Below are 144,179 nucleotides of genomic sequence, written 5' to 3'. Positions count from 1 at the left end.
AGGGGGTGTGAGGGTGAGGGGGTGTGAGGGTGAGGGGTTGAGGGTGAGGGGTTGAGGGTGAGGGGGTGAGAGGTCTGACTTGTTTAATGCCACAGATGCAACAATTATTAGCAGGGACTCCATATACATTCTCAGTAGGACTGCTGCATTTTTAAAAGCCCAGGAGCAGCTCATAGCACAGGAACGGATGTACAAGTAAGAGCACAATACCAGCTACACAGAATAGTGCTCAGCTTTCCTTTTAACAGCCGAATGCATCCTGGGCGTTGTCGTCCTGTTTCATTTCAACTATAACAGATGTACTAATGCACCCTAAAAGGTAAAGGCAAGCCCAGGGCAAAGCTCTGGAATCGCTGATGATATGGTGTCATCTGGAGAGCATAGTATGGAAGACAACACTTCTTGCAGGAGAACTGATATACATTTAAATGTACAGCAGCAGATACACGTGGAAGAAGGAACTGTAATTGATCTCAATACGACTGCAACTTTCTGTTGAAGGAGCGAAATAACTCAGAAACGCATGTCCAGGAATGCATCAAGCATTGGCTGTGCAAACACATATGTTAAAACACATCTAACAGGAACTGCATCTGCCATAATGATTTGCGGTATGTAATGCTGACCTGCAGTGTGCCCCCGCACCCCCTAACCTTTTGAAAATTGGACCAATTTGCCCGAAAACAATGACGTGCAAAAGAAAGGCCTGAACTGGGACCCGGAGTGGCAGGGACCCGGAATAGCTGCTGACGTGATGCCATCTAAGAAGGAAAGCAGCTCCCAGGGTTGCCAGGTTCACAGATGGGTGCCATTTTTCCCATTTGTGCGAGGAAAAAAAACCAAGGGGGCAGGGAGAGAACAGACGAGTGGAGGGAGGGAAGGGGTGTGCGGTGAGAGAAAGGGGAGAGCGGACAACTCAGAGGTAAGGGACAGAGAGAAGTAGAGAACGGAAAAAATAGATAAAGGGGAGAAAGAAAGGAGTGAGACATATAGTGAAGAGAGTGAGGCGGGGAAAGGAGGAAACACGGGGAATCGAGAGGGAAAGAAGAGATGGCGAAGCAGAGGGAAGGGGAGAGAAAAAGGTGAAGTAAGAGGGATAGGGAGAGACAAAAGGAAGACAGACTGCAACAAACAAGACGGAGGGCATTAATGTGGGGAGGGGGGAGGAGAAGTGCGACACGGCCGCAGCAGGGGGCGGAGCGGGGAGAGCGGCAGGGGCCTTTGAAGTGAAGCTAAGCTTCACTTCAAAGGAGTGGGAGGAGTGCTGCTGGGGAACAGATGGCGATTTGATGCTGTGCACGCGCATTTTAGGTCAATGCGCTTGCGCATTGACCTAAAAGCGCACGGGCACAGCACCAAATCGCCAGTCTAGGCAAACCTTGGGGAAACCTTGTTTAAGCGCCTATAGTCTCGCTCAATGCGCATGCGCATTGAGAGGCGAGACCTAACAAAAGAACTCCTTCTGGGAGAAAAACACACTCAGCTGCGCCATTTCAGGCTGCTTTCATTGCAGAGTCAAATGTCGAGTGGCTGCATGTCGGAGCGGGGCGGTCTTCTTTTAGAGGCAGTGATGTCATCTGATACTTCCTGGATGCAGCTTGGGATTGCACACAACCTAACCCCCCACCCAATGCATTGTGGGAGATGTAGTGTAATACAAGCAGTTAAGGACCCCATACAGGAAGGATAAGGTGTAACACATACAGTGCACGTTTTAAGCACTTGAATTCACAGTGCTGCAGCAGCGCATCCTGGCACACAGCTTTTTTAAACCTACATGAAGATGACTTTTCCTCATATAAGGAGGTATTGTATCATTTTCGAAGCACAAAAGTGCTGGCGGGCGGGTATTTTTGCATTTCTTGACAGATCTATCCTATGTAGCCGGCTCCGGTTCCTGAGAGGACAGGAGAGTCTCTTCTCTTGCTGAGCTTTCTACGACCACTGCACATTTCCTACACAGCTCTGTCAGGCATCAGATCAACAACCCTATGCCACACCTCCCCCCACCAGAATGTCTGCATGTGGAGCCCACACAGGAATATGCAGTGAGTGGCACAGCACATTTGCCATAAGCATGAAGGAAATTGGAACCCTTTTGGTCCACAGTTTGGGCGGTGAAGTGCAGCTATAGTGGAGTACAGTGGGGCACGAAGGCTCCAGTGCCCCTGCACCTGCTGCACCACTGATAGCTGTTCCTCTGGTTAATATTTTGTACCACCCCCATGATTTTCTTAACTTTGTTTGCAGTACATATATAAATATTACCTTTACATTTCTATGGCATGAAAGTCTCATAGCACACTTTGCTGTGGGTGTGAGAAAACATGGATGGAGTGGAATAGGTGACAATTTATTCTGCTCACTGGGATCACCCTAGAGTGGTTTAGCATCTATTTTCAGTCGGTGAACCTTAGACTGAGATAGTAACTTTCAGGGTACAGTAGCATGTAGCTTGGGATCTATCTGTCTGTCTGTCTATCTACACATAAACACACCACCACCAATATAGGTAACCTTACGTACTTTCTGTGTGAAAACCATAGACATTTGAAGGCAGATTTTCAGCTGGCTTTAGATGGAAATACAGAAGCGCTGGCACATGTTTGCTCCTGATAAGTGCTTGTACTCTATCCTAAAGTGTTTTTATAGCAGAACTGAGAAGCACATATACTCTCCTTTTTAAATTACTCAGTACTGGACCATTTAAAGCACTGCTAAAGCCACAACATATCGCTAGTTTAAGTGAGCGCATGTGTGCATTATCAATTTAAATAAATGTGGAAAATACTAGCTATAGCATCCCCTTTTACTTGTGGCAAAAATAAATGTGGATAAATACAGAAAAAATGCCCAAAAAATAAATATGGATAAATACAGACGGAAATGGCAAAAAAAAAAAATACCATAAAACCGGGAGCCCTAGTTCTAAATAAACAAGCATTTCCAGGTATCACCAGAGGAGCACTTTGCTGTCATTGCGAGGTCACTATGCGCTGATACTTCAGCCCAGCTGCTTGCTGATCTCTCAGCAAGGGATGTCCAATTTGTGAGTAAGATGGGGACTTACATTCTTTCCCTTCAGGTAAGGGGGTTGTATCATCCAGATAGAAGATTCTTGGCAGAAAACATGCATACATCCTAGGCATCTAGATTAGGGCACTCATAGTGGGAGTACGCTTTTCATATATCACTATATATATACCGCCAGTAGGTAGTTGTAGTTAGAACCTAGTTTCCATAGGAAAAGTGTTTTTTAATTTGCTAATAACTTTGGCATCGTTTGTCGAAACTTTGCGAAATTCTCCCAAAAAAAAGTCTATCCAGGTCAGCTCCTATCCTGAAAGTTTGGGGGTGATTCGTCAAGCAGGGGCTGAGAAAAAAGGGGGTCCCAAAATGAGTTTTCGTATGTTAATTTCCATAGGAAATTTTGAGACAGGCCAGAACTGCTGAACAGAATTACCCCAAATTTGGCAAAAACGTAGTGCTTGGTTCAGAAAGCGACCTTTTTTTAAATGGTGTAAATCTGTTCAGTAGTTGCTGAGAAATTAAAAAAAGAAAGTTTTGATATCTATGGCCGTGGTGGATTTGTGAACCCTCCCGACAACGATTTTTTTTCTAATTGGCTGTCAACACTCCAAACCAGGAAGTGTTGGCAGCCATCTTGTGACTTGGTAGAACCGAGTCACAGGAAAACGGAGAATTAAGCAGGAAAAACAAGAAAAGGGGGTATGGTAATAACACCCTGACACCCTAGGCCTGCTCCCAGGGTCCCACAAAGACCCCCAGGACCAAAAAAGCATTTTTTTAAAAAGGAAAATCAGCCGGATTCACACTGGGTGCGTGAATCTGGTTATAATAAATAAAAAAAATCGCGGGCTCCCGTCCATTATTTTAAAGCCCCAGATGGGCAAGGTCCCGGGGGCATACAAAAAATTTATAGCAGGGGCCCACGGGAGCCCCCGCAGCCCCGGGGACCGCAACCTCCCCGGGGCTTCATTTATGTTTTGCAGGTGGGCATGCAGCCCAGAGGACCACCACCTCCCCGGGCTCTATTTATTTTAAATAATAGTGTGTGTAAAAAGGGGCATGGCCTCGGACCACCTCTCTGCAACACAGCTCTGTGGCGCTTACTGGAGGAACGTGGTGGGCTTGTTGGCCCTCAGGGACCCTCAGGATTCAAGGAGACTTAATCCCCCAACTTAATACGTGCCACGGGGCGCGTTTGCACACTTGTCACATCAGGCCCTACCCCCTCCCTGCACCACTGTGAAAACGTGCCTCGTGTTTCAAGTTGCAAGCTTCCTTCACCTAGAACAGGTACAGCATGGTTGCAACAGTGCAAGCTTCTTTCTCTAGACCAGGTACAGCCTGGCAGCAGTGAAAACTTCCTTCACCTACAACAGGTACAGCCTGGCAGCAGTGAAAGCTTCCTTCACCTACAACAGGTACAGCCTGGCAGAAGCGGAAGCTTTTTTTCCACCTAGAACAGGTACAGCTCGGCACCAGCAGTGCAAGCTTCCTTCACCTAGAACAGGTATAGCCTGGCAGCAGTGCAAGCTTCCTTCACCTAGAACAGGAACAGGGTTATTTGGAGGCCACGCTCACCTTTCTCCACCACTCTCCAAATGTGATTGCTACGTTATAGTTAGAAATTCGCATTTAAAAAACCTTAGAAATCCACAGAAAAAAACATAGGTTTCAGGGACGTTATAGTTAGTTGGACATTTCACTCGTACACAACCATATAAATCCTCCTGTTATAGTTAGTTCAGCGAAATATAACTTGCGCCCCCACAATGCACTGCCGATGACGTCAGATATTACATCATTCATGACATGGTCAGTGACATCTCAAATGACATTACTGATGACATCATCCACGTGAAAAACTGAAGCACCTCCTCACACTCTAATATAACCTTTGATACACCCACTGCAAAATACAGACTACCATTTTCGAAACCATCAACACACCAATACCAGATACTACATATGCACTCACTGATTCATCGGTCTACACACACATCCACTCATTCACCCATACAATCACTCATACATTCAGTCACTCATCAATATAACACTATCATATTCACTCATACACCTATACATTCACACACCACCACTCATCCATGGAGTTACTCACACACCTAGTCAGGCATGCAAACAATCAATTACACTCCCATTTACTCACCTATACAGTTATACACACACCACCTCACTTATTCAAACATATATTAACACATACTTACTCTTATACAATCACTGATACAAGTACATACTCATCCACACAGCCACTCTCACAATCACTGACTCTTCCGTATAGTCATTTATATACTCCAAATCTCACATACACTGCCTTTACATATGTAGTTACTTGGACATGTACCACTGAGACATCCATTCACTCACCGACACACCCATATACACACTCACCCGCCCATACAGCTTTTTCCACATGCACTCTTGAACCCATACACCCAGTGAATCAACCACTCACACATCTATGCAGTCGCATACCTCTCACGCACACACTCAGTCTCCCATACAAATACTCAGGCAACCAATCAATAACCCATATAGACACTCATGTAGCTACTGACCAACACATGCAGCAGCTTACACAACACACATACTGATACACACTTTCCGACACATTAGTCACTAACCCATGCATTCAGTAAGACACATTTAATCACTTACTTATACAGTCAGTCATGCACCTACTAAATCCTTTTTCCAGACACTTATACACCCACTCATTCTTCAATACACCTTGGCATATATATAAAACATATTTAAACTTTACAGAAACACGCAGTCACTGGATGATGTCATCAGTGATGCAATTTGAGATGTCATCAGTGATGTCACTGACCATGTCATGAATGATGTAATATGTGACGTCATCAGCAGCGCATTGCAGGGGCGCAAGTTATTGTTAGCTGAACTAACTATAACAGGGGAATTTCTATGGTTTTGTACGAGTGAAATGTCCAACTAACTAGAACGTCCCTGAAACATGTTTTTTCAATGAATATATATATATATATATTGCTTTATATGCCTCCATATATCCATTGACTTAGCAAGGTGGTGGAGCTCTTCATTCTTTTCACTGTCCTTACATTGCTAATCACTTTTATTTGCTTCTGTCTATTGATCATAGCAGCACATATATTTTATACGAGAATCACGATGGTTCAATACATATTGAAAATGCCCCACTGTGTATTCTTTGCATATTTCTTGGAGAGGAAGAGAGCAGTAGTGACTGAGCAAAAAGGTTCTAGATTATTTACCAGGAGCTCTGAGAGTAGTTCAGGGATGTCATGTTCTGTGGTTGGCAAAATCATTTGCTACCTGTCTAGGTTTAGGGGTGCATCTGGTGGCATTGTGGGCTAGTCTGAAGGATGACATAGCCTGCAGAAGAGTGTCAAATCAGTCTGGCATGATCTGTACGTTTATGTTGCCCAACAATGCACAGTTCCTATTGGGAAGTGTGGCATTACACAATACTAGCCGAATTTTATGAAGGCCACTTTTGTATGAGCAAATACACAAGTTTACATTTGCTCATCCAAAACTCTGCTCAGTGATTGTGTAGTGGTCTTCCAAGATGATGTGCTGATACATGGTGATACAACTGATTCTCATGATGAAGCTCTTTTTCACGTTCTTGAAGTTATGCAGGACCGTGGTGTTGTCTTGAAACAAGAAAGGTGTGTTTAAAGTCAAAAAGATTGAATATTTAGGTCATGTTTTGTCTGAACAAGGTGTTGAACCCAGACCTGCTATTATCAAAGCTATCGTTGATAGCCCAGCTCCCATAGACAAGAATGGGCATAAGTCATTTATTGGACTATGGGAGTTTTATTCTTGATTTGTACCAGACTATGCTTCGAGGGCTCAACCTCTCACTAACATGTTCACGAAAAGTGTACCATTTTTTGGGATGTTCATTCTCAAAAGGCTTTTGAATGGATGAAAACACAGCTGGTCTGTCCAAAAGTTCTTAAATCTTTTGATCCAAGTGCTACGTGTAATATAACTGCTGATGCCAGTGGTTTGGGACATGGTGGTGTCCTTACTCAATCTATAAATGGGACTGAAAACACTTTTGGATATGCTTAAATAGTTCTGCTTGAATTTGAATTTGAATTTTTTGAATTTAAAAACATTTCTATAGCGCACTTTTACCACGCGGTTTCTTGGCGCTTTTTAGATTGCAAGGAAGCCAACAGGAGCAGGAGGGGTCTAGGTGTTATAAGCACGGGAGAATAGCAAAGTTTTTAGACCTTTCCGGAACTCGGTGTAGGAGGGTGTCCCACGGAGTTCCGTCGGAAGAGAGTTCCAGAACGCAGGAGCAAGAACTGCGAATTTTGTTCCGCCTGCCTTTTTCTTTCTGAAACGGGGGATAGTTAACAAGGCCTGATGAGAGGAGCGGAGCTCTCTGCCCGGCATGTAGGGCTTGATGGCGGAGCAGATGAACTCCGGAGCGGTGCCCATTTTGGCCTGAAAGGTGGTACAGCCAAGCTTGAACAAGGCTTGTTCTTTCACCGGCAGCCAGTGCAGGGCCTGCAACAAGGGGGTAACCCGATGGAATTTAGGCAGGCTGTGAATCAGGCGGGCGGCCTGGTTCTGCACTAGCTGCAAACGGCGAATGGCATAGGCTGGGGCGCCATTGTAGATGATGTTGCCGTAGTCAAGGCGCGAGAGCACCATAGCCATCACTATAATTTTGAGAGCGGGTAGGGAGAAAAAGCGAGAGATCTTCCTAATGGTTCTAAGGGAAAAAAAACTGGAAGAAACAACTGAATTAACCTGTGAGTGGACGGAAAGTGAAGAATTCAGAAAAATGCCAAGGGTTTTGACCTTAGGGACGGGAATCGGAAGAGCACCAAGTGAGGGAGGCCAGTGGGAAGGGGACCAGGGACTGCAACCACCTCCGGTCAGGACTAGTTCCGTCTTGTCCGGATTGAGTTTGAGGTGGTTGCAGTTCATCCAATCTTGGATGACCAACATGACAGATTGGACGTTCAAGGATGAGGAGGGAGAATGGGAAAGGTTAAAGATTAGCTGGAGGTCATCGGCGTAGTTGAACACCGTGACCTCAAGCTGCTGTAACAAAAAAATAAGGGGGTAGATGTATAAATTAAACAAAAGGGGGGAAAGTGAGGAACCTTGGGGGACTCCACATGCGACCCTACGAGGGGCAGCAGTGAAACCAGCTAGGTGGACAGCCTGAGTCCTATCGCTCAGGAAGGACTCAAGCCAGGCGAGGGCCAGGCCCTCTATGCCCGCCGCCCTGACACGGGTGAGAAGGATGGAGTGGTCCACCGTGTCAAAAGCGGCGGACAGATCTAAAAGAATGAGGGCCTGCGGAAGGTTGGTATCAATGCCCTCGCGAAGGCAGTCCATCACTGAGGTCACCACCTTCTCCGTAGAGTGGAGGGGGCGAAAACCCGCCTGCCGAGGGGAGAGGCAGTGGTTGGCTTCCACGTAGGTGCTCAGGGTGCTGGCAACATGGGTTTCTAGAACCTTGCCCAGGTAGGGCAGAAGGGAGATGGGACGGTAATTAGAGGGGGATGAAGGGTCGGCACCGGGCTTTTTAAGGATGGGAATAACAGCCGCAACTTTGTGAGCAGTGGGGACCACTCCATTGCTGAGTGAATCATTCAGGAGAGTGATGGGGAGGGGGGGGGGGGGGGTAGGGCAGTTTAGGAAGATTTCTCTCAAAATATGAGCTGGGGCGAAGTCTAGGGGAGAACCTGACTTTATCTTGTGAAGTAAAGGAAGAAACGTAACCTCAGTGAGGGGGGGAATGGAAGTGAGTTTGGAGAGGACAGCAGGTGGGGAAGGATTAGTGAAGGTAGGGGAAGGGAGGGGGATATTGGCCTTGATCTTTGCGACCTTGTCAACGAAGAAAACGTTGAGTGAGTCGCAAAGCGATTGAGAAGGGAGAGTCGAGGCCGTAACTCTATTGGATGAGGCGAGCTCATGTACCGTGGCAAAGATCTCTTTGGTTTGAGATTCTGCTGCCAGTATCCTGTTAGAGTAATACAGGGTCTTGGCGTCAAGGATGCCTTGCTTGTATGCCTCGAGTACGGAAAGATAGGTGATTTTTTTGACGGAACAATAATCTTTTCTCCAAGCACGCTCTGCTCTGCGTGCGGCAAGTTTCTTCTCCTTAAGCTCGGAGGTGAACCAGCGGTTAGCAGCGTGAGCTCGCTTAACCGTGATCCGCCTCAGAGGGGCGAAGTCATCGCCTGCCTGGGTCAGCCAACTATCGATAGTGGCCATTTGGACCGGGGCGGCGAGGCCAGAGAGGTCGGGGCAAGAGTTTAGGAGGGATGAGCAGAAAGAAGGCATATCTGCCTTGCCCCATTTCCTAACCCAGGTGTTCTTGGGAAGGGGGGGTTTGGTCACGGGAGCTAAAGTAAGGGAGAAGGAAATTAAAAAGTGATCCGACCAGGAACAGGGGGAAATTGAGGGGGGGGTAGTGGGGATGTTCAGGGTCCAAATCTGGTCGAGTAGATGGCCATGCACGTGGGTAGGACTATGAACATGGGGAATGAAATTAAGACTGGTCATAAGATCAGTAAATTCTTTGGATAAAGGGCTTTCGGCCGGATCGTTGGGCCAGAAATTAAAATCGCCCAACACCAAAACTGATGAGTTGTTGATGACCAGTGTTGCAAGAATCTCCTGGAGGCTGGAAACAAAAGTGGGAGTGGGTTGAGGGGGGCGATAGATAAGGACAGCAGTAAGGGGGGCCGAGTGAGAGCTGGAGCGGATTATCAAGCAGTCTACTTCAGAGATGGGGGGAAAAGAAAGAATCTGAAAGTGGGAGTCGGTATGGGCTATCAAGGCCACGCCACCGCCTCTCCGGCCCTCCGGTCGGTCCGCTCGAATGATGGAATATGAGGGAGGGAGTGCGGCTAAGACGTTGGGTGTGGAGTCGGCCTTAAACCAGGTCTCTGTTAAAAACAAGAGATCCGGGTTATGAGTATCGAGATAGTCAAATAGCTCATACTGATGACTAACTGCTGATCTGGTGTTAAGGAGCGCAGCAGTAGTGTTAAAAATCGGCGTGTGGGGGACAAGAGGGGGGGGAAAAGTGGGGGCAATAGCACGGGGGAGGAGGGAAGAGGCAAGTGTGGCAGCAGGTGGGGTGGCCGAGGGTCTCGAAAGGAGACTAAGGTTTTGTAACCGATTACGCACATGCAAACTAATGGTGCCTGGGATCCAGTAGGATATAAGGGCGAGGGATGAGTATGAGTATGACAGCGGCGGGGCATTAAAGAACGCCCCTGGCCCCGGCCTGCCGCGGATGGGCGCAGACGGGCTGGACTCTGGCGTGACTCCGGCGCGTCTACGGCGCGCCCGCTGCGCTTGTCCGCTGCGCTGACACATAAGGGACGTTTAAATGGAGACGCGGCGTGGGGGGAGTGGCGTGGGTGGGGTTGGGCGATACAGCCCAAGCAAAGATGGCGGCCACAGCCACTGGGAGCCCGAGATGGAGTCAGCTGCCAGCCAGCCCCGCACAGCCCCTAAAAAACAAGGTAGGTCGTTAATAAACCTGTGAATTTTCAGCGCAGGTTAGAAAATGAGCAATACCAAAGTCACACACTCAAGACTAAAGATGAATTAAAATAATAGCGTGCCTCCGCTCTCAGTCAGCGTGGCAGCGCGCAAATATTAAAATGTGCTAGCGTAGCCCTCAGCTCCTGCAAGCAAGCCCACTGCCACCGGGCTGCTTGCAATCGCTGGGGTAGCGTCGGAAATGCTCCTAAATGGAGACGCGGCGTGGGGGGAGGGGCGTGGGTGGGGTTGGGCGATACAGCCCAAGCAAAGATGGCGGCCACAGCCGCCGGGAGCCCGAGATGGAGTCAGCTGCCAGCCAGCCCCGCACAGCCCCTAAAAAACAAGGTAGGTCGTTAATAAACCTGTGAATTTTCAGCGCAGGTTAGAAAATGAGCAATACCAAAGCTTGGTACTGAACTCAATGTTGCGGTCATCGAAAGAGAACTTTTGGCCTGTTGGTGGGCGGTTAGGAAGTTCAATTTGTATGTTTGGGGAAGGCATTTCCAGTTACGCACAGATCACAGTCCTCTTGTTGCTACATTTTCAGGTGAAAAGTTGAAGGACCAAACTCCAAGAATTGCTCATTTGTCTACAAACTACTACAATATGATTTTGAAGGATCATATATTCTGGGAAATAAAAATGGAAGGGCTGACTATTTTTCTAGATTTCCTGTTGAAGATGAATGTGATTTGGATTTGGAAGATGAAGATGAATGTTTTATTGCTAGTCTGGTATTGGATGACATGTTTGCTATTAGTGAGGTGTGGAGAGATGAACTTGCTAAGGACAATTTACTCTCTTGTGTTATTTAATGAATATGCTACTTACCAGTATGCATCTGTTCTTGGCATGTAGGGCTGCTAACATTCATATCTTTTGCATAGATCGCCGCCTAGTGTTGGGTCAGGATGATCACACATTGTTGTCCTGGAAGAGTCTTCGAAGTATCCTGAGATAGGTGGCTCCTCCCCTGGACTACAGTGCGCATGGGCATCGGCTCCATCCCCAGATTGTTTTTAGCCATTGTGGCAGAGATGGAGTGAAAAGTGTAAAGGATGTCCATGCTAATGATTGAATGCAAGAGTATATCTGCAGCTGCGACAGGCACCGGGGAGGAGGGTGGGCGATATGAATGTTAGCAGCCCTACATGCCAAGAACAGATGCATACTGGTAAGTAGCATATTCAGTTCGAGGCATGTGGGCTGCTAAATTCATATCTTTTGCATAAAATATATAGCAGTCCCTCCATTAGCGGCGGTTGCCCGTGCCAGCTGCAGAAACCTGAAAAAGTGTCTTGAGAACAGCCTGTCCTACAGCTGCTTGCTGCTTGGAATGCACATCAACACAGTAGTGTTTTGTAAAGGTATGCGGTGTAACCCATGTGGCTGCTCTGCAAATGTCTTCCAAAGGAATGTTCCCCAAGAAAGCCATGGATGCCCCCAATTTGCGTGTGGAGTGCGCCCTTGGGGGTATTGTTAAGGTACGTTTAGCTTTTTGCCCGGGAGGTGTTCTGCCATGAGGAAAATGTTCCTTTGAATGGAAATGTTCCTTTGAATGGCCCACTTCCACATGCTCTGAGCCAGATGATTATAGGAATAACAGGAGAAAACCCATAGACCTCGTTGGGATGGGTGTATTATGTAGAAGAAAACAATTCCCAACAGGTTTTATGAAGAGACAGTTCCAATTGTGTATGCCATCAGCATTACAAAGAACAGAAACAAGGAGTCAATTGATTTAGGAAAGGGTGGTATTATTCACCAAGGATACTGAAAGGAAAATTTCTTTCATATGCAATTACAGTTTAAACAGCACTGTAAAGATCAGATCTTGTGACAACCCAGTGGCACTTGGTGCAAGGTGCTATATACAGTTTAGTGAGGTGAGAGTGCAAGTGCTTTAAAAACAGCATTGGCGGCGCATTAGACAAAATATATACATCACTTGAAACTCCAAAAAACACAAGTTACAGTCACTTGGAATACAATTATTTCTTGTAGGAGCTTAAAGCGCGAAATGCGTCATGTGATTCAGGCTGTATGGTCGACGGCGTTTCGATCCCCTTTGGTCGGGATCGTCATCAGGACAGGGTAGTCGATAAGTACAGTGCTGTGGGCAAAAAGAGGGGCAATTTTTGAGCGGGGGAAGGGTGGCAGTAAAGGCGGGGGGTGAATAGGTGCACAGTTACAGGTAAGGACTGAATCACTAGAGATATAATGTGTCAAGGGGGGGGTGGCTGGTGTGGTGGCCGGAAAGGGAAGGAGGGTGAAAGTTGGGGGTGCCTAGTGTGGAGAGATGGTAAGTCTAGGGTAACTAATCTGGTCAGTGGAGAAGTGGAAAGGTTCCATAGAAATAAAGCACTGACACTGGCGCCAAGCAGGAATGCGTGGCTTGCGGCACTCCGCGGGAATTTAGACCGAGTGCTGGAGGAAGGAAAGAGAATTTGACATTTAATGGGGGGCGCGAGTGCGGCTGGTCATAGAAATCAATTGGATTAATAAGTACCTGATCGCGGCTGGTCGTAGGACGGCTCGCGTAGTTAGGCAGCGTCTGGAGAGGTGAAGGGAGAAAGTCATGCCTTGGAAAAGTCATTGTTCCTCAACCCAATCAATCCGTATCGACCCCAAATCCATCTGTGGCGTCGATACATCGATGACATTTTACTAATATGGAATGGCACGGCTAACTCTCTACAGCCTTTCATTGATTGGTTAAACTCTTCACAAGAACACCTGAAATTCACAAGTGATACCAAACCAAATGACTTGCCCTTCCTTGATGTCACGATACATGCGGAAGATGGTAAACTTGGGACATCACTCTTCCGTAAACCCACTGAACGCAACACTCTGCTGCACTACTCAAGCAACCATCCCAGAGGTCTACGCGATGGTCTACCATTTGGCCAATTCCTCCGCATCCGGCGAAATTGCAAATGGCGCAAGGATTACTTTAGGGAGGCGGACATCCTGGTGTTAAAACTGATCAACAGAGGCTATCCACGACGTCTGGTGAAACAGGCAAAGAAACGGGCATGGTATAACCACTGGGAGGACCTACTGAGGCCCAACCAACACAAAAAAACTTTGAATAGGATCCCCTTTGTCTCTGTCTTCAGCCCGGACAGTAACAAAGTAGCCAAAATAATTAAAAAGAACTGGACTGTGCTACGATCCGAAGAACAATTCAATGCACCACCCCTGTTTTCATACCAGAGAGGAAATAACATCGCCAACCACCTCGTTCGAGCCATCACTTGGCCGACCACCACCACTGAGAAACATACCATCACAGCAGCATGGGGAATGCCTCCCGTCATCGGACATTTCAAATGCCAATCCTGCAGCGTATGTGATCTGACACTCAACACCAAAGAATTTACATTCAAGGGTCAGACACACCAGCTCACTCATCACTCAAATTGCAAAACCCAAAATGTCATATATGCTATCCGCTGCCCTTGTGACCTCATTTACATTGGCCAGACAACCCAAATGGTGAAACAACGGATCATACAACACAAAAGCAGAATCAACTGCAAAGTGCTCACGGCACCCTTGGTCTCACATTTTCTAGAGCAATCACACACAGACACGGACCTCAAGTGGTTGGTCATCGAGAAACCTACATTACCCCTCAGAGGAGGCAACATGGCCGCTCTACTCAACAGAGCCGAATGCAAATGGATCGCTAGGGTCGACTCAGTCAACCAGGGGCTCAATACCCTTGATGAATGGACCAGTACCATCTCCATCTAAATCCTATTGTCTGCCTCCCTCTGTCTTTTAAACCCGCCATACTCTGAATATAAATTGTGATTTAAATGTACAATTGATAAAAGTGTCACCAACACCTATGACTCAAACCCCCTCCAAGCGTGTCAATGTGACTATGGCCAATTACATAGATTTCTTCCTGTAATTAACTGTCCGGTTTCAAACCTTGGCTCACCTCCTGTTATCTGAGCCTTAGAGCTGTCTGATGCCCCCTTCTCTAAAAGCATCGCCCGCAAATTGATGTATAATTCGAATGTTTCACATGCCACTGCTGGGTTCAACTGTAAATGTATAAAGTTTTTCCACCGCATCCGCTCCCAAATAGTTGGACGCGCCGATTCTTCATTCACCCAGCGCGTCCTCATGCTTTTACTGCCTTCTGATCGAGCTATTTCCTGTTTACTCCTGTTCCCTTGGTAACCCTGTCCCACGCCTCCTGTTCCCTCCCCAGCCTTTCCAGACCCCGCCCCCTCTCTCTCCTCCGCCTATGACTTCGTGACACCTCCCTAGACACTCCCAAACTCCGCCCCCGGCATGCGCACGGACCACGCCCCCACCTCGCGGCTGCCTGGTCATTACCGAGGGCACGGGGAAGCCTCAGTCAGCTACCGCATTCCTTGCCGTGAGCCGCCACGCCAGTTGAGCCTTTGCCTTCTGTGTCCCTGATTTCCTCAGGTAAGAGCATCTCTCCCCCCTACAGAGTGTGCTCGCCCCGATCGCGCTCGCTATTTCGCGCCTGCTCGGTCAGCGGCATCATGCCTTACTGACTTTCTCCCTTCACCTCTCCAGACGCTGCCTAACTACGCGAGCCGTCCTACGACCAGCCGCGATCAGGTACTTATTAATCCAATTGATTTCTATGACCAGCCGCACTCGCGCCCCCCATTAAATGTCAAATTCTCTTTCCTTCCTCCAGCACTCGGTCTAAATTCCCGCAGAGTGCCGCAAGCCACGCATTCCTGCTTGGCGCCAGTGTGAGTGCTTTATTTCTATGGAACCTTTCCACTTCTCCACTGACCAGATTAGTTACCCTAGACTTACCATCTCTCCACACTAGGCACCCCCAACTTTCACCCTCCTTCCCTTTCCGGCCACCACACCAGCCACCCCCCCTTGACACATTATATCTCTAGTGATTCAGTCCTTACCTGTAACTGTGCACCTATTCACCCCCCGCCTTTACTGCCACCCTTCCCCCGCTCAAAAATTGCCCCTCTTTTTGCCCACAGCACTGTACTTATCGACTACCCTGTCCTGATGACGGTCCCGACCAAAGGGGATCGAAACGCCGTCGACCATACAGCCTGAATCACATGACGCATTTCGCGCTTTAAGCTCCTACAAGAAATAATTGTATTCCAAGTGACTGTAACTTGTGTTTTTTGGAGTTTCAAGTGATGTATATATTTTGTCTAATGCGCCGCCAATGCTGTTTTTAAAGCACTTGCACTCTCACCTCACTAAACTGTATATAGCACCTTGCACCAAGTGCCACTGGGTTGTCACAAGATCTGATCTTTACAGTGCTGTTTAAACTGTAATTGCATATGAAAGAAATTTTCCTTTCAGTATCCTTGGTGAATAATACCACCCTTTCCTAAATCAATTGACTCCTTGTTTCTGTTCTTTGTAATGCTGATGGCATACACAATTGAAACTGTCTCTTCATAAAACCTGTTTGGAATTGTTTTCTTCTACACTGAGCCAGATGAGACAGCTGTGGCGAGTGGGTGCCTCCCTGTTTTTGAATGTAGTACATCGCTGTCATGTTGTCCGTCCGGACTAACACTACCTTGTTGCACAGATGTACATTGAAGGACTTGAGCGCCATGAAGATTGCCATCAGTTCTAGATAGTTGATGTGCATCTTCTGTTGCTGCGTCGTCCATAGTCCCTGCACTGTGTAAGTGAGCATATGAGCTCCCCATCCCTGGAGGGATGCGTCAGTTGTCAGGATAATCTGTGGCACTGGCTCCTGAAACGGTCGGCCCTTGCAAAGGTTGTGTGGATTCCACCAATGCAGAGTTGTACGCCCGACCGGTAACCAACACTAGGTCTGTCAATTGTCCCTGAGCCTGTGTCCACTGATTTGCTAAGCACTCCTGGAGCGGACGCATATGTAACCTTGCGTGAGGGACTATGAAGATGCAGGAGGCCATCATGCCTATCAACTGCATGAACACTCGCGCTGGAAGCGAGTGTTGCGGTCTGAACCTTTGGATTAGAGACTGTATGCTGTCTATTCTGACCTGGTTTGGCTGAGCCATAGCAGTCAGGGTATTTATTGTCACACCCAGAAAGTGCCGCACATGTGCTGGTTGAAGGTGCGACTTTGGGTAGTTCAACGAGAAGCCCAGATTGTGAAGGAGGTGAATGGTGGTCGACATGTCCGCTGCGCACTGTTGTTCTGACTTGGCTTGAATGAGCCAGTCGTCTAGGTAGGGGTAGACATGTATGTTTTGCCTCCTGAGGTGCGCCGCTACCGTCGCCAGACACTTGGTAAACACTCGGGGGGGGGGGGTCACCCCGAAGGGTAGGACTTTGAACTGATAATGCCTGCCTTGGATAGTGAACCTGAGATACTTTCTGTGGGACGGGTGTAGTGGTATGTGGAAATAAGCATCCTTGAGGTCCAAGGTTGCTAGAAAGTCCCCTTGGTTCAGCAAGGGAAGAATCTGTTGCAGTGTAAGCATATGGAAATGTTCTGACAGTATATACAGGTTGAGGGGGCGCAGATCTAGAATGGGTCTGAGGGATCCGTCCTTCTTTGGAATAAGGAAGTACAGGGAATAGACCCCTGTGCCTTCCTCCTCCACTGGCACGAGCTCGATTGCGCCTTTTTGCAGCATCACCACTACTTCTTGCTGCAATAAGTGCAAGTGCTCTGCGGACATAGGTCGTTGCCTTGGTGGAATGTTGGGTGGAGTGGACGTTGACTCTAGACAATAACCGTACTGGACAAGTTGTCTTACCCACCTGTCTGTGGTGATGTTTGTCCAGACTGGCAGGAACTGCTGGAGTCTCCCCCCGACAGGTGTTAAATGGTCGGGGGCAGTGACAGAGAGTCACTGTTTGTTTGGGGCAGAGGAACGGGAGTTGTTGTTTCCTCTGCCACGTCCCCTGGTGCTGTTTCCTCGATAACCCCCTTTATTCTGCTTGGGGTACGAGGACTGTGCTCCACCTCTAGTGAACTGTGATTGTTGACCCATCTGTCCTCGGGTAACCCCACGTGCACCTGAGCGACGAAAAGTGTTGCCCCGGAATTGTTGTGACTGAAGGGCCCCCATAGACTTAGCTGTTTCGTTGTCTTTCTTAATCTTTTCGAGGGTGGTGTCAACATCAGGACCAAACAGTCTATCAGGATTGACGGGCTGGTTGAGTATGGTTGTTTGAATGTCTGGTTTAAACCCTGATATGCGTAGCCACGCTTGTCGTCTTAGCATGACGCTAGTGTTAATAGCCCTAGCTGCTGTGTCTGCGGCATCAAGTGCACACTTTATTGCTGCGTTGGAGATGAATTTTCCCTCCTCTATAAGCAGTTTGGTACCCTCTTGAAACTGCGTAGGCAGGTGTTGTAAAAGTTGCTCTAGGGTGTCGTAATGTGCCCTATCATAACGTGCCAATAGCGCCTGTGTGTTTGCTATACGCCAGAAATTGGCAGCCTGCGCAGCTATTCTTTTGCCCCCTGCCTCAAGCACTTTAGACTCCTTGTCTGGGGGAGGAGCTTCACCAGTCGTTTGGGAGTTCGCCCGTTTGCGGGCATTTGCGACCACAAGAGAGTCAAGAGGCAACTGTCCCCGAATATATCCTGGGTCTGCAGGTGCCGGCCTGTATTTCTTCTCGATGCGTGGGTTGACCACTCTCGCTCTGGTAGGCTCCTTAAAGATCTCTGCAGCATGTTTAAGGACCCCTTTTAGCATAGGAAGTGTCTTGACTGTTCTTTCAGAGACAGAAAAAGTGTCAAATAGAAAATCTTCCTCCACTGGGTCAGCATGCATGTCCACGTCATGATTAGCAGCTGCCCGTTCGATTAGTGCATGAAATCCTGCAGAATCCTCTGTTGGGGATGCACGTGCACTGAAAAGCTGTGGGTCTTGTCCCACTGGTTGGTTTCCCTGGTCCCCGGTGTCATCATAGGAATCCTGTTGTGCATCAGGGTCATTGATGGGGAAACTGTACTGGTCATCTAGTCCCTCCTCCTCTCCCCCAGAGTGGTCAGGGGAAGGTGTTGGACTTCTCCTAGGCGGAGGCTGGATAGGTTCAACCAGGGCAGGAATGTCCTGTGTAGGCCTCTTCTTTTTTAGTGGAATAACATAGGAGTCCACTGGCTGGGAAGTGATTTTCCGCTTATAAAGGGTCAACTTGCCAGTGTCCGCGTCGATATAACGCTCAGATTCCTCTCCTGAGTCGTGTTGTCGACCCGATAGTCCGCCAGACGTGGAAGATTCTGATGTCTTTGGCGCCGTCTTTGGTGCCAAGGCTTTCGGGGCTTCCTTCGGCGGCAGAATGTATAAAAGCTTGGCAGTAGGCTTTGCAGGCACGTCTAGCGTCTTCTGGTGCGACGGCGCGGAAGCCGACGTCGCAGTAGCCTTCTCACGAATCCGTTGCAGTGAACTAGCGATTTGTGATGCGCCACTCGCCGAGGCACCTGGCGCCGACGAGGAGGCCGCCAACGGGCCGCCGCCCCCGACTTTCTGGGGCTCTTTTGGAGGCTTAGACGTCGATGCCGCAGCTTTAGACACGGAGTCCTTGGACCTATGAGTCGAGCCTCCGCTCTTGGATCCGAGGGATTTCGTAGACTCCGCCTCGACCATGCGTCCGTCTAACGGTGCCCCTGTCGGCACCGAGTGTTTGTCGACGACTTTTGCGGACTTCGCCTGCGCCGCTCCGGTCGACCCTTGACGGACGACCTTCTTTGAGGACGCATCCCCCGCCGATAACTTCGGCACTGTTGAGTCGACAGTCTTCTTCGACTTCGGTGGCCCGGAGGTCGACGGAGCCGATGAGGTAGCAGGCTTCGGTGTTTTAGATGGAACGTCCGCCATCTTAGGTGCACTCGAATCCGGTAGTTTCGGTTTCGATTTGGCGTCGGCCATTTTAGGTGCAGTCGATACCGATGGTTTCAGTTTCGGTTTCGATACGGGCTGCGTAGCCCCCGCAGGTATGTCCGTGGCCGGGCCTGAAGGCGGGGCCGTGGCTTGCGGTGCAGGGTCTTGGGTAAGGCCGAGTGGCGATCCCGTGACCTGAGCCTGATCCGTGTAACTGTCGGGGCATAGCTCATCCCCTGAGCTATCTTCCGCGGCCCCATAAACTTCTTCGTCGTCCCCTACCTCGTCGACGTATTCAAGGTCTTGTTCCATGACCCCGTCGTCGTCTTCGGGATCAGCCTCGACCTCCGTCGCAGGTGGTGAGATTTGAAGATGATGGCTTAGGCTCTCTTCTTCTGGGCCGTCGAAGATGTTATTGGGTGCCGGGGCCGCCCGCTGGGCCTCGAGGCGCACCGCGCGCCGAAGCTTGAGCGTTTTCTTTGACCTGAACTTGGAGCATGCCATGCAGTTCTCCTCGTTATGGTCCGGCGAGAGGCATTTATTGCAGACCGGGTGCACGTCGATATGTGGGTATTTGGACCCACAGACGGGACAGTATTTAAACGGGCTCCGGTCCATGTTGAAAAAGTCGTGGTCTTGCTGCGATGAGAAGGCCTCGATGTCCGAAGAGTAACTCGACTCCGCAGATTCCGCCTCAAAGAGACGGGAGAAACTCGAGACCGTACGCAAACAATACCGACGTAGGTAACGAAGGCCTTTTGGCCTTAACCCCTTCCACGCTCATGACGAGCTGGGCTCGTCATGAAGTAGCCTCCTCGCACGCTCATGACGAGCCCAGCTCGTCATGTTGTGTGGGATTTCCGATTTCTCAGCACAGCAGGGGAATATGCTGAGCATCCATGGGGTTAAAGAAGTAAGTTTTCTCGGTTCCGACAGAGAGACGTCGAGACCGCATCCGAACCCAATGGCGGAAAAAAACAATCTGGGGATGGAGCCGATGCCCATGCGCACTGTAGTCCAGGGGAGGAGCCACCTATCTCAGGATACTTCGAAGACTCTTCCAGGACAACAATGTGCGATCATCCGGACCCAACACTAGGCGGCGATCTATGCAAAAGATATGAATTTAGCAGCCCACATGCCTCGAACCATGTTAAAGAAGAATGGCCTAAAGAGAAAAATGTTTCATTGCACTGCAGACCTATGTGAAAGTTTCTGTAGCAGTTTCTGTGGAAGATGGGTTGTTAGTACGAAGCAACCGGCTGATTCCCCCTGATGTTTTGAAGCTGTGTTTGGTTAAAGAGCACTTGAGGGTCATTTGGGGAAAACTCTAACTAAGAGGAGGCTACGAAAATATTTTTGGTGGCCCCATATGGATAAAGATGTTGATTCATATGTGGGTGATTACGTAGTTTGCTCTGGTGCAGAAACATTTAACGTCAGAACTCCACCTTTACAACCAATTGATTTACCATGGCAAAAATCGGCATTGATCTTGTAGGAACGTTTAATGTTCTTCCAGCTTCCTCAAGATTTGCCATAGTGGCAACTGTCTATTATTCTAAATGGCCTGAGGTGTGTTTTATTGGTGAACCAAATTCAAGAAGTATAATTGATTTTCTCAGATATTTTCCTACGTGAATGGTTTCCTTCAACCATTGTTAGTGACAATAGTGTACAGTTTGTGAGCCAAGAGTTTGTACAATTTCTGAAACAAGGTGGTATTGTTCATTAAAAAAGTTCACTTTATCATCCACAAACAAATGTATTAGTTGAACGTATGAATAGAGTTCTCAATAATTGTGTGCAGTGGGCTTTGGCAGGGAAATGTAATGTATAAAATGCGGTAAGATACATGCTATGGTTCTATCTTACAACACCTCACTCTTCCACAAAAGTTTCCCCTTATGAACTTTTGCGTGGAAGAAAACCTTGTTCAAAAGTTTGTCCTGGTTGGATGTCCAAAGGGGTGAGGATGGACTCCATTACTTATTTAGATGATACTGTTAGAGAAAATGTTTCACAAGCCAAATCTAAGCAAAAAACCTATTTTGATTTAAGGAAAAGATCTCTTTCTCATTCATTTACTGTTGGTGATACTGTTCGTGTGATATTTCCAATGTATAAAAAGAAAGGTTATTCGAAGTTCTCTGACCTGTTGGTCATAGAAAAGGTTCAAGGAAACACTGTTAAAATGAATAACAAACAGTGGTTGAATGTATCTAGAATTGTAAGAAATTCATGTGGCAGGATTTTGCAAAATGAATCGTCAGATGAAAATGGAATTTCTTCTTCTCCAGATCATTCTTCTACTGTCTTGCGTAGGAGCAATAGGCAGCGTTTTGTTCCTGTCAGATTTCGCTAAAATTCCACAATGTATATAATTTTGTTTTTGTTTATTTTATAGGAGGAGGAGGATAATGTAGTGGTATTGTCTTAATAGATTGTATTACAAGCTTCCTTGTGCCAGACAGCTGTTTGTTCTTATTTAGAATGAAGGTGACTCAATTCTTTGAGTCAGTTGCTTTCTGATGTTCCCCCCCTGCTGATAGCTGTGCGGCACCTGTGACAAATAAAGATACAATTTCAGCAATTACAACTTGTATAGTGCCTACTTACTACAGATTGCAAATTCACTTTCCCCACATCCTATTTTTGCCTCCCTGCAGAAGGTTTTACTCTTGACTTTCCAGTCTTTTTCAGAGTGGGGAAAGATTGTATAGGAGTTGAAGAATACCATTAATCATGTAGTGCACCGACTCACATGGTATTCCATCACTTGAACTACCTCTTAGGCCTCTTTACGACCTGCACTGTGGAAAGGTGGCAAAATCAGAGTCTTGCTAGAATCTAAATCCATTTACAATAGGAGTCCTGGAATAATCACAGAGGCTATTATCAGAGTTCTGATAGAATGAATGCGCTGCCATAATTTGTCACCCTTACTTTTGTTTAGAGCATTCAAGAGTTCCCCAGAGAGCATTAACAAGCTTCTTGCTTACAGCTCATTTAATCTGCACTGCGCCGCATCTTGTGCGGCCGCTGCCTCTAAATCATGTGACTATAATGGAATGGTAATGCCCACGGTGTATTAATTTTTTACCATTTCAAGATTGACTGTGTGTGGGTTCTAAACATCTTAACTCTTCAAAAATCATACACTATGTACAATACAGTTGCAATATGGTTAACTGCTGCCATTTACATATGTTTGATTTTATTTGTTATTGCAAGCATATGACTGCCATGCAAATGTTGTTGAGTTTTTTGGGGCTGCTTGGTTGTGCAAGTGGATAAATGCAAGAATGAGTCAGTGGGTGGATGAATGGGTGTGTGAGTGCAAGAATAAGAGGCACTTTTATTTATAAGCCAGACCGGTTGACATGTGCAAGGCTTGTTTAAATTAAAGTTGACTGTCAGGCATATTTTCACAGAAAAATGTACTCAAAGCCCCATATTACACTTCAAGCCCCTTTGAATATTATATGCAGAAACAGTGCACGGTCTTAAAATGGTGTGAATTTGAACTTGGAGTGGCAAATTCTATGGAGGGAGAGACTTTTCTCACTGGAGTAGCAGAAAAAGGTCCGGGGTTCAAGAACAGGATGATACTCTACTCAAAGAGCTGCATGGGTGTACCCTTTCTGGAGCTCTTCTGGAGGCCTTTTTCAGGAAGCCGGAAGGAGGGTGGAGGTCAAAGTTAAGCTAAGTTGGCCACTTCCTCTTGAGCATCAGACCTAGGTGGTTGTTCTTGACTTCTTCAGGCAGAAGCCTGGAGGCTGCATTAAAGATAATTCCTGATGGATTAAAAAACTGTCCTCGATTGATTACATTAGGCTTTTTATTGGAAAATATTGGTGTTTAATGACTTCAAATTACACACTTTCAATGACACGACCAGTGATCAGGTCTTTGTGACCTTTAGTTTGTCAACCTCATACCCGTACATTTGGCTTCTATTGGTTTTAATGGACTCCTTTTGGTCTTTGTTTATTGGGTCCATGGGTTTTCTTTTGCCCAGTACAACCTGTTGCAACAGGAACCAGAAGAGCTGCTGATGGGACAGAAAAAGGAGTAGACCAGTAAATAAACATTTTTAGATGACGTCTGCTGACCTGACACCCAACAATACCAAGTCTACTGATATGTCAATCAGGAGTTAGGGTTCAGCGCTATCTTTCTACTCAGGGACTTCCGAAGAGGCTCTGGACGACATGCAACAGGCACATAGAAGCGCACAGCAGCCAATGACGATGAACAGTCCAAGGAAAATGTACACCAAAGTTGTAATCCAGAAGGCGTAGAGGTAGAGCCCCTTGTGGCAGTAGTTTGCAGCAGTGGGGTCTGTATAATTTGGGGCATAAATGGAATAAATCCAAACGTTTCCTGGGTGAGAAAGAGAGAGAGATAAACATCTAATTACAAGTAATGAATAAAACCAGATTGTACTTCGTATACGCTCAAGACCAACATAGTTTTATACTCCTTTTATCTAAACTCTATCTTGGCAACAAAAGATGAGTTAGTAAGGAACAAAGCTGGGAGAGATCAGAAGGAAAAGAGAAAAACTGTCCAGCAGAAAACAAGAGGACAGTGAGGCCGAAGGGAGGCACAAGGGCAGAATGGTGAGAGAATGGGGGGACAGAGAGAGACTGGAAAGACTAAAACACAGGACAAAATGGGGACTAAATGAGGAGAAGAGAGGAAGAATATGACTGCAGGATGGTTGCATCAAAGAGACTGCCACAGCTTAACAGAAACATCCAGAGACCTTAACACACAAGTGAAGTCTGTGGTCTTTCCCTCCAGCATTCGTTCTTGGAATGAGACTTTATGCATGAATAGGTTCTCTTTTCAACTTCACTTTCTGCCACTGTTCCATCCCTTGCCAACTGGATATTTTTTCCAATGTTATTTATTTTATAAAGCATTACTATAGACTACAAGTCAACCTGTTGCTGACAGACATTAAGGTCTGGCTAGGCAGTTCGGGCTGGACTGTTCCCATGAGGCACAGGGTCAAGATTGATTTGCATATAGCTGGGTTTGAACGAGTGTGGCGAAGGGAGCTAAAGAACAATGATGGATTCAACCCAGATCTGTGATGGGGGTGGCGGGGTGTGGGGGGGCGGTGAGTGTCTCAAAGGTTTTAGCGCTCCCTCCATCGTCTCCTTGTGTTTGCAACACAACAATGATACCATTACACCAGATTTTATGTAGCAGAAACAAACAGCCTTCATGAAAAGTGTACTTTTTAGTAGTAATTTTTAATATCAACATCTAACACACGTTTCAATATTACAAGATATACACAACAATAAATGTACTGGTAGGCTAGACAGTGGTATTGATGTGCAGGCATGTAGCATGCGTGCCCAGTATATAGAATAGGCTAAGTCTTCACCAATCATTTTTCGGGCCCCCCTCTTTTTGGTGTAGGTCTTTTCTCCTAGGGTCCAGATGCCCTTTGGGCATCAGAAGATTTGGAGGAGAAATGTATACGTGTGCGATGAATCATTGCAGAAAAACAGGTCTTTAAGCCCACATGGACCTCAGGGAGTGGACCGGTAACCCCCCCCCCCCCCCCCCCACATTACCACGATTGGGAGGCTCCAACACAAGACTGTATCTACTGGGGAGCAGGATATCTCCGGCATGTCCTAGTAGCACTACCAGGTGTGAGGGTGTGTCTTAAATTGTGTCATCAAGTGTAATTCACTGAATAGCTCTTTCCAAAAAGCAGTCAAACCTGGCATTACTAGGACGAGTGTATGAAATCAGCTTCACTAGGTGAACACCTGAGTCTTGTTGCATTCTTGATAATCCCAATAGCTTTAAACTCTGTTGGGGAGTAATTTAATCAAATTTAATCAAATAAGATATCAGACCTAGACGAGTGCATGTCTATTATTCAGCAACATACCGTTTACCTGGGCACAAACAAAGGCCCACTGTTCATCTGCCTGCAAAGTTTCTAGGGGCCATATGTATCAACATCTCCATTTGCGATTCTCAAATAGCGATTTTTTGCGAATCGATATTTGAGAATCGCAAAATGCTATGTATGTAGGATTTGCAATAAATTTCGCGAATCCTACATATTCCTTAATTGCGAATCTCAAATTGCGATTTGCAATTAAGGAATACCTCCCCATTCATTCCTATGGGCCTAGAGGCCCATAGGAATGAATGGGAAGACGATCTCAATTTGCGATTAGCAATTAGCGAATCGCAAATTGAGAATGCAATTTCAAGGCTGCAGGGGTGTCAAAAGGACACCCTGTTTCCCCCCCTGAAATAAGCATGGGTGCACATGTGGCGCATATACATGCCCTAAGGGCATGGATGTACGTACTTCACATAGCACTTGGAAAAATGCAAAAAGTGCATTTTTCAAAGAAATCGCAAATTACCACCAACTTGAAGTTGGTGGTAATTTGCGATTCCTTAAGGCTAAATTGCACTTTTTTGGTGCTTCCTATATTACATTTAAGGAATCACAAAATTTGCGATTCCATAAATGCAATCACAAAATAAGGAATCGCAAATTTCGCAATTCATTATTTTGCACGCAGATTTGCCTCACACATACCATTTGGTAAAATTGTGATCGCAAACGCCGAAATTCTGTGAATTTCAGCATTTGCGAATGCAATTCTGCTGGATACATATGGCCCAGAGAAGGAGAGAGACTGTAATACCCTATCTGTTCGCCGGCTAGTTTTGTTCCTCAGATGTGCCCGGACACCATCAGTGGTGTGGAGTTACTTCAAAGAAGTAACAATGGAGTGTTTCACTGGACCAATGAAACCAGAAGCTTGTGATGTGCGCTGAAGCACCACAAAGCAAAGTTCTGAATGTGGCGCTGGGGGTCCACCAGGTAGGGTCAATGTTGTCCATTCCACTGTGTGCTGCCTGTCTACCCATGCCAACATTAGCATTCGGTATTTTAGGTTCATGACAAAACAAGAGTGATGGGCAGGTTCATGAACAGCTATAAGAGTCTGGAAGGATCCCCATTCTCATAAGGGCAATATGCTCAGCCAAGGAAAGAGGCAAAGTCAGATAATTTGTTAAATGTTACCCTGTTGTCTTTAAACATGTTTTGCATCACACACAGAGCAGAATATCCTCTGCATGGTAGAACAGCAAAAACAACACCATTCAAACTGTATGCCTCTCTGATGATGTGTGTGCACACCAAGGGAACAGCAGTGGGGATAAGGGGCATCCCTGTCGAGTATCTCACGTTATATCAAATGGTACAGGTGTAGCTCAATAAATCTAACTGCAGTGGTGGGGCATGTAAAGAGCAGGGTGATTCATGCCACTAGCCGGACACCCATCCCCATTCTACACAGCATGGCACTCTTGTAGCCCCATTTCAGGGAGTCAAAAGCCTATGTCAAAAAACACTGCCCTCACCCCTTGATGCAGCAGTTCAAAAGACATTAAGAAAACTCGCAGACTGCATGCTGCTGAGTGACCAGGGACAAATCGCCATAATGATTTTAGTATCTTATCAATGTTGATTCATAATAAAGTTCTGTAGAAACTACAGGATGCTTCTGGATTGCTCTGTTTCAGCATAGTTATTATCACTGCCTCTGAAGTGCTGGGGGAGTTAACCCTTGAAATATGTGAGCTTTATGTGGCAAAAATGCACAATTCATTTGTGAGCCCATCTGCTCCTGGTGCATATCTTCCTTTCTACCTATTTCCAGCCAGGCTATAGTTGTTTATCTACGTATGCTGAGGTCATTATCTCATAATATGGTACTCGAGAAGAGTGTGTAGTGTCATACGATTATCTAAAGCAGAATAACATACAAGGGCCTTTTCTATCAACTGCCCTTTCTATCAACGTATTATCACTGGTAGCACAGGAGGGATTTAGCATTCAGGCCAGGGTGCTATAGTGCATTTTCCTTTCCTTATCCGTAGGTGCTGGAGGTGGAAAATTTTCCCTAAAATCTAACTTCACGCTGTGTTTTTTTTTCTAAATTCAAGACGTACAGTATGTAAGGTTAACATCATAGCTGTCTCAACAGATTGAGTGTCTTGTCTCTCAAGATCATAAATTGTGGATTTTAAGATATTTAGCTATTTCCGAGTTACTTTAGGGCCCATGATGTTTTGGCTATGCAAATCCCCAGAGGTAGGACTTGAAGGCTTCCCATAATAGTCTCTGACTGGGGACTGATCCAGTATTAATCCAGAAATACTTTTTTTTTTTCTAAAACAAACTTGATTGCTTTCCATCTTTACTCAACATTTTCAATTCAGTTCATTAAAGCTTTGGAACTCCAATGAGGTCCACTTAAAAGGATACATACCAATTAATACAAAAAGTGCAATAAAAACATGTGACAGCGCAATAATGACAAATCACTCCGATTACAATTTTTTCAACATATAGCAATTTCAAGGAGTAAAGTAAGGAATTAGCAGCCAACAAAGAGGGAACCGGGCTTCCTGAATTGTGCACATAACTATTAGAGCACAACCGGATCATGTGCAAATTAAATAAAAAAATTAAATATGCAAAAGCTTTTAAAATGGTAGACAGAACAATGCGACATACATTAGAGAATAGGAGAGGATATTAAGACTACACAGTGGGGCAACGGCTCAGGAATTACATCCCATTTGAAAAATATACAATTAAAATATGTATATAAATTCCTTGACAAAGGTGAACAGTTTTGCACAAACTGCTTTATTTTTGGGACTAAAGAGAAAGTCACGAGCTGAAGCTTAACACCATTTTGTAAAAACATTGGCCTAAGCCAGCGACGACGATTAAAGGCCAGTGCTGGACAAACAAAACATGATCCAGGTTCTGAATGCTCAGTTCACAACATTTTCTACAATTTCAATTTTTCGAATTCTGGGACCAGTATGCTGTTAAAATATTTAGAGGTAGGAGATTTATGCGAAATAAGGAGAACCGGCATTTTGTTCCATGATCTAAGTTCCAAGTTAAATATTTCTGGGGAAGTCTCGGGGAAGTTGTCCTGGCTATTATCTTTAATCTCTCTTTAGTATTACAGAACTCAATATCTCTATTAAAACTGATCTTACCACATAAGTTTGTTTACAAAGGATTTAAATTCTAATAGCTTGAGAGACATCACAGATTCTTCCTGAACACAAAAACATTTAGTGCCAGAGAGAAGTCACGAATATAAGCAGTATTTCCCACCCATACCACCAAAGAATTCTTGACACATGAAACCTCTTAGTGAGTAAGATTCACTATTTTTTAACTGGTATCCCCAACGTAAAACTCTGGAAATGCTGTGGACACAGGCCCCACTCAATCAAAATTCCGATCTAATAGCAGCTGTTGGAACTAGCGTATTAAATTGACATAATTTACGTAAAACCTGGCCTGCTATCTTCTCTAAAAAAAACTCCAATCCTTTACAGGGATTGATTCAATAGCATAGAGCAAAGTTGATGGAATTATGATCTGATGTGGACGGAGGTAGATATTCAATGGCTTGCACCAATCCATAGATGTCTGGAGTGCAAAGAAACGCAGGAGCACGTGGAGAGGTGAGAAAAAAAATGAGTAATCTTGTTCCTGGGGGTGTTGTAGGTGCCAGGAGTCAGTGATTCCTCATTCTGCCTGCCAGTCAGAAAAAAGACAGGCTATTCTAATAGCTGGAGAATCTCTCAGTGGTGGATGGGAGCGGTCAAGTAGGGGGTCTGCTACACAATTCTAATTCCCTCCCCCAATAATGATTGAGTCTATCAGGCAGGGGGCCAATACTCTTGATTGCTCCACAAAGAACACTTCCTGATCTCCATTTGGGACATAGACATTGACTTTTGTTACGTCCTTACCATCCAGGTGGCCCGTCATCGCCATAAATTTGCCCGCTGGTTCAATCAAATCACCGGGATAGTGGAGGGAACCCCTGGCCATATCCACTCCAATGTGCCTCTCGCATAGGCCAAGTAGGTAATAGTAGGCCGGACCCCTCCATCTTCACTGCAGGGCTGCTCCTTCCTTAACTATTAGGTGCGTCCCTTTGAGGAGTGCTATTTGGATCCCTCGCTCATTGAGGGACGAAAGAACTTTATACCTCTTAGCTATGTTGTGCATTGCCCTAATATTCCAGGATAATAGGTTGTAAATCGAGGGGGCTGCCATCTTATCGTAATAAAGACTACTACCCAAGTCCACCTGTTCTCGGGCTTACAGAGACATTCCACCATCCAACAGTGGAACAGGGAGTGAATTAGATAGTACTAACACCTTTTCCTATCTTAGGGTTCTAATGGATCATAGTTATCTAACATAGACAAGTGGAGAACTAAGCTCTCTTGGTGACTGGCTCACTTTTTAGTCTACCGTTCCCACCAGGGGATTGAGCGGTCACCCAATTTACAAATTAATTCCAGGCAATGTGTACCAGCTGCAACTTATGGGGCGGAGTTTGGGGCATTAGGGACGTATCAGCTATCCAAACAGAAGAAAAATGCTTTTGTCGCAAGCACTGATCTGTTCCCCTTTCCTCACCCCACTTCATTTGACAGTGAGTTGGGACCGAGTTATATATATGATCTAGTACAAACCTGCCCCTCTTAGCTATGGCTCTCAATATGGAAAAATGACGAGGCGTTCCTAATAAGAAATTTACTTAAATATGGTCTAGCCTGTGACAAAGATCGTAAAAAATACCTACTTTGCTTTCCTTTAGGTTTTCAGCACAATTTTGACTCACTAGTCTGCCCATGTAAAAATAATTTTAAAACAGTCCATGCTTCATTTCACCTTTTTCTGTGTTTTTTTAAATCAGAAATATGCAAATATGTTCAAATCTAGAAATTTGACACATTGCATGCAGTGATTTATTTTTCTGAAATAGATGCACGATGATGAAAAATGCTTTTATGGGGGCCTATTTTTAAGGGCAACTATGCGCTCTAGACACCCAATGCACTTTGATTAAGCACATAGATTTTTAAAACTATTTCAAAGATGTTACTGCAGGCTTCCAGAATCATTAGAATTGCAAATGCTTGTGTAGTTGAATGTCTGGCGTCTGCTTTTTATATTGCTTCATTGTTTATTCTGTACTTTTATGGCTGCATGTTCAGCCAAATAAAATTGTAAAAAAAATTAAGAGTGAATTACCCACTAAGCAGGACTCCTACAGCTCTCTCCAACAGTCAAACAGCAAACATCCCAGCTCCCATACCCCAGAAAAAGAAGATAAAGCCCCCCCCCCATCCAAACGCACAGCCAAATTGCTAACACTCGTGGGTGGACCCACGCAAACCGCAAACAAAAGTTGAATCTGACCATTCAAGAACTCCTCACTAGGGTCCCACCTATCAGGTCGTTGGTAGGCAAAATCAGTTTCAGATCCAGGGGTTCGACATGGCATCTGCAAGTTTCCTCCACGTGGCCCAGCTGGCTACCTCCCAATCAAAAAGCCTCAGTCTTACATTACAGTGTCTGCTTCAAATAGGGTCATCTGCAGTGACAGGCATCACTATAAGAAACTCCATGTCAGATGAGTTTGTTCCATATCCTATGTCCGAGTCACGGGTGTTGTCTTCACCCATCCAACACTCATTGCTGCCAACACCTCTGCTGATCTCACTGGACCTCTTCGCCTAAATGGGCGCTTCTGTGGTTATTCCTCTCGTTGCGTGTCAACCTTTTCAGTCTGGGTGTCTGCTGTGTGTGTCTCCGGCTGGGCCCAGCCTACAGATCAATCCATTCCCACACCTCCTGTGGGGTCTGAAAAAAGTGCACCCCGACGTGCAACCTGGCCAGGAACAGCAAGGCATAGGTCAAGCCCATCTGAAGGAGCCACCGTTTTGCATCTAAGAACATAGAACATTATTTTTGCACCTTCTTAATGAAGTCTGGGAAGATCATAACCTTACTATTGTCCACAATAATGTCCCCAGTCTTTCTGGCGTGATCCAGAATATAATCCTGGGCTCTGTAGTAGATTGTCTTGCTACCACTGGTTGCGAAAATGCAGGGGAGTTCCTGCCGGAACTCTCCAGAGGATAAAAAAAAGCGAAAGTCCATCAGGGGCCATCACTTCATGTAGCCATTTCTCTAGGTAGTGCAGCATGTATCTCACTTCCACTTGCTCCAGCAGGTCAATCAGACAAATGCTATTTCTCCACAATCTGTTTACGGCGTCTTCCGCCCTAAGCTCTGGGATCTGGACTTTCCTTCCAAAAGTGCAAGTCTTTCACGTAGGGCTAAGGGGACGCTCTATTATTAGTCTCCCTGCTGCGGTGACCCATTGCACCAGTTGTCAGTGGTCATCTTTTAGGATATGTAGATTCACTCCCAGCGTATTGATTTCTACAAAACAAAAAGGTAGCCATACTGTACTGGCCACACTTTGTCTTTGTTCTGGATTTGAACGTGAAATATAGCTTATTACTTTTTTTTTACTGCATTGGAACAAATGAGGCCCTTTAGCAAAGTATGTTTAGGTAGGAAAAGGTATTATTAATGTTTTATATATTTTTAAACAACGTTTATGGAGCACTGCTGTACATTCTTGAAACTGAATATGCTACTTACCAGTATGCATCTGTTCTTGGCATGTAGGGCTGCTGACATTCATATCTATAGCATAGATCGCCGCCTAGTGTTGGGTCCGGATGATTGCACATTGTTGTCCTGGAAGAGTCTTCGAAGTATCACGAGATAGGTGGCTCCTCCCCTGGGCTACAGTGCGCATGGGCATCGACTCCATCTTCAGATTGTTTTTAGCCATTGTGGCAAAGATGGAGTGTAATAGTGTAAGCGATGGCCATGCCTAAGAGTAAATGCAAGAAAAGTCTGCAGCCGCTACAGGCGCCGGGGAGGAGGGCGGGCGATATGAATGTAAGCAGCCCTACATGCCAAGAACAGATGCATACTGGTAAGTAGCATATTCAGTTCGAGGCATGTGGGCTGCTGAATTCATATCTATAGCATAGAATACATAGCAGTCCCTCCATTAACGGCGGCCGCCTGTGCCAGCTGCAGAAGTCTGAAATAGTGTCTTATGAACAGCCTGCCCTACAGCTGCCTGCTGCTTGGAGTGCACATCTACACAGTAATGTTTGGTAAAGGTATGTGGTGTAGACCATGTGGCTGCTCTACAAATATCTTCCAAAGGGATATTACCAAGGAAAGCCATAGAGGCCCCCAACTTGCGGGTGGAGTGGGCTCTGGGAGGGACCGTTAAAGTGCGCTTAGCCTTGTGATAGCAAATTTGAATACACTTAACGATCCACCTGGCTATACCTGCTTTGGAAATGGGGTTGCCTTTGTGCTGGGCTGAGACGGCAACAAAGAGCTGTTGTGTTTTTCTAAAGTCTTTTGTCCTATCGATGTAGTACATCAACGCTCTTTTGACATCAAGAGTGTGGAGCATCCTTTCTGCTACTGTTTCAGGGTTCTGAAAGAATGCGGGCAGTTCGATGGTTTGATTAACATGAAACTGCAAAACCACCTTAGGAAGGAATTTAGGGTTAGTGCGCAGCACCACCCTGTTGGAATGAATTTGAATAAATGGCTCTTGTAGCTCACTAACACGTCGTAGAGAGGTAATGGCAATGAGAAAAGCCACTTTCCATGTTAAGAATTGAATCTCACAGGAATGGAGAGGCTCAAAAGGCGGGCCCATCAACCTGGTGAGGACCACGTTGAGGTTCCACACAGGAGCTGGCGGGGTCCTGGGAGGGATGACCCGCTTCAGCCCTTCTAGGAAGGCCTTAATGGCAGGCACCCTGAAAACAGAGAGGTGCTGCCTGTTTTGGAGATAAGCCGCTATGGCGGACAAGTGTATCCGAATGGAAGCATATGCTAGATTGCATTTGTAAAGATGTAACAAATAGCAGATGATATTAGGAATGGATGCATCTAGCGGGTTGATGTTGTGTTCTGTACAGTAAATGACAAACCGCTTCTATTTCGCTGCATAGCAAGCTCTGGTAGTGGGCTTTCTTGCCTCCCGGATGATGTCCATACATTCAGGGGGCAAGTCAAGGTAGCCAAATTCTAAGACTTCAGGAGCCAGATCGCCAGGTTGAGCTGTTGCGGACCTGGGTGCTGAATTTCGCCATGGTTCTGCGTCAAGAGCCTGGGTGTGAGGCGCAGCCTTTGATGCGGTACCACGGAGAGTTCTAGAAACGTGGTGTACCATGGTTGGCGTGCCCACGTTAAAGCAACCAGGATGAGTGTCATCGAGTGTTGCTTTAGCTTTCTTGCCACCAGCGGTATGAGAGGTGCTGGGGGAAAAGCGTACGCAAATCTGCCTAACCAGTTCATCCATATCGCATTGCCCTGCGACTGTGGGTGAGGGAACCTGGTGGCAAAGCTTTGGCATTTTGCGTTTTCCCTTGTGGCAAACAGGTCTATCTCTGGATGACCCCACTGCTGGAAGTACAGTTGGAGTATTGATGGGTGTAACTCCCACTCGTGCATTTGGTGGCTGTACCTGCTGAGCAGATCCGCCATCTGATTGTCCTTGCCCGGGAGGTGTTCCGCCATGAGGAAGATGTTCCTCTGAATGGCCCACTTCCACATGCTCTGAGCCAGGTGAGACAGCTGTGGAGAGTGTGTACCTCCCTGCTTCTGGATATAGTACATTGCCGTCATGTTGTCCGTCCGGATCAACACGACCTTGTTGCAGAGATGTACTTTGAAGGACTTCAGTGCCATGAAGATTGCCATCAGTTCCAAGTAGTTGATGTGAATCCTCTTTTGCTGCGTCGACCATAGTCCCTGCACCGTGTAGTGGAGTACATGAGCTCCCCATCCCTGGAGAGATGCGTCCGTCGTCATGATAATCTGTGGCACAGGCTCTTGGAACGGTCGGCCCTTGCAAAGGTTGTGTGGATTCCACCAATGCAGAGAGTTGTACGCCCGACCGGTCACCAACACTAGGTCTTTCAACTGTCCCTGAGCCTGAGTCCACTGATGTGCCAAGCATTCTTGGAGCGGACGCATATGTAACCTCGCATGCGGGACTATGAAGATGCAGGAGGCCATTATGCCTATCAACTGCATGAACACTCTTGCTGGAAGGGAGTGTTGCGGTCTGAACTTTTGTATCAGCGACTGGATGTTGTCGATCCTCACTGAATTTGGCTGAGCCGTGGCTGCCAGAGTATCTACCGTCGCACCCAGATACTGCCGCACATGGGCTGGCTGAAGGTGCGACTTCGGATAGTTTAGTGAGAAGCCCAGACCGTGAAGGAGATGAATGGTGTGGGACATGTCGGCGGCACACTGCTGGGCCGACTTTGCCTGAACCAGCCAGTCGTCCAGATAAGGATAGACATGGACGTTTTGTCTCCTGAGGTGCGCCGCCACGGTCGCCAGACATTTCGTGAACACTCTGGGGGCTGTGGTCACCCCGAAAGGAAGGACCTTGAATTGTTAATGCCGATTTTGGATGGTGAACCGGAGGTATTTCCAGTGGGATGGATGGAGTGGGATGTGAAAGTAGGCATCCTTGAGATCCAAGGTTGCGAGGAAGTCTCCCTGATTGAGCAATGGAAGAACCTGCTGCAGTGTTAGCATGTGGAAGTGTTCTGAGAGAACGTACTGGTTATGGGGCCTTAGGTCCAGAATAGGTCTGAGGGACCCGTCCTTCTTTGGGATTAAGAAGTACAGGGAATACACCCCTGTGCCTTCTTCCTCCACTGGCACGAGCTCTATTGCGCCTTTTTGCAGCATGACAAGAACCTCCTGCTGCAATAAGTGCAAATGCTCTGCTGACATAGGACGGTGCTTTGGTGGTATGTTGGGTGGAGTGGATATTAGCTCCAAACAATAGCCGAACTGGATAAGTTTCCTGACCCACCTGTCTGTGGTGATGGATTTCCAGACTGGCAGGAACTGCTGGAGTCTCCCCCCGACAGGTGTTGGATGGTCAGGGCGGCAGTGACAGGGCGTCACTGTTTGTTAGTGGCAGAGGAACGGGAGTTGTTGTTGCCTCTGCCCTTGGCGCTGTTGCCCCGGTATCCTCCTCTACTCTGCTTGGTGTACGAGGATTGCGCCCCACCTTTATTGAACTGTGTCTGCTGTGACATCTGGCCTCTGTTAACACCTCGATTGCCTGAGCGACGAAAAGTGTTCCCTCGAAACTGTTGGGACTGGAGAGCGCCCATGGACTTGGCAGTCTCAGTATCTTTCTTTATTTTTTCCAGGGTGGTATCCACCTCTGGACCAAATAACCTGTCAGGGTTTACTGGCTGGTTAAGGATGGTAGTTTGGATTTCTGGTTTAAAACCTGAGATTCTGAGCCATGCTTGCCGTCTGAGCATTACACTGGTATTAATTGCTCTGGCAGCAGTGTCCGCAACGTCCAGTGCGCACTTAATGGAAGCGTTTGTGATGAGCTTCCCTTCCTGGATAAGCATCTCCCCTGCCTCTTTATATTGGTCTGGTAAATGTTGCAATAGGGTCTCTAGTGTGTCGTAGTGTGCCCTGCCGTAACGTGCCAAGAGCGCCTGCGTGTTTGATATACGCCAGATATTGGCAGCTTGAGCTGCTACTCTTCCCTGATGCCTCCAGCACTTTCGATTCTTTGTCTGGGGGAGGAGCTTCACCGGTGGTCTGCGAATTCGCCCTTTTGCGGGCATTAGAAACTACCAAAGAGTCCAATGGCAACTGGCCCTTGATATAGGTAGGATCGCCAGGTGCCGCTCTGCATTTCTTCTCGATTCTAGGGTGGACTACCCTTGACCATGTGGGTTCCTTAAAGATGTCCGCAGTATGTTTCAGGACCCCCTTTAGCATAGGAAGAGTCTTGACAGTCTTTTCAGCAGCGGAGAAAGTGTCAAAAAGGAAGTCTACATCCACAGGGTCAGCATGCAGTTCCACATCGTGGTTCATGGCAGCCCTTTCAATTAAGGCATTAAATGCCGCAGAATCCTCTGTGGGAGAGGTCTTAACATTGTACACCTGAGGGTCCTAGACGGTGTGCTGATCCCCTTGGTCACCTGCCCCTACCCAGGAGTCCTGTTGCTCATCAGGCTCTGTATTGGCTGGGAAATTATATTCCTCGTCCTGCTCTCCTGCATCCTCTCCATCAGAATAAGTGGGTGAGGGTGTCGCAATTCTTGGAGACCGTGGAGCAATTGGTTCGACCAAGACCATAGAATCTGGAGCAGGCCTTTTGCGCTTCAGAGGAATGGTATACGACTCCAAAGGTTGCGTTGCCGTGACTTTCTTCTTGTAAAGCGTAAGCTTCCCGGTGTCGGCATCGATGATATGCTCTGTGTGCTCCTCTGGCAAGTGTTGTTGAGGCAGCAAACTCCCAGCCGGGCGAGTCGGCATCGATACCACAGAGTCCTTGGGCACGGAGCGGGGTGCGAAGGCCTTCGGCGCCACCTTTGGCGGCAGCGTGAAGAGGATCGGCATCGAAGTCTTCGGCGTCGAGACAACGGGCGTCGGGGCTGAAGGTGTCTTCGGAACCGACGTTGAAGCCTTGTCCCTAATTCGCTTCAGGGAGTCCGAGACCTGCTTCGTAAAGGAAGCGGACGGTTTCGTCGACCCGACAGTCGACCTCTGTCCACCCCCAGGGGAAGACCCGAGCGTCGATGACTTCTGCTTCTCGGAGCATCCTCCTTAGGTGCGCCACAACCCTTGTCCTTGGCCGCAGTCGCGGACGGCGACGGTGACGGATGCGGATCGGCGGCCTTGACCCCTGGCGTCGGGGTTCCGGTATTCGGCTCGACGCCCTTGCCTGATGTCGGCTCGATGGCCTTCGGCTCGACGGTCTTTCTTGGCTCAGAGTCGGCGGCCTTCTTTGGCTTCGGCTCGCCGACCTTGACCACTTTCGGCACCTTGACAGGGTCGACAGCTTTTTTCGGCGTCGACCGCTTCGACACCTCGGAAGATGACTGCGTCGATGGGGAGCAGACGTCTTCGGTTTCGATGGTGCTTCGTCCATTTTAGTAGTTGTTGACACCGATGGTTTAAGTTTCGTTTTCGACAATGGCGGCTCCGCCGAGGTGTCCGTAGCCGGGCCAGAAGACGGGGCCGTGGATGCTGGTATAAGGTCTTGGGTAATGCAGAGTGGCGATCCCTCAACCTGAGCCTTTGTAAATGTTCGAACGGGGCACAGCTCTTCCTCGGAGCTATCTACCATGGCCCCATAGGGCTCATCGTCGTCTCCTACCTCGTCGACGACTTCTTCAACATCGAGGCCTCCGACATCCGCGTCGTATTCGCATTCGATGTCCACCGTTGGAGGTGAAATCTGCATTCGAACCTCTTGTTGGCCTGCTTCTTCGTTGTCGAGGATGTCCACCGGTGCCGAGGCCGACTGCCGGGCCGCCACGCGCCGAAGCCGAAGAGTTTTCGTCGAACGAAACTTTGAACAAGCCATACACAGCTGGCTTCATTGTGGTCCGGCGACAGGCACTTGTTGCACACCGGGTGGACGTCGATGTGTGGGTACTTCGAACCACACACGGGACACTTCTTGAACGGGCTTCGTTCCATGTCGTTGTCGTCGAGGGTCTTGCTGCGTCGACTGGGCCTCGATCACCGAAGAGTCACTCGACTCCCTGGAAATCCAACACGGGAACTGAGTCCGAAACAGAACCGGGACACCGAACGCAAACAATACCGACGTATAGAAAAAGGCCTTAGGGCCTCGAAAAGTTTAAGTTGATTCCGAACTGGAGATAACGAAATGACATCCGAACCCAATGGCGGAAAAAACCAATCTGAGGATGGAGTCAATGCCCATGCGCACTGTAGTCCAGGGGAGGAGCCACCTATCTCGTGATACTTCGAAGACTCTTCCAGGACAACAATGTGCAATCATCCGGACCCAACACTAGGCGGCGATCTATGCTATAGATATGAATTCAGCAGCCCACATGCCTCGAACCATTTAGAACGTACTGCGGTACCGATTGAAATAAAACATTTAAAAAGTTAGATATGACAAAAGAAACTACAACATGCCACTCCACTCTACAACACACCACTCCATGACATGCCACTCCATTACACACCACTCTACTGTATGACACTGAATGCCAACACTCCACAACACACAACTCCACGAAACACTTTGGCAAGGCACTCTATGACACTTTTCCACACTACGATGTATCCTCTCCACTCTAACATTCTACTCCACTGTACACTCCTCCACTCTACAACACGCTACTCAACTCCATTCTACAACACACAACTCCACAACATGCTACTGCGATGTACGCCACACCACTCTATAACATACTGGCTAGTCACTGTAAGAGAACTATAACTCACCCTCTACCATGCAGTGTGCTCCTAAATGATGTAATCTCAGATGTCATGAGCCTGGTGAATGCCATAAGTGATGTAATATGAAAGGGTCTAAGCAGTGCATTAGAAAGGAACAAGTGAAAGTACATCTAATATGGCTAGTGAGTTGTCAACACTGTGTTCGGAGGTGCACCAGTTAAATTAAGTTTTGTGGGGGGGGGGCAAATTATAACTTAAAGTTATAACTTTAGAATTTCTAATGTTTTTGTAGTTTAATTTGGTTCTGTATATAAATAATACATTACGTTTTCGTGACTATAACTAGGACTTCCAGATCTAAACGTTGCGACTCATGCATTCTGTTGATTCTTCATGTCTGTTCTGTGTTGAAATAGATGGATTGTTTTTCGATTGCTTTTTGAGAAATTAGTGCCATCTGGAGGGTCTTTGAATATCCAAATTTTGACATCCAGAATGACCTTTAGGTACCCAGGGTAGAGCATGGCATAAGGTATGTGCATGGACTGTAGTTTCAGACTCCAATTAAAGTCTTACATGTCGTTCGAAAATATATTTTGAAGTGAGGGTAGAAAGACAACCTCCAGAGTGACAAATCTGGTTTCTCCTAGAACACCCACAAGGTCACTTCCCTGTCACTGCCTTTATTCAAATATTGTGTGTGTTGGCACCCCCAGCAGAGGCATAGGCACCAATGTGCAATGGGCCAGCTCTACTATAAAGATGGACCAGATGCTGTGGGACCTGTGGGTGGAACTCCCACTCGTGGACCTGTTGCCGCATCCTGCTGAGCAGGTCTGCTATAGAATTGTCGACTCCCGGGAGATATTCTGCCAGAAGGTAGACGTGATGGTGAGGAGCCCAATGTCAAACCGCCTGTGCTAATTGAGACAACTGTATTGAATGGGTGTTCCCCCCCCCCCTTTCTGTACCCAATACATTGTTGTCATGTTTTCTTTTCTTTGTAGAACAAATTTCCCAATTACATTGGTCATGAAGGCTTTTAGTCCTAACTGAATCATTACAAGTTCAAGTACATTGTTTTGCAGCATTTGTTGGTGATCGGTCCATGCACCCCCTCAATATGTGCTCCCCACACTTTCAGTGATGCATCAGTGGTAATTATCACTGGCGGAATTGGGTCCGAAAAGGTCTGCACTAGAGAAGTTTGTCGGTGCTCCATCATTGCAAGGACCAATGGTCAGAGGGTGAAATTCACACTAGATCCTCTACCCTGCCCTCCGCTTGAAACCACTGAGATGCCAGACACTTCTGTAGGGGATGTATGGGAAGCCTGGCGTGTGCACAATTGCTATACAGGATTTCATTATTCCCAAGAGGTGCATCACTATCCTGACAGACAGGCGATACTGTGGATGATAAAGAACCAGTTGGCTCTGGAGATTGAGAACCTGCTCGTCTGTGGGATATGCTTTAGCTATAATCGAATTTAGAGTTATTCCCAGATATGTTTCTATCTGGGTGAGGCTGTAAGTGTGACTGTTGCATTCATTGTGAAATCCAATTTGTGTAACAAGTGGATGCTCATTTGTGTATGCTGCAGGCATTTTTGTCTGCTTGAACTCTTTATCAGACAATGGTCAGGTATGGGAAGATACAAATGTTGTGTTTTCTTAGATCGGCTGCTGCAGCTGCCAGGCATGCCAGGTATTTGGTAAAGACTCTTGATGCCCTTGTCATCCCAGAAGTCAAGACCTTTAATTGGTAGGGACATTCACTTACCACAAACCTGAGGTAACGGTGACATGCTGGATGAATGGAGATGTGAAAGTAGGTGTCCGTCAAGCTGAAGGCCACCATGGAGAGATGTGGTCTCGATGTGCTGCAAAATGACCGCACTTTAGGCAAGCTCTGCCGGCCTAGCCAGAAATGCATCAGAATCCATCCAATAAGGGGTTCCTCTGGCCGCGGCATCGCGAGCGGGGTGGCCGGGGTGCATTGGCAACACTAAGTGCAGTGGCTGACCTGCATTGGTGCCGTAACTGGTGCGTGCCAGAGTAAATCGCCAGACGGTGAGGGTGCATGCTGGTGCTGCAGCAACAATAGCCTTGTGGGAGCAGACCGGCTGCGCCAGCATACCGGCGTGAACCGTGGGAGACCTGCTGTGGCTGGGAGCTCTCTTGGGGGCACTTTCTCTTGACACAGCAGCCCCTTTCCCGTTGACCGACAGTGAGAGGCTGGGCCTGCGCTGTGGAGGTACCGTGGGAGCAGAGCTGCTGGCGTGCTATGATCCCTCCTGTGCACGGTGCGGACTGCGCTGATCTGCCAAGCCTGGGTGCCCCCCCCACCCCCAAAAGGGGGAAGGCATCGCTGTCTTGTCAGTGGCTCCTGCGGGGATACCGGGGCAGAGTTCACAGTGAGCTTGGGCAAGAATAATTTGCAGGCTTATTTTTCCATCACTAATGCCAGCATCACCACCCCCCATGCTTTGGAGTGTGCCGCTCCCACAAACACCCTCCCCCCGCCTTCTGGAGTCACAAGCCTTAGTGCCTGTGGGGTGGCCCGGTGAACCGTTAGCTATGCGGCCTACTTAACTATACGCACTGCTGCTGCTCCAGAGAACCCAGGGAGTCCGGCGGCGGGAGATTGTGCCTGAGCAGTGGGGGCTTGGCGGATTACCCCGGTCCCTCCTGCATGAAGTACCACTTGCGCTGGGCTGCTGGACCTGGGCAGCCCCCCACCTTCTTGGAGAGGCCATCAGCATCCTACAACTAGAACCTGTAGTGACGCTGGGAGGAAGAGTGCACGGTGGGACTTGGCCCACACTACTCGCAGTGATCTGCAATCTCAGAAAAGCGGACTACTCTGTGCTGGGCTGGGCCCGGATCCCATTGGGAATTGCCATTAACTCATCTGGACAGTTACACGGCGCGCCAGCCCGCTTGCCCCCTCCTCTGGGGATACAGCGACAGGACACACTCCCCAAGACATTCTCACAAAGATCCACGGGGCCCAGTGCTCTTCATCGCTGCGCGGGTTCCAGGATGACGTACGGAATAGCTGATCCCAGATCACATATAAATATGGGCAAACAGGAGGGCCAGCAAACGAAACTCTCCATTGAGAGAAAAAGCAGCGCCAGGCAAGTTTATCATGAGGTGGGGAAGGGTGCTGCCTCTCACCCCACAGACGACACCGAAGAACAGGACCTAGACTTAAAAGAAATTCTGCTGGAGGTAAAGTCAATTCTGAAAAACAGACACCAAGCTAGATATACTGTTCTGCAGCCTTGACAAGGTGAAGAACCGAGTGGATGCCCACAATTCAAGACTCAACAACATGGAATCCTGCTTCTCGGAATCAAAAGACAACATAGCTACCACCTCCAAACAACTCCTGTGCCTCGACAAAGGTCTAGAACTCAAACAAAACAATGAAGATCTTGAAGCCCGGTTGAGGCGCAATAACATTCGAGTGGTGGGGGTGCCGGAGTCCACTGCAGTCTTGAGAATGGAGGACTTCGTGGATACGTTATGGGACTCCTTTGGCGCAGACTTGTTCCCGGTATTCATCACTAGAAGAGCCCACAGGTCGATGGTCCGCAGGCCTCCGCCAGGAGCCCCCCCCTACTCGATTGTGGCTCACCTGCTGAACTACAAGGACCGCGACACGATCCTTAAGCTGGCCAGAGAATGGGGCCAAATCCAATATATCCTTCTATCACGCTTTTAGTCTGGCGGTGCAGGCGGCCCGCCGGGACTTCCAACTAACTAAACATCTATTTCAGCAGGCCAATATAAAATATGCCATGTTGTATCCAGCCAGGCTTAAAATTACTCGCAAATGGCAAAATGAACCATTTCAGATGCGAAACAAGCCTTCAAGTCTGCTAAGCAACAAGTCAAGGCTCTCGGTTTCCGGGAACTCACATAACGACCCCATCTGAGGTGCTACTGAGTGACAATGATTAGCTTTGAACTATTTATTTTCTTCTGTTCATTAATACAAGAGTTGTTATAGTGTTTAGAAGCACAGACAGTGCTGGGTTACAAACCATTTGCCTTTTTAAATGTGCTGTTCTACTCTAATGTATTGGAATGCAGTCAGGGCACTCCCCAAATGTTTTATCAGAGACAGTCTGTCTGTGTTTGTGGGCGTGCTGTTATGTGCTATGTGGCTGGAGGCCCCCCCATGACTGACGCTTGCCCACTCAGCCTTCACGGCGGGTCGCAAGCTCAGAGATTCCACTGCCCCAGGGGAAAACTTCCAGTTGACAATGTTTTGGGTGAGTGAACCATAACCTTATTGGGGGTTGGTGTGGGTGCAGGGTGTGGGTAATTTTTCTTCTTCTTGGGGACAGTTAAACAAGTTTGGTTTAATGCATCTAAAAATTGTTGACCTAATGGCATGCACATACACTATTATCGTACTAATGTGTAGGGCACTGCACATTCCACACATACACAGCATGGCAACCACTTGGCGATCTCCCCCCAAGTGTAAGGATGACTAGGGCAGCGATGGTCAGACTCATCACATGGAACATAAGGGGCCTCAATGATGGCAGGAAAGTTCATCTAGTGCATGAGTACCTGAACAAGCACAAGATCGATATTTGCCTACTCCAAGACACTCACCTAATAAGCAACACTCTTCCCACTTTACTCACTAGTGACTGAGGTCTATCCTACTCGTCAATATACTTTAATTACGCGAGAGGGATCTGTGTACTTATACGTAGGGGCCAGGCTTAGACCACCACCCACTACATTTGCGACAGCGAAGTTCAATATGTCATTAGTAGGCACATTGTACAATCACTCCATAACTCTTGCCACCATCAACGGACCAAATATAGACAATCCCAACTTCTTCATCAGGGTTTGGCACCTAATTGCCAGTGCTGGCCTGCCAACAGTACTTTGGTGTGGCGATTTTAATGACGCACTGGACGACATGACAGACAGAGCAGGTCGTTCCAGACGACCCCATCCCCAAGCGGCCTCGACACTCACCTCGATAATCATGGACAACCACCTTACTGATCTCTGGGGCGATATCCACCATACCATGCATTAAAGCACATGCTTCTCATTGCTGCAATGGCATGGTCAAGGACTACTGACTTGCAACCAGGGACATACTGGCCTGGCAGCCAACGGTCTCATTTACTGCACACTCTCCAAGATCATTCCATGGTGCAATTAGTTCTTCAGCCTCCCACACCCTACCTAGCGCATTCTCGTGAAAACTACCACAGGGAGCTCTCAGGAACACGGTCTTCAGAGAGGAAATACGCACAACTATTCAAGAATACTTTGAACAAAACACAGGCTCAGTCTACTCTCAAGCCGTGCTTTTGGATACTTTCAAAGCGGTCATACGCGGCATGTGTATAGCCAAACAGCACGGCATCCTCAAATCCATACGTGCGACACGTTTGAAACTCAAAACCAACATTGCTACGCTTGAAGCCCATTTCTACTGCTCCAGCATCCCCGACACGCTGGCAAACATACGCAACAAGATGTCGATGTATCAGGACGAGGAGCGGAGAGAAACACTTTTCATGGAGAAAGACTCAATCCCGTAGATACAGTGAGGGTGATCGCCCTGTTAGAACTTAGGCCAGGCTGCCCCGGAGTCCACATGCTTCATCCTACATCTCCGAACTGCTCAACCCAGCGATTCAAACCTGCTCCTCCACCCCAGAGCTCCTACAACTCATGGTTGACTTTTTTGCCCACCTCTTCTCCACTTTGCAAAGGGCAGCTCCCTCTGACCTCCATTCCTACTTTGATGCAATCGAATTGGTATGGCTATCAGATGCACAGCGGGAGTTGTTAGACTTCCCGATCACTGCAGAGGAGATACAACAGGCAATCGCCAGCCTCCCCCAGATAGAGCTCCTGGCCTAGAATACTCTTCAATTCATACTTCTGAATGTTTACCAGGACACCCTTAAGGTGGGCTGGCTCCCTCCAACACCCCCCATCGATGCGGGAGGCAGTCATTTTCACACTCCTCAAGCCGGACAAGCCAGCTAACCAATACGACTCATGTTTCCCCCTGTCTCTCATCAACATAGACAACAAAATATTTGATACAGTACTGTAAGGATCAGACCCGATCAACCCAGATTTATACTGGGCTGCTCCACGGCCCATAACTTAGGAACCATATTTGCAGTAATGCATCATCTGCATCCCCGTAACTCTGCAGTGGCTGCACTGTCCAATGCCACAAAAGCGTTGGAAAGGCTTTAGTGGGAATACCTCTTCCCATTGCCATCTCGACTAGGTCTCTACGCCAACTTCATTGCACAAATACGCCTGCTCTACACTCTGCTCACCGCCCTAGTATGCCTCAATGGGCAAATATCACACCCTTTCCCGGTGACCATGGGCACGCAGCAATGGTGCCCGCTCTCCCCCTTAATTTTTGCCATTGCAGTAGAACCCCTAGCGGTCAAAATCAGTCAGCACCACACGAACCGGGACATAGGCTTTACATCTCCTGGACTGGTCATATCCTTTTATGAGGACACCATTACCCTTTATGCTATTCACCCTGAGACTAATCTCTCCCCATTAATCTGTGAAGTCATATGATTCAGAGGCTTGTCTGGTGTTAAAGTTAATTGGGCCAAATCTACGCTTCTTCCCTTAATGGATGCCACAGTTTCATTCCCGATAGACTACCCACTCCAATGAGCCACTGGGCCCGTTAAACACCTGGGCACCCTGGTCAGCAGGAATACTGAGGAACTATAGCAAGCTAACTTTAGCAGAGCCATAGCCTGGTTAGAGGACCATGTTCCTCTGTGGTCTGAGCTTCCATTGTCCATGGCTGGATGGATTGCCATTGCAAAGATGGTCGTGCAAACCAAATTTCTTTATTTGTAAATATTCCGATCCCAATTACAAAGGCCTTTTTTAAACGTCTTTGCTCCAACTTCATCACGCTAGTCTGGGCGGGCCAACAGCACTGCATTGCATATGAACTTCTAACACTGCCACAATCACAGGGAGGGATGGGTGCACCAGATCTGCAGCTATGTGCCCAGGCACATTTCTTACACTACTGGACTCACCCCACACCTTTTCAAACACACATCATGCTCAAGACAGACATGATCTCCCAATGGCCATTATATACAGCGCTATTTCTTCCTTATAAACTGCCAGACCCAGAGATCAACACTCCGCAAAGTATGCGGTGGGCATGGATCAGGATGGCAAGATGCACAGGCACCACTCAACTGTATGCTCCATCCGTTCCAGTGGCAAAACACCCTGTTACCACCTTTACATGATAAAGGCGCAATCAGCCCTGCCAGCAAGCAAAATATTCATACCTTTGCGGATCTCTATCCTAACGGCCAATTCCTTGCCCCTCCAACCTCGACAACCGACACAGGTGCACCCTTGGACGTCCTTTTGTATTACCAATTGCGTGCAACATGCCGGGCTCTTCACAACACCATCTCAGCTCCCCCAAAGACACTCACAGTGTTAGCCGACATATACACGACACCCTCGCCCGGAAACTGATAACACCCCTATATAACCCCATGCAGCGCACCGCACCAGCGGTGGCCACACCAGCCTGAGCGAAAAGACCTCGCCCTTCTCCTAACCCATACCTAGTGGGCCTTCTACTGCGGCCAGCCTGACAGGCTTTCTCCCAACTACAGACAACGATTTATCCATTTCAAATATTTGCACAATCCATACCGAACCCCTATACAAATACACCCGATGGGGCTATCCCCGGAGTCCCGCTGCCCACGCTGCCATTCACCTCAGGGGGGACTCCATTCACTTGGCCTGGCACGGTCCTGCAATTGCTGCCTACTGGGTGGAGATCTTCTGCATAATATGAAGAGTCGCAAACATACCGGTATACCCGTCCCCACTGTTGGGGCTACTCAGCCTTTTAAAGGACATGCCCAGTGATTCCCGTAAATGGCTTGCTTTGATGGACCTTACCGCAAAACAAAGAATAGCAATGAAATGGAGACACGCACTGGCACCACAAGGCCAAGACTGGATCACAGATGTTACGTACTACCACAAACAATTATCCAACTACTGGGACCTGATGCTGCCGGGGGCCCGCCTCTGAGACATCTGGGAACCCTTTACCATCTATCTTCGGCAACGGAAAACTTACCCAAGGCCCTAAACAGTAATCATAACAGTCCTCCCAAGCACTCGAGAGTCCCGCATCACTCACCTGGGGGCTCGACAACACTAACGAAATCATGTGCTTGCATTGTACTGTTACGCCAGGGGGTTTGGGGAGGACACCCTGTCTGCATCCTAGAGGTTAACAGAATTTGTGCTGTGTCTAGCTGTACACCAGAAGTATGTGCAATACCCACCATGTAATTTTCTCTTTCCAATTTAAAAGCTCATGTCGGTTACGTGCCAACTTTTTATAAATAAAAAACATAAAAATAAAAACTTGAGTACCACCATGAGGTCGCCTTTTTGAAGCAGGCAGATTACATCCTGTAATGTTACCATATGGAAGTGTTCCGATAACATGTATGGATTGAAAAGGCAAAGATGCCGTATTGATCTCAGTGATCCATCCTTCTTGGGTATCAAGAAGTATAGGGAATACATGCCTCTTCCAAGGCATTCTTTGGAACTGGCTCGATGGCATCTTTGGACAGCAGAGCTTTGATCTCCTCCTTGAGAAGGTGAAGGTGTTGATGGTCTGTGTGCGTGGAGGCATGTTTGGGGCTGTGGTATGAGGTCTAAACATCATCCATGTTAAACGATGAACAGCACCCATTAATCAGATGTAATTTCAGACCAAAGGTGGTGAACTGCTGCCGTCTTCCCCCAACAGGTGTGTGATTGGGGGGGGGGGGGGGGGTGGTTGTGGAGAGTCATTGTTTAGAATTAGAGCCTCCCTTTCCAGGAGTACATTTACATCTTTGATTGCCCCTCTTGTATACTCCTCTGTAGTAACCCCTAGCATTTTACTGGTGGTAGACCAGTTGTTATGTCTGCTAGGACTGGATGTCAGTTGTGGTGGTCTTGACTGCCCCCCTGTTCTAAACCCTATGAAAGGACGGCTGCCTACGGGTTGTGTTAAGCAACGCTCCCATGGATTTTGCAGTTTCTGTATCTTTTTAATTTATTCTAATGGAGTATCCATCTCTGGGCCAAAAGTCTTTTTTCCATCAAAAGGAATGTTTAAGAGGTTTTGCTGAACCTCAGGTTTAAATCAGGATATGCGCAGCCAAGCAGGTCTGTAGTACAATTGAAGAATTTATCACTTGTGCTACAGTATCCGCACTGTCCAGGGCACACAAACTAGCTGCGTAGTAGATTTGTTTGCACTCTGAAACTAGTTCCCCCGCTCTTTGTTTATATTTATCTAGTACATGTTGTACCAGCTTCTCCAAGTCATCCTGGGTAGCTCTATAATGCCACAAGAGTAGGCCCACTGAATTGGCTATGCGCCAATGACTGGCATGTCCTATATGCTTACTCCTCTTACCCGGAGGGGGGAGTGTCACCTGTACTTTGGGAAGCAGCTTTTTCCCTAGCTGTTGTAAACACTAGGAAAGCCACCAAGGGGTGTCCCTTTAATGTTACACGGATCATTTGGAGAGGTTTTGTACTTACACTTAATACGAGCTGTTTGTATCCTAGACATAACTGGGTCTATAAATATATCTCTGTAGACACTAAGCATTAACCCTATCGTAGGAAGACATTGACCTGAGCACTCAGTTTTGGAGAGTGTCTCCGCTAAAAAGTCACCTTCCTCTTCTGTGGTGTGCATCTGAATTTTGTGATACTGAGCTGTGTGCGGTAAAACTATGATAGGAAGTAGTGTTGCCTGGTGGGGATGTTGGGCTCAGCACATCAATGTCACGGTCTGGTGGAATGACATTAAATGCGTCCCAAGGATCTGTACTATCTGGGGCCACTCTCTGAAAGTCATGGTCATGAGTAAGGGCTCCCGGTGTCTATGTCACCTGAGTGCATGGAAACTGGCGACATGGATGGTGATGAAATGTCCAGTGGCGTAGAGTTGGTTGCTTTGTGTTCAGTAGTCTTTTTCTTTTTAGGGGGCTGAAGCATATCCTGCCCTGTTCTTGTAGGACTTGGTTTTTCTAAAAAAATGGTCCTGGTCTTTTACTATCCATTAGTCTTTGAAGGTTCTCAAAGAAATTGCCCTCTGCATCATGGCGGCCTGTGCTATGGACTTTCCTCAAGTCTATTTTTATTTGACACTCCGGTGGAGCCAAAGACATTGTTGTTGGTGTCTTTGGTGCAGATAGCTTTTTAGGCATAGAAGAGGATGATGCGAGTGGAGTTGAAGTTGTATGTCTACTTCACTCAGAGGACTTTCCCGGCACCGAATTGGTACGCAGCACCAATGGTTTGTTTGGCGTTGAAGACTGTGCAGGTGTCAATTGATTTGTGGGCACTGCATATTGCTTTGGCTTCGAGGGCTGCAGGTCTCCTCCTCCTTTGTCTTGTAGGCCCGGAGCCCAATTAAGATTGATGCAGCGGTCCGGTCAACTCCGATGAACGCTCTCGTGTAGACCAGAAGGCTGTTGCGTACAAAGGCGGTGATGCATGGGTGTACTTTCATGGTGTAAGAATGGGTCTGGAGACCCTGGGTACTCACGGCCCTTTGAGTGGTCTTCCTTCTGGCCTGGATCTCATAGTCGTGGACTGGTCTAGTAGTTCCAGAGGTGGTGGTGAGGCTTCATCCTGTCCTTCCTCTTCACATTGTTTGGAGCTCTCAGAAGTGAAATAATGTGGACTGCACAAGAGAACACCCCTTTCGGCACCATCCTCCTCTTCTTCTCTGCCAGCCCAATGGTTCTTCCTCTGCGACAAATTCTGGCTGAGTCGCCATGTCCATGGTGTGAGATGGATGTCTATTGTGTCAAGAGTGAAGTGTTTTCTTGTTCTTGAATAGGTCGAAGGCTGCGCAATCCTGTATGTTATGTTCCATTCCAGCGACAGGCAAAGGTTACAGATGTCGTGCTGATCATATTAAGTGTACTTTGACCCACACTACAGGTATTTTTGAAGAAAGAAGAAAAAAAAAAAAAAAAAGAACGGTGATGGATTAAACCCAGATCTCTTGAATGGTTGTGAGTGTTTGATTGGTTCAGATGCTCCATCCATTACCACCCCCTTTTGTACCGCCTGATGATACCACAGCAGGTGGAAACAGTCCTACTAACCTGGCGGTCAAAGGAGAGTTCAGTGTCCACCAGGACTCCTAGATTTATAGCAAACTGACGGGGAAGAGGGCAGTCCCCAAGAGAGGCAGGCCACCAGTCTTTAGACCAGATATCCTGTCTGCCCCCGAAGATCAGCACCTCCATTTTCTCCCGGTTTAGTTTCAGGAAGTTTTGTACCATCCACTGAGACACGGCCTGCATACAGTTCCTGAAGTTCAAAGCAGAGTCCTTCAAGGGCTGCGTAAGGGAGACCATTATTTGGGTGTCATCAGTGTACGATAGTACTTCCAGCCCAAAAGATCTAACTACTCTGGAAAGTGGGGCCACATAGATGTTAAATAATGTAGGGCTCAATGAAGAGCCCTGGGGGACCCCACAATGCACAGGTTTAGGGGCAGAAAGAATCTGGCCCAGCTTCACTCTCTGACCTCCGACCCCTATATCCCTGAGGCGGGTAACCAGAATGGATGGAGACAGAGTGTCAAACGCCGCCGTCAGGTCCAGCAGAACCAGGAGGGTGGTATGGCCCTTATCAACCTGGCAGCGTAAGTTATTAACAACAGCCCTAAGGGCAGTCTCAGTACTATGAGATCTCCTAAAGCCATGCTCGGAGAAATCCAGAAGGGCCGAGTCCCCTAGGAAGGAGATAAGATGCTGATTAAGATGAGATTCCAGCATCTTTGCAGGGGCAGGGAGGAGTGAGATGGGGCGGAAGTTTTTTAAAACACCAGGATCTAAAGTGGCCTTCTTAAGAAGGGGTTTAACAACCGCCATCTTCCATGAAGAGGGAAACACTCCCTCCGAGATCGCACGGTTCATAATATTCATGAGGGGGGGGAATAATCACATCCCGACAGGCCTCCAGGACTTTAAGCGGGCAAGGATCTAATGGGGAGCCAGATTTGGTGTCATCCAGGAGCTGTGTCATCAGTTCAGGAGTAAGAAGGGGGCAGGACAAGAAACTCGGGGGGTGTCCACCAGACAAGCTCCGGTCTCTAGAGGGAGCAAAGTTAGTAGGAGAGGGCATACCAAGATTCAGGGATTCAAGAGAGCTGTAAATATCAGCGATCTTTGAGTGGAAAAAAGCAGAGATATTGTCGCACAACTCCTGAGAATCTGCTATCGGGTCAGCTACCTGGGGAGAGGATAGGGAGTCTATGATTTTAAAAAGATCTCTGGGGGAGTTAGGAGAAGCAGTGATCTTGGAGAAATAGGCCCTCTTTTCCTCCACAGTGGCTAGTTTATACTCACTTAAATGGAGTTTATGTTGTGCCTTCTCTAAGGTATCAAACTGAGCCCTCCACAGCCTCTCCTGTTTACGGCACCCTTGTCTCAGCAGCCTAAGTCTGTCCGAAAACCAAGGGGCCGATGGACTCTTTCTCACAGAGTAGTGCAATTTAAAGGGGGCCACAATATCCAAAGCCCCTGAGATAGTACTTGAGAGTTCAAGAGCGGCAGAAGTGACGTCCTGAGGTTCAGCCGGCGTCAATTCATTAAAAAAAGGAGAGAAAACAACATTATTAATGGCTTTAAAATTGTGCGGGCTCGGGTCTTTACAAAGATCATGAAAACAACACCTTGCCACTCCACACCCACACTAAGAGCTGCTGAGTCCACATTGATGCCCTATCGAGGGATCCAAGAAGCCTGATATGACCACTTTTACCATTACCTTAAAATTATTAATTGTCTTCCATTACCGCTCAGCTCTATTTTTCCTCATTCGAATGCTTACCTTGCCTTTAATGTCTAATCTTAGACTCCAAGCTATCGATGAAGGCCCAAGTGGACAAACTAGCAAGATCAAGCTTTGTCACTATAAAAATGATGCGATTAATTTCCCCTCATTTGGGATTTCCACACAAGGTTCCATCTCCCTTCTTCTGTCCAAACTCTATTACGCCAATAGCCTCTACCACAGATCACCTTTAACGACCATGAACTGACTACAACAGATTCAGAACTCGGCTGCCAGACTGCTCTTGCATATCAAACCGCCAGACCAAATCTCACATGCCTTGAAAGCCCTGCATTGGTTACCGGTTGCCAGAAAATCCGCGTTCAAGCTGCTTTGTATCACCCACAAAGCAATACATGGAATGGGACCGCTATTCATCAGGAATAAAATCACCAAACACATTCAACAAAAGGCACATCCGCACCTAAGGGGCACCTCGCTTCAAAATCCCAAGATACAAGGAAAAAAACCATGGGTGGCACATACTTCTCCGTTCAAGCAGCCAAACTATGGATCTCTTTACCCCCAACAGAAGATCCACGGACAGCCACCTTATCTTCAGAAAACTACTCAAGAGTTGGCTCTTCCCACATAAGCACCATACGCAAACAGAAATGTACAGAATATCCCTCTGTATATAAGCATTATTTTCACTATAGATATGTACAGATCTTTGTGTTTTGGTTTGTATAAACATGTAGAATAATTATGTTTAAAAAAAAAAAAATAAGTACAATAGCACTTGAAAACCAGAGTTTTTCTGGTGCATCTTTGGGCTACATGTTCTTGCTTCCATTGTGCAAGTATGTACTTGGATCTATGGGTTTGTTACTTTCTCCTGAAAAAGCATATCCAATGCACTACCCTATTTCTCATCGTGAACCGCTATCGATATCTTTAATCTGCATATAATTACCTCCTTTATGCATCTATATCCGTTCTTATGGATCTATATATATCACTTTCATCAAAGTTAGCATTTCCAATGCACTACCTTATTTCTTAGCCTATACTTTGCTCAATATACCTTTGCGCCCAACTTTCTGAATCATCTCAGTCATCTTTCAACTACTCTTTCCAATGCACTACCCTATTTCTCACCCATTACATCAATATATCCTCTACATTCAAACTTATTTATCCCAAACTCATACCACTACTATGATCCCCAAAATAACCCTTTCTAGACTCTCCCCTACTAAACCCCGCCTTGCATCATCTGATACCTCTTTTACTATACCGATCTCCCAAAACAAACCTTTCTAAACTCTTCCCTCTGATTCTTCCCCTCTACAGCCCCTTTTTACTCATCCAAAAGCCTCCTCCTACTGCTATGATCTCCCAAAAAATATAAATCTCTAAATCCTTCACTCTTCTATCCCTCCACTATCCTTTTCAATCAAAATAACAGACTAACATGTTCACTACTCAAATTTCAAATTCCACTATACTAATTCACCACTAATCCTTTATAGGTTTCAGAGTAGTGTGCTACTCGCCAATAAAGTGCTTCAACACCCATCAGGGTTACAAGCGCTATATAAATGCAAACCTTTTTCCGTTTTCAACCCCTCCCCAACCCTTCTCGATCCAAATAACTGACTAACATATCCACCACTCAAATTACTTTCATATTTCGCTATACTTATTCAACACGAATCCTTATGGGTTCAAGAGTAGTGTGCTACTTGCCCAAAAAAAGCGCTTCAAAACCCCATTAGGGGTAGCATGCTCTATATAAAAACAAACCTCTTTCCCTCTTCTATCCCTCCACTTACCCTTCTCTATCCAAATAACTGAATAACATATCCCCCACTCAAATGACTTCATATTTCACTACACTAATTTTTAACACTAATCCTTTATGGGTTCTGGAGTAACGTGCTACTCACCAGAAAAGCACTTCAACACCAATCAGGGATAACAGGTGCTATATGAATGCAAACCTTTCTTCCCCTTCTATCCCTCCGCTATCCTTCTTATTCCAAATAACGTACTAATATCCACCACTCAAATTACTTTCATATTTCACTATACTAATTCACCACTAATCCTTTATGGGTTTCCGGAGTAGCGTGCTACTCGCCAAAAAAAGTGCTTCAACACCCCATCAGCCAGGGGTAACAAGCGCTAAATAAATACAAAACTTTTTTACTCTTTTATCCTTCCGAATCCAAATAACTGACTAACCTATCCACCACTTAAATTACTTTCATATTTCACTATACTAATTCAACACTAATTCCTTTATGGGTCCCGGAGTAGCGTGCTACTCGCCGAAAAAGCGCCTCAGCGTTTCGTCTAGGGTAGCAAGCGCTATATAAATTCAATTACCTTAAAATTATTATTAATGGTCTTCCATTACCTCTCAGCTCTATTTTTCCTCATTTGGATGTTTACCTGGTCTTTAATGCCTAGTCATAGCGCTTACAAATAAAAATGAAATGTATTTCAGTACGAACCGTATGCACTATATTTACAAACTGTGATAAATATCGAAGTTTTAAATTATATTTAATAAAAATACAATATGATTGAGTTTCATTTTTTTGTACCCAACCATTGCACTAAGCCTTAGAAATTAAAATCTTTAATTATTTTTTTTATTGATAGCTCCAATTAAGCAACTTTTACTATAGCCCCTAATACAAACGCTAACCAATGATAAATATATAATAGATATAAATTCAATTAATGCTTTTTAATAAAATATGGTGCCCTTACCATAGCACTAATATTACCACCGACTGGTAAATGAATATACAATAACTTTAATGTGAGTTTTAAAACTAACCCCAACCAATAGTTATGAGATTAGATTAATTCATAATTATGGCTTTATTTCTGAAAATCACTAAATATTTTGGAAATGAAACAGGCAATAAGCTGGTCACAAGTAGTTTCACTATGTTCACTGAGCCATGTGGCACGCAAGCACGTAAATAACACAACAACAACAGTTTACTTAATGTGAACAAGGCTGATACCAACCGAATGGCGTATTTGGAGCCACTGCAATAAATTTAAATACTGCAGACCTTGGTGTCTCGTGTCTGGTTCTTGAATACTGTGACTGGATCCTTTAAATATTTTACATTTATATGTAATTGCATTTAATTAAACTGGAATAAATGCATGTTAAGGAAAATTCCACTTACCAGTATGCATCTGTTCTTGGCATATAGAGCTGCGGAGCCATATGCTTTAGCATAGATCGCCATCTAGTGTTGGGTAAGCATGTTTGCACTTTGTTTTTGTTCGAATAAGAGTTTGCAGTCACGAGGTAGGAAACTCCTCCTTTTGGTGATAGTGCGTATGGCCATCGACTCCACCACCAGATTGTTTTGCCGTAAGGTGATGATGGAGTTAGTAAAAGTAGTAAAGGGATGTCCATGTATATTGTATCTAAGTAAGATAATACTGCAACAGATAAAAGGTACCCGGGGAGGCTGGTGGGCGCATATGGCTTTACAGTTCTATATGCCAAGAACAGAAGCATTCTGGGTAATGAATATGCTATTTACCAGTATGCATCTGTTCTTGGCATGTAGGGCTGCTAACATTCATATCTTTAGCATAGATCGCCGCCTAGTGTTGGGTCCGGATGATTGCACATTGTTGTCCTGGAAGAGTCTTCGAAGTATCACGAGATAGGTGGCTCCTCCCCTGGACTACAGTGCGCATGGGCATCGACTCCATCCCCAGATTGTTTTTAGCCATTGTGGCAGAGATGGAGTGAAATAGTGTAAAGGATGTCCATGCAAATGATTGAATGCAAGAGAGTATCTGCAGCCGCTACGGGCACCGGGGAGGAGGGTGGGCGATATGAATGTTAGCAGCCCTACATGCCAAGAACAGATGCATACTGGTAAGTAGCATATTCAGTTCGAGGCATGTGGGCTGCTAAATTCATATCTTTAGCATAGAATACATAGCAGTCCCTCCATTAACGGCGGTTGCCCGTGCCAGCTGCAGAAGTCTGAAAGAGTGTCTTGAGAACAGCCTGTCCTACAGCTGCTTGCTTCTTGGAATGTACATCGACACAGTAGTGTTTGGTAAATGTGTGCGGTGTAGTCCACGTGGCTGCTCTACAAATGTCTTCCAAAGGAATGTTTCCCAGGAAAGCCATGGAGGCCCCCATCTTGCGTGTGGAGTGCGCCCTTGGGGGTATTGTTAAAGTACGTTTAGCTTTTTGATAACAGATTTGAATGCACTTAACAATCCATCTGGCTATTCCTGCTTTGGAGATAGGGTTGCCTTTGTGCTGTGCAGAGAAGGCAACAAAAAGTTGTTGTGTTTTCCTAAAGGGTTGTGTTCTATCAATGTAGTACATCAACGCCCTTCGAACGTCTAATGTATGGAGCATTCTTTCCGCTACTGTTTGTGGGTTTTGAAAGAATGCGGGCAGGTCAATAGTTTGGTTGATATGAAACTGTGACACCACTTTTGGAAGGAATTTGGGGTTAGTACGCAGTACTACCCTGTTTGAATGAATTTGTATGAATGGCTCCTGAATCGTGAGCGCTTGCAGATCACTAACACGTCGGAGCGATGTAATAGCAATGAGAAAAGCCACTTTCCATGTTAGAAACTGAATTTCGCAGGAGTGCAGTGGCTCAAAAGGTGGGCCCATCAGCCTAGTGAGGACCACATTGAGGTTCCACACTGGAGCTGGCGGTGTTCTTGGAGGAATGACTCGTTTCAGTCCCTCTAGGAAGGCTTTAATGGCAGGCACCCTGAAAACAGAGAGATGCTGCCTGTTTTGAAGATAAGCCGCTATGGCGGATAAGTGTATCCGAATGGAAGCGTACGCTAGATTGCATTTGTAAAGATGTAACAAATAGCAGATAATGTTAGGGATTGAAGCATCTAGCGGGTCAATGTGATGTTCTGTACAGTAAATGACAAAACGCTTCCATTTTGCTGCATAGCAAGCTCTGGTAGTGGGCTTCCTTGCCTCTCTGATGATGTCCATGCATTCAGGGGGCAGGTTGAGGTAGCCAAACTCTAGGACCTCAGGAGCCAGATCGCCAGATTGAGCTGTTGCGGATCTGGATGCTGAATGTCGCCATGGTTCTGCGTCAAGAGCCTTGGAGTGAGATGCAGCCTTTGATGCGGTACCACGGAGAGTTCTAGAAACGTGGTGTACCATGGTTGGCGAGCCCACGTTGGAGCAACCAGGATGAGCGTCATCGAGTGTTGCCTTAGCTTTCTTGCCACCAGCGGTATGAGAGGTGCTGGGGGAAAAGCGTACGCAAATTTGCCTGACCAGTTCATCCATATCGCATTGCCCTGCGATTGTGGGTGAGGGAACCTGGCGGCAAAGTGTTGGCATTTTGCGTTTTCCCTTGTGGCAAACAGGTCCATCTCTGGATGACCCCACTGCTGGAAGTACGGGCGGAGTACTGATGGATGTATCTCCCACTCGTGCATCTGATGGCTGTATCTGCTGAGCAGATCCGCCATCTGATTGTCCTTGCCCGGGAGGTGTTCCGCCATGAGGAAAATGTTCCTCTGAATGGCCCACTTCCACATGCTCTGAGCCAGATGAGACAGCTGTAGCGAGTGAGTACCTCCCTGCTTCTGGATGTAGTACATGGCTGTCATGTTGTCCGTCCGGATCAACACGACCTTGTTGCACAGATGTACTTTGAAGGACTTGAGCGCCATGAAGATTGCCATCAATTCCAGGTAGTTGATGTGCAATGTCCGTTGTTGAGTCGTCCACAGTCCCTGCACCGTGTAGTGGAGCACATGGGCTCCCCACCCTTGGAGAGATGCGTCCGTAGTCAGGATAATCTGTGGCACAGGCTCTTGGAACGGTCGTCCCTTGCAAAGGTTGTGTGGATTCCACCAATGCAGAGAGTTGTATGCCCGACCGGTCACCAACACTAGGTCTGTCAGTTGTCCCTGAGCTTGTGTCCACTGATTTGCTAAGCATTCCGGGAGCGGACGCATATGCAACCGTGCGTGTGGGACTATGAAGATGCAGGAGGCCATCATGCCTATCAACTGCATGAACACTCTCGCTGGTAGTGAGAGTTGCGGTCTGAACCTTTGGATCAGCGACTGAATGTTGTCGATCCTGACCGGGTTTGGCTGAGCCATAGCAGTCAGGGTATTTATTGTAGCGCCCAGATACTGCCGCACGTGTGCTGGCTGAAGGTGCGACTTTGGGTAGTTTAGTGAGAACCCCAGACTGTGAAGAAGGTGAATGGTGTGGGACATGTCTGCGGCGCACTTCCGTTCTGACTTTGCCTGAACGAGCCAGTCGTCTAGGTAAGGGTAGACATGTATGTTCTGTCTCCTGCGGTGCGCTGCAACTGTCGCCAGACACTTTGTAAACACTCTGGGGGCAGTGGTTACTCCGAAGGGTAGGACTTTGAACTGATAATGCCTGTTGTGGATTGTGAACCTGAGGTATTTTCTGTGGGATGGGTGGAGTGGTATGTGGAAATAAGCATCCTTGAGGTCCAAGGTTGCTAGGAAGTCCCCTTGGTTTAGCAGGGGAAGAATTTGTTGCAGTGTAAGCATGTGAAAATGTTCTGACAGTATATACAGGTTGAGGGGGCGTAGATCCAGAATGGGCCTGAGGGATCCGTCCTTCTTTGGGATAAGGAAGTACAGGGAATAGACCCCTGTGCCTTCCTCCTCCACTGGTACGAGCTCGATTGCGCCTTTTTGCAGCATCACCACTACTTCTTGCTGCAATAAGTGCAAGTGCTCTGCCGACATAGGACGTTGCCTTGGGGGAATGTTGGGTGGAGTGGAGGTTAACTCCAGACAATAACCGTACTGGATAAGCGGTCTTACCCACCTGTCTGTGGTGATGGACGTCCAGACTGGCAGGAACTGCTGGAGTCTCCCCCCGACAGGTGTTGGATGGTCGGGGGGCAGTGACAGAGAGTCACTGTTTGTTGGCGGCAGAGGAACGGGAGTTGTTGTTCCCTCTGCCTCTGCCCTTGGAACTATTACCTCTGTAACCCCCTCTATTCTGTTTGGGGTACGAGGATTGTGCGCCACCTTTCGTGAACTGTTTGTTGACCCAAGTGTCCTCTGGTAACACCGCGTGCACCTGAGCGACGAAAAGTGCTCCCCCTGAACTGTTGAGACTGAAGCGCCCCCATGGACTTAGCTGTCTCATTGTCCTTTTTAATTTTCTCGAGGGTGGTGTCCACATCTGGGCCAAACAGTCTGTCAGCATTAACGGGCTGGTTGAGTATTGTTGTTTGAATGTCAGGCTTAAAGCCTGATATGCGAAGCCATGCTTGGCGCCTTAACATGACGCTAGTGTTAATCGCCCTAGCCGCTGTATCAGCCACATCAAGTGCACACTTTATTGCTGCGTTTGAAATATGCTTTCCCGCTCCCTCCTTAAACTGGTCGGGTAGGTGTTGAAGGAGCTGTTCTAGGGTGTCGTAATGCGCCCTATCATAACGCGCCAATAGTGCCTGAGTGTTTGATATATGCCAGATATTGGCAGCCTGCGCAGCCACCCTTTTGCCCCCTGCCTCAAGCACTTTCGACTCCTTGTCTGGGGGAGGAGCTTCACCCGTTGTCTGGGAGTTCGCCCTTTTGCAGGCATTGGCGACGACCAGAGAGTCCAGAGGCAACTGTCCCCGAATATATGCAGGGTCCCCAGGTGCCGGCCTGTATTTCTTTTCGATACGTGGGTTCACCACTCTCGCCCTGGTAGGTTCTTTAAAGATCTCTGGGGCATGCTTAAGGACACCTTTTAGCATAGGAAGGGTTTTAACTGTTCTTTCTGAGACAGAAAAAGTGTCAAACAAGAAATCTTCTTCCACTGGGTCAGCATGCATGTCCACATTATGATTTGCAGCTGCCCGCTCTATTAAGGCATTGAATGCCGCTGAATCCTCAGTTGGGGATGTACGTGCACCAAAAACCTGTGGGTCCTGTACCACCTGATGGCCTCCCTGGTCACCAGTGTCGTCATATGAGTCCTGATGGACATGAGGGTCATCATTGTCCGGGAAATTGTACTGGTCATTTTGGTCATCCTCCTCTCCCCCTGACTGGTTTGGAGAAGGTGATGAACTACTCCTTGGTGGAGGCTGAATCGGTTCCACAAGTGCAGGAATGTCCTGTACTGGCCTTTTCTTTTTAGAGGAATGACATATGATTGTAGTGGTTGGGAAGTGATCTTTCTTTTATAGAGAGTCAATGTCCCTGTTTCGGCATCGATGTAACGCTCAGATTCTTCTTCTGAGGCTTGATGTCGATCCGACCGGCCACTTTGCGTCGAAGGTTCCGACGTTTCCGTGATCTTTGGCACCGATTTGGGTGCAAATGCCTTCGGTGCCACCTTTGGCGGCAGGGTGTAGAGAAGCTTGCTCGAAGGCTTCGCAGGCACGTCCACTGGTTTCGGAGCCGACGGCGTGTGGGTCGTCGACGACTAAGACTTCTCCTGAATACGTTTGAGGGAGTCAGCGACTTGCTTTGTGAAGGAAGGCGAGGGTTTGGTAACCGACGCCGTATGTCCGGTACCATCGGAGGCCTTCAGCATTGAAGCGGTGGCCGCCGATGCATCTTCAGTTGCGACGGTCCTTGCCTCCGTTACAGGCCTAGTCGTCGGTGCCGTTGTTGTAGATTTGGTGTCTTTGTGCCGATGCGTAGTGCCTCCGGACTTCGGGTCGATGTCTTGAGCAGACTTTGTTTCGACGGCTTTAGTGGATTTAACCGGCGCAACCGTGACCGACACCTGATGGACGACCTTCTTCGAGGACGGGTCCTTGGGTACCTTCTGCGGCGCTGTCGACTCGACAGCCTTCTTCGACTTCGGAGGGCCGGAGGGCGACGGAGTCGATGAGGTAGCAGGCTTCGTCAGTTTTGACGGGACGTCGGCCATTTTAGGTGTTGTCGAAGCCGTAGGTTTCGGTTTCGTTTTTGATGGGACGTCGGCCATCTTAGGTGCTGTCGAATCCGAAGGTTTCGGTTTCGATACGCGCAATGGCGTCTCCGCTGTTGTGTCCGTGGCAGAAGGCGGGGCCGGGGATAGCGGTACAGGGTCGTGGGTAAGGCCGAGTGGCGATCCCGTGACCTGAGCCTGAATCATGTAACTTTCGGGGCATAGCTCCTCCTCTGAGCTATCTTCCGCAGCCCAATAGAATTCTTCGTCGTCCCCTACCTCCTCGACGTATTCAAGGTCTTGGCTTTGTTCCTCGACTTGTTCCTCGGGATCGGCCTCAACCTCCGTCGACGGGGGTGAAATCTGAAGATGATGGCTTCGGCCTTCTTCTGCGGGGTCGTCGAATATGTCGTCGGGTGCCGGAGCCGCTCGCCGGGCCTCGAGGCGCGCCGAAGCTTGAGCGTTTTCTTTGACCTGAACTTTGAGCAGGCCATGCAGTTGTCCTCGTTGTGGTCCGGCGAGAGGCATTTGTTACAGACTGGATGCACATCGATATGTGGATATTTAGATCCACAGACGGGGCAGAACTTGAACGGGCTCCGCTCCATGTTAAGGTCGTCGGGGTCTTGCTGCGACGAGAGGGCCTCGATGTCCGAAGAGTTACTTGACTCCGCAGAAATCCGACTCGAAGAGTGGGATGATGCTCGAGACCGCACGCTAACAATACCGACGCAGGGAACGAAGGCCTTTTGGCCTTAAGTAGTAAGTTTTTTTCGATTCCGACCAGGAGTCGTCGAAATCACATCCGAACCCAATGGCGGAAAAAAACAATCTGGGGATGGAGTCGATGCCCATGCGCACTGTAGTCCAGGGGAGGAGCCACCTATCTCGTGATACTTCGAAGACTCTTCCAGGACAACAATGTGCAATCATCCGGACCCAACACTAGGCGGCGATCTATGCTAAAGATATGAATTTAGCAGCCCACATGCCTCGAACGTAGCATTTTCCGTTCGAGGCATAGGAGCTGCAGATCATATGCTTTAGCAAAGACTATACAGCAGTTATCCTCCAAGCGGTGGTTAACCTGTATCTGTTGCAGTGGTTTGAAATAGTGTTCTTAAAACTGCCTGGCCCCCACTAGCTTTTTGTTTCGCTAACACATCTACACAATAGTGCTTTGTGAATGTGTGAGATATGGGCCATGTTGCAGCTTTGCAGATGTAATCTAAGGGTATATTCCCCAAGAATGCCATGGAAGCCCCTAGTTTGTGTGTAGCGTGCGCCCTAGGGGTAATTGTTAATGAGCGCTTAGCTTTAATGTAGAATATTTGGATGCAAATAACTATCCACAGTGCAATACCAGCTTTTGATATGGGATTGACTTTATGCAGTGGTGAAAAAGCAACAAAGAGTGGTTTAGTTTTCCTAAAAGATTTAGTTCTTTCAAGGTAATATAGTATGGCTTGTTTTACATCCAGTTTGTGAAGAGTGCATTCTGCCACGGAGTCTGGTTGAGGGAAAAAACAGCTAACTCAACGGATTGGTTGAGATGAAATGAAGAAACTACTTTTAGCAATAATTTAGGGTTAGTCCTAAGAACCACTTTATTTTGGTGAATTAGTAAAAATGGTTCTTGTATAGTTAGTGCCTGGAGCTCACCTACTCTTCTAAGAGATGTGATGGCTATAAGGAAGGCTGCCTTCCGGGTGAGAAATTGTAGTTCACATTTGTGCAATGGCCCAAAGGGTGGACCCATGAGTCTTGTAAGGACTATATTAAGATTCCACTCTGGAGAGGGTGGAAGTCTAGGAGGAATGATTCTTTTGAGTCCTTCCATGAAGGCTTTGATAGCAGGCACTCGAAACAAAGACAAGCGTTGTCTGTTTTGTAGATACGACGCTATTGCAGCAAGGTGTAAGCAAATAGATGTGTATACTAAGTTGGAACGCTGTAGGTGTAGCAGATAGAAAGTTATGTTTTGTATGGAAGCATCTAATGGATTGATGTTGTTTGTACAGTAAATGACAAATTGTTTCCACTTCGCAGCATAGCATGTTCTTGTGGTAGGGCATCTAGCCTCTTCAATGACGTTCATGCAGACTGGAATCTGGATGTCTGATCTCTCCATGTTTCGGAGTGAAAAGCTTGGGGGAGAGGTGTAGTTTTTGGTGAGGAACTACTAACAGTTCCAACAGGGTTGGGAACCATGGCTGTCGAGCCCATGTGGGAGCAACTAGGATCATTGTCAGGGAATGTTGTGTGAGCTTCCGAACCAGTAATGGAATTAGCGGGAGAGGTGGAAAAGCGTAAGCAAATTTTCCTGACCAATTCATCCATAGCACATTGCTTAGGACAATGAGTGAAGATACCTAGGTGCGAAGCTTGGGCATTTTGCGTTGGTGTGTGGCAAAGAGATCTATTTCTGGGTAGCCCCACATTTGGAAGAATGGGAGGAGAACTTGAGGATGTAGTCCACATTCATAGATCTGTCGTCTTTGTCGACAGAGTAGATCTGCAATCTGGTTGTATACTCCTGGGAGGTGTTCTGTAAGGAGATATATTTTTTGAGGTATGGCCCATCTCCATAAGCTTTGAGCTAGTTGTGAAAGGTGTAGAGTTCCCCCCCCCTGTTTTTGTCATCTTGTCTCTACAAACTAGGACTGCTTTGCCTACTAGATTCAGTTGAAAAGCTTTCAATGCTAGGAAAAGGGCTATTAGCTCCAGGTGGTTTATGTGGAGTTGTTTTTGTTATAGGGGCCATATGACCTGAATGGTATGTTTTTGAAGGTGAGCTCCCCAACCAGTGAGCGATGCGTCTTCAGATAGCACTATTTTGGAACTAGGTCGACGAATAGCCGCCCCTGGAAAGATTTTGTGTATTCTACCACTGGAGAGAGCGATTGTTGCAGCTGTCCACCAACACTAGATCTGTTAACTGACCTGGAGCCTGGTTCCACTGACGTGCTAAGCATCCCTGTAGAGGACGCATTTGAAGTATCGTGTAAGGAACGATGAGAATGCAAGAAGCCATCATGCCGATCAATTGCATGAACACTCAGGCTGGTAGTGAGTGTTGAGGCTGAAATTGTGATATCAGATTTTGCATGTTGCTTATCCTGGTTGGGTTGGAGTATGCTAGAGCTCTGCAAGTGTCTATTGTGGCTCCTAGGTATGCTTGCATGTTGGATGGGTGGAGGTGAGACTTGGTGCAGTTTACAGTGAAACCCAAGTCTTGAAGCAGCTGATCTGTCTTGTGAGTGTGGTGTATGCAGCTGTGTTGTGATCTGGCTTTCATTAGCCAGTCGTCCAGGCAAGGGAAGACTTGAATGTGTTGTCTTTTTAAGTAAGCTGCAACTACTGGCAGACACTTGGTGAAAACTCTGGGTGCTGTAGTTAGCCCGAAAGGGAGAACTTCGAATTGGTAATGTTTGTCAATCCACCATGAACCGGAGATATTTTCTGTGAGCTGGGTGAATGGGTATATGGAAGTAGGCGTCTTAAATGTAGGGTGGATAGAAAGTCGCCTTGCTGAAGCAATGGGAGCACCTGTAGGATGGCGACCATGTGGAAGTGGTCTGACTAAATGTAGAAATTTAGCTGTCTGAGGTATAATTTAGGCCTGAGAGAGTAGTCCTTTTTTGGAATTAAGAAATACAGGGAGTACACTCGAGTCCCTCGATGATGTAATGGAACTAGTTCTATTGCGTGGTTTTGTACCAGAGAGAACCTCTTGTTTTAAGAGTGTGAGGAGTTCTGGGGACATTGCATGTTTTCTTGGAAGAATAGTTGGTGGAGTGCAGGTAAGTTCCAGGCGATAACCATACTGGATTTGTATTACCCACTTGTCTGAGGTGATGGACTTCCAGACAGGTAGGAACTGTGAGACGTCCCCCGACAGGAGTGGAATGATCGGGGGTAGCAGAGGGAAGTCACTGTTTGTTAGCAGGGGACGTACGGTTGGAGTTACCTCTGCTTCTTCCCTTATTATTATTTCCTCTTTTGCCTCCTCGAAAACAACCTCTGGAGGAGGCAGATTGGTGGTTACCCTTATCGGAGGAGGAGGGATTCTTTGTGGACACTGTTTTTGAGCCACCCCTGTAAAAGGAGTGGTGAAAGGAACCCCTGCTACAAGGTAAATGTAAGGCCCCCATGGACTTTGCAGTCTTTCTTCATCTCTTCTAGGAAAGTAGCGACAGCTGGCCCAAAAAGATGCTCTTTATGAAAGCGTTGATTAAGTATGGAGGACCGTACCTCCTGCTTAAATCCAGAGATTCTAAGCCGAGCGTGTCAGCGCAATAGTATGCTAGTGTTGATGGCACGAGATGCTGTGTGTGCCGCATCCAGTGCGCATTTTGGATGGAAGTGTTGGTAATGAGCTTCCCTTCTTGAATGAGGTCATTAGCTTTGGTTTTATACTCATCTGGCAAATATTGCATGAGTTTTTCCCACTCATCGTAGTGAGCCCTATCGTAGCATGCTAAAAGCACTTGAGCATTGGCAATATGGCAGTGGTTAGCTGCCTGCGAAGCCACTCTTTTGCCTGAGGCATCAGTGAGTTTAGACTCACTATCAGGAGAAGGGGCATCGCCTGTGTTTTGAGAGTTTGCTCTTTTGTGGGTGTTAGATACCACAAGAGAGTCTAAGGGCAACTGACCTTTTATATATGCGTGGTCTGTAGGAGCAGCTTTGTATTTTTTTATCTAGTCTAGGTGCGAGTATTCTGGATCTAACGGGGTCCTTGAATACCTCATCCGTGTGATTTAACATCCCCTTGAGCATTGGCAAAGAATTAGTAGACCTTTGTGAGTGCGTTAGTGTCTCAACAAGGAAATTTTCTTCTAGGTCTGTATGAAGCTCCACCCCTTGATATTGAGCAGCCCTGTTGATAAGCTGAACATTGCCAATGTGGTCGTAAGATGGGGAGGATCTGGAGGGATAAGGGTCGGGGTCATTGTCCTGATCTCGTTCCTCATTATAATTCTATCAGGGATCAGTGTCCTGTGGTAGGTCCTGAACTTGTGGCATATTCTGATCTTCATCCCCATCCCCATCCCCATAATCTTCATCCTGTGGGTCAGGTGGTAGTGGAGGTGGTGTTGTATTTGATAGTGTAATAATTACATTTGAGTTAGGAGGAGGAGAGGGGGGGTATGTAAGGGGGAGAGGAGTTTATAAATTTGAAGAAAAAAGGACATGGGTACTGAGCAATCCTCAGAGATACAGCTTCCGTTTTTTAGGAAGAAGAGTGGCCAGGAGGTGTCCAGTTTTAGGGTCAATACTTAGTCTTTTGTTTTGGATCCAAAGGTGGGTCGTCGGACTGAGGCTCTTTGTATGGGGTATCTTTTTCTTTCGGCGTCCCAGTCAAGAGATCAGGGCTAGATCCAACGCCGTTTTTTAGCTCATTGCACCATCCCAGTTTCAGAACCTGGCTGTATGCAAATTAGTCTGTCCCTGGCCCAGTGCATCATGGGAACAGGGCAGACCAGACTACAAAAGCCAATTCTTACACTGGGAAGGAAACAAGCTTCTGGGGACCGGTTTCTGGCATTTCAGCCGTCTTCGGCCCAGCTTGCTTGAATCCTGATGGTGCAATGAGCAAGGGACTCATGTCTGAGTATACCCTTCCATGCTTAGGGTGGACAAAATTATTTGATTGAATTAATGAGCTAAAAAACGGTGTTGGATCTAGCCCTGATCTCTTGACTGGGTGAGAGTACTCTGTTTAATTCAGAGACTCTGTCCATCACCACCCCTTGTTGTAAATAATTTTGTCCACCCTAAGCGTGGAAGGGTATACTCAGATGTGAGTCCCTTGCTCATTGCACCATCAGGATTCAAGCAAGCTGGGCGGAAGACGGCTGAAATGCCAGAAACCGGTCCCCGGAAGCTGGTTTCCTTCCCAGTGTAAGAATTGGCTTTTGTAGTCTGGTCTGCCCTGTTCCCATGATGCACTGGGCCAGGGACAGACTAATTTGCATACAGCCAGGTTCTGAAACTGGGATGGTGCAATGAGCTAAAAAACGGTGTTGGATCTAGCCCTGATCTCTTGACTGGGTGAGAGTACTCTGCTTAATTCAGAGACTCTGTCCCTCACCACCCCTTGTTGTAAACAGTTCTTCGTTCTCTGCTTCTGCAGCTGGACGATGGGAATCTAAAACTTCAACGAAGATGTCCGGTATGGAGCCCCTACTGTGCTGTATCTCGTGGCATAGATCCCGACGATCACAAATGGTTTTCTTGGATCGGAACAATTGGCAGGCTTCACAGACCTTTTCGTCGTGTTCCGGGGATAAGCAGAGGTTGCACACCTCATGCAAGTGTGTCCATGGAAATTTAGCACTACACCCGGGACATAGCTTAAATTGAGTCCGTTCCATCAACTGCTAGCATGGTCAGAACAGCGCCCCTAAGTTCCTGATCGGAGGTTTTCACAGTTTAAATGATACGCATCGAACAGGAAACCGCGATTGAAAGGCAATACCATCGAGGGTAGAGGTTTGCGCGTCAAAGGGGTTCAAGAACGATACCGAACCACAGCAATACACTTCCGAACCCGATGACGGAAAAAAAACGATCTGGGTTTGGAGTCGATGCCCATGCGCACTATCACCAAAAGGAGGAGTCCCCTACCTTGTGACTGCAAAGACTTCTTCAAACAAAAATAAAAGTGCAAACATCTGGACCCAACACTCGATGGTGATCTATCCTAAGGCATATGATCTTCAGCTCATATGCCTCGAACATAAAATGTAATTATATGGTAGAAGTATTTTTTGTTGAGGTAATCGTCAGTAGTGGCAATGATCAAATGTGGAGCTGTGATGATACTCTACAGGTGAACCTCAATGAAGCTGAAACCCGTGTCCCACCCAGTGATTAATGCTGACCTGCAATGAAAAACGCCAGCTGGAAGAGGCCGAAGATCGAATGGAAGACGTTGACCAGAATGGAGGGCTCTTCTCGGTTTCTGCAGGGCAAGATGCTTGGAATGAGAAGCAGGAGGCTGGAGACACCGGAAATGATCAGGTAGTAGGGGATGAGGTACTGTGCGGGGCAGTCGTGGAAGTACACCGACCCTGTGGGAGAAAGAACAGAGCATCATCAGAGACGTATTAGTGCACCTTCCATCCCAAGCCTCCTTTCATTTCGGCTTCTTTCAGTGAGAGGAAGGAGGTGTGCATCTGTGCACTAAAATGTATTAAAGTGGCCACGTTGGGTTTTCATTTAATGTGTAAACTGGTTTTAAAGCCACTATGTACAGGCAGATCAGCGTAAACAGCAAAGTGGCAGCAATGCTTCTCTAAATTGCACAGGTTGTTAAACAGAGGGGTAGTTTGAGGGGATAAGCACATAATGATAATTTGTGGTTGCTCAACTCCTTTCATTGGAATCCCAAGTACCCACCTGTTTCTTTGTGGTTTATTTTTGGAGACAGGAATTTCAGTTTGCCCTTACTCCCAAAATTGTTCTGTGGTACCACTTAGAAAGGTGCTTTAGAGATGCTTCCTCATAAACAACCATGACTTGTATCTACTACTAGTAGTGCAATATTGTACCCTAACAACAAGCAACACAAGTCAGATACTATTCTGCTCTATCACATTCTTCAGCCTGATGTGTGGCCATTCATTATGTGTTGAAGACTCATTTTGCGACCTTAATAACTCCTAAGCACGTTTTGGAATAATTTGAGGTGAAGTGCAAGCAGTCGTCAGCAGAATAAGGGACAATCTTCTAACAGGAAAAAGAGTCAAACAGGAACACATCGTTTGTACAAACTTTCAGTGTTTAACTCGTCTAAATGGAACCATTTTTCTTGTTTTTTTAGAGCTAGAACACCCATTTTTATGAGGTTTACCCTAAATGTGAATGGCTTTGTAGTACACAAGTACGCCGGCTGATGGCAACCAATCTGGTGGCAGTTATATCTCCCCGTTGTACTCTGGTGGATGAGAAATATCGAAGTCACTTGGTGAAAAGTTCGTAATTTTGTGCCGTACAGTTACGGACTCTACACCTACTCTCTGTGCCTGCCTGACTATAGCAAGGATTAAAGCATTTAGTGATGGTGCATTTATTCTTGAATGTTGTGGTCCACTGGTAAGCAGTGTAGCAATTTAGGGCCAGTCTTGCATTCATTCATTCATTTCTGAATGTGTTTTTGGCCAGACATGCCTGACCTTATGTTGTATCGCTGCACAGTTAAGGGTCTGTTCAGCTCCAGTGTGTGTGTGGCCTGGAAGAAGGGTTGACCCTGCAGGAGCATGTATAGTTGACTATGTTTGCCCTTCTAGGTGAAGGAAAGCTTAGAATCATATACCACACTTCGGACCGCCGCTGAGGCTACCACCAAAGTATGCGGCGAAGGGCCGCTGAGGTGCGGTTTCACCCACACATTTCCATTTTGGACACACCGAGGCAGAGGAAGTTTTCCTCTGATGCTCGATGTGATCCACGCGCTCTGGGATTTTGCCCCAATTTCTGGATCTGACCTCTCGTTGGAGGCAGAACTTGTTACCACCTGTAAGTTATCAGGATGGTTCGGTTTGTGCTAAGCCCTGTTCTTGCTTTTAAAGAAATGAAGCTGCTAAGCCCTGTTCCTGCTTATAACACCTTGACTGCTGCAGCAATTCCCCTTCTGTGCTAACATTTATTGGATTCCCTTGTTCATGACGAGATCAGCTCGTCATAAGCGCACGAGCAGTGTACTGCATGACGAGCTGAGCTCGTCATGAGCATGGAAGGGGTTAAAGAAAAGAACCTGCCCAGTTCAGTGAAGATCCTGGACCGCTGCTTCTGTCCAACCTCAGAGATGATTGAGAAGGATAACGTGTTCTGCTGCGTCATGGGCCACTGTACATCATCTATGTTTGTGAAATAGATCATCTTCCTTTGCTCATGAACCCAGACTCTTCTACCTCCATTTATCCCTCACTCATCATCATCATCATCCTTTATCCCTTCCACATCATTTCTCACTTGTAAACCCTCATTCCTCACTCATTTACCATCTCTCACTCACACTTCAGCCCTCACCTATTCTTCATTTCTCATCCCTGCCTCCATACCCCTGAATCCTCACTCCTAATCCGTCACTCATTATCCATTGCCCCTCTCGCACCGTCCCTCACTCACCCTCATCCCTGGTTGTTCATACCTGATCCCTCACACCACCTTCTCATTCTTCCCTCCTCTAGTGGCAAGTGATGGTGCTGATGTAAACAGTGCCCAAATACAGGCAGGCACCTAATGCTTGAAATGAGGAATGTAAACAGGCACGGCCTGCTTGAAGTCTGTTTCATGTCAATACTTTCAACACATGAATTTAGAAAACAGACACAAATTATTTTTCAAATGCTGGGCAATCAAGAGATGACAGGAGACAGTTGAGAAGGAAATGGGCATGGAATATGCCCATATGTGGGCATGCTCTATGGTTCTTGAATTCTCAATGGCTGGAGGAAAAGTGACCTGCTGAATTTGCATTTAATTCAGTTTCCTATTGTTCAGAAGGGAATCATACGGATAGAGGCCAGCAAGGATAGAACAGAGTAACACATTGTTTAGTAATGGCTTATTATACTTGGACAACCAGGATCCTGGTTTAGAACTGTGTACAGCACTGTGCATCGACGCGCCTGCAGAAGGCGGTTTGTTTCATATTGGTTCATGTATGATTTTACTGACTTTATTCTGTGGTTTCCTGGGTGTGGTATAGAATTTACCCAAAAACTGCACTTCAACAATAAATGCAACTCTAGTCTGATTTGGGACTGTCTTTGAGGGAATGGAAGTTTATAATGCAAGCAGCAGGTGAGCCAGGGTGTACGTATGGTCACTGGTACCTTGAAGCAGTGATCGTTAATATGCTTGTGATGGTGTGATTGATAGCTGGGGAGATGGCACATTGAGCTGGGAGTTCCATGGTTTCATGGCTGAAGAAGCTTGCACCAAACATGGGCCAAGGTCTTGCTTCCTTGGGACACATTTCCTTCCCCAGCATGTTTACAAGGTGTAAAGCCCCCTCTATCAGAGGAGTGTTGATCAGGGTCTTGTCTCCTGGGGCAAGAGAGGTCTGGAGCCATTAGTACAGGTCGAGCTAGGATTGACATTTTCAGAGAAGAACAGCCAATTTTTGTGTCTTCAGATTTTTGAAAGAGTCAGGAGTGCATACCTTAAGGGAATATTTGCAAAATCCTCTATTACTTTATATCATGGTAATTCTATTCTGCCTCTAGCTGCTTTAAAAATCATTTAGGAATAGTTTAGGCAGTGCTAAAATACCTTTGAATGAGGTCTCTATCTGCGGTGTTAGGTTAAAGATTCAAAAGGAGAAAATACATTTTTGCTTATTTTTACGATTTGTTTTTACCAATCTCAACAATAAACTAGTGGCTATGCTGGTAGAATAATGACCAGATACAACTGATGGCGATGAGCTCCCATCTTTATGAGGGGACTGTTGTCAAATAAAACGAAAAATAAATCCTGGACCAAGTATATCAGGGCACCATGCAGCCTAGAATTCAATTGGATTCTTCTAGTCAAAGGCAGACACATCAGGTTTACCCTGCTACAACATCCTAAACCACTCTAGAGTGTAACTCAACACATGCAGCAGGTTCAGCCTGCACATTACCAGGGCAGCACAGGGCAGGACCCACTCACCGACAGTGATGCTTGCAATGGACATCCCTGCTGTGATGACTGTCCCAGACACTGCAAAGGAGAAGAGAAAATCAGGTTAAAGAAAGTTAGGTCTGGAGACAACACCCAATTTCTGATAAGCCCCTCTGTATTTAAGGCCTGCTCTGTACTGCAATCCCACCTAAGGAAACCCAGCCCCGCCCCCTTATCCCGAACAACAACTCATTCCCGACCCATGCCCCGCCATGAAGTAGATTCACCAAAATGCCAGTGGTAGCAGGAGTGACGTCACGCACCCTTCAAACCCAATGACATCACAGTGCTGACCCTCAGCCCCACAATACCCCCCACCCCCGATTAGCTACTGAGGGGTAGGGGGAAGGCAAGGAGGGAAAGTTAGAAAAAAGTCAGGGCTCCTTGCAGCTCAATTTACTTTTTGATCATACATTTTGTTCCAGAGACTAGGGATTGCTTAGGTAGCGCAAAGGGGACCAAAGGCTAGGATACGGTGACACAGGTAGCAGCAGCTACCCCTTTATTCACATCCATGAGCTGAATACTCCTCCTGCTTAAACAGAGGGAATTATAAAGTTGTCATTACCCGGGCTGCCGTCACCCTTCTTCATATTCACGCTCTGATTTATCATGAAATGAACAGTGCCCAAGCTCTAGTCTATGTAATCTGATGAAACGTCATTTAAGCAAGGCAATTGGAGGAATAACCTTTGGTTCACTTACGAGCTGCCTCATTGCTCATCTAGAGGTGATGTTATTGTTACCTTTACTCTTGTTGCAGGAACCAGTAGGCTGGAGTCACTCTGAGCAGACAAAATGGCAATACAATGTATTTACAGTCAGAAAGATCACCACTGCTGGGACTGAATATATCTAATTTAATTAAATGTACCCTTTCCTTCTGAGGCAGCTAGTCTCTGAAACCATTGATTACCCGTTCGCTCCTTTGCTCTGGTTGTTTTGGGGATTTCTTGAACACGTTAATGCACCATACACTCTGCTACATCAGTAAATCCGTCCACACACATACAGTGTCTGGTATTGGATCTACAACTCAATTGTAGTTTTCATTATAATTTCAGTCACATAACTGATTTTATTTTTTTAAACCCACATGGACCCATGTTTTCCTCTGGAAGATTTCAGTACATTTCTGAACCACTGATTGCTTTAGATTGATTGTTATTCGTTTGAAATTGAATCCCAGGGAACACTGGTTTATATCTTCAGAAAGAGACACTCTGTATAAAAAGGTAACAGATGAGAATTTACCAAACTGAGAAACTTTACTGATCTCTATACTTGAATGATTTGCAAAGTCTGTCATCTCAACTTCTCCCATCAAACGCTGCTGCTGGTTGTCTTAGAGTACCTTAATGCATACAGTGCCCTCACACAACCAATTGGTTATAGCGTTAGGGAAGTAGCTATTAAATAAGCAAATGATAAAAGGCCTCCTGGACTCTTAAAAGGAATTTGTAAATTAACCCTTGAATCCTATTTGCCCGATTTATTAGGAATGGAACAATCTGGTTTTGTTAAGGGTCACCTTATTACAGACAATACAAGTTTATTTTTTGACATCCTGTCCAAATCCTTCTATGTCTCACATTCCTTGGCAGCAATAGCCTTGGGCGCATAAAAAGCGTTTGATAAGTGTGGGAAATAGGTAAGGCCATTCCACTCTAAGTGGTTTGGCTTTGGTCCTAAAATTATTTCTTTAATATCAATTTTATACACTAATCCACAAGCAGAAGTGTTTGCAAACGGTAGTACATCTTCTTACTTTAATTTAGGTAGAGGTGTCTGACAGGGTTGTCCACTGTCCCCGTTCTTTTTCAACTTAGCCTTAGACCCTTTATTATCAAGAATCCATCAAAATAAAGATCGCCATGGATTTCACTTTAAAGATACTCGAATCAAATTGGCAGCTTACGCTGATGATGTATTATTTATTTCACAACCTTGCCCCGCATTCCTACAAGAAGTTGATTCCTTTGCAGCGGTCTCTAGATATAAATTAAATAAAGAGTAATGCAAAATCTTACCTTTAACAAAATATACTTTCAAAGAGGATTTCGTTATCTCCAACCTCACATGTAGCCCTCAACATATTAAGTATTTAGGCTTACAGTTTAACCCTTCTATTTCAGGTACAATTTCACATTGGATGGAAAATTGTACACAGAGAATATCCTCTTTGACCACTAGATGGCAACCTTTATACCCATCTTGGTGGGGCCGTTTAGACACCATAAAGATGATGTTGTCCCCTATAATTCTCTATATAATTTCCAATATCCCAGTTTCTATTCCCTTGAATTTTTTAAAGAAAATTAACTATATTATCCCCTTTTCTATGGAGTAATAACAAAATTGCGTACGTCTTTATCAAAATGGACTCCTCCACAGTCAGAAGGTGGTGTTAATTTCCCCGATTTCCCTACATACCACAAATCTTTTTTACTTCGTCAAGATGGCTCTCCGAGTCGCTCATGGATTGTCCTCTTTGGGCTGAACTTAAACCATTTTTTAGCTCTCCTTTCAAGAATATTTACCTTTCTCTCAAAAACCACAATCTTTATCTACTCCCATACTTAACACCCATCAACAATTTTGATGCCTAACTCTCTGCTAGATCCTAAGGATTGGACTTCTCTGTCCAGATGTACAATATGGCATAATAACATGATATTGATACGCGCCAGGCCTTTATATTGGAAATCATGGAGGCACAGAGGTTTAATCTGGATACATCAACTGTATATACAAGATGAGATTATGTCTCTCACAAGTTAGTAGACTCTTTGGCCTACCTACATCTTTCCAACCTCAATATCTCCTTCTGAAACAAGCCATTTTAAATGCTCAAGCCCAATACATACTCCCAAACCCTCCCACTGATCCTGCTTCCTCTCCAGTTAACAAATTACATATTCTTTTATGCATTAACCCCTTGCATGCTGATGACGAACCCCAGCCGTCACGCTCCGCGGTGCTAGTGTGCTGATGACGGCTGGGGTTCGTCACGGCCCCGCCCTGTTCGTTTGTTTACCGCACAGCGGCGGAAACGGGCCAGCAGCGAAGGGGTTAACCACAAAGCCTCTTATTTATAAATATTTACATACTTCCTGTAATACACAAGGGAAAACTAAGAGGGAGCTCTCTTGGGAAAAAGATTTAGAGGTTTGTTGGTCCACAGCGATATGGAACAAACTATGGACTAAAAATAGGAAATCCTCTAGAGCAGCGGAAACCACACAGACACTTTTCTATATATACACAAAAGACTTCTGTTATCCCTGGTTACTTTAAATGCAAGACACGCGGAGCCATCAGATGCCTGTTGGACATTTTCTTCTCCACATGCAGATCTATACCACTTACTTTTTACATGCCCGCCTGTTCATAATTTTTAGAAAAATGTATGGTCTCAAATTAATCCAATTTTTTATTCCGGATTTTTTTTTTAGGTCTTGTCTAGCGAATGCAGCGCATGCGCTGCTTCGCCTTGGCGAGACTATGGTTGTCGGTTTGGTGCGCGAAGGGGACAGGACATGTGCGCACCCGGACAGCACATGGGCACGCGCACGGCGTGTCTTTCAGCTTGCGTCTGGACAGCCAATGTGCACGCACCCACGATCACAGTGTCTCTTTCAGCTTGTTTAAAGTGCATGCAAACAAGGGACTGCTGCTGATAACTTTTCAGTTGAAGCAATCCAGAACGGGCGAAATAAAGCATGTCTTATGGCTTTCAAGGTGGAGTTTGAGCCACATAGGAGGCTGTAACAGCATGTCATGGTAAGGTCACTCTGGCCTGAATGGCATCAATAGCATCTGCCACAAATTCCAGCCCACCCAGTGCTAAGATATAGCAGCTCTAGGAAAGGCCCAGGCATCTGGGGACTATTGCAGCGGTGAGGTTTGTTTTTGTCAGCAGCTGCTGTAGCATTTTTTAACCACGCTGGGTCTGGTCAGACGGATGTCCGCAATCACAGCAGGCTTTGCCTTATTATACTGAATAAATGTGGCGCTATTAAGGTACCGATAACTTGTGCATGGAAAGGACCTCGTCAAATGTTTGTTAGAAGTTAAATATGTCAATGGTTCAGACACCAGGGCACAAGCTTGGTCTTTCAAGAATAGCATATGCAAAGCATGAGGTATTTCCACAAGCACAAAGTTCTGGTCAAATGTATTGTTTTTCAGATAGCATCACAAATGTGCCGACATGGGGGGAACAATTGTCTGTCACTATGATAAATGCTTGTTTAGATTGGCATTGTTGTCTTTCTAATCATTTGTTCAGAATAACACAATATGGTATCCATGTGACTAGCGAGGGGCCTTTGGCGATTGTTGCATGACTGCTTACCTTCCCTGTGGCATATTTCCTTCCGGTCAGGCTAGGGGACATACTTTGAGCTGATCGATAGGGACAAGCCACCAGTGCTATATTCAGTGGTTTAAGTGGGACTAAAAAACTGGGGGGGTCTTTTGAAGGGTCGTGGTTGATGTAATTAAGAGTGTGGTTTGAAAACATGTAAGCTAAAATTCTGTGCTTAGCATAGTGTGCCGCCCAACTGGTATTTTGCTGCTTCTGTCATTGCATTGAGGTTCTTATTTGCATAAGAGGCAAAAGCAAATACGATGGCTTCATTGTATATAATATTGAAAATGCTTTCATTCTAAAACAAGACCATGAAAGTACTCTAGCAAGTCTGGCGATGATAGGGTAACAAGCACACAATTCTCCTGCGCCTGCTGGAGGCTTGCTGACTCGGCTACCTCAACTACCCCTGCCATCTGGGGGTTTTCGGGGGTGTCGGCGAAGGAAGCTGCTCGGGACACAGGTGACAGGTGAATAAGGAGCCCTCTTATTAGTTAACTGGCGGGTTGGAGCTAAGAGGTCTGAGGAATTTATTGTAGAGGGTGCCTCTTGATAATTTTCTTGAATATTTAAGACCTGAGGTAATACTTTGAAAAAGGAGCACAGTGAGGGAGTGATACGCGATGATCTGAACTCTCCGCGGGCTTTTTTAGGGCCTGCTTTCTGCTTTAAACTCCCCCTTCGGCTGTCTCAAATGTCTCAGCTAGCTTGGTCCTACTTTCTGCTCCCCTTGCAGGCCCCCCTAAATGGGTCTCACTGTTATCTTCTGTTGGTATACCTTGGGGGGCATGAAAAGCCTTGCCACCCCTCCCCCTGCCTCTTTTGGGCTTGCCTTTAGCCTGTTTGTTTGCGCTCTTACCTTCCACTGGAAAACTCCCGTCACCTACCACAGCCCCTGAGCCAGACCGGCGTGAGCCCCCCTGGTCGCCGCTTACAAATCCCACGGTCCCACTGCCAGTCTCTCCTTTGTCAGCTCCAGCGTCGAGAACTGCACACAGTATGACCCCCGAGGCCTTAGTTGCAGCTGAAGTATCCGAAGAAATGACCGCGGTGGTAAAGAAGTCACCTACGCTCGGCACAACAGCAGCAGACTTGCATTGATTTGCACAGCTCTCGCCTGTACTTGTGCGGACTCTGCCAGGACTTCCCCGCAGGAGACCACGGGCTGCCGCTCTGCGGCCCCGCCTCAACTCCACGGCTGCAAACTCCCAGCGCTGCGGCAGGGAGAGACGGGAGTGAAAGCGGAGGCCAGATCTTTAAAGGGCATTTAGAGGAAAACCAGCACAGCATGGCACCAAAAGAAGGTGAGATATGCGATCCCCGCACATTCCGGCATCGATACCCTCGCACTGTTAGAAAGGCGGCATAGCGGGGAGGAAAGAAACGGAGGTTTCTGGCAAAGGCGCGCGCTGCCGCTCAGCCCGCGGGCGCAATGTTTTCGAAGGTGAGGTAGTGCTTCTCTCAATAGTATTGATGACAGTGCATAGATCAGTAGGGGTAGGGTCATTAGCATAATTTAGACAAAATAACAATTGTTGTATGGATTAATAGTGCCAGTTGTATGGTTGAGTTTCGTGAAGACAAATGTTTATCAACTGCAAGACGCATGCCTTACCTCTATATGTATTCATAGAATGTTTCAGACTGAGACTCCTGCGTGTTCCAGATGTACCCCCCCCCCTTTCTGCCCAAAATACAACATCCCCAACCCCCTGTGCTTGGTGGTTGTAAGTTTTGGATCAACATTGGAAATATACTTTATTTAATTCTTGTTGTCAATACGGATTGGCATCAGTTCAAGACTAAATATGACTATATTGCTAAAGATCTGTATTATTGTGCTGGATATAATTGTTCCATCTGTCCAATGTCTATGCACAATATACCAAACAAAAAAAAGGACTCACTCGCACAAACAAACAGCCTAGACGAAGTCATATGAGTAGCAATGTTTCAAAGATGCATAAATAAACAGATTTACAGCAAAATGGGGGACTTATCACCCTCTTTATTACTAGGTAGTTTGTTTTGTAAGGCAGGAAAAGGGGATTCAATTTAAGCCGGTAACCCACTTCAAAATGCCAGTTTTTGATACCCTTCCTGCCACTGGAAAGGTATCACCAACTTTTAACCGCCCCGTCCTGCCGGTGTGAAGTCTGGTTTTGCAAAAGTGGCGGCTGGATGTTTTAATATGGAATCCAGTGACAGAGTCCTAACTGTCGCTAGTGAAATCAGATTTCAATTTATAGTGAGGATGAGTTTCTAGTCTTTGTGTCCTGTGATCATTGACACAGCACCCAATAATAGCCTGCCAAGGGTTCAGATGCTACACCTATTACACATAAATGCACCAATAGGCCCCTTGGTATTGCACTGGGATATCAGCTACAAAACATACTGGGCCCAAAATATTGAAGCCCAAAATATTGCAAAAGGTGTATATATTATTTTTTACACTACATTTAACTTTACATATGCATCTTAGCTGGAGTGAAGGATAGTGAATCTGTGCTTTCCTACTTGCTCTTACCTCCATGATCTTTTGGCCATACATATTTAGGACGCTTCTCAATATTTGTGATCAATAATATTTTATCATGGATATTTGGAGAGACATGCATGCCCCTCAGACCATTCATTTGCGGCATCATCGAAATCACCTCTCAGGCCATCACACTGTTAAAACTGGAGCATCACTGAAATAACTCACTCAAACATTTGTAGATCTTCAAAACTCTTGTACCCTGACAGCATTGTTATAGTTCTCTGGGAACCATCACATCTTTAGTCCCTTCAATCACTGATATCACTCCAGAACCTTCACACCTTCTCTGCCAGGACATTGATATCTGCTCATGCGCCTTCACACCTCCTTTCCGTGATGGATGTTTAACACTCCAGGACCTTCACACCTTCTGTCCCTGTGTACCACTGATATTAACATTCCAGGACTTTCACACCTTATCTGCCAGGACTTTACTGTATTGATATCTGCTCATGCACCTTCACACCTCCTGTCCCTGACAGATGTTAACACTCCAGGACCTTCACACCTTCTGTCCCTGTGTACCACTGATATTAACATTCCAGGACTTTCACACCTTATCTGCCAGGACTTTACTGTATTGATATCTGCTCATGCACCTTCACACCTCCTGTCCCTGACAGATGTTAACACTCCAGGACCTTCACACCTCCTCTGCCAGGACATTGATATCTGCTCATGCACCTTCACACCTCCTGTCCCCGACAGATGTTAACACTCCAGGATCTTCACACCTTCTGTCCCCTGCATCACTAATATCCCCAGAAGGTGCTTCTAACATTCTGACTGGAATAAATTAAAGCATTCTGGGCCTCCAGGAACAGATTCCTGGGAAAAGAAGCCCACAACATGCAGGTATTTGAGCTTCCACAGCGAGGCTTGCAGTGGGCCTGTCAATGTAGATTTCAGGCCTGTTGGCTCTTTAAACAAGCATTGGCATAGCCAATAGGTCTCGCCTTTGGGACATTATAATTATTCAATTATGCAGCACAATATTTTTGGTGCAACACGAACTGTTGGATGGTTAAACATTTACAATGTTATAAAGGCGAGACCTATTGGCTATGCCAATGCTTGGTAAGGCCAATAAGTTTTGCTTTTGGGATTTTGTAAGTGTTTAGTTAGAGATATTGACTTTGCATATGTTTTCAAGCTGTGCTGGAGAGAAGTGTTATAAGCATGTGTGTAATTGTATATAGGAGTAAGAAAGGAGAGAGAGAGAGAGAGAGATGGGGAGATATATATTTATATTATATGGTAACTCCAACAACACGTCGGCAGAGTAGAGGGTAGGGCTGGGGCAGAGTCAATAACTTCAGCGCTCCCCGGCATGAACCAAAACAGCCAGTGTGCATTATAATTAGGCCTCCCGGTTTTATGGTATTTATTTTTTTAACATTTCCGTCTGTATTTATCCATATTTTTTTGGGGTCATATTTTCTGTATTTATGCACATTTTATTTTGCAGCACGCAAAAACAAAAGGATGCAGTTAAAATTTTCCACATTTATTTTACTAGGCAATGTGCGCTTGGTTGTTATAGGTTTACATAGATTTATGTAGATGGTAAATGTGTTACTGCTTTTAACAAATATGCTTTTGTTACTTGCAGTTAGTAAATTGCCGTCCTCCCAATGTAACCCTTACTGTCTTATGCAACACATCATATACATTTTATTTACACACATATGATTAATTGGCAAGTGCTCTGAGACCTTGCATTATGATGAGTAGGGCTATAGCGCTGTAAAAGAAATAAATCCAATAGCAGAATTTAAATTGTTATTTGTTTAAATACTGGGATAAACCAACACATCTAACATTCCTACAGTGCGTTTATATCTCTTTGATCCAGTGACTGAACTAAGTCAAAAGCAGGCCTCTCTTAAGTGCCTGTGAAGTGACAAGCTGTACACATTTGTTTTCCCTCAATTGCTTCTAGGGCTGTGTCTTCCTCCTCACCGGCCCCCACCCCCCATAGCTTCCAGCCAGGATACTTAAACAAAAGGGGGCCTGATGGCCCCTTAATGTCCACCTTTGTTATGGGCTCAGCTGAAATTTGATAAGCCCTCTCCCCGTCCTGAACTGGGACAGGCTCGTCTTCTCCTGGCACACAGCAGCAAAGGTTTATTGGCATTTTTCCGTTTCTATTTATAAATACAGATGGGAAAAAAAATCCGTCTGTATTTATATGCAAAAATCCGTTTAACCGGAAAACCGGGAGCCTTAATTATAATCAAACCCCAGGAAATGCAGCTTTGGTTGCAGCCACCTAGTCTTAAGGCCCAGAGGTGACAGAATGCGGGTTGAGTTTGCCCACTGATGTGAATTACGTAACATGCAGCTGCAAGAAAGCTCGTAAGGTAACTCCAACAACACAAAGAGACGCAAAAGAAAGATATTTAAAATGGTTAATTTTTTTCTATCACTGACAGAATTCGTTTTTTGACCAAAGGAAGTTCAACTAGCACTGCTCCAGGTATTTTTTTGCAGCGTTATATGGCGCGAACTCAACCTGAGGGTTTAGGAGCGCTTTGCATGCGCACCAGTTACGTATTTGAGTGAGAGACGCATGGAGAGGGTGTTTGTATGGCACATTGAGTGACTGTTACTCACTGCCAAATGCTGCATTTTAGAGGTCATGGCTTCGCATCCAACAAAGCAGTCTCTGACGTCCACTCTTCTGTGTACGATAAATTGTGCACTAGTTACAATCTGTTATTTACAGTGCTTAGAAACAGCAGGTGTGGAATTAAGCGCTATGTTGTGCGTATCTGAACATATAGGAGAAACAATTGCTGTGAGAATACCTGCTCACTTGGCGCCTAATACTGCGATTAGTTTTGTGCGCATCTTTCCAAAACTATGAGCTTCTTTCCCCAACCTTACAAAGCACGGGCAGGGCCCAGTCACAAAACAGTGGTGACTAAACTGAAGTGAAAGCTGCAGAGTTATGCTTCTAATCTGGTCGGCACGCCGGTGTCAGGGGTTCAGGGCACACAACACATCTCTCTTGGCTGTGCTCTTCAGCCACCTCGGTGTCACAGCATGTTCCACACTACCCTCCCCGGCAATATCCCTCACAAGGCACCGCGAGCCAGCCTGTTGCTGATGTATGTCACAAGCCACAGCGATCCTTCCACGAAACCTGCGATATGTGTAGGCCCCCTGGGCGGGAACCATTACTACAGCAGGTGTACTGGCAACAACAGCAGAGCTCCACACACTGCCTGCTTTAGGACAATCCTGCTATGCCTTTGTGTCAAACAAGCGGGAGCTCTCCCCTGAATACAGCCCGTGTAAAGGATGTCACTAACGACTTGTTATGCAACAAGTGAAAACTACGCTAATCCCCCCGCAGAGAGATGGAATCTCCCTACGAGCATGTGAGAAACTCAATACATGAGCAGGCTTCCGGGCATGTTAAAGTAAACCTGCCACGCTATGAATCGATTAAAATCGTCACCGCTCTAGAGACGCCCAACGTGTCTGTCTGTCCTCGGCCCAGAGCATGAGATTAACAAGCGTTACAAGTGTTGTTGTGCACCTGGCTCGGACCGCGCGTAGGGCCAGCGTACTATCTCTCTAGTAACACCAATAGGCAGTTTCAGCATTGGCAAAAGCCGAGCAGGCCTTGGTCTACTGTGCTCGGCCCTTTGATCTCACCAGCTCCCTCCCGGCCTCTCTCACCCCCAATCTGGATTCTCATGTACTGCTACGGGCCGTGAACACTGTGGAGGTAACCTTATGAGCTCAAAATCATTTGTGCCTTTCAGATTCTTTGACAGCATTTATCAATTGAAAGTAACACTGGACACGTGGATGGGAAAGGAGAAGGGCAGAAAGGAGAGGGACAGATGGTAACAAGAGCGCGTGCCTCGCGCTAAAAGGAGGCAGCAGGGGGAGGAGAAAGAGGAGGGGGCCTGCCCCGGTTTCCCTTGCGGGAGCGAGCAGGAACCATCTGTTTGTAATTAACAGATGGTTTGAAAGCTTGCTCCCACAAGGGAATTTCCAAATGTGCATGCGTTGCCATGCAAAGCAATGCAATGTGTGCACGTGTTTGGCAGCAAACCTGAATCGATTTCTAAAGGTCTTTTCCTAAGCAGCGCATGCGCGCTGCGTAGGCGAGACTTAAAAAAAAAAAAGCATTTGCAATGCAATAGGTCTCTCATATACGCGAGTTTGAGCTATTGACATTACAAATGGCAATGCCTTTTAGCTTTGTTTTCATTTTTAAACATAAATAAAAGGCATTGTCGTTTGCAATGCCAATAGCTTAAACTCGCGTAAATGCAAGACTTACTGCATTGCAAATGCTTGTTTCGTTTGGGAAGGTCATGACTGTCGCTCACCGTCTGTCCTGATCTGAAATTGTTACCAGCACATGGCCCAGATGTACACAGCGGGAAGAACATTACCTACCATAACTGCCAGGTAGCCCATATCATGTTAGCAAAGAATGTAATCGGTGGCCTTGCATCAGCACTGCAGGAATGTTGCAGCTTGTTTGGTTCCTTTTTTAGAGTATAACAGTTCACAGAGGAAACGAAATTGATGGCGCAATCGTTCTCAGGTAATGCAGTGAGAATCTTACTTCGCCGCAATCACATGCGTTGAGTCAGGATTCACTGTTCTCTGCGGTCTCCTTTCTATCTACTTCCGGGTTAGGCGATACGGCACACTACTGTTTATGCACGTCCCTCCTTTTCTTCCATGGGCAATCAAGGACAGAAACGCTCGGGATAAGCGTGGTGCCTGGAATGGGTGGTTACCTGGAGGATTATACTGTGAGTGGGACCGCCCACTGTGGGCGGTTCCTGTGTGCCTCAGACTCTGGCCTGAGTCAGAGCAAAACTGGCTGGATCGGGAGAGCAGCCGCAGCTGGGAGTAGAAGTCGAGAGGCAGGGCAGAGGCGCCCGCCCGCACGGACAAGGAGGTGAGGAGAGAGAGGCGCCCACCCGCACGGATCGGATGAGGAGGTGAGGAGAGAGGGGAAATGAGGCAAGTGCCCCCTGGAGCATGCAATGAAGCCGGAAGCGAGATGCGGAGCATTTTACATTGGTTAGGTGAGCCGGAGGAGGGGCGATAGGATAAGAAGAGGAGAGGCAGGTGAGTAAGGCTGGGCCAAGGTGGAGCCCACGACAAGCAGCGGCGGAGGGGAGGGTTGGTGTGAGACCCGTGAAGTGTAGCCTTCACCAGGAGACGCCACGCATGGAGACCATTCTTATCCTTTCAGTCGCGGGTACTCTGGATAAATAGTAGTCCAATTTAAACGTCCCTGCATGTGTGTGCGTGTTTGTGTGTGTGTGCGCATGTGTGATTGTGGCTGTGTGTGTGTGTGTGTGCGTGCACGAATGAGAAAGGAGAGAGGCTGCTGTATGTTGAGAACAGGGGATGTGCACGGCGCCGGGCTGGGCGTGCGCGTCCTAGAGATGAAATCGCCGAGGGAAAGCGTGTGCACATCCCTTGTCTCACATCCTGGCAGCAATAGGTCTTTCCCTGGACAGCGAGACCTAAAAAAAGGGGGGGGGGGGACAGGAAGATCACATGCTGCAGTGAGGGGCCTCGAAAGAGTATAATTTTGCAAGACGCAGGAAGAGGTGGTGCACCATTATTGGGCTGTGTAGCACAGAGAAAGCATAGTTAAAATGCTAAGGGGTTATATGTTTCATGGTAATGTGGGCTACTTCGTACCAAGCTGCCAAATCTGAGGCCTGTGTCACCCAGAGGATGAATATCCTTTAGGCGCAGAGTACTTTTTTGATGCAGTTGGCTCCCAAGGGACCCTCAGCATGGCCATCAGGGTTAGGATAGCAAAGGAACGGTTACATAATCATTGTTCTGGCCTGGCAGGGGGTGTAGATATAAAGAGGCTGTGTCAGGCATGCCTGCATGGAAGACTAGCACTCTCTTTGTACTTCTACCACTGGTAGAACTTCCCAATAAAAGGATAAAGATTGACCTAGGTACCCTGTGTGCTCCGACTCTCTTCATCATACTATTCTTGTTGTAGTGAACTACACCACTAGCTAATCTTAGAAAGAACTAATGAATCTCTGATAGCAGAGTCCTCAGTGCATCTTACTCTTGCTGAACTCTCCATAAGGATAATTTCTTAGGAAAGCAAAAAATTCAGGTTCAACTGTGTGAAAGCCAAGACTGTGGGGTGAATTAGACTAACCACATTGTAGCGCCCCTGGAGCTCTTCATCAAAATGCCAAGGAGCAGAATGAATGCCTCCGAATTGCCATTGAGGAAAAAGTAAGAATAGCCAGGCCATGTAAACTTTTGGTTTATTGGCAGGTACCTGAAAATGGAGAGGATATCAACCCATTAAAACCTCTGAGCATTGGGGAAAGAAATCAGGGATTGCCAAACAATGACATGAAGGATAGTAATAACTAGAACACCTTACAAACAGCAACAGCATGCATGTGCCTGCCAGCAGCAGCAGCCTGGCGACAGATGTGGGAAAATCTCAGCAACACCAATGGCATTCGAGATGAGAAGGTGCCAGCTGCCAGACCCAATTAGATAGTGTGCCCACCGTCCCATAGACTGGCAGAGTGCACGGCAAGGACTGTAGACCGTGTCCGCCAGCCCCACTTGACCAAAGACAGAGATTGTAAGGCAGCGTGCATAGCCAGGACAGTGCACAGAGTCCAAGAGCCCCGCGTGGCCACAGTGTGTGTAAGGCAGCATGCATAGCCAGGACAGTAGACAGTGTCCACCAGCCCCACTTGACCAAAGACAGAGATTGTAAGGCAGCGTGCATAGCCAGGACAGTGGACAGTGTCCAAGAGCCCCGCGTCGTCATAGTGTGTGTAAGGCAGCGTGCATAGCCAGGACAGTAGACAGTGTCCAAGAGCCCCGCGTGGCCACAGTGTGTGTAAGGCAGCGTGCATAGCCAGGACAGTAGACAGTGTCCACCAGCCCCACTTGACCAAAGACAGAGATTGTAAGGCAGCGTGCATAGCCAGGACGGTGGACAGTGTCCAAGAGCCCCGCGTGGCCACAGTGTGTGTAAGGTAGCGTGCATAGCCAGGACAGTAGACAGTGTCCAAGAGCCCCGCGTCGTCATAGTGTGTGTAAGGCAGCGTGCATAGCCAGGACAGTGGACAGTGTCCAAGAGCCCCGCGTGGCCACAGTGTGTGTAAGGCAGCGTGCATAGCCAGGACAGTAGACAGTGTCCACCAGCCCCACTTGACCAAAGACAGAGATTGTAAGGCAGCGTGCATAGCCAGGACGGTGGACAGTGTCCAAGAGCCCCGCGTGGCCACAGTGTGTGTAAGGTAGCGTGCATAGCCAGGACAGTAGACAGTGTCCAAGAGCCCCGCGTCGTCATAGTGTGTGTAAGGCAGCGTGCATAGCCAGGACAGTAGACAGTGTCCGCCAGCCCCACGTGACCAAAGACAGCGATTGTTAGGCAGCGTGCATAGCCAGGACAGTAGACAGTGTCCGCCAGCCCCACTTGACCAAAGACAGAGATTGTAAGGCAGCGTGCATAGCCAGGACAGTGGACAGTGTCCAAGAGCCCCGCGTGGCCACAGTGTGTGTAAGGCAGCGTGCATAGCAAGGACAGTAGACAGTGTCCGCCAGCCCCACTTGGCCAAAGACAGAGATTGTAAGGCAGCGTGCATAGCCAGGACAGTGGACAGTGTCCAAGAGCCCCGCGTGGCCACAGTGTGTGTAAGGCAGCGTGCATAGCCAGGACTGTAGACAGTGTCCACCAGCCCCACTTGACCAAAGACAGAGATTGTAAGGCAGCGTGCATAGCCAGGACGGTGGACAGTGTCCAAGAGCCCCGCGTGGCCACAGTGTGTGTAAGGTAGCGTGCATAGCCAGGACAGTAGACAGTGTCCGCCAGCCCCACGTGACCAAAGACAGCGATTGTAAGGCAGCGTGCATAGCCAGGACGGTGGACAGTGACCCCCAGCCCTACGATTTCATTGCCAGGGGGAATAAGACTGAGTGTACAGCCAGGACTGTAGTGTTCACCAGCCAAGAATGCCCATTGCCACTAGAGTAAAAATTCTGGGACTGTACTCCCACAGTAAAGTTGCGTACGAAGGCTGCCCTCACCACCCTCTTGCTTCCTCTGGTCTCTCCTTAGACTCCAACTTTCACTCTCCAGGAAAAAAACCCAGCTTTCACGTGATACAGACTCCACAGGACGACAAGTAACAATTTTTCCTAGGGGGAAGTACTGCAGGCAAGGGATTGGAAAACAAAGACCTCCATGGGAACAGGGCAGCTGCCTCCCGGCATGTAGTGGCACATCACAGCCTCCCTGCTTTGGACACCACACCCCGAGGTGACAACCCGCCATCCCAAAATGAAACCGTACATCAGGCAGCAAACCTGGAACTCTGGCTTGAAATGCTCCTTCTGCCTGCTAAAAAGCAGAAAACAAATTCCTTGTACAGCGCTGTGGTTGAAGAGACGTTCGTTCCACTGTTGTGCTGCTCCAGATGCCGCGAGAGATGCATCGCGAGCAGCCCTCTGTAATGTTGGGGGCCCTGGGCCCTCATTGCTAAAAGGACCGACGCTGACCCAGTCAGGTACTTGGTACAACTGGCCCAGAGCACGTGCGCTCGGCCCCTTTTATTAAAGCTGTGTCACCTGACCAGTGACATCAGTGGTGGGTGGGTGTTCAGTGTGCTGGCTTTCAAAGCACTAGACTGCTGACCGTGATTGTGGATCACTACATCCCTCCCAAACTTCGGGGAAAATGAAAATAAACGAAAGTCCAACCTGTTGGGAGAAAAAGTACAATTCGCAAACCCCACGACAAAGTTCAACCTGTGGGATAGACAATGTACATACAAGTGTAACATTGGACTCTGTAATTTGGAGTGAGTCTCTTTGGTGGAATGCAGGTCGCAGATGATGTAGTTGCTGCATCCAGGACTCATGAGTCACGGTGGCATGGTTTGCCGTGGTTTGGCGGGTCTTATCTTCTGTCTGCGCCGCCTGGACGTTATCCTTTGCCTTGTCTTTGTTTCACACCACTGGTGACAGTTGGCAGCGAGATAGAAGGGGGACGTGATCAGAGTATTGTTTGTCTTCTCGGTTCTCCTCTTCAGTCCTGGTCCTTGGTGATGTCTCTGGGCAGGCTTCAAAGTATTTCTGGGCAGATGAAAGGAGTAGGTGCATACATCCCTCTCACTAGGATGCCCCTCTTCGCCGGTATTCCTCTCTCACAAGATGTCCGGGAGGACCTCTTTGCCAGGCTTCCACTGGACTGGTGTTGTCGGTCATGTTGCTCCACCATAGCCTTCGGGCCGTGAGCGGGGCGCTCCACGATCTTCACCGTTGTGTCCGAGTTCCACCTGAAGGTTACGCGGTTGACTCTTTTCTTGCACGCAAAGCTTTCCTCTCCGTGGGTCTTGCAGACGCACCGTCATGGATCCGTCTCTCTTGCGGGACTTGCTGCCACCAGAGTCCCTTGAGGCCTTGGCTTATTGGGCTGCCACGGGTTGATGTGGAGTGGTCAGTTCCTCAGCCGGATGTGTGAGCACTCTCGCCATTCAATCGTCCGCTCAACCCCAAAGGTAGATTGTTGTCAACAGTCCAAACTTGCCCTCTTCTGCGATTGCCACATGGATGGATGGCTTGTAGGTGGATATCTTTGACTTGTGCCGCCGGTGTTCATGCCAGGCCTTGTTCTCCGCTGCACTCCGGTGTTCCGGTGCATGTCACAATCTTCTTCTGATAGGTGTGTGAGTTGACTGGTCACACCTCTTCACTTCTTGTGATCTTCGAGTGGCACTCACTACCCTTCTTCTCCTCCATTCCTTTCACGACGTGGTCGGTCCCTTTTCTTTTCTTCAACCACCCAGGCCATCTCCGTGTGGCGTGCACTCCACACGAATCTCCCTGGTTGCGTCCTACCCCTAGGACACACTCGCCTCTTCTTCCGATGGCCAAACCAGGCATCGCACCTTTCTTCCTGTCACTCCTTCTTCACTTCGGGTCGGTGTCATCAGATCTCTTCTGGGTCCCGTCCATGGACCTCTTCTTGATCTATTCAGTTGCTATGCCTTTGATCTTCTGGCATGTCTTTGCAGTCGTGATCTTCTGACTGTCCGCTTCTCCTTTCTTTTCCTTCCGGGTGACCAACGGCCTGGTCATCTTCTCCTTTCCTTTCCGGGTGACCAACAGCCTGGTCATCTTCTCCTTTTCTTTCCGGGTGACCAACGGCCTGGTCATCTTCTCCTTTTCTTTCCGGGTGACCAATTGACTGGTCCGCATCTGGCGGTGACTTTTTGGCAAGTCATCTTCGCTGTGACCTACTGACAGGTCTCCGAGGACGCGATCCCTGCGTTACTCGGTCGTGGTGGCGTGGAGTTCCTTCACTCCTTGCGCGGTCCTGCGCAATGCTGTTTGGTTCTGAGGTGTGGAGTTCCTTCACTCCTTGCGCGGTCTCGCACAATGCTGGTCTGTGGCGTTGGTGTGTCGCTGGGCAGCGTTCACTGGACGCTCCTGACTTCTGGCGCTCCTAGCGCAGTGCTGCGCTGTCATACGGGTGTGGAGTTCTTCTGGCGCGTTCCTGCGCCGTTTCTTGAAGTGTACCGTGCGCTTCTGGCGCGTCTTCGCGCTGGCTCCTGGACACTTCTTGCGCTGCAGTCAGTCATTTTGTCATGGTCCTGGTGGTTGCCGTCTTTGGCCTGCGTTGCTGCGGGCTTGGCATAGACTGAATCTGCATTTGGTTGGTCCAAGGCTTGTTTGCAATTTATTGTGGGTATCACTTGTGGGGCTCTTGCATTCTTGGCTGTAACTGTAGGGGTTAAACAGCCTGTGGTTCTTTTTGTGGGGACCATTAGTCTCTCTCCTTTCCTTTAGGAGGGCCAATCCACCAGGGCCACTGCATCTCGTGCTTTCCTTGGACTGTTGGTTTTCACGTTGGAGACTGTTTTTCTTCCCAAGTGCAACCGCTGGAAGTGGCCACTAGGTGGCAGGCCAAAGTCCTCGATAGAGCTCCGGTAGCTGCAGGCCTCTGCTGTTTGGGATGCCGGTGCTGGGACTGGATCTGCTGCACGGATAAGGTGGCGCCGTGAATATGGGCATGCACGGCGTGGGGAAGGCACCGAGGATGCGGATCAAAGCGGACACACTGCGCCACTGAGGTAGGACGGCTCCTGGCGTGTGTATATGCGGCTCGTGCTATCGCCGCTGCAGGGGCTCAATTGAAGATAACGACCTGCCCACTGATACTGCCTTTGTGCTTACACCCCGTCGCTACAGCTTCAGTCTTCACACGCTGAGCGGCGGGGCGTTGGTGTCAGCCGGACTCCGGGCCTCGAGGGGCAGCCGCTTCTTGTCTCTGTACTCCTCAGCACTGCGAGTGGGCTCCGCTCATTACTTTGGCGCCTGGCAGCTTATCACACGCTGCGGGCGCTCCTCTCGGAAGTCTTTCATCCCGCCGCCGCAGCTTCACGACTCACATGCTGCGCGGCAGGGAAGGGTGCCGGTGCTGTTTCCCTTTCGCGGGTGGGGCAACATTATTGATTGCAGCGGGTAGGCTCCGCTTTAGTTGATTGGCGCCCTGCAGCTCTCCACACGCTGCGGGCGTTCTTTGGTTGAGTTTATTCACTCCGCCGCCACAGCCTCAGGGCACACACGCTGTGCGGCGGGGGCAGACGACGCTGCTGCAGGCAGGCCGCGGGTGGGCTCCGCTGGCCTCGCTATACTAGGGGCACAGTTTATTTATAGCGGGTAGGCTCCGCTTTGTGTTTTTCGGCGGCGCCGGCTGGCGGCCGCCATTATGCAGTTCTGACGTCGCGGGTGGGTTCCGCTTTCGGTGCAGGTTACGGGCTCACCTCTGGCCGATGGGCCTTCCTCCTCCACGCGGGTGGGCTCCGCGGAGGTTTCACCGAGCGGTGGCGGCTGATGCAGGTGGGCTCTGCACGGCTCTCTCTCTTCACCCCAGGCAGGGGCGCAGTCGCGGCCGACGCGGGTAGGCTCCGGTCGGTCCGCTTTTCTTTCCCCTCACGCCGGAGGGCTCGTGCTGGGCATGGAGGTGCGGGGTGGACTCCCGGTCACCTCTTCATGGATTTTCAGGCCCGGGGCACAGCACACGCCCCGCGGGCCTCTCGGCGGCCGGCGCCGCTTCCCCAGAGGGGTGCCCTGCACATGGGCACTTCCCTTCTTTTTTTTCCGGGGATCTTCAGCTGCGGCACGCGTGGCTAGCGTCCGCCTCGTCGCCAATGTAATGTTGGGGGCCCTGGGCCCTCATTGCTAAAAGGACTGACGCTGACCCAGTCAGGTACTTGGTACAACTGGCCCAGAGCACATGTGCTCGGCCCCTTTTATTAAAGCTGTGTCACCTGACCAGTGACATCAGTGGTGGGTGGGTGTTCAGTGTGCTGGCTTTCAAAGCACTAGACTGCTGACCGTGATTGTGGATCACTACACCCTCCACCAGCCGCGCGCAGCCCTCCACAAGCCGCGCGCAGCCCTCCACAAGCCGCGCGCAGCCCACCACCAGCCGCGCGCAGCCCACCACCAGCCGCGCGCAGCCGTCTGTCTGCGCTGAGGCCGTGACAGATGCGTGAGGGCACAACTCCGTGCCACCTTCTGCAGGGAAGGGCAGATGAGACAACATTAATCTGTACTTGCAGACAACAGGACCAACCGGACTCCTGAATCCCTTGTACCACAATTTTTTTTTCTTTTAAAATGTTGTGCCCCTAAATGTTGTGCACATTGCAACCACCCCTGTGGCCCCGCCCACGCTACACCACTGCAACATGGTCCTCCCTGTGAATTAGGCCAAGCAGTGCCACTAAAGGGGAATAGGACAAACATTATGGCTGAAGACCAGACCAAAGAGCTCCCTCCCAACAAGAGATACACTGATGGCTCTCCCAGTTAGCCCCCTGTTCAACAGGCGGAGTGTACAAGAGTACCGTGGTGCTTCATCCACCTGCTCCAGTTCACCCTTCGATGGACTCTATATTGCATCCGGGAGATCTACATCAAGGGTAGCCTTCCTTAAGAAGAAATTTTGCATGATGTTTAGAAAGAGCGGCACCACATCAAGCTAATGTCAGGAAGAAGTTAGCTTTTTAAGTCAGTGGGCGCATGCAGGGTTCATGGGATACTCCTGTTCAGCTGTATAGTTGTGTTTGGGTCCTCTGTGTGCTTCAGTCTGGAGCCCGCTCAGCTGAATTCCTTTCTTCCACCCTCTCCTTTTGTACTTCCCTTTCCTGCATCTCTACAGCCTTATTTTCACTAATTACACTCCTTTCCTTGCTTCCAGTGTTTCAGATGCCTTTTCATTGGGTCTCTATTCTAAAAGGGCCATAGTTGTCAATGTCCTGCAAACTAATCTTTTCCTAGTGAAGCTCTTCTTTGCTTCCGCTCTGTATTCTAGTCTCATTCCTTTCCAAGACTGATGCACATGTACACAGGCTGTTCTGGGTCTTCCTTCTTCCCCTTTACCACTATTATCCATTTCAGCTGCTGGGATGGATGGAACTCAGAGTTCTGGCCTTGTGTAGGCTTGGATAATAAATGTACTTTTAGAATTGATATCACCACATCAGCAATACCAGGTCTTGGTGAACAGCAGCCTGGAGGACCTCAACTGGACTCTGACGTGTTTTTTTTTAGATGTGGTTGATAAGGATGTGGAGGCTTGCATTTCAGTCCCACTCATGGTGGCCATAACAGGCGATGCAGATCAGATCTTAAGACTTTAGAGGGCTCGCCTTGGAGACCCTCTGTTCCTTCTGAGGGTGACATACTTTTAATGATTTGAACTGGGAGCGCCCAGGAGATGACTCAGCAATATCAGTATCACAAGGTGCTTCCATATCATATACCTCTAACTTTGCTATTTGATGATTGGCTCTTGCTGACGACAAACTGTAGATCTGTGCATGACTGAAGGGCCCTACAAGAACACTTGCATATTTGCAACTTGTCCTGGACTATTTTCATGGTTGAGGGATGGAAAAACATGCTGGCAACCACTCCTGCTGGGATCTTCATGGAATTTGGGGCAGGCTAACTAGAGAATATGGTAGAATCCAGCAAGATTATTTCCTTACAACACATTCAAATAGATATGGAAGTGGCCAACATGGTGGCATTCAGCAAGAGTAGATGCGCTACACAAGGGGCCACAATGAGTCAGCAGTTAGCAGGATTTACCTATTTTCTTCTCGAGATCTTCCCTTTCTATGACAAGTCAGCCAACACAACATATTTCAAAATCACCTTCTACAATTCAAAACTCCTGTGTGGAGCACTACTCTTTACGTACTTGGTTTCGCCTACTGTCAACCTGAGGTCCTTAGGTTTGTGGTCTTTCCCTTTGATGTTTCAATAGGATGGTGTCTCAAGCCCCTCATATACTACAGCTACAGACCCTGCCAATTTAGGGACCGTGTGTAACTGCTGCAGTGAGCCTGCTGTCCTGGCCCCATCTAAATACCGGCAGGCATCTGTGTATTCATCCTCCCTTCTTCTGCGGTCTTTCCCACCCATTGTGTGGAGCTTGGGATTGGTACAGAGGAATTATGCATCCAGTTATATGAGAATTTGTCTGCAGCCTACAAAGCCTGGTAGCCTCTTCTCTATCTCAACACAGTTATGGATGCTCTTTTTGGTTTTCCCCTATTAGGTGCCTGGGTGGACAAGAGTGTAATAACATTTCATTTGCAAATACCTCGATGTTCCAACATCTACATCTCCCGGTACAGGTGCTCGTCTCTGTTCATCTGTCCCAGTATCCCAATGATCTGGTACTCTTCTCCTAGGCCTAGGACTCCCTGTTGCGGTTTATGCCAACTATGAGTGGGTTCTTGCAGACAGTGTTTGAGTCTTTCTCCCCTGGTGTTGGTGTTCTCTTTATTCAGCTGCAAGCAAATGAATTCAGCAGACAAGGGGCCAAATATACTAGGTGCCCCAGATGTGCAACAGGTATTTGAACCTATTCTTGCACCACCAGGGAACTTTGGTCTTATAGAAGTGGCCGCAGAAGCATGTGCGGCCCCTTCTTTCATACAGTTCACAGTGGCACCATCACAAGGGGATGTTCCCTTATTTGTATGGGGGGGGATTGTCCGCATGCAAGTGAGGAAAGACCATGGATTTGTGCTGTACTACAGATGTGTGTTTGTGTAGTCAAAAGAGCTGTCGGGAGAAGCCTGGACTGTGAGCCACATAGAGGTGGTGCACAGTCAGTGCACTCTCTGAGGGTGTCCTTGTATGGGAGGTAAGTAGGTGATTCGGAACTCCCAAGCACCTCATGGTAGGTGGGTGTTTTCACTCACAGCACCTGCAGTGAGACCTTTGCTCCCCCTTAAAGTCAGGTCGGGTTGCCTCTTGCACAGTGGAAGGTGGATCAACAGCTTCAAAGAGCCGGTCTGTCTTTCAATAATGCACTGCTCCAAGGGAGGCATGTGTTTGCAGCGGAGCTGGGGGCAACACTTCTACTGTAATAGGGTGGACTGCCCCAGCGGAGCCATGTGCATCCCGTTAAAGGTGCACCACAGGGCAGGTCAGGGAGAGGGGCCCTATTTGTAAAATAGGCCCAGGTGTCAGTGATACAAGTGCTGGGATGTGTAACCTCAATTACTATGTTGTGTTGTCCCTGGTCGCGTGCTCTTGTTCTGTTGTCGCGGATGTGTGCTTTCCTGCCCCACCTCCTAACATTGCCAAACAGGAAACACTGTCTAAAGCAGCACGTTTTACCTGAAGGAACCGGTGGCACTTTAAAAAGGAGGTTTCCACTACAGAATAATCTGCCTCCTGTCTCAGATCTCCCCTTAGAATACCACTTACCACCTCCTTTGAGTTGTTGCCAACTGAAACCCAAACGCAGTTGCAAATCATTGATACATATCATTTCTACTAATGGCGATGAACCCACTCCGTGCATTGCAAAGAATTTTTCAACTCATAAAATGTGTTTCATAACCATAAAAAAAACATGTTGCACTTGCAAAGCCTATGATTTTGAAAATGGAAGGGTTTGAGATGGAACAATGGATTTTCACAGTCAGCATTTACTCCCTGGACCCAAAGTCTGGCAGCAGTGAGGCGAGAGAGGCCAGGAGCCCCAAGCATTGATCTTTGGCACAATCCAGAAGTAAAAGAACTAATGAAATCCCATTCTGTACGCATTGTAGGAAAGCAAAACTTGTGAGTAGACTCGAGGGCCAGAATAAGGGCTGCTGAGTTGCCATACATGTCAATTGCAGTTGTACCTGGGTTTAGTTCTCAGGTGATTCCTAATTATCAAGAAGCTGAGCACATGTGGACAGTTTAGGCTATAGCTCACAGGGGGTTGCATGTGGTTTTGTCTGAAGATAATGTGAGTGATGATAGAAATAGAGCAAAGAAACATGAAGCCACCAAAAGTATATACTTCATGTCAATGTATGGATCCCATTTTTAGCATCTTCATTAAAGTCACCCCAAATCATAAATCAAAGGATCACATGAAACCTCTTTTGTTCCTAAGGATGCTCTTTCTGATCACAGTACATTAACACTAACAATTCAAGGCTGCTTTTGAGACACTGCAATAGCCAGGCTTTTTTAAGTACCACCCTCAAAATTGGGATTCCTTCTATGTTTCTTATTCGACTTTACCCTGAAATATGTTCTCGCAAAAGCTCAATTTTGGGGGTTTCCTACATCACGGTTCAAAACACCAATTGGTTCCCTTTCAACGTTATCCCTCACGTCGACCTATTGTTAGGACGGTGTACAAGATAATGTCTACTGATGTAATAACATGGGTGGCTGAGCGATACCTAGTGGGAGCACATATTGCATTGAGATTCACACATTTTCTATGCATGGACTTGTCTGCATATGGGGAGGAGATCAGGCCAAACGTTTGTATCATAAGATCAAGAATCTTCTGTAGGTGCTGAAGAAGGGAGAGAGGTTTTAACACTTGGCCACTCCACATGGAAGTTTGCCCGCATCAGAGGAGAAAGTCGCCACATGCTGTGAGGAATGGTAGGGCTCATATGGGGACAAAACCCTAGATGTTCATGTTCTTCTGTCTGGAAGTTGGTTGACTGTCTAAAGTTCCCAAGAGCCCGGGGAGAACAAGAATATTTAGCATAACAAGTTTGTGCCAAATAGAGATTAGCTGCTTCAGTTCTATTTGTGCAGCAGCCCACGCGGACTGGGCTGGGCCGAGTATGGAATGTGCTGCAAGCATTGGAACAGCCTTCTATATAGAAATGTTCAAGAGTGTGGGATGAGCCTGCATTTGGTCAGGTCATGAAATCACTGTACCTCTGCCTCATTGCTCTCAGTGACCCTCAGATTGTCAGTATAAGTGCCTCACCTGTATATCACTATATCATCCACAAAGGCCCTCAAGTTATCAGCATTTATGAATCACTGATGCCAATGCCTGGGACATTTAGGGCCAGATGAATTAAAGCTTTTAGCATTTCTTAACAAGCCAATTTCGGTCCATTAGGAAATGCAAAACAGCTTTTTTATATGTACAAAGGCCAAACAACTGTCACAATGAGTTTTCTACCAAGTAGAAATTGCGATTTAGGAAATGCAAATAAGGATTACCCATTTGTAATTCCTAAGGCACATGTACAAAACATTTCCTAAATGCGAATTGGGTATTTTGGAAATGCATTTACCAACAACTCAAAGTCGATGGTAACCATGAGCAAAATTTAAAAAATCCTTTTAACGAGACATGAAGCGCACATATGCCCCAAAGACATATGATCACTTACATGTGCAAAACTCATTTCGGGATGCCTCAAGGGGGGCCTTAATCCCAGAGGCACCCTTGGGTTTGGAATTCCTAAATTGCAATTAGGAAATCGCAATTTAGGAAATTCAAACCATTTCATATTTTGCCCATAGGTGTGAATGCAATAGCATTTTTTTGTGATTTACTAAGAACGCTTCCTACTTTTTAGGAAACATTATTAGAAAATCACAAATTTTGTACATACCATTTTGGGTTTCCTAAAAAGCGATTCCTGTGGAATCACTATTTAGGAAATGCAAAATAAGAATTTAATACATCTGACCCATACTCCTGTACGTGGGCATTACAGAGATCACCAAGCATCATACCTTTTGCACTTGTGAGTCACTGACGTCGCCCGCAGAGGCTATGACACCATTGTGAACTGTGCATCACAGATATCAAACCAGCCACTTATATCCACCACTGCAAAAACAACAGTTGATGGACAGAATGCAGAACAATGTCATACATTCACCCCAGTGCAGAGATCTGGGCCTAAATCCATCATCCAGCCCGAACTGCCAAGCAGGTCCTCCCTAGCCTGGAAACAAGCATCCACTAGATTCAAGATTGCCTGGCTGATGAGGATTATGAATCCGAAACCGGTCCCAGGAGGCTTGTTTCCGGTCCAGGGAAGACGTGGCTTGGAAGTTCGGGCTGGACTGTTCCCATAAGGCACAGGGTCAGACTGATTTGCATATGCATGTCTGAACTGGGGTGGTGGAGTCAGCTAAAGAATGGTGATGGATTAAACCCAGATCAGTTGACTGGGGGTGAGTGTTTGATTTGCTCAAACGCTCCATCCATCATCCCCTTTGGTATCACTTATATTCACCACGGTCACATCTTTACCTGCGATCACCAATATCTCTCCCCAACCTTCACTGCTCCAGCACCTGCACGTTGCAGATATCACTCCCAGGGACTTTACTCACATGCACCCCAACCGGAGCAGACATCTTTTGATCCTGTGCATCTCTGAAATGATCCCCAGGGACCCTTGCACCTCTATACCTGAATAACGCTGATGTCTGCCTAACTCCCTCACTGCCCCGCCCCCTATGCATCAATTATACAGCTTGTTACTGGTGCATCACCGATATGACAATTCCTGTACCAGTGCAACACTGATAACACACACAGTAGCTGTATACCTTGCAAATTCTCCCTCTCCCCCTTCATATTACCTGACATCTCTTGGGGCATCTTCTTTTCCTTGAGGTTACTGAGGAGAGGAGAGAAGGAACCCTCATTTGATGTTTCCGCCATATTTCTGCTTCGGCCGCCCTGACGCAGAGCTGGAGCTGTGGAGAAAGGTCAGTGGGTGAAATCAAATCCACATTGAAGGTGACCAGACACAACTGGTCTCACAATACAGAGTAATAACCATCCTCCTGATTTCATACAATTCAAAGGAGTCACTCAGTCCCCAATGCCCACACAGGCCACGCCCCCTTTTCAGAGGCCACGCCCCCCCTACCGCCATTTTTTTTCCTCTATAAAAGATGTGCACATTCCGGTCGCGCAGCGGGCACGCCGATTGCGCGTCGAAGGCGTGCCTAAGGCAAGCCCGTCTGCGCCCGTCCGCGACCGGGACACGGGGCACCATACTCTGCGCAATTTCTTGCATATACCTCCGAACAACTGCGCTCCTTCAGAGCCAACTGGCAGCTGAATTCCGCTACGCTGTCCTATGCTCAAAAGCTCGGCATTGCTTCTCCCACGCCCACCGTGCTAGCTCCCCCCCCCTTCCACTTCTGCTCTTCTTCTAAATACGAGATCAGCTGTCAAGCACCAGACCGAAATATATGATCTTCTGGATTCTAACTCCCCAGACCTTTTGTTTCTAACTGAAACCTGGTACAGACCTGATTCCCTGCCAAGCGTCTTAGCCTCTCTCCCGGCCCACTACTCCATGCTCATCGACCAGAGAGCAAAATAGGAGGCGGTGTAGCCTTGATTACTCGCAAGGATTTTCATTTTCAGATTTTGGCCTCGTCCACATTACCAGCAGCCGACTGCCTTGTAGCGCGATCCACTTCTTTTAAGACCCCACTCACGTGCGTATTAACCTATCGACCACCTCAGTCATCCCCCGACTTCCTCTCTGCCTTTCAGAACTTACTGGCCACCCTGGTAATCAACAATGCCTCTGTCCTTGTTTTGGGCGATTTTAACTATTGGCCTACTGATCCTGCTGAGGACTCCATTTCCAAAGACTTCACTCAATTGCTCCTTAGTCTTAACTTTACCCAGCACGTTCGAGGCCCCACCCACACCCGGGGCCATACCCTAGATCAGATCTGGACACTTAACATTCCAATGTCCACTCCTACCATCTTGCCCTGCTCCTGGTCGGATCATTCCTTGCTCGCCTTTTCCTTGGACCCGAGCCATGAAACTTCTCCTCCTCTTCCCAAAAACACCTGGGCTAGGAACTGGCATTAAGTTGATATCCCTTCTCTTTGCAATTCGCTAGCTGCCACCTGCCCAGAATTTTCGGGCTCGGACCCTCGTTCCCAGGCCGCCACATTAGATCGGTGGTTGACCAATGCCTGCGATCCGGTGGCCCCCTTGAAGCGTACTACCATCAACCGTACCCATAATGCCAACAAATGGTTCAGCTCCGCTCTCAAAGCTAAGAATTTAGAGCTAAGGCAGGCCGAACGAGCATGGAGAAGTGCATATTGTCCCGTCCACAGACAACACTTCATTACCGTGCTCAACGAATATAAAGCTGCCATGCTGACAGCAGCCAAGACCGAGTACTTTTCTGGGCGCATCTTAGCGGCTGAATGTCAATCTCGTGAGATATTTTCCACCGTCCACGAACTGGCATCCTCGGATAGAACCTTACCCAAGATCCCCCCCTCTCAGGCCTTATGCGACTCGCTTAATGAGTTCTTTATTGAGAAGATAGCCCTCATCAAAGCCAACATTCCCCCTCCCCCTCTCACCTTCTCTCCCCCTCAACCCCCTGACAATAATCGCTCCTTTACTATTATCCCCCCCACTCACGAGAGAATCCCTGCTCTTGCTGCTTAGGCGTGTCAAGTCGGGCTCTCCAACTGACACCGGCCCGGCGCGCATTCTCTGCAAGCTTTCTCTGCATGCCCTTCCCCCGCCATTGCTCTCCTGAACAACTGCTTTACCTCTGGCATCGTTCCAGCTCCCTTTAAGACTGCTATAAATTTTCCCTATATTAAAAAAACCAGGAGCCGACCCTTCTCTTCCTACAAACTACCGCCCTATATCCCTTCTCCCTTATTTGGGAAAAGTAGCAGAGTCCCACGTCACCCAGGTACTCAGCTCCTTTATAGAGAGCAGCAACTACCTTGCACCCTGCCAGGTGGGCTTCCGCCCCCGGCATTCCACTGAGAAGGTGGTCATCTCAGTCATGGACCAACTCAGGGAGGGACTCAACACCAACATCCCCCAGGCCCTGGTCCTCCTCGACCTGTCCGCCACCTTTGACACGGTAGACCATTCCATCCTTTTGTACCGTGTCAGGGAGGCGGGCATAGGAGACCAGGCTCTTTCCTGGATAGGATCCTTCCTGGAGGGACGCACTCAGGCGGTCCATCTTGCCGAATTTTCGGCCCCACCTAGCAGGAAATGCGGGGTTCCCCAGGGCTCTTCTCTTTCCCCTCTTTTATTTAACCTTTATATTTTTGCACTTCAACAAATGAAGGTCACAGTTTACAACTATGCTGATGACCTCCAACTCATTTTTAATTTTTCCGCCCCTTCACTAGGAGCCTCCTGCTGAGTCCGTCTTGCTGTTTATCCGGGCTTGGATGAATGCAAACCATCTCAAACTCAACCCGGATAAAACGGAGCTGATTCTGACTGGAGGCAGCGGCAATCCCTAGTCGCCTTCCTTCTGGCCCTCCTCCTTTGGCCCCCCTCCCACCCCTTCCCACTCTGTTAAGACCCTTGGAATTATGCTCAATCACCACTTGACACTTCACACCCACATTAGTTCTGTTGTCTCCTCCTGTTTTTTTACTTTACGTATCATCAGGAAAGTATCCCGGTTCTTTTCTCCTTCAGCACTTAAACTGATTATTATGGCCATGGTCTTATCTAAGATCGATTACGGGAACATCATTTACAATGGTGACCCCGCCTACGCACTTCAACGCCTCCAGACGGTGCAGAACCAGGCAGCTCGCCTGGTGCATGGCCTACTGAAATACCATCACTACTCCCCCCTTCTCATGGCCCTTCACTGGCTACCAATCAAACAAAGAGCTCTCTTCAAACTTGGCTGCCTCACCTTTCAAGCCCGGGCGGGCACTGCCCCTGCGTTTATCAATTCCGCCATCATCAACTACTGTCCTGCTAGAGACCTACGTTCCTCTGCCAAGTCCTTGCTAGTCATCCCCCGGTTCAAGAAAAAACGATCTGGTGGCCAGAAATTTTCGGTACTTGCACCCACCTTCTGGAACTCCCTTCCCCCCCTCTCTCAGGTTCTCCCCCTCCTACTTAGAGTGCGCAAAGCTCTTGACACCTTTCTGTTCCAGCAAGCTTTCAGCCCATAGCCCCCGATGCTTCCCTCAGTTCCGAAATCCTATAGCGCCAAGAAACTGCTCAGTGAACGCGCGCTCTATAAATGCCTAAAAATTCAAATTCAAATGCAGCCTGTAGATGCTTCATGGGAGTGCCACTCAGTGCCCATCACAGGCTGCAAACGCTTCATAGGAACCAGAGCTATTTCCCATCACCAGGTGCTCAAGCTTCCTCTCAGCTGCACTCATTTCCCATCAATGGCTTCACACGATTTGTCTGAGCCTCACTCGCCACCCCCTTTCCAGACTCGTGCTTGTTCAGTAACTGAGACGCTCTAGATATGCATTCCTTGGTGACAGGCTCACGATGTTAGCAGTGTTCTATTCTTTAGAAATCTTCTCACTTTCTGGGAGTCACTCTTTAGAATGCACAGTCCATAAGTTGAGACGGACCATTGACCATACTTTGGTATTGATGCTTCTCTTTCACAAACAGCCAGAGTACTAAAGTTAGGAGATGGACCGCTCAAGGAGGAACTGAAGCTACTGGATCTAGAACATTTAAATCCGGAGCTGAAGTTTCGGATCTGGTTAATCTCAATGGGTAGTCAAAACTACTGGATCTAGTGCAACACAGGTGAATCTCAATGGAGAGTTGAAGCTAGTGCGTCTCAATGGGAGGGGTGGAAGCTAGTGCGTCTCAATGGGAGGGGTGGAAGCTAGCGCGTCTCAATGGGAGGGGTGGAAGCTAGTGCGTCTCAATGGGAGGGGTGGAAGCTAGTGCGTCTCAATGGGAGGGGTGGAAGCTAGTGCGTCTCAATGGGAGGGGTGGAAGCTAGTGCGTCTCAATGGGAGGGGTGGAAGCTAGTGCGTCTCAATGGGAGGGGTGGAAGCTAGTGCGTCTCAATGGGAGGGGTGGAAGCTAGTGCGTCTCAATGGGAGGGGTGGAAGCTAGTGCGTCTCAATGGGAGGGGTGGAAGCTAGTGCGTCTCAATGGGAGGGGTGGAAGCTAGTGCGTCTCAATGGGAGGGGTGGAAGCTAGTGCGTCTCAATGGGAGGGGTGGAAGCTAGTGCGTCTCAATGGGAGGGGTGGAAGCTAGTGCGTCTCAATGGGAGGGGTGGAAGCTAGTGCGTCTCAATGGGAGGGGTGGAAGCTAGTGCGTCTCAATGGGAGGGGTGGAAGCTAGTGCGTCTCATTGGGAGGGGTGGAAGCTAGTGCGTCTCAATGGGAGGGGTGGAAGCTAGTGCGTCTCAATGGGAGGGGTGGAAGCTAGTGCGTCTCAATGGGGCGTTGAAGCTACTGGGGTGCACGCCGACAGAGTTGAGGTGATTGGATATAGTGCAACTTGGTGGGGAGTCGAACTCACGGCATGCAGTATACTAAATAGGGGCTGGACCCACTATACCTGATGGTGTAGTGTAGTTCCTATCTTCCCAATAGGCTCTGCGCATTGGAATAATACCTACAGCAGTAAAGGCCTAGGCCAGACGTTAACTAGGTCTACTACTGTCGATACTAGACTTAAAGTTTTGGGTTTGCCAGCGTAGCTCAGAGTTCGCTAGAAACTTTCTCGAATGTTCAAGGAGGAATTAACTTCCCTGATTAGACAAGAAGGGATTTAGTTTCTGACAACCATAGAACATGACAACTTTGCTCTCCCCTAATCAAGAGTCAATCTCGAGAGTCGTGTGAACAAAAGGCAATTTATTTTACTCAGTCAGTACGTGCATTCTTAGTCTCATCAGAATGTAGAGAAAAGGAAGAGACGGGCGTGTTCAATAAAAAGGTGTCATTTATTGATCAGTCTCTTTTCTCATACAAGAGAAATGGATCGATATTATTGCAATACTTATAGTTAAGTAAAGTGCATACATTAAAAGCAATAGTATAAAGTAATACTGTAAAAACATTGATATGGTTTCTAAGCCATAAGATGTTTTAAAATGAATAAAATATATTACATACACATATACATTTGACTAAACGTACTCAACTGGTGTTTCTAGATACGCCTACCCCGTGTACCTGACCTAAGTCTAATACGTGGGCGGGAATAGAAAGTTACAGTTTAAGTTAAGTTTGTTTTTGCCAAGTGAATAACTAAAGAATTCTCTGTGAGGGGTTATTCAGTTCTGTACCTGGAATTTAGGATGAATGAGGAATGGTATCTCTCTCTCTGGTCTCGATATTCCAGGCGGCCTGCGAGGGCTGCCCAGAAACGCCGGGGCTGGATTCTCGGCAGGAGAAAGCAGCGCGTCTCTCAGCGCGTCAGGAAGGCGGGGCTGCTGCCAGCAGGGTCTGCTCTGCTCTCGGCTTCGGCAAGTATGGCTGCTCCGTCTCGTCACCACGCGTGTGTTTGCATATGGCAAGATCGGTAATATTTATACCTTTAAGGTGCCGAGATTGACGTAAGGATGGACATAGATACGTCAATAAAGATGTCATACGACTTGCTCGTTAGCACATTCTTTTACTAAAGTTCTCGGTGAAATCAAAACAATGGCCGCAGGGTTTTGCCCAGGTTGTCATAGGTTTGATTTGTTATGAGAACTCCGTATGCCTTATCAGGGGCTGGAGGAATATCGCTTGTCTAATTAGATCGCAAGCGTTATGACCTAATCAGATAACACGTTCCTGTGCCGTAGTGTGACTGCGTCAGATAACGGTATCTGCATCATGGGGGTTTTCTGCCTCATGGGCTGACTGCTAGTTAACTTGTTGGTTTGTTTAACTAGAATAGGGTCAGGAATAGGGGGATCGATTCAGAACCGATAGGAATACATGACACCCACTCCACGCTAACTATGGACATATTTACTAATCTAGGCATAGTATAACATAGTACAACATACTATAGAGTAGTGTGTATACCTTACCACCCCAAAATACATAAATGCATTTTGAAATTTTCAAATATACGGAAAAATTGCAGACATATATATTGTATGCACTCAAGCTGTAGAAAAATGCCAAAGTAATCGCATTTGTATACATTATTGCTTATTTGGTATATGAGAATTACACATGAAATGGTTTCTTACAGAAAAAAGTTTCGAGACCATTCCATCACAGAATAAAATATCCTTATGAACATGCCAGCGGGCAACTAATGTCTATAAGCTATCTAAAATTTAGAAACCTTAGTTCTCTAAGAATAGTTCTTACTTTAAGCAGAAGATAGTGTCCCGAAAAATATGCAAAAATATTTGGGGCTGCTGGAAAAACTGCTGTCCGTGAACTGGAGCGAAAATGTTCATGTGACTTTATTTTTAAAGTTGAAGGCCGAATTCAGGGAACGCCGTGTGCGAGCTTGCTCAAAAGTCTCTATTTCTGTTCGGGTGAGAACATCATATCATTTAGGCTTTCGAAAAAACTGTCAACAGCTTCCTGGGAAAGTTCCACTAACTCGGAAATAGGTGTAATCATGCATTCTTGCGCATGATTGTCTCCATTGACATTCTGATTTGCATTACTGACAGAAGGTCGTACCTGTTCGATGCTGCTTTCATCTTGAACTTCACTACCCATCAATCGTAGTGGTGAAGCTTCCACGAATGCCGTCATCAGGATTGGTAGCCTTTGAGGGCAGCACAAAGCATGAACCTTGATCGGGCTTAACAATGTTTCTGCATCCATCGGCGCATCAGATTGTAGCGTCAGACAGGTGTCTAACACGCATTCTTCTCCGCATAGCAGACACCTCAATACAGGTAAAACACATCTTTGCCACATTGGTCGAAATGATAGAAACCAAGTCATGTTCAGGTCTCTAAGCCGGGAGAGTCCCAGGATTTTTGATATCCAGTCCCGGTATCCAATGGCTAGGATTGTTTCTTCCCTTGTCGCAAGAGTTTTGTCTGTGACATGGGTTGCCATAATGAAAAATAAGGACCAAGAATAGGATTCCTGCAATTAGTCCCAGGATCAGGTGAAGTCCGCCAAAAATCGAATGGACGAAATCTGGAAAAATACCCAGTATGGCTTTGAATGGTGTTAATGCCATCGAAAATACTGTCTTACATACCTTTGAGACCCCATTGGTATCAGAAATATTTAAGATTTCATTCAGGATTTCCGCGAAATGTACGGGGGAATTAGTTGATAATAATGTATGTATCTCTGCAGTCGTCCTTGCGACTTGTAGATCATACGTTTCTTTTGATGACGAGAGCCTGGTAGGCGTCTGAAGAAGGACTGTTTTCATTCTGCTTAAAGTATCTATTCGAATAGAAGTAATTTTCAAATCGGGCCATGCCCTTGCCTCCCTGTCTGGGAAGGAGCTGGGGAACAATGAGCGTCCACAGCACTTGACCTTCGCAGTCGTAGTAACTAGATAAGGAGTCCCGGGCATAAGACTACAACATCTGCGGTCTACAATAAGAATGTAACTCCCATTATAGAGTCTTTGAAAGAATGGTTCTATTTCAGTTGCAGGTGCGCCTTGCTGGTGACATGAAAGGTTGTATGAATTCCCTTCACAGGCTCCATGCAAACTAATTCCGTTACACAGAAGTGTGCCACTCAGTGACATCGCACAATTGTTGCCACTAAGAAACACTTTCTGTCCTTTATTACTGACACATGCATGTGAATAGGGCAGGTTCCAAGTTGTTTTAAGGTACCCCTTTCCCAATTTCTCGTACATGCCAGCCTGTATATATTTTTGGCAGTATTGAAACCTGAAGGTTGAGATTGGAATATTTATGATTCCGTGTATTATCCATTCACTGACAGGTCGTTCTGACATTGTCATTGGTAATCTTTCTAGTTTTTCAATGCTCAAGATTGTATAATCAGCACCCTTTTGCGCCATACCGATTTGTCTATCAGTAAGGTTAAAGATTTGGAATAGTGACGTTGTGTTGATTAAACGCCAAGGCACATAGCCTGAACGCAGATTTTGTAACGTCCAGCCAAGCTGTACAATAGAACGCAATTGTGACTGACCATGTTGTAATAACAGTAAGTCTTGCGATAATATATCGACTGCTGAAGACACAATGCTGTCCAATGAAAAAATTCTGGAGGACAGAGTCATTAACCCATTGTCCACTACAGAAAGTGATTTTTCCAAATTAATACGGTCAATTTCCCGTATTCTCTCTGCTGTTTCAATTTGATTAACCTTCCAGGCCTCATTGTATGCTGCATATACAGAGGCTGCTATGAAACGCTTTTGACGCTGTTTGCGTGGTCCCAAAGTGAAATCACGCAAGTCAGCACCATCAGTAAGTAAAGTTAGGTGTTGCTTAATTTCTGCCAGTGTGGAAGTTTGTAGCCATTGAAGGCATAATTTGCCCACACTGTAGGTGGTTATTATCCCTGGGTGATGTCTTTGAGGATATCTAGGGTCTGGCCTGTTCATTTTGAAACCCTGTGTTTTGTTCAGGAATCTGTCTTGACAGTTATTAGTATCTGTGGGCCAGATCAACCACTGTTTCCAATCAGGATGTGTTCTGTTTTGGTTTAATATATGGTTTACGTCTATCTCTTCATCTGTAGAAGTGTTGCTAAACATTGTTGGCTTTGGAATAGACGGTTTATTTAAATCTTTGATTTTGGCTAGGCCAAGACAGGTGGTTTGTTGAACAGTGTCATTTAAAAATATCATTTGTTCTGGGATCATGCAGGCTCTAAACAAAGCTTCTATACCCTGTACTTGCAATTCTTTTGTACCCCAAACACTTTTCAATTCAACATTTTTGTCCCAATAATCAAATCCAAAAGTATTCATTTGTTCAAAAAATGAGTCTGAATATAACAATTTTGTGTTGGTTATCATGGTTTTGGTTCCTGTCTTGTTTGACAATTTAAAATAAAATGTTTCAGCATTACTTGTGTTAAAACCTGAAAAATATGAATATTTGTCGTAAACGGTTCTTGAGCTCCCTTTTGGAGGTGTTGCACAATGTTCCCATTGATTATAATTTAAAACATTTCTAGCTTGTGCAGATCTATGTAAAAAGTGATTACCATAATGGTTATAGCAATACATACTGTCATAATTTGTAGAACCCTGCAAATAATCATGTTCGGTAAATTTAGCAGACATTACTAAGTCAGACATCATATTATTAATGCTTTCGAAGTCCCAATCATCAGCAAATGTGTTTGGTTTTGCAAAGTCACTCAATGAGATCTTAATTTGGTGTGGATATTTCAGGATCTCGACCGGACCATAAATTTCATAGTCAGTGTTGTCCCAGGCTACCCCACCAGGTATCGGATTGGCTGTGAAGTTGGCTGAAGAAAGTTCTCTTTTCTCGACGTGTGAAGATGTGTGTGGTTTGAGGATCAAGTTGATTTTCTGACTTGCTGTGTCCATTTTAGCATATTTTCCCTCAATGAAGCGTCCCAAAGTAAGTACCATGATGAGCCAAAGTATGAGGATAAATGCACCAAAACCCACCCAAAATTCAATCCATGGGGAAATCAGATATGTTTCTTTCAGTTGTTTCAAAAGTTCCTTAGCTTTGTCTTTAAAGGATTTTGATGATGGCTGTGTCTTTGATTCACTGAGGCTTTCAGAGGAATCATCGAAGTTTATGAAGTAGCCGGATGCAGTTCTGTCAATTGTTCCAATTGCTTCAGGATTTTTGTTTCTTGCATTTTCACTTGGTACTTCATTATAGATTGGTGTGTCTCTGCTAAATGTTTTTATTTGGGTTTTCAGAGGTCTGAGTTCTATTGCATTGTTGCATAGTCCTTGTTGTTCTTCTGTAGGCGTTTCGAATGTGATGAGCCTCTTCGTTAGGACCTCTGTACTGGTAGCAAACCTTGGTGTTCTGCTACTTATTGGGAGTCCACTTGGCCTACTGTTTGTTATCGGCCACATGTTGTGGTTTTACCAGGTCGATTGATACAACTCGGTTCTCCTTTTTACCAGCAAGTGGCGGTAGTACAACTGATCTTGTCCCGTTGACAGACAAGACAGGAACTGCTTTTCTGTAAGAAGGCCCAAATTCCTTCTTTACCGCGATCTTTTCCCTGACTAGATCCCCGATTTTTGGAATCCAGACAGGTCTTGCTGGGACAGGTGGTGGTTCTTCAGTGGTTGTTGGCTGTTTCAACTTTATGTTGCTCAGGTTTTTTCTTGTTTTGTTTAAGTCCTGCAAAATAGCCAAACGGTCTTTGATATCAAAGCTTTTTTCTTTCACCACTGAAGTCTGACTATCAATGTCAGAGATCATCATCCTAGTTCCAAATAATAATTCGTACGCACTGAATCCCTTCAGAGAATTTCTTGGCAAGTTATTGAGACTACGTTGGACACTTATTAGATGTTTGACCCACCCAGCTCCCGAACCTAATACCTTTGCCGTTATAGATTGCTTTATGTCACGGTTTTTTCTTTCAACAATTCCAGTCCCCTCAGGGTGAAATGGACAAGAGTACCGCAATTGCACGCCCATGCTGACCATGGCCTCCTTATAAGCCCGAGAGCTAAAAGCAGGACCATTGTCCGAATGCAGCATGCCAATTGCGTATGTGCCGATAAAGACTCGCAAATCTTTTATAACAGTTCTGGCGTCAGCCGTTCGCTGGGGCTACATCCATATGAATCTCGTGCATGAATCCACTGCGACCAGGATATATTTATAGTTACCATCCCTTTGTAAGGGACCACAGTGGTCCAGATAGACACAGGCTAATGGTTTATCTGAGATTAGAAGGTGCGTCTGCGCTGGACGTCTCACCGTTGATACTTTCATTCTTTGACATATTTCACATTCTAGAACATAGTTCCTTGTTTGTCTTCTCATTTGTGGCCACCAGTATCTCTGTTTTAATAATGATACTGTGGCTGAGACGCCAGCATGTATAGAAGCAAGCCCTTCGTGTGCCGCTATTATTAGTCCTAACCTATGTTCCATGTTTGGAATTGCCCTATCCCCCACTCCAGAGATTCGAGCAAAAGGAACATTGTTTGCATCAGTTATGTATGAGTATTTTACTGGAAAGCCTTTAGGGAGTGGTTCTATCGAATCCTTTTCTGAAGCGCTGACAGCTTGTAATATTTCGCTGTCTATTTTTGTTTTTGAACGGGTGACGGCCGCTACGGAAGCCGTTTGCACAGCTGCCTTCGCGGCCTCATCAGCCAATGAATTCCCTGCAACGTGAACGCCATCACGTTGATGACTCAGTGTATGTATCACGTGAGTCTTTGGTAGTTCTTTCTGTAAAAGAACTACTTGTTCCCAGAGCATTTTATGCTTGATTGTGCCACCTTTCGCATCCTTGAAACCATTCTGAAGCCAGATCTGCAAGTATTCATTGTAAGATTGAACGCAATAATACGAATCGCACACTATAAGTGTGGGGAATTCTCGATCGGTATTTTCAAGCGCCATCTTGAACTCCAGTAGTTCAGCTCGCTGAGCTGTACAATCTCCTAAAGATTGTGTTTTAGTGATTGCTGGTTTAAATTTTCCTTCGTGCCAGCGGCCTTTAACGATCGCGCACGCAGCACTGTAAGCTTGCTTACCCCCCACTGCGGGTTGTGCTGATCCGTCTGTATATATTATACAGCCGTAGTGGTCTAGAGGCAGAATTTCGGTTGGCGGAGGACATTCAAATTCATATTGGAGAAATTCTTGTGTTTTTAAGTAAGGATCAAATTCGTACACCACGTCTGTTGCAGCAAGAGAATTAGCCCATTGTATCCATCTCGGATGGAGTGCTTTAGCATTTGGAATGCTTGCCTTTGTTACCGCCTCTAGGGCTGGTATTGGTGTCACGATTATTATTCGTTTACCTTGTGCCAGGGCTCGTTCTTTTGCTATAGCTGTCTGTGTTGCTGTAAGAATGTTTTCCGTTGGGCTAAATTTCATTTCAGCCTTAGTGTACAAGTGTGATTTGAATGCAATTGGTACCTTTTCCCCCTCATTAGAGGTCAGGTATGTGAATCCGCATCTCCCTGGGATGACTCGAATCACAAGATTGCGTGTGTTATCACGTGTTTCTAATTTTGTTTTAATTAGCATGTCTGTTTGTAAGGATCTCAAAATTTCTGTGTGTATTTGAGTCCAACTGGATCTTTTAAAGTCAGGTTTAATTAGATCATAAAGGGGTTTGACCCTTTCTGCGTAATTTGCGATGTATGTTCTTCCGAAATTTAGGAAGCCTAGAATCGACTAAGTTTTTTAGTGTTCTAGGTGCTTGGAGTACGGCACATTTCTCTAGGAAATTGTCAGCCAGGCTTTTGCCTTCACTTGATAACTCATATCCTAAGAATAGGACCGTCAGATGGGCAATTCTGGATTTTTTAAAGTTGAATTTGTAACCCTCTGCTGCGAACCCAAGTATTATGGTGTTCACTCTTTTCAAGTGAGTCTCCAAGTCATCATCTGTTAAGTAAATGTCATCGACATAAGATAATGCTTCATCATCATATAGTTGTAGTAATTCTGTTACTCTCGCTGAGAATACCCCCGAGCTGTTCTTGTACCCCTGGGCTAACCGACAGAATTGTTTTTGAGTGCCATTTACTGAGAATGCAGTTAAATATCTGCTCTCTGGTGCTATGTTTTGACAAAAGAATCCATTGGAGATGCCCAAGGTTGTTTTGTATTTTTTGCGCACTATGTTATTCATTAGTGCAGCACTGTGTGAGTTTTGCACTGCAAAGGTTTTGCAACATGTGTTAAAGTGTCGGTAATCCAAAACTAGACGATATGAATTGTCTGGTTTGGAGACCGGAAACAAAGGATTGTTCATTTGTGAGGTGCAAGTTTCAATCACCCCCTGGTATTCTAGCTGATCTAGTATTTCATTTACCTGTTTTTTAGCTTCTTGCTTAATTGGGTACTGCCTTTGTGCAGTAGGTTGTGATTTTAACTGGATTTTGTGAGGAGGAGAATCCTCATCCCATCCTACATGATTTTTATATAAAGCAGGTGCTAGAGCCACTGCCCACTTTCTAGCAAGTGTGTATTTTTTATGAATTGGAATTTGATTTGAGAAGGCAGGCATAATTACTTCTTCGCCATGAGGGCACTCCCTGACAAACTCTGGTGGCCAGTCTTTTTCAGCTAGAAGGATATCATAGCCCTTGGAGAGGTTATCCCAAAATAGTCCCCTTATTTTCCTAGTCTTATCTCCCTCTATACGTAATGTTATCTCGTATATCTTGTGAGGTTTGCTAACCCTGGTGTCTGCAGTTTCCACTTGAAGATATTCATTCGTGTCCACTGTCTCCAGATGATTCATAAGGACTTTGCGAGCTATGCTCACTTCTGCTGCACTGTCTAGCATTGTCTGAGCCCACTCTCCGTTTTTCAGTTGTGTCCTCAGTATTCTCGGCATTGTTAACTACCTTGATACTGGCTACCTTCTTTTTTGGAAATTGTAATTTCTTTTTTAGCTGAGCAGGTTCCTTGTCTTTGGACTTGGCGTGCTCTTCTCTTTGTTCTGATCGTCCTCTTCTTTCCGATTTCTGCGAGGAAGTCTGAAAAGATTGAGAGGGACGTGTATCAATGTCTTGATATCTATCAGATTTTTTAATATTATCCCTATTTCTAAGGTTATATCTATTCCCAGAGGGGTCACTCTGCGGTGACCTCTGTCTTCGGTTTGGAGATTTTTCTCTTCGCCTAGGAGACCTTCCTCTGGACTGGAATTTCTTTTCTTTAGGATTGGATTGTTTATTTCCATCCCAGTTCTTTTTTGGTGAATTGTTATTAAAAAATATTTTTTCTGGACTTTCAGTCAGTTGCGGTTTTACTGGTATTCCACCTAAACTATCTCTACCTAGTTCCTCATAGGATTTTTCTATGATTCTGGCAATTTCAGCTGGTTGGTCTGCTATATCTGTCTCTTTTAACCTCTGGCGGATCGCCACGTTTGCTACTTCACCTTTTATGTTGGCTAATAATATAGCCGAGACCTGCTTGAAGTCTTTCAGTAATTTCATACCAAGAGTTAAAGCAGGCTCTGGACCGTATTCGTCTTGAATTTGTTTTAGCACATCTGGTATCACCGAAATGGATGGAACACCGTGCGTTTTTGTGTAGATGGAAGCAAAGACTGTACCCCAAGTGTCTCAGTCCTCTATGTGTGGTGCGATTCCCATTGGAAGACAGATAGTCAGAATCCTGTGTTTTTCTAGCGGGGTGGTGTCAGGAAACACCGCCTCTATTTGGGTAATTTTCTGTGCCAACCAGAATGGTATTTGTTCCCGTTTAGCCGGTACTTTACCTAGGCAGGATTGGATGTTCTGTGGTGTAATTTTATTTGTGTTCCCCTGGTGAGGGGTCAGCTGTGGAAGTTTAATCGCTGGCTGAATTGTTGAAGTCCGCATTACATATTGGACTAATTGTCTATGAATTTTTAGTAATTGTTTTAGCTGTATTAACAGCTCTCCTGTAGACATCCCTTCGATGTCTGGGTGTGGTGTGTATCCGGCTAAGACCGGCCACGTTGCTCCTGGTCTACCTAAAGGACCGAGCCTGGTGATGTGATTATTATGTTTTAGGGCGCCATCAAATAAGAGCAAATGCTCTTGGAATTTGAGTGGTACTTCCACCTCCTCGAAAGGAGTGTACATTTCAGGAGGTTCCTCTATTTTGTAATAGTGGAAGTACTTTGTTACAGCATTTGCTGCTGGAAAATGTATCCAGGAATAGTATACCTCTGTCTGCCGATATTCGTGTGCCTCAATTACGAATATGACTGTGCCACCTCTAGGTGTCAGTCAATTTTCTATAAGTTTTAAGGTTATAGATCTCCTTTTGATGACCGGAATGAGTATTATATCCGCGTCTGCTGCTTGCATGGTAGCATCAGCATCTGCGAGTTCAGTTGCTAATCTAACTGCCTCTCTTTCATCATCACTCTCTGCCATTTTACCGACAGGAAGCTTATGTCTTTTATTTGCAGATCAGGTTTCTTATGGAACAAAGATTAGATGCACAATATTTTGGAACTGTTTATCCTTCAACGTTGACTATACCAAGAACCATACATAGGAGTTCCCTCCTGCGAGGTTTTGGCGGATATAACCTTTCACCCACTCCAGACGTCTTTGGAGTATTTGGGAAAAGGGGTCTGAGTGAGAAAGCACGACTGAGTTACTCTAAATGTCTTACGTTAGTTTTATCGCCCTTTCCAAACGCGTTGGGCGCCATGTAGTGTAGCTCCTATTTTCCCAATAGGCTCTGCGCATTGGAATAGTACCTACAGCAGTAAAGGCCTAGGCCAGACGTTAACTAGGTCTACTACGGTCGATACTAGACTTAAAGTTTTGGGTTTGCCAGCGTAGCTCAGAGTTCGCTAGAAACTTTCTCGAATGTTCAAGGAGGAATTAACTTCCCTGATTAGACAAGAAGGGATTTAGTTTCTGACAACCATAGAACATGACAACTTTGCTCTCCCCTAATCAAGAGTCAATCTCGAGAGTCGTGTGAACAAAAGGCAATTTATTTTACTCAGTCAGTACGTGCATTCTTAGTCTCATCAGAATGTAGAGAAAAGGAAGAGACGGGCGTGTTCAATAAAAAGGTGTCATTTATTGATCAGTCTCTTTTCTCATACAAGAGAAATGGATCGATATTATTGCAATACTTATAGTTAAGTAAAGTGCATACATTAAAAGCAATAGTATAAAGTAATACTGTAAAAACATTGATATGGTTTCTAAGCCACAAGATGTTTTAAAATGAATAAAATATATTACATACACATATACATTTGACTAAACGTACTCAACTGGTGTTTCTAGATACGCCTACCCCGTGTACCTGACCTAAGTCTAATACGTGGGCGGGAATAGAAAGTTACAGTTTAAGTTAAGTTTGTTTTTGCCAAGTGAATAACTAAAGAATTCTCTGTGAGGGGTTATTCAGTTCTGTACCTGGAATTTAGGATGAATGAGGAATGGTATCTCTCTCTCTGGTCTCGATATTCCAGGCGGCCTGCGAGGGCTGCCCAGAAACGCCGGGGCTGGATTCTCGGCAGGAGAAAGCAGCGCGTCTCTCAGCGCGTCAGGAAGGTGGGGCTGCTGCCAGCAGGGTCTGCTCTGCTCTCGGCTTCGGCAAGTATGGCTGCTCCGTCTCGTCACCACGCGTGTCTTTGCATATGGCAAGATCGGTAATATTTATACCTTTAAGGTGCCGAGATTGACGTAAGGATGGACATAGATACGTCAATAAAGATGTCATACGACTTGCTCGTTAGCACATTCTTTTACTAAAGTTCTCGGTGAAATCAAAACAATGGCCGCAGGGTTTTGCCCAGGTTGTCATAGGTTTGATTTGTTATGAGAACTCCGTATGCCTTATCAGGGGCTGGAGGAATATCGCTTGTCTAATTAGATCGCAAGCGTAATGACCTAATCAGATAACACGTTCCTGTGCCGTAGTGTGACTGCGTCAGATAACGGTATCTGCATCATGGGGATTTTCTGCCTCATGGGCGGACTGCTAGTTAACTTGTTGGTTTGTTTAACTAGAATAGGGTCAGGAATAGGGGGATCGATTCAGAACCGATAGGAATACATGACAATGGGATGTGTTTTTTTCCTGCGCATTGCTCAAAGGATAATGGATTGAAGAGCCCAAAGTGTATGTTTTCTAGGCTACTTCAGTCGGATGACATGACCTGATGAGATCCGAATATTAACTACAGGTCGAAATGACGCCAAGCCCTCCCTAAGTTGCATGCGACCTTTTCATGGTTTGTGAAGAGATACTATATATGTACAGATAAGATCTTCACTTAGGTCATGAAATTGCATTTCTCGCACTATTTTTGGAATGTAAAAAGTGTATATTGTTCCTACATCACAAATGTAAGAATATTTATCATACAAAATATTTAGTCCGGTACCCTTCTTGAAAATATTTAGGATGATATATCTTATTGAATGTACACACCTCTAAGCAGATGCACAAGTGTTGATGAATGAGTCCCACAGGATACCTGTTTGACTTTATTATATCTATCCATGTTCTTGTGGGCAACCAAAGTTGTCCGTGTGTTCTTTCCATGTCACCACGAGACGCTGTTCCAGGCATTAGTTCAATTACCGCATGTGTAGATTACAACTCCCTGAATGCATGACTGGTAATTCTTTATATTGATCATGCCATTTACACCCGTGTCTTAATAGGGAAGGGTGGACCATGTCAGACTACCTCTGTAACTAGCATGTAGTCTCATGTATTGTGTGACATTGTCTAACTGTCCATGATTTTTAGGCAGCATCGCTTCACCGAGATTTTTAAACCAATAGGACAGTGTTAAAAGCAATAGCAACCTGCTGTTAGCTTAAAAAAGGACCAGATGTGACACAGGTCCCTCCTGGTAGCTAGGGTTACTCTGATGCCCAAGGCCAGGTTTTGAGGACTCATTTGTGAAAGGATTTCGCCACACCCCCTCAAGCAGTGACAGTCAATAGCAATCCCAAAAATATGTTTCTTTACTAAACAATAACAAGACGTGAGACATGAAATGTCATGAGATTATATGAGACTAGTTGAAACCAGTTACTGACCACCATCCCACAACAGGAATATGCGATACCAACCATACACCCATTGTTTGCATTCCAACCAGTATATTAGACCAAGTTGCTCTGTTAAACCTGTCAGCATTAGAGTTGTTTTCCCCAGACTTTTTGCCTTTCTCCTATTTTTGACGAATTGAATTTGTTTCTAGAATTGTAGCACTGGTTAGCAGTAGTAAAATACACAAAGTGCTTGTGCTCTCTCCAAACATGGTGAAATTGCCTAACACCCAATTGACACATTTAAATGTACTTGTAAAACCCTAATGAGGTAGTACAACATGTATACTGGCCTGTAATTTAAACGCTACTAGTGGGACTTCAGCACCAATTGTGCCATCCACATAAGTAGTCCTTTAACGCAGTCTCAGGCCTCCTATTGCAACCTGTGTGTAGATATAAAATTGGTAAAATAAACCTTTTGCTAGGGCTAAAGCTCCCTTTTTAATACCGGTCACCCCTGACGTAGGCCTTAAACAGCCCACAGGGCAGAGTGCGGTGAACTTAAAAGGCTGTACATGTACTTTAAGTTTTACCTGTCCTGGTATTGAAAAACTCCTAAATTTGTATTTCACCATTGTAAGGCCCACTTCTGCCATAGGATAACATTGGGTCACCTCTTTACACTTGTGTATACAAAGTGCTAACTTTCAACTGGGAGCTAGTAGGAAAGTCTAGTTTGGTCTCTAAATAATTGTAATGTAAAACCCTCTTTAACTGTAAAGTTGGATTTTAAGTCACAGTTATGAAAATTTCACTTTTGGAAAGTTCACCGTTTTCTTGTCCCAACCTTCTGGTGCCTGCAGCCTGTATCCTGGGTCATATGACTAGGTGTAGCGGGAAGGGGGTCTTTGTTTATTACTCCAAGACATTGAGACAAATACATGTTAGCAGGATGGGCCGTCAATTAGGATGAGGGGAAGAGAGGCTCTGGGAACGTCAATGGCCGCAATAATAAATCAGTCTCCCCTGAACTAAAAAATCCACCACTTCTTAAAAGAAAACCGAACCATGGGTGGAACGGAGGCTACTACACTACCTCACTTTGGAGAAGGAACTTACTAGAAACCCAAGGTTCTTTGTTCTACTCTGTCAAAATGTTTAGAGGAATGGGGACATTTAGCAGTAGCAAAACCGGAGATTGACGAAATCTCAGAGTTTGGGATCGCTCCATTTTGAAATTCGGCACAAGTTTACAGAATCTCACAATGGGTCTAGAAGGGTATAACCAACATCTATTTGGAAGGGGCGTACATAGGGCTTTTCATCCAAATAACCATTTGGTAAGGTATGCATCAATATTTGTGACCAAAATCAGTTTGCAAAACACTGACTTTTACCAACTCCCAGAATGGTGTGGTAAGCCTTTCACAAAGTCATATGACCCCCTTGTTCTTGTTCCCCTCTGTTAATGAGAGGAAAAAAAGAAAAAGAAAAAATAAAGTTTGTTGTGGAACAGGAAGTGATCCAGGGGACCGCTGTCTTCTCTCAGACAAACTTTTGAAATGTTTTTATTAAAATGTAGCACCATTTCCTTTAAGGAAAACAGGCTGTTAAAATATATATTTTCACTCAAAAAACAAAGTTTACATGAAAGTTATAGTTTGGCTCACATTTCACTTGTACAAAATTAAAATTCAATAGTTTTAGTTGCCTGAGTCATCTGTCTTATGCCCTTGTAAAGCACTGCTTAGGACCTCACATATTACATCACTCATGAAAGGGTCAGTGACATCACTTTTGACAACATCTCGTACACACCTCAGACACACACACAATCATTCACAGACCCATACAAACACGGATACACAGCCACTCACTCAACCATACAACTTCTCACACACCCATTTCTTCAATAATACAACCACTCACAAGACAATTTTAGTCAATCAATCAGCATTTGTATAGCGCAGCTCTGTCACCCCTAGGAGTATCTGGACGCTGTGGAAGCAACGCAAGAATAAAGGTCAGAAGCGAGCAGAAAGAGGCAGAATAAAAGTCAGAAAGAAGCAGAAAGACAAAATACAGGACAGAAGCGAACAGAGAAGGAGAAATATGAGCAGAGGAGGAACAAAACGAAGGGAGCAAAGGGTAGTGGACTGCAGGCAAGCTGGACAGGAGGACCATCGCGGGGGGGGGGGGGGTTGGCCAGAGGACCTACTCATTGGGGTCATGCTGCGGCCTCCATTACATAGATCCTGGGAGGGGGCAAAGGCTAGGAGGAAAAAAACTGCAGGAGGAGGGAAATGGGCAAGAACGAGCAGAAAGAGGCAGAATAAAGGGCAGGAACAAGCAGAACGAGGAAAATAAAGGGCAGGAACAAGCAGAAAGGTAGAAAAATGAGCAGAATGGGCACAAAACCAAAGTCAGCCGAGGGTAGCGGACTGCGGGCAAGCTGGACAGGAGGACCATTGCAGGGGGAGCTGGCCCAAGGACCTGCCATTCACTCACCCTTACAATTTCTGAACACAGCCGTACACTCACCCATACTACTACTCATACACCCACCCACACAACTACTTACATACACATTCACACATCCATACACCACCTACACAACGTCGTACTCACCCATACAGACACTGACTTTCCAATGCAGCACCTCATACAATAACTTACTTAACCAAATACCCTCTCAAACAGCCAAACACACCTATACATCCACTTATTCTGCCACTCACTCACCCATAAAGGTACTCAAACATCCACTCACCCACACATAGAGCCACTCACTAATACAGCCACTCACTCACCCAGCCATACAGTAGCTCGCATACCCATTTATTCACCCATACACATACCCATACAGCCACTCATACACAGATTCAGACAGTCTCAAAGCCACTCAAATGACATACGTTAGGAATAATATCACTCATTAGTGGTAGAAAACAGTAATTTAACTTAAACAGTAGCTTACTATATATCTTTAGGTGTCAGGAAAATATACAAAAACAATTTCACTTACAGGATGAGGTCAGTGATGTCACGGACCGTCGTGTGTGAATTAATATGGGAGGTCACAAGCAGTGCATCATGGGGCTTAAAAGTTAGTTAGGTCAGGTAATCATAACTGCTGAATTTTGATGGTTTTGTATGAGTGCAATGTGAGCAGAACTGGATCACCTCTGTAACCATTGGCTTTTACAGTGAATTTTTATGTTTTTTTACATTGTATTACCCAACTGTAACCTTTGAGAGTGGGTGCGTGAGTGGCTGTATGGGTCTGAGTGGATCGGTGGGTGTACAAGTTTCTGAGTGGGTGCATGAGTTTCCTAGAGGTGTTCTTCTCCATCCGGTGTCCCTCACAGGCATCTATACTGCTGCCAGAGGTTCAGGTTACCTCCACCCCCCCCCTTCTACTGTATTTTATCTTTACTTTTTCTACTGGGGACTGTTCCTTGACGTCTAAAATAACGGTTGCAACTTTCTGCTCAGGTTGTGACCAGTCAATCGCAGCATTTCTGTTAGTGCACGAGTTTGAGAATCATTTGAGGAGGATCTACATCCCTAGATATACACATTTGGATTTCTTTTAATAAGTCTAAAACCACTGAACGGATTTACACCAATTAACAAAAAGCACTCTTTCTGGACCAAGAGCAAGCTTTCTGCCAAACATGGCGTAATTCCGTCAAGCGGTTCAGAGTATAGTTGTGTTCAAAATCCCTACAGTAAGTAACACAGGAAACAAATATTTTTTTTACTTCCCATTGTTCCTCAGCCCAGGCTTGATGGATGGCCCCAAAACTTTCCATGACCAACTAAATCTGCACACTTTTTTGGGAAACTTTTGTGAAGATTTGTCAAACAGCGCCAAAAATATAGGCAAGTCAAAAATGCTTTTCCTATGGAAACAGGGTCTTCACTATAACCACCTGCTGGTGACTGACAGTAGGTAGTTACATATTTCATCCTACTGGCAATAGCCAGTACGTAGTTATAGTTAAGACCAACTATTCCCATAGACAAAGCACTTTCGTTTTGCCAATATCTTGTGTGCAGTTCGATAAATCCTCTTGAAAAATTCAAACTAGTTCAACACTAACTTTAGCTGGTTTGTGGAAAGTTTTGGGGTAATTTGTGAAGCTGTGGTGAGAAAAAAAAAAAAGGGGGGGGGTCTTAAAAAAAAAGTTCTCCCCATGCAGTGTCTATTGGTATTTGCAATTTTTTGACACGCTACAACCCAAACCGCAGAACAGAATGACGACAAAATGAGTCAGGTAAGCGTGCCACCTCCAGGCCAGTACCACCCAAAAGGTGGGCTAGACTGGGGTGGACACGATTTTCCAGAAGTAGTCGTCTTTGTGATGGTATACCTAGGAATTCTGGGACCGGGTTCTGCCCACTTCCCACAGGAAGTAGTCATATGAGGCGTAGTGACCCCAAGGGTCAGTAGCCCATTGGCTACTACCAGATACTCCCCTAATGCCCCTACATCCAGTAGTCCAGACAAGTCATGCTTTATTCGATTGTTGAAGCAATCATAAAAGCACACAATTCATACAAAAACAATTTCATAAAAAGCCATAAAATTAACATTATACGTAATAAGATTAAAAGATTACAATGTAAATCCTAGAATTTTGATCACCGTTACTGTGCAAAATGAGCATTCAAAGGACCATAAATTTCCTTTGGTAAAGCACTTTTTTCAGAAAGGATAAAATTCTTAGAACACAGTTTTCATTGGCTAGTAACTGTAAAAGTAACAATGCCGGACGACATTGTCGTAATCCAGATCTCTTTAAGAAAGGAACTAGAAACCTCTTCCTTTCACTGGAATAAAACTTACAAAATAAAATGACATGGATCGTGGATGGAGGGGGAAATAAAATAACAAGGGCAGGGCCGAAGATCATGTGACCAATCGTTCATGACAGGTAAAGTAACTAAACTATGGATGGTCCCCAGCCTAAAACGAGTTAGTAAAAATCTATCGTAGGCTCCTGGGACGAAAGACCGATAGGGCTGAATATTAAAAGTTGTTAAAATTAATTGATGATGGAGGACAGAGGGCTTAAACTCTCTACCATCATTCTCTGGGTATCAAGCAGCATTAAACACTCTTTTCTCAAGTCCTTTCTGGATACTGCTTCAATAGAAGAGGGATTCGTGTAATAATGTAACTGGCCCATATCTTTAAAAAACTTATGGACATATCTCAGCCAGGGGACCTTCATAGCTCCTTCCAATGTCAGTATGTCTGAGAGGATCTCTCTATTTAGTTTAGTTTGTCGTCCACAGCCAGTGCCATAATAGCACAGGCTCTATCCCAATAGAATCGGAGATGAACTGAATACCCAGTTCAGCATGGCAGACACATCCTGAAGTACTTTTCGGTACGGCTAAAATGTATTTTAAAAAGGAGTTTTCAACTATCTGTAAAGGGGAAAGATCAGCAAACCCCCATATTCCATTCCCATAAAGTGCAGCAGAAACACATTTAGCCTTATATACTTTGATTAATTCCTCTGGTGGTCGCCTGCCGAGTTTCCTGGCGAAGATAATAAGTGCAGATGTGGAGCGTAAAAAGGCTAATTTTTTTGCAGCTACTGCTTGTACCCAGGAAGCGTTCTGGGAAAAAAATAGGAGAATTTTTTAGTAGCCTCAATCCTTTTACCTTCAATAAAAATATCTTTATTAATCCTAAAGCCATTGCCACAACGCAAAATAAAAGTTTTGGTGGAATTAACCCTTAGGCCCAAATCTAGCTGTCCACGACTCGTTGCAATCCCACCTGAGTGCGTGACATTAAGACAGCGTCATCAGCATATAGTAGGGCTGGTATTGGGCGTCCGTTTATCTGAGGAAAATCCCGATTATCTTTACATAGGGCTTCCTCAAGCCCGTTTATATACAAATTAAAAAGGAAAGGAGCCAGGACACAACCCTGCCCGACTCCACTCCTAATCGGGAATGCGGCTGTACACTCGCCCTTTACACCGTAGCGTACGCGTGCCTTGGCGTCAGAATAAAAACATTTAATAAATAATATTTACATCAACCCCCACATCTCCCAACAATTTCCATAATTTCGAGTGGACCACACAGTAAATCGCGGCTGAAAGGTCCACAAAGTCTAAAAACAAATTCCCTTTCTTGGCCCTCGTATATTTGCCCACCAGTAAGGAGAGATTCAGACCCTGTCCTACTGTCCCTAGTCCAGCTCTGAACCCGTATTGCAAGTCAGATAGGATCGAGTTATCATCAGCCCAATCAAGTAAACGCTCTAGTGTAACCCGACCTACAACCTTCGTGATGGAATCCAGTAGGGAAATCGGTCTGTAACAGCCTGGGTCGTTCCGGTCTCCTTTTTTGAAGATAGGAAGAATTACAGACTCAACTCAGGTTGGTAGAAGTCTGGCGTTACAACTCACATTAAGGACCTGCACAAGAAGAGGCCTTCACAAAGATATAATTGATTTAAACAAATCAATGGGGACCCCATCTGGTCCAGGAGCCTTTCCATCCTGACTGGCATGTTAGGCCCTCTCGACTTCCTCCAGGGTAAAAACTAAGGACATAGAATGGGAAGAATCACTTAAAAAATTGAGCCCCTACTGGAGTTTCTACTCCTCCATACACCTGTGTAAAATGCTGTATCCACCGGTTTTCCGGGATAGCTGACTCTATAGTAGGGCCGGTATCGTTAGATAAAAAGGGTGTTCGGATTACCTTCCAGGAGCCTGCACTGTCATTGGTTACTGAAGCTAAGTGAAGAGCCTCCCAGGCCTCATCCCTTAATATATTCTTCCTATCTTTAAGCACTTGATTATAGGCCTGTCTAGCTCGCTTAACTTCTGAGACGTTCCTTGGTTTTCTGTGGAGTTCTTTTTTTAACAACAAGTGTAATTGAGTACACTTTGATTCGAACCACCCCATCTGTGCCCTCTTGCTCTTATGTTGTCTACTAAGAGATTCCCTAAGTTGCCTTAGTTATCTTCTGAAAAGACACTAATAATACAGCTGAAGTAGTGTCTTCGTTAAGGCATGTCTCTATATCTGTAAAACATTTAGCAATAATTTGTTTAAGCATCTCTGTCTGGCTCACCATTGCCCAACGTAGAGAGTAACCGTTAGTGCTGGCAATAGATAGATTCTTTAGCAATCGATTTCTGTTATTAGTAACTACAGTATTCTTAGATGGCAATGGGACAGACCGAGCGGAAAATGGTCGCTAAGTGAATTATCAGAGACATGAAAAGAGTGAAGTCTAGAAGCATAACTACTGGAGGCCAACATAAAATCGATGGTGGAGCAACAACCCCGACCACTAAATGTTGTTGTCATGGGAGAGGGTGATGAACATAATTTGTTGACAAAACCAAGATCAAAACTATTAATAAGTCCATTCAGTTGGTCCCTGTTAGAACCGGGAGTCTCTGGTTGGCAAAGGTAAGTACCTTGGCCCAAGTAGGGACCCCTAGCTCCGGTCAGGGCGACGGAATAACCCTCCGAGATAACCCCTGCTCACCCTCTAGGTAGCATGGCGCGAGCAGTCTAGGCTAAACTCGGAGGCAATGTGGATAACATTTGCACTTAACACAACAATAATTCCCAATCCACCACAAACTGAGACCACACAGGTAAGTATATATAAAATATAACTTTATCTAGTTTCGGCATGTAAATGAAGCAGTTGCATGATAATCACTTCTTTAGAACACATAGCATTTCTAGCTTAAAGGTTGCACGTTAAACACTTCATTTAGAACAAGGTTGCACTTAATTCTTAGTAGGTCTTGTGAATAGGCAGTTCTTAGCATAAAAATAAAAATAGTCTCTAGTCTCTCAAATCAGCACTTAAAAATATGCCCCTGATTTCTATGCACTTCGCTCTCAAAACGAACCAGGAAAACAATGTCAGCGCTTAAAAATAGCCAGGTTGATCTGCCCCTAATACCAGGAATGCCAAGCGCGGCAGCGCGTCTCACCCGAAGGCTGGGGGGACTCCTTTTCCTTCCCCCGGCACTTCTTTATGCCTCAGGCGAGCCTCCCTTGCCAGCGCCCACTCGCGCTTGGGCCCGGCCGGTCTCAGCAGGTCCTCCGCCCGCTCCCAGTCTCTCGGGGGCGGCGAGGAGCAGAGACGGCAGGCCGGGGGCTCGAGCACTCCTACAATTCCCTCGGCGAGGTCGGGTCAGTCTTCCCCGGTCCCGGCGGTGATTACGCAGGCAGACGAGGTCCTTGACGACGGGAGCCAATCCTGTCGCGGCCCTTCAGCCGAGCCTCCCGTGACGACACCGCCACGCAGGGGGAATCAGCCAATCCGGTCGCGGCGCTTCTGCCGAGCCTCCCGTGACGTCACCGCCTGCTCTGGGGAAATCGACCAATCCGGTCGCGGCGTTTCTCCCTCAGCCCACGGCGGCAGCCAACCACAGCGCGGCCCCTTCGTGGCTGCGAGCAGACCTTCGGGGGTGATTTCAGGGCCCGGGCCCGCGGCGATGCTGAGGCGGGTCAAGCGTATTTAGCCCTCACCACGCTGGAGCGCTTCAGAACCCTCTGGCCCCCACCAGCACGTGTCGATGAACACGTCGATCTTGAGATGCAGCAGTTAGTAGACAGCGCGGCGCTCTCAAGCAGAACAGAGAGCAGCCGGCACGCTACACGGGGCAATCAGCAGGGCTTAGTCCAGCAGTCCCCGAGTTTCCCTGCACACAGCAGCTTCACGATCTCCTTGCCACACAGCAGCTTCAGGGGGCACCGCAGAGTCTTGTTTCCTTGGGCAACCTTTATGTTCCTGGGTTGCAGACAGGGGGCCAGCTCTTCTCAGGCCCTTGGAGATTCAAGATTGTAGACACAGCACACAGCAGAGTCTTGGCAGTTTCAAGTAGGCAGGGTCACAGCACACAGCAAAGTCCCTTTCTTCTCCTTAGCTTCCAGGTGGACAGCAGAACAAGTCAGCCCTTAGAGCACACAGCAAGGCAGTCTTCCTTCAGTTCTCTAGCTGTCCTCCTTCCAGCGAGGGTTCCTTCTTGCTTGCAGAATTTCAGAATCTAATTCTCTGCAGACAGGGGTCCTTTCCTTATACCCCCCAATGTCTTTGAAGTTCTTTGTGCATGGAGGCCCTGGGTCCAGTCTAAACCAGTTCTGGGGGTTGCGGAGCACTGAGGTGTCTCTGGCTTTCTTCTTCCTGTCAGCTTCAGGGCCAGTGGGGTCAGTTGACCACCAGGAGAGAGCTAATGTGGGGGAGGTAGGCAGGCACAGCCCAGCACTTATCTGGCATTCCTTCCTCCCTCCTCCCAAGCAGGCAGATGTGCCCTTTCATCCCCGGGATGGCTCCGACCCTCTCCTCTGGGGCTCTGCAGCCCCTTCCTGTCACATCCAGACCAGGCAGACATTCCACAAACCCAGGCACACAGAAAGGTTTAGACAAGAGAACAGCCACTTTCTAAAAGGGCTATTCTCCAACCCAGGATTTAAAAACACCCTTCACTAAAAGATGGGTCATTAAATTCTGAGTCCAGGGATATCTTTCACTTATGTCCCATCTTGTTCCTATGGGGAGATAGGCTGGTATCACATGGGCCCAGCCCCCCTCCATGTTACTCTATGGAGCAAGATAATCTTACAGCAGTGAGCACACAAAATGGCTGTAGCCCACTACCAGAGCATAGTACCTGCACTAGCACATGCTCTACCTTATCCATACACTGCACCCTGCCCAGGGGGGTACCTTGAGCCTTCCATAGGGGTGGCTGATGTGCACAGACAGGGAAGGATTAGGCCTAGCCAGTGGGGACACTGGCCAGGCTGACATGGCAGTCACTGACTGCACACAGGCCCTGCGCTGGCAGGCCTGAGTCACCTTTTAAAAGCTACTCATGTGGGTGGCGCAATCTGCGCTGCAGGCCCACTAGTAGCATTTGTCATCACCAGCCCTGGCACACACAGTGCCCTCTACTAGGGACTTCGTGGTGATACAAATATGCCAATTAGGTATACTCAATCAATATCACAATTTACAGAAGGAGCACTTACACTCTGACACTGATCAGCAGTGGCAGAGTGTCCAAAACATCTAAATCAGCAAAAACGAAATCCAGCACAGCATCAAAACACATGAGTCAGAGGCAAAAAGATGGGGGAAGAACCACGCCAAAAGGTGTCAGGTCTAACAGTCCCCTAAAACAGAGTGATTAAAGTGTAAGGAACATACACCATCTTCACATAATGCTGGGACTAACCTATGTGGGGCTTTAACACACAGCGTACAGTTAAAATCCCCCACCAAAAGTAACATGATATCTTTCTTTTTACTATCACTTAGCAAAGTCAAGGATTTATACATATTCTTGAATACAGTGCATTGTAGACCTGAAGTGATGATATAAAAATTAACCAAAGCTATAGAAAATTTTGAGTCAAAGTCCAGGACGAGCAATTGATGGCGAGAGTCACTAGCAAGCTCCGTAATCAATTTCAAGATCAGTATATTCGATACGTACACGCACAGACCACCCTTTGCTCTGCCACTCTGTCATTCGACAGCAAGAATACGGTACGTCCTGTACCCGTTTAAATGAATAGCTTCCTTAGTCCAGGTCTCCTGGAAACAGAGGACTTCATAATGTCGGACAAAATCCCACCATAATTGTACATTTAGTTTGGAACCAATACCAGCAGTGTTCCAAGATACAAATTGGCAAACCTGACGCTCATCAACAAGTGTAAGGGGTAAAAGAGAATTTACATCCTCAGTTGGGGCCATGGTAACGTGTACAAATTGAGCTAGATCACTACAGTCGTCATGATTACTATGTAAGAGCTCATTACCAGGATCATGGGTCAATTTATCCTTCTTGTCATCCAGTCTCTGTAAATCACCACTTCCATTCCATTCCGTGGTTTTTAAACAGGGCACATGTTAAGTCAATCATTATCCTCCAGGCCACTAAAAACATCAAAACAATTATATGTAGGTAAATAATGACTAGGCTGCCTTATTTCCCAGTGTCTCTCTGGAGCACATTTGATGCCTGGGTTCAATACAGGTTCTAAGGGACAATACAAATATCCTAGAGATAGAATATTTTTATTGTGCGAGGTAACCAGACCATTCCGCCCCCTCTCAATTATGGTGCGTACCAGATGTGGGGCCCTAAAGGTTATAACTACACAATCTCCTCTTGACAATTTAGGGGAGGGGCCAACCCATCCGATCCTGCGAACCATTTAAATTCCAAGAAGAGGCAATCCTTCCAACCTGTCCTGGTGGTTAAAAAAAATGGAGAGCCTTATTCCTTAAGGTTGACCAGTGTTCAAACACATTGGTAGCCAAGTGAGGGACATTGGTCAAAACCACCGTATACGGGGTTGCTTCTGGTGGTAGATTTAAATTTTGTAAAGAATCATAAAGATTCTCGCAATATCCCTGCTGATTTTTGTCAATGATAGCAACATCAGTGCTTCCCCCTTCCTTCCCCCCTGAAATTACCCTGCTTTCAAGGCGATCAGGGTAATTGGTGGTTAAAATAGAATTCACAGCCCTGTTCTTCGTTTGCTCTGGGATTGCCAAATTAGAGGATGAGCCCGCGATAGGCTCTTTCCCTATACAGGATGGCATGCATACTATTGGATTGGAGGAGGCAGACTGTACCAGTTGATGGATGCCTTACACCAACTCCTCTATCTTTGATAACCGAGATTCTAGGTTGGAGATTTTTAAATGTATGGGTTCCAAGGCAGTTAACAAGAAAGACTTTAATTTACCCCCAAAAGTATCGTCCTGCAGTAAATGTTCAGAATTAACTGTTTCTCTCTGCTTGATTGGACTGCCCAATTCACACACACCTTCTGACGGTTTCCTTTTCTTTCCCTTTGAGCAGATAACATTCTTACTCTGCTTAGGGGTATTTTTAATTTTAGCGTTAGCAGAAGTAGATGGAGATTCCGAATTATGTATGTGTTGACGTTTACATTTCGCCTTTTGGCCTCTCGTAACAGTAGGTCTAATCGGGCTATGTTCAGGAGATATTAGAGAGACGGTATTCTCAGGTGAATCTATTAAGGTTTGTAATGGGGAACATGTGGTAGATGCGGGAGGTAAGGGAGACGCGTTATTGGAGTCTATACTTGGTACCATAAGTTTAGGAGTCGGGGAAAGTCTACTCTGAGGGCGTGGCGGTTCTAATGACAATCTACGTTCTGTAAGTTGACAGACTCAGCCCTCACCAGGAAAGCTTCGAGTGTCCCCACCACAGTCCTAACTTTATCTTTACTCATACTGGAAATACTTCTTGCTAACGCCCCAACCCCGTGGAAAAAAATCTCCTAATAACTACTTTCTCTTAGAAGCCCAGTGGAAATACTAAAAATATAACCTCTTAGTGTTTCCACCAATGACTGCAGAATAACAACGTCTAGGTATCACAGTCCACACTATACTAGCTGCTGTGGAAAACGAGATGACAGGCCACACGTGAAATAGAACATTCAAAGAATAACCGCAAAATAAATAAATATAACTACACTAGCCAAAGTCCTTGGGAACAGTGCTCGGAATAGATTGACGAATTTGCAACAATATCCCACTAGCTAGTGCAACTTGGTCTTTCTCATTATAGCACAGTACAGTACAAACGGTTCCCCCTTATGTCCAATGTCAAAATTAGTCAATCAGCTTACTTTGTGTCCAAGAGGAAAATATTAGGGGGTGGCCCAACCCAGTCTCTGCCTGCCGCTGACTGGCGCGGACGGGCCCGCCCTTGGCCCGGGCTTCGCCCGCACGCGTCCCGCGCCGCGGGAGGCGCCGCGGTGTTTTAGGCACCTCCGGGCACTCTAGGATGACGGTAGCAGTATGCGCAGCCCAGGGGATGCTGGGAAATGAAGTCCCTGGTGTCCGTGTCAGCCGTCACCCTCGGCAAAAATGCAGCGAGAGAACCGGGTGAGTTGAGCAGCCTCCAAGGTCCGGCAGCGTTCAGCACCCCAGCAGAAAGTTAGCCAGCCAGCTATAATTAGATATTGTGTCGTGTAATTTGTGAAGCAGTGGTGAGAAGGGGGGGGGGGTCTTAAAAAAAAGTTCTCCCATGCAGTGTCTATTGGTATTTGCAATTTTTTGACACGCTACAATCCAAACCGCTGAACGGAATGACGACAAAATGAGTCAGGTAGGCATACCACCTCCAGGCCAGTACCACCCAAAAGGTGGGCTACACTGGGGTTGACACGATTTTCCAGAAGTAGTCGTCTTTGTGATGGCATACTTAGGAATTCTGGGACCGGGTTCTGCCCACTTCCCACAGGAAGTAGTCATATGAGGCATAGTGACCACAAGGGTCAGTAGCCCATTGGCTACTACCAGACACTCCCCTAATGCCCCTACATCCAGTATTTAGGGGAGTCTCTGGAACCAGAGAACCAGACCCTGACAATCTAAGAAGAGACAGAACACTGAATACCCACAAAAGCAGAAAGGGGACAAGAAGCAGCTAACCTGGTAGCACCTCTGCTGCCTGTCTGTATCCCTCATCAAAATCTGCTTCAAAGTTGACTAGTCCGGCAGCTGTTGACTCCAGAAGCTTGGGAAGACTGCCTGCCTTTGATACAGACCCAAGATCTCCAGAGAACAAAGGACCTGCTCTCCCGCACCCTGCAGGAATTCTAAAGCTAAGACTCTGAGGCTTCCGGAACCGTCACAAAAGTGACACCTGAAGTAACCACTGCATCAGTCGCCCTTGGCTAGAGCTGAAGTGGACCAACAGTGTCAACAAGGTCCCCCAGCCCTCGATTCAATCATGGATTCACTCCTCGTGGACACCCTGATGCCTGGACTCACCCCTCGTGGACTCCCCGATGTCACCTGCAGCCTCTGTACGTAGCCCCCCTCCCCCCCCCCGAATATGACTGCTCCAGGTAAGAAAATCAAACGCCTTAAGCCACTTCTGCATCCATTGCCACCGGGCTATGGAGAAGAGGACCCAAGGTGTCCCTAGTCCCAATAGCATTGCAAGACTACAAACCCCCTGTTGGTTCACCCTGAATGGCCTTCCAGCCAGAGCATGCAGCCTCTTTTCACAGTGACCAATCGCCAAAGAATTCTATTGGACTCTTTTTTGCACCCAGCCGCCCCCATGCCTTTGGCGGTGTGTTGCTGTTGCGGCCTTGGACCTTGCCCACCACTCACCTGAACACCTGGAGATTGGTCCTGTATGTTGCTGTATTGTGTCTGTTTGCAGAACCTTTTCTTCCTTCCATATGATAACATTGCAGAACTCAAAAATGGCAGTGTCCACTTTTTAAACTGAAAAGAATTTATTTAAAGACATGCTTACCTGAATGATTTTTCTCCGTCTAAACATATATAAAGATACTTGCTATTTTTATAAATTGGTGTGATCTCCTTCTTGAGTCATATGGGCCATTAATTGATCATTGTGCATATTTGCAGATGTCTTGCACTCCTCTGTGTTAATCCCAAGGCTGCTTGACCACACTACCCTCTAACAGAGCACTTTGGGGTTGCATAGCAAGCCCCTGTCCACTCATATGGGAACCCCTGGACTCTATACACTGCATTTCAGATTACTGATATATCACACAAAGAGCCAGCTTCCTACGCCTGTACTGTGCTGCAGTCAGATCTTGCCGTCATTAAACTTTTCTTGCTGGCTGTTTATCACAGACAGGCAACAGGAGCCCTGCTGTCAAAAAATATCCCCCTGGAGCCCAGCGGATTCTGCCAGTGTCCCTCGCCGAGGAAGCTGCTCAAGTGTAACGCAACAATACAAGTCCAAAGTATTGCTAAGATTTACAACGTTCATCGCTAAGTTGTGCAACGTTCTTTGCTCTGCGTGAAAGTACAGACTTACACACCACCACTATTATCAATAACCTGAAATCGAGATGGATTCCCGCAGTATTTGGGTCCTGAAGCGGTTAGATCTTTATGCAGCAATCAAAACCATCATCCAGACCATCCTGAGCTGGCTGAACCAGATTACAAGGCCCTGCTCAGAGGTGGGTGGTTTCTTTCTAGTTTTATTTTGTTGTTTGGTAAAGCGCTTATTTGAGATAGAAAGCCGCTTCGTGGAGCTGTTAGACAGAGTTTTTTTTTTTTTAGTTCTGGCTGCAGACAGCTTCCATTGCCTCAGGCCATCAATTCTTCATAAAAGCACAATGAGAAGCAATACAGAAGAGTTTTCTTTGAGCTAGCCCCTTTCATCCATTGGTTTCCATGCCTTTTGCATGGTTTCTCTAATAAAAGAGAGGGACCCAACAGCCAAAGGGGTAGGGTACCAAAAGGACAGATGTCAAAACGGGAGTTCCCCTTTGGGTGAAAATCTATAACATCTATACTTGCCCACACAGCATTAAGTTCAAAGAGGAAATATAAAATTAACTTCATAAATATACAATGTATTCAAACAAATATTAAAAACACAATATACCCAATCAGTACATTATTAATTGTTAAGAATGTATACAGAATAAAACCACAGAAATAAAAACACAAAAGTGAGAAACAAAAGTAAGGAATGAATAGTTCTTATTGTAATGAGGTAAATACAATAGTCGAAACGCAATCACACTCCAACACATATATCACTTTTGTGGTCAGAGTTGTTGCTTCATGGACTTAGCGTATTCCAACTCAAAAATGTATCGACGCGTTTCGGTGGGCACGTTTTTAAAGAGCCAACACCTTCTTCAGGATATAATATTTGAATCCCACAAAAAAAAAAATTATATCTTAAACAAACAATCAGTGCAGGCCGTATATTCCATGCGAAAGAAGCTGTATATTTCAAATAATTAACGGCATTGCGGGTTACGTCGTAATCCTGACCACCAGCGGTCTGCTTAAATCCAGGAAGACGGGCAGTCAGGGCATACGCCTCAATCGGTCTGTTGCTTGTAGCTTTTGCATGGTTTACCATTGTTAAGTGGGGCTCTCCACCAGGCCACGGCACTTCGAAGATGGTTACATTGTCCCATTCGTGTTCCCATAGGGGTTGGCATCCAGTTTGCCTTTTATTTAACTGCAGATATGTTGTGTGTATTCTTTTATAACTTTGTTGACACAATGGCAGTTTGATTTCTATTTTTTTTATAAATCTTTTTATTATTTTAAAGCAAAGCAAAATAAACAGACATATCCGGTGCCATACATACATCCAATAATGACAGGGTGAATTGGTACCAAAAAACAGGATAGTCGTAGAGCAACAAATATACTCGAGAGGCTCGTGCAATTAAGCACAAAACAAAATGTGCATCAGTATAATCGGTTAACAGTTTAGTTGCGGGTCCTCAATACTTTCCCACCCATAAAATCGAAACGGCAGGAGAATCATGGCAACCAGATATTAGAGGTTAAGGATCAAAGTCAGGATATTTCGCCAATATTACGAGTCAAGGAAAGACTAAAAAAAAATAAAAAAATTAAAAAAAAAAAAAAAAAAGGGAGAAAAAACCATATGGGCGATAACAAAAAGAAAACAATAAACCCATCCCCCACCCTGCACCCCTGCAAACGGCTATTGCCTAACCCCCAGTAGCAGCGTGCCTGTCTCCCCAACTAACAAGGTTCTAAAAAGAAGAATCTACCGAAGTAGAAAAGAGAAGTGGAGGAGGGCATGTTCGTACAGGCTCCTGGTCGCCCCCCCAGAACCAAGGATCCCAAAGTGAAGTCAAGAAATCTATCAGATAGCAAATATGTATCTCGACAAGGGGATCTTCAAACACCACCCAGCCTTACTATTGCATAAGTTTAGCAGATCCTGTGCCCATCGATACTGGAGTCAAACCCAGTCCTTCGATCTCATCCATGCCCCACCCGATCAGACACATGAGTCCCCTCAGGATAAACCACCTCTTCCACAGGACAGTCCGAGTATGAAAAGACTGTGATAGAACTCAATGCAAGACAAAGTAGTAGAACGATAGTGTCGTGAACATCGTCAGGTCCAGAGACTCCCTTCCCCGTTATGAACTCCCAGCATTGAATCGTCCGCCATCTTAGCGGCTCAGATGCATAGGGAAGTGGCGCAGTTTCATTCCGATAACAATTCTCGTCAAAAGTTTCTGGAGTGGGAACATCAATTAGTCCTTCCATAGTCGCCAACGATCGTAGGTTAAACAATCCCTTGGTGGCATCAAGCTTGTGTATATCGTCGAAAACACTGGTCAAAGGCTCCAATACCTCACACGATAGGGGGGTCTGTTTCCTTCATCAGAGTGGCCATATTGGGTGTCTAGGTTGTCGCTGTTTCTTGTAGTGGAGTAGGGTCTGGTCCAATTCGTTCCATCTCAGCCAAGCGCGCCATCATCGTCTGAATGCGGTCTTCAACGTACACATGAATTGATTCAATGGCTGCCAACACAGTTCGTAGCGACGGATCACCCACATTCCGTTCCACCACTCTTCAATCGGTGTCGATCATGATCGCTTCCTCCGGCAGGCTCGATGTCTCAGAGGGGGACGGGCGATTAGGGAATGGTCGATTGCAGAGGGAGACTTATCGGTTGTTTCGATGATATCGTAGGGCCGCCTACGCTGGCGGAGATCCAAACCCAGCGAACACCAGCAGGCCCGTTACCGGGTCACCGGGCAGGGCCCCCGTCCACAGCTGCAAGCGTTGATTTGTCACCCCTCCTCCGACTTTCAGCAAGGCAGCCAACCATCATCACATCAATCCGAAAAAGCGAGGAAAATGTTTTCTTTGCCCCACTTCGGGAGACCGGACCCAAACACACCACCACAGCCTATGCTGTTGAACTGAAACCCGGATGGGCCAGTACTCGAGATCCCGGCTTCTGGGCAAATCTAGGCCACAAACTTCCACTCGACATATCTTCGTCAGCCGAGCAATTAGAGATCTCGGGAAAGCACCATTAATCTCACGGCAGGTTCATACACACTGTGGCTGGGTGCAAGAACAGGATAAATATCAGGATATTCCGGCGGGAGTGAGAGGTCGGCGGAGCCGGGAGCCTACGCGGCTATCTTGGTTGCTAGCGTGGCTCCTCCTCCTTGATTTCTATTTTTGTTACCTTTTTTAAATTTTACAGTGATATTCATTTATTGTACTGCATGTTCGTCAGCTTAGCTTTCCTATCTTAACATGTTGAATTTGTTTTTTTTTGCTTTTACTCACTAAAGGTGTGCATGCACGTAGGCTTTCTAAAGATGGATTGAAAATACGGACCCTTTGTCAAAAGTTTCCAATATGAGACATTTTGCCGTTTAAGAGTTTTAAGTTCACACTCACAATGTAAACTTGCTCTTCTGACACCTTTTCTTAACTCTTTTTTTTTTAGGATCCAGCTTCACTCTGATAATAAAGACTGTTCAGGGCCCCTAATCCCAGCTTTAAAATAGATAAAGATGTTGATTGGTTATTGAGATGTTCTCCCCACAACAGCTGGTGGTAAGACACAGTCACTGATCTGTCATCAAACACATCCCCAAACAATATGCCACATTAACAGGCTTTACCAGTGCCTGTAACATTGCCGACCCCTTTGCAGGGGCTGAAGCTGCAGATACAGAAGTAGAGGGCTCTGCCTTTGTAAACTCAGCTTTGTCCTTGACGATGGTCGATCTGCACTCAGCAGGCCCTCAATGGTGTAACAGGGGTACCACGAGCCTTAATGCAAGTGAAGAGGGGTTTGTGCATACATCCCCTTGTCTGTGCAAATATCCCTGTGCCTGGCAATACAAAAGGCCACTGATCGCTGCGTAGGGGACCCTCAGACCCCTGTGCCCCGGTGCTACTGCACCTGCTGCACTATTGATGGCTCTGTCCCTTATCAACAAAGTGGGTTCATGGAATGATGTGAAACCCTCGGTGAAGGAGCAGGGGTTGAGTCTTTTCTTGAAGGCTGCCAGAATTAGGAGATTAATAAACCTGGCATTCGCCTTGTCCAAAAGAAAGCAGGTGTGAAGTTGCAGCACTCCAGAAATCAGCTTGAGAGATCCACTTTGCTTGTTTGTTGTGATTTTGTTTCCTGGACGCACGCTCTGTGGTGGCTGTTTCTAGGCGTGGCCGGAGGTCCGAAGAAAAGAACAGAAGGCCTGGGGAACACCAGTGGCGGCGCCAGTGTGCACTGGGCCCTCGTGCAAGGAAGGAAACGAGCCCCCTGCTGCCCGAAGTGTGAAGTACAGCAATAATCAGGGTTCGGTGGGCCCCTCAGGCCCGGGTGCCCCTGCACCCATGATAGATACACCCCAGGGGAGGACAGGGATAAACAAATCACGAGTGAAGAAGAATGCGCTGGGAGGGGTGCAGAGGAATACAACTCTGAAATGGAAAGGTGGGCTGTCCCCCAGGGTTCCCCTGCCGTCGTGGTCTGCCCACCCCTTACCTCCATCAGACTTCAGCCAGCAGCTCTGTCCACCTCGCAGGGGGCATCTCATAGGCAAGCATTCACTGCACCCTCCGGGAAGGGAGGGGGAGGGGTGTCACCTTCTGCACTGCTATAATATTCTGCAATGACTTCCCCTCATTTTGGGGCCCGTCCCAGCTCTCATTAAAAGAATGTGCCAACCTGTATACAGCAGTCGATGGAAGCTTAGGGTGGTCGGACTCCTAAAACCCCCTTTGTTGCCCTAAAGGCAGAGGGTTCTGGGAGATTTGAAACGTCAGGGGTGCCAGGGACGGGCCCCACAGCGTGCTGACGCACAGGTCTCAGCCATCTGACAGCTTGGGGGGAGCACGGGGGCCTGCAGAGCTGCCTCCCGCCTCTCTTGACCCAGGGCCATGCCAGCTCGTGCCACCCCGTGCCGTGGGCCTGGAGGCATACAGGAAGGAGGGAGGGAGGGACTGCCATTTGCCATGATGTTTAGAGTTGCAACCTCAATTGATGACGTCGTGGTGTTTTCAGTTCTGGGATTTGGTTTGAAATAAATGCATTATGGAAGTTGGCGTCACGGCTTTCTTCTAGTGACTGCTTTGAAATAACATGTACAAGAAATATTTGCAACAGAAAAGCCCTGGGCTGAAAACATGGTGCCAATGAGTAATGTGGCAGCCTTACGGGATGAGACCCCCCCTGGCTGTTGTGCGTTAGTGCCCACCAGCTTGGAGCCAACTCTCCAAGGCACTAGATCCCAAGTGGAGGGAGGGAACACAGTCACCAAGCTGGTAACGCCTGGTCACTGGGACACAGGCGAATTAAAGAGTGGCCATCCCAAACACTGCTCATGCATAAAACACCTCCCCTCCCACGTAAGCGCTCCGCCACAGGCAGGGTCAGACTGGAATCTACAATCAACCCTGGGAAAAATGGTCATACCACCTCCATTCTGCAGGAGGCCACACATTGAATGGGTTATGTGGGCATTTTTGGGTCATGGCAGGCCACCCGGCTCAGAAAGCAGCTGGGGAAGTGCTAGAGTGCCGGTATGGCCCTGGCCACACACAGGAAAATCTCAGATTAGTTTGACAGCATATACTGGGTACCTTTCTGGTGCCTACCTTCTGTGTATTTCATGTGCAGCGCTCCAAACCTGCTGCAGTGTCACTTTCCAGTGTCAACCCTAACAAGAGGGGTCACAGGCGTGAGTGGCTTCTTCATAGGCCAGCCATGGCCGGAGATCACATGTACCTGCTGCGCTTGCCTGGTCCCGTGGGCCACCATGCACCAGGTGTTCGAGCATCTCTTAGCCACGGGGTTTCCTCTTGTGCTATTCTTCACTGGACTTGGGCCTGGCCAGTGGAGCACCGGTGCGGCTGGGAGCGTCCATCCCTACTCATACAAGATGGCTGAGAGAAGCCAGAGCAAGGATTTCATAGGGTCAGAGGAAGCAGCTGAGATATAGAATTGACCAGGCACACACTGCAGAAGGCCAGTCTTCACTGAACTCCTCTGACATGACCACTATATTAACCCTGGGCGTAGTTCACAAAGTAGCGCTACGCGAAGTGCACTTTGCACTACGCGAACTAAGCGTAGCACTACGTGAACTGCGTAGTACCCCGTTCGCACTGTGCAAGATGCCGTTTTCAATGATTGCACAGTGCTGGATGCTTGTCCGCACTGTGCAATCATTGAAAACGGCATCTTGCCCAGTGAGAGCTGTAGTTTTCTACCGCTCGAGGAGATTTTTACTCGAGTGGCACTTTCTCAACGCGGACTGGTAGTTTCTCATCGCGAGCGGTCGCGAGCATACGTGACCACTTGTAATGAAAAACCTGACCTCCCCATGTTGAGAATCTCGCCGGGAGGTTTATTTTCCACACTTGCGATCGGCAACTTGATGTTGCTGAGCGAGAAAGAAGAAACTCTCGCCAGGATGTCATTTTGCTTGCTCGCGGTCACCAACTGGACGTTGAGGACCGCAAGCAAAAAATGACTGCTGCACTACTCTCTCTACGCATGTTCGCACTGTGCTACGTGCAGTTCACGTAGTGCGAAGTTGCGTAAACTACGCGAGCATAGCGTAGTGCCTTGCCCAGGCATACACTATATAGCCGCTAACATGCATACCTAACTTGGCCCTAGCATGTATAGTGGGGACTTTGTTCCATGTCGTAAGGACCCTTTGTTTCCACTCCTGGGCATCCATGTGACAACCTAATGTGTTCTGGGAGTTGTAGTCATGAGTTGCTCCACTGAACCAATTGGGTGGACAGAAGTGCGGACAATGATCGAAATAGGGTCCCCTGAGGATTTGGAGGCCAGACAGCTACAACACTGATACAGATTGGACTCCACCCCATTCCCGCCAAGGAGTGGCTTACTGATGCCTATTTTTCAAGAGTTTGTGGCTGACTGTCTTTGAAGGGACTTGAGAGGCTGGAAGCCTCCAGACCACACTGTTTCTCAGCTGTCCTTCTGACGTCACGCTCTGCTCGTGGTTTCATGTTTAGTCAAAGCATCAATGCTTCATGGACCAGCTGACATTGGAAGCTGGAGCCACAGAGATGAAGTGAGAGATAAGAGTCATCAGACAGCCCTCTGGAGAGTGGTGCCTACACACGGCAGGGAGCTGCTGCTTACAAAGGCTTTTGGGCGTGTCTCCTGGGCATCACAGAGAGGGTTTAAATGTTGCCCTGGAAGAGGCAGGATCTGTGGAACCGGCCACATTTTATGCAGTTTGTTTTTATGAAAATGGCGAATGAAGGGTTGGGGTGGATTTTTCACAAAACGATTGAATTGTATGAAAGTAAGACAGTGCAGTGTGACTGCACCATAAAAAGAATAGGTTTATTGTAGAATGATACATGATATTATTAACATATTATCAGTAGATAACATGATTATTCGATGGTACTTGAACGGCTATTAATTATCCTTCGTTATAAGTAGATCAACAAGTCTAGTTTTTAGGTCTGGCCTCTCATCAGACCATTATTGTTCCACAAATTCACACATAATCCACATACCTGGAGGGGCTTTTGGTTAGCCCGCCTCCTGTACTGCTCAATTGCCATTCACATGTTGGTTCCGCCCCCAGCACAGCATACAGGGGCAATGAGTCAGCCCCCATTGTCAACTGGCGACCTTCACTTCCAGTAACTATGCAAAGTCTGGGCACACTGTCACATCCACTTAAAGTAGCTCCTTTCTCTTCAGTAACAAAACTGGCTCAAATAGTATTTTATTTTACTTGTATGTTTTTAATTAATTCCAACTATCAGCTATGTATTTATTATTTTTGCACTCCGGCTGCCCAGTAAAATACGGATTCGGTTTTCTGTCTTCTTTTTAATGTTACTGTTAAAAGCACTTAGGTGTACTTTGTATCACTGGAGGTACGCGTGATTGGAGTCCTTGGTTAGCTGGCGATGCTACAAATATTAAACACCCCGTCAGTCTGCCAAGGCCAGGTTTACTGGCTTTGCCAATGCTTGTTCACTTTGTATTCTGCTACTTGTAGTTCTGCATTTAATCATAGGAAAACCGATAAAATGGAATGCAAGGGAAGAAATAGGAAGGGCTGACCTTCGCACACCTGTCACGCAGCAAACTGTGCGCTCTTGTGGTGTAAGAAGTATCAGATCTTTTTGCTTGGAGGTCACAATTGTCATTTTTAAAAGAAATGAGTGTTTTAAAACAACAGCCTCAATAAGGCGTCCTTGTAGAAACCAGCCCTGTAATTCCTCCCCTGTGGATCCTGGGCGCGGTATTACCAACCCCTGGTGAGGACCTGTTGAATGGGGAACGCCTGGGGGCCTTGGCACGCCCACGCCTGGGGGCATTGGCACACCCATTGGTATACATTTCCACCTATTCCTGGTCCCTTTTTCTGAAAAACATTACACAATGTTACCTCCTGGCTAAACGCGCGCGTGGCATTGTTCCCAAATAATTTGTAAACTGAATGTTTACTGCACCTGCGGTTACCAGCTGAAGCGGATTACTTCCCACCATCTCATAACTTGGCCCAAAGAAGAAAGTTAGTCCGACTCCGAATGTCCCGTGATAGGCGCGGGAAGTTCAACTGGTCACTTTTTTTTAAACGGTATTTGTGATCAGTGCTTGAAAGGGAAATTGAAAAGTGCAGGTACTCACTTCCCCGAGTACCTGTTTGCTATTGATAAGTGCCGGGTACTCCCCTATTAGAAGTATTGCGCTCTGGCAGATAAGTGAAGGTACTGTTTCTTTAAATAAAAAAGTGAAGATACTCAGTAGCTGCGAGTACGTACACCAACCTACTGAGATGTGACTGACTGAGCCCCAACCTTATCCTTTGAGAAGGACCGAAGTGCCGCACTTCCCCCTGGTAGAGTCGGATGAAGTGCGCCCCGCAGCTGCTGAGTCAACACTGAGAGGCACCCCCGCCTCTAGGGGAGGGGTGACTTTAGTGGGATTTAGTGCCGAGGGAACGGTTTCGTTTCCTGAAAGTGGGCAAGGGGAGGGTCGCCTGAAATGCTGGCGTCTTGAACAGCGCAAGAGCAGCAGCGTGTGTGGCGTCCCCGATTGTGGTGAATGGCTGCTTGTCGTGGAACTTTAAAGGAAAAGGAGCTGCGTCTTCTGGGAATGTAGCAGCACGCGCGGACCTCTCTAAACAACAACACAAAGTAACACAATCAATATAATACACAACACACTTACAAAGAGAATATAGTGCAACCACGCAGTACAAAACGAGAAAACGCATCACAAAAACACAACAGCACACCAAAATACACTTCACCACCACAACAGAAACACTGCATAATCAACATGCACAAACATTCTTGTCACACATTTCCACCTCTATAACACGGTGGTACGGGGAGGTTGTACCGCCTTACCACCAGGACATGGAACAGCGCCAGCCTTAATGTTTTGTAATACAGGCACAACCCTCTTTGGAGGTAAAAGTGAAAGTAGCTAGGGAGGGCGTGTGCAGGCGGAAGAGAGGCGCTGGTTGTGCCCAGTATCTGCTAGTAAGCCCCCTCGGTGCCGCCTCCGGCCCCTTAGTTAGATGCTAGCTTGGGCCCCTGTAGCGCCTTCCTCTCTCCCTGTCCCTCAGTAGGCGCTGCGCACTTACACGTCAGTAGCAGCAGAGAAAGCACTTAAGCTGGAGAGACTGCGCCGAAACTCGTCGACAGCACCAGGTCTCCAGGGGCCGCCGCCGCTGCGCTTTCTCTGTGGTTGTTGATGTCCGGGGGAGGCCGACGCTCTGACACAGCCCCTCTCCGCCTCCTGCTTTTTGGAGCAGCCGCGCCCCTTCCAGAGCACCACGTGCTGCGCACAGTCTAATGATGGAGCCCTGGCGGCTTCCTGCCAGAGCCGAGGCCCTGGTGTGTTGACTAACTTGGCCCCAGGCCCCGTGGTATGCCGCCAAACGAGAACTGAGCCGCGAACTGGTTTGAGAGTTAATGCACCTGCTGCTGCAGCTCAGGTCTGCGGTCCGCAGCTGGGTCACCCTGAGGTTATGCTACCACCTCATCATTAAGGCCGCTTGGATTTGGCCAAAGTTAGGGTGACCAGGCGTCCCCGTTTTGCCAGGACGGTCCCAGCTTTTAACCAGCTGTCCCAGCAAATTTCAAGAAATGCAGCTCACGTTCCTGTTTTTAAAGAGGTCGACTGAAAACGGCGGGAGGTGTTTTTTATGTTTTACAAAGCAGGGATAGTTACCAGTTGTTTCAAGAAAGCAATTTAATGAACAGGCAAGCTACTGGGTTTAAAAATTGCATTTAATGTATGTTCTTACTGCCTGTTCTGTAATTCTGGGCTGAGGAGCACTCTCATCTCTTGAAGTAAAATTGTAGTCCTTTTTTGTGTGAAATGTCCCGGTTTTTGGCTTTCAAATTCTGGTCATCCAAGCCAAAGTCAGTGACACACCCCTGTCAGAAATAGGTGGAAAGAAGGAAAAAAGTTTTGTTTCTATAACAGTGTTGCTTTTTAAGGCCTCCCAAATACAGGAGTGAGGAGGAGGACCGAGCCTTTTGAGGCTGTTCCGAAGCACTTTATCGCACATGGGAGGAGATGTGGGTGTGGCCAGAGATGCCGGCTTTGGATCTGGGAAACCAGGCTCAAGTCTAGGCGTGCGCTCAACATCCTGTGATTCTGGGCAAATCACGTAACCTCCCTGTGCCTTAAAAGCACACACATTGGTATAGCCAACATGTCTCCCCTTTGGGACCTTATGTGTTTAGCCATGCAGCACGTTATCCTGGGTGCTGTGCCGCCAGCGATTGAAAAGCTATACAAATACTGCACACTGGAGTATGCACTCTGATGCAGGAATACATGCTCGCCTCAGGAAATATTTATGGACACGTTCCAAGGCTTTTTAACACACAGACAGAAAGACAGGAGCCTCGATGCAAGTCAAGTAAGTAAACAGGAAAAGGAGTAAACCCGTTATCCCAGCTGAGACCGGGCAAGTATTATAACAATAAGACAATGTCTCAACTGGTATATCATCAAAATTACAACAGAGGGTCCCTGAAAACTAATACTCGGAGAGGGAGGCAAGGGGAAAGGCAAAAACAAGAACAGAACCTCTCACTAGTATTCAATTAGATCTAGGTAATATATCCTACATAAATTCAAATAATAACATTGTCCCAAAACAGAGGTTATTGAAAAAACATTTTCTTTTTTATTCAAAGAGTTTTCTGATAAGCAAGAACATAACAATAACAATGTACCTTAATCGTAATACCAATTTTGTATGTACATTCTATACACATATATTTATACTGTATACAATACCCCCAAAAAGGAAAATCACGCATATAGGCCCAATCACAACAACCACACAATTCAACCAAACACACTGTTTCACCAATCTCACAGACTCTCAACACATGAATCAAATAACAGGAAAAGCATAAAACACAAAAAGGAGACTTCAAACATTATATAAACATATAAAATATATACAACACAACACCACAAAAGTGAAGAGCCGATGCGCGTTTTGGAATAATAATCTTGTGCTAACTTCCTTCGTCAGGGCGCATTAGATCAATATTTTCATGTATTAAAATCTTTAGTCTATAATGCAGTGGTTCCAATCAAACAATTTAATAGCATGGGGGCTAAATCTGGAGTCAGTGCAAATAGCTGACAGTATTCTCCTATGTCTCTGTTAATATCCAGAGACAAATAAGGGGCAAAGCCAGTATGTATCACGGCTGAATTTAATATAGGTCCCACATCAACCTCAAGGTAGGGACATCAAGGTAGACACCCGGCTCGGTCAGATAACGACGATGGTCCCTTCCCAATGCTGCTCCTGAATGCGCCGCCACAACCAGGTCTCTATTAGGAATCTCTATAACGCGTGTGTCCGGTCGATGAAGCAATGATATGGAGGGCAGATAGGGTTTGTATTCAAATTCCGGAGAATAAATACTCTCTCATCAATGAACGCTGCTCAGTATCCGGCTATACGTCCGGGATCTTGTCTTCGCGGGCGGCGGTAAACCAATGGAGCTGGTATATCATGCAGGAGGACTGTTTAAATTGTGTATCAATCACCTAGCACAGAAAGGGGACGAGGGAGACCAAGTAAGGGTAGCAGGGTTGTTATTTGCATATAGAAGCACAAAATACAACTAAATTGCAGTAATCATAACAACCAAATGTGCACTGGGAGTGTTACAGTGAATAAAATAAACGGCGCAGTGACACATGTGATTAGGAAACAAACAACATAAGGCGGCGAAAAAACAGTGGATCAAATGAAAGTACTTACAAACTCAAACATAATTTTGTTATTTGCAAATGACCCCTGGGTTGCCGAGAATGGCCTTGTCGAGTCGACGTCGTTTCAACCTCTCTAACTTGAGGTCATCATCACGACGATGGTTACACGATTAGAAGAGTGCCCTGGAGGCACTATAGGGGAGCGAGAAGGGAGAGTCCAGAGGATGAAATCCATTGTCAGGAGCCACAATGAAGCGTCCCTTGGGAGAAGGCAGCGGTGAATAGCTGATGTGAGATCGGTTGGAAGGTTCAACATCCAATGTCAATGGAAGTGGCGTATGGGTACCTGGGCTGCGCTCTCAGAAAAGAATTATGATTGCTGCAGGGGAATGGAGCCTTGGTACTGGTGAAGAATCGGACCAGCTAGTTTGTGGTCTAGAGAGCCGGCATTAGTCCGGGGGGTCAGGGGACGATTCCCCGTTCGCTCCCCTACAGTGCCTCCAGAGCACTCTTGTAATCGTGCAACCATCGTCCTGATGATGACCTCAAGTTAAAGTGGTCGAACGCCGTCGACTCGTTTGATCCACTGTTTTTTCATCGCCTTACGTTGTTTCCTAATCAAATGTGTCACTGCGCCGTTTATTCACTGTAACACTCCCAGTGCACATTTGGTTGTTATGGTTACTTCAATTTAGTTGTATTTTGTGCTTCTATATGCAAATAACAACCCTTCTACCCTTACTTGATGCAAGGCAAAGCACTATCACCTTCTGTGTGCGGCCATCTTGAAGCTGCTTTCCTGATAAATGTTACAAAAAACGGAGCATGTACTAATACAGCATAGCAAAAAGCAACAGGAGGAACCAGATGCTAAGAGTGCTTCAAACTAGAATAATGAGTGACTGAGGGGTGAAGTTAGAGCAATGTCCAAATTGACAACGCAGTACTTTTTCCTTCCAAAGAATCCCAAAGAAGTTTGCATGCACAACCAGTGGCGTAGCCAGGGGGGGTGATGGGGGCATGGTCTTTTTTGGGGGTGGTGGCACTTCATGTGAGGTGAGCAATTTCAGCGAGTGCAAGATAAGTGTTTTTCTTTTTTTTACATTTTTTTTTTCCCTCGTCGTTTTTTCAACTTCCCACATCCGCTCTACCTGCCCGGCCATCTCTGGGCAGCAAACTCAGGGACCGTCCTGGGTGGCAAAAGTTCTAGCTACGCCACTGAGTACGACACAGACTCAACTTCAACTGTGGTGTAGTGGAACCGGCAGTTAGAGACCCCTTCACGGTTGGTGTGGATGGTGCGGTGATGTCATCTAAGACGTAATCTCTGGTGCTCTTTGTGTGCAGGCTGGGATGAGGTGTGAGAGTGGGCAGTCAAGAAATGCCTCACAGTCCCTGGGGAGCTGCCATAAATGTGCTTTGAAATCAGAGTTCTGAGAGGTGGAGGACGAAAGGAAAAGGCAGCGGATATCCAACTGCTATGCAGCTGTGGCAGATGGCACCCCAAGCTCCAGAGTAGGCTGAGGGGAGTGCACTATCAGCCCCCACATGCATTCTTCTAATTTACCTCTGTAATTTATACTCTAGAGCTAGAAAACATGCACTCTCATCGAGTGTTTCAGACAAAAAAAGGAGCGAAGCAGAAGGCAGGTAGAGTCACACGAAAGAGAGACAGCAATGAGAGTGGGGGACAGAAGTATATGGGCAACAGGAAGCAATATTGGTTGGTGAGCCAGGGACACTGCATGCAGCGGTGCACAGAAGCAAGTTGCGAGAGAGCGATACATTGCAGAAGGTGGGAAGAGAGATAGCTGGAACCGTACGGTCATGGAGTGCTTCGTGAGAAAGTAAACAAGAGGGAGGAGGGAAGCATGGAAGCAACACTAAGAATGGCAGGGGGATGCTATGACAACATGGGTAGCAAGTTTTAAAAAGAGAATGGGAGAGCTGGTTGTGAGGGGCATGCCCAGGGAGCGGTAAACATTGCCTCATTCGCATATCATCTGGTAGAAGCACCATTGTTAAAGTGCTGTAATCAAATATCGTGTGTGGGCGAGTTTTAAATATAAATGTTTTTATGGTTGTAATACATCGTGCTTCACAACTTTGGAGCATATAAACGAATCAATTGCTAAACAGCACATCCGTTACCGTGCCAATAAAAAGAAAGTTTGTTTACACGTTACCAACACGCATTCACTTGGCATAACCCATTCACACACGCTACCTCCATAATGAATAAAAGGAAGTTTGTTTACCTGACACCAACACGCAATCACTTTGC

The 144,179-nt window shown here is 46.7% G+C and overlaps 1 protein-coding gene across 1 annotated transcript; it reads right to left on the bottom strand.

Moving 5' to 3' along the window:
* Positions 1–23,238: 23,238 nt before the first annotated feature.
* Positions 23,239–139,420, bottom strand: LOC144799756 (transmembrane protein 272-like). The gene is made up of 5 exons (XM_078671286.1): positions 139,284–139,420; positions 97,032–97,148; positions 71,158–71,208; positions 67,377–67,565; positions 23,239–23,801 (listed from the first exon to the last, which is right to left on the bottom strand). Exons 2-5 carry the CDS (start codon positions 97,111–97,113, stop codon positions 23,596–23,598), a joined length of 528 nt encoding a protein of 175 aa, XP_078527412.1. The 5' UTR covers positions 97,114–97,148; positions 139,284–139,420; the 3' UTR covers positions 23,239–23,595.
* Positions 139,421–144,179: the final 4,759 nt, after the last annotated feature.

Source organism: Lissotriton helveticus, chromosome 12 (genome assembly GCF_964261635.1).
Source record: "Lissotriton helveticus chromosome 12, aLisHel1.1, whole genome shotgun sequence".
Classification (NCBI taxonomy): domain Eukaryota; kingdom Metazoa; phylum Chordata; class Amphibia; order Caudata; family Salamandridae; genus Lissotriton; species Lissotriton helveticus.
This window is presented reverse-complemented; position numbering and strand designations above follow the sequence as displayed.

Bases quoted from the DNA above. Each gene is read 5' to 3' on its own strand.
- LOC144799756 (XM_078671286.1), bottom strand. From the start codon at position 97,113: ATGGCGGAAACATCAAATGAGGGTTCCTTCTCTCCTCTCCTCAGTAAC. The intron at 71,209-97,031 runs GTAATATGAAGG...TCTCCTTTGCAG, and splicing joins GATGCCCCAAGAGATGTCAG to TGTCTGGGACAGTCATCACA. The intron at 67,566-71,157 runs GTGAGTGGGTCC...TTTCTCCCACAG, and splicing joins CATTGCAAGCATCACTGTCG to GGTCGGTGTACTTCCACGAC.